The sequence below is a fragment of the Rhinopithecus roxellana genome, chromosome 12 (assembly GCF_007565055.1).
Source record: "Rhinopithecus roxellana isolate Shanxi Qingling chromosome 12, ASM756505v1, whole genome shotgun sequence".
NCBI classification, from domain to species: Eukaryota; Metazoa; Chordata; class Mammalia; order Primates; family Cercopithecidae; genus Rhinopithecus; species Rhinopithecus roxellana.
Window position 1 is genome coordinate 72,079,211 of NC_044560.1, and position 144,179 is coordinate 72,223,389.

The window sequence follows — 144,179 nt, forward strand, 5'->3', positions numbered from 1 at the left end:
ATGTTATACTATGAAATGATACATTATAATCAAGTAGGGTTTATCTATTGAATGCAAAGCTGGTTTAGTATCTGAAAATTTATCAGAGTAATTCACCACATTAACAGACTAAAGGAGAAAAATTACGCAATGATTTTAATCCATATGAAAAATTTTGATGTAGTTTAGCACACATATCTTGAAAAACAAAGCCAGAAAACTGGCAATAGAAAGGGTGTAATACAATATAGACCACATTCAATAATCTTCAAGAAACAGTACTTAACAATGACGAATTCCTTTTGAAATTCAGGAAAATTTGAGGATGTCCTTTATCTTTATTTTAATAATGACTCAACATTGTACTGGGGATTCTAGCCAGTGTAATAAGAAAAATAAATAAGATACAGAAATTGGAAGGAAGAGACATAACAGTCATAATTTACAGGTGATATAATTATCAACATGGAAAATCTAGCAGAGTTTAGCAGTTAATTAGAGCTTATATGAGAGTTCAACAGTGTTATTTGATACAAGATAAACTTACATACATCGATAGTGCACTTTCTATACCAACAATAACTCACTAGAGTATGATGAAAAAGAAGATATTATTTATAACATTAACAGTAACAAAAAACAATAAAGTATCCAGGAATTACCTAGTAAAGAACACATAGGACTTTTAAAGAGAAAAGTTTTAAACTTTTCAAGGGACATAAAAAGATCAGAATAAATAGAGTTCATGGATGGCATTACTTATAAAAATATCAACTTCTTTCTATATCTATACATTATATAGTATTAATAAAAATTCTAATAGGATTTTTTCAAGAACTCAAGGTTTAAAAAATTTACCTGGAATGAATATTCATGAAGAGTCATTTTTTTGAAAAGGGATAACAAGGAGAAGAAACATGTGCAAGGCTATTTTATAATAAACCATGTAGAACACACATATGAACAAATGGAAAAAATGAAACAAAATTAATAGTGCAGACAGAGCCATGGATACATGGTGGTATCATAAATTGGATGGAAAATGATAGATTGTTCACTACAGTGTGTTTGGAACATTATATAGCATTGGCTTACTCTTTCACCAACTGTATCTCCAATACTGTTGGATCTTTATTTTACATTATGTACATAGTTGAACCTAAGATGGATTAAAGACCTAAAGGTGAATGTGGAACAACATATCAAATAGAATTTATTATGAATATTGGTAACAAACCATAGTAGTATTTATAGTACTTGTGAATTTCATTAGTAGAAATTATAGATATTTTCATGCCACATTAAATTGTTGTAGAAATGTCATTAATACTTTGAGATTATGGTAATTTTTAGATCTACTGACTTGTCTTCTGATTGAATGCTTTAATAAAGTAGTACATGTATTGCTATGTCACAAATAAAAGTATTTTGATAACAGTCTTTCAATAAATTGGTTTTCTTCATAATTCCAAGTATTTTATTTTATTATTTAAGGGCAATGTTTTGAGTAGAACATAAGCTCTATCAGACTGTCAGAGGGGTCCTTGGCACTAAAACAAGGTTCAGAAATTCTGAGAAAGAGGAAGTGATCTGTAGGTCAGATGCTAACGAAAGATCAAGTGAGGTGAAGACTGCAAAGGAGACATCAGATTTGGCTGCCATTACAATAATTATGTTAGAGAGTCCCTATTCTAGGGTTGAAGGTGGAGGCAAAATCTAGATTAGAGTGAGCTGAGAAGTGAATCCAATAAAGGGCATGCAATTAAGGAAGTCAACTATTTCTTTGGTAGTAAAGGGAAAGAACTGTAACAGGATCAAGAAGAAAATGAAGAAAAAAAATGAATGTACTTATAAGAAGAAGACAAGAATCTGGTGGAAAGGGAAGGGCTGAGAGGAGAGGAGGAGGATGATGGAGGACATGAGGTCTTAGACAATACAGGATGGAAGGAAATGGAGAACTTGGAGGGATTCATCTCAGACCAGGGTTGATGGGCACAATGGGCTCAAATTTAGATAAATTAGGGGGAAAAGGAAAAGGACATGAAGGACTTTCAACTTTTGCTGGCTTCTCCTCTGCCCCAACCCCCATCTCCCAAAAATGTTGAGGGCAGGGATGATTTATAAGCTTTGCGCTTAGGAGTGTGAAGGTATGTAAAAGCTGGTGTGGAGTATGGTAAGGTTGCTGAGCAGAGATAAGGAAAGGACTGCAGAGCAGGTCTAGGGGATCTAGAGGTCAGAAACCACTCAGTTGTAATAAAGCCAACACATCCAAAGTGAGAAAAGAGGTAAACAGCTAAGAGCAACTGTGCGTTGAACTCAGGAGAGCAGTTAAAAGAGACTGACCTGGAAGTGTGTGTGTGTGTGTGTGTGTGTGTGTAAGCTATGCAATTCATTTCCTGTGAAGGTGAAAGTAAGCATATACACCATGGAATACTACGCAGCCATAAAAAAGGATGAGTTCATGTCCTTTGCAGGGACATGGATGAAGCTGGAAATGATCATTCTCAGCAAACTAACACAGGAACAGAAAACCAACAACACATTCTCTCGCTCGTAAGTGGGAGTTGAACAATGAGAACACATGGACACAGGGAGGGGAACATCACACACTGGGGCCTGTTGGTGGGTGGGGAGCTAGGGGAGGGATAGCATTAAGCATAAATATCTAATGTAGGTGACGGGTTGATGGGTGCAGCAAACCACCATGGCACGTGTATACCTATGTAACAAACCTGCACATTCTGAACATGTATCCCAGAATTTAAAGTAAAATAAAAAAAGAGAAAGGTGCTTAATCAATGGTAACATTCTTTTTCTATATCATATTTAAAAGCTTTCATTTAAAAAAATTCTTGAGAGGTTTTATGCCTTATATCCTCCTTGTTTCAGTTCCGTATTTGTTCTTTTAGTTCTCAGCTATGTAGAATGTTCAAGAGTGCCTAGAAAAGGTGACGAAAGCCTGGCGTATCTTATTTTTTCTACAAAGGAATAGCGTAATCACTTACACACAGCAACATCTCCTAATTTTGTGCTTTATTTAGCAGTTAAATAGAATATTTTCCTATTTGGAAGTGCTCTTATTTGTCTTTGGATTAAAAGTAATAAAACACAAAAATCTCAGGAATAACTAGTGTTTTGATTTTGGAAAATAAATTCACCATTTGACACCAATGAGTTAAAAACAACTTACTTGTTAATATACTAATGAAAAATCCTGTAAAAATTGTGATAAAATTTATGTTCCATTCTAATTTATTTGTTCATACAATAGAGAAAACAAAACAAGTTAAAATCTTTTGCTTAATGTATTGATTTTGTTGTTTGAGTTTTTGTATTTTAAATGCAAAATAGAAAATGTACAAATTAATTGAAATGGGAAAAAGAAGAATGCAGAAACTGGGGCCAACCATCTATTTCACATAAGCTTTGTGCAAAAGAAAGTGAAGACTAAGAATCCATCTGGAGATGCTAAAGAAAGGAGACCAATTTTTTAGCAGCTGCAAAAGAACCTTCGCTTCAAACGAGAAAGAATCCCTTCAAAATGGTCACCTTGGAAAGGAAAGCACTTGTAATGATGTTATCCTTACTCACATTATTTATAAAACACTTGTTTTAGAATTTCTCCTGGATCCTACTGACTTTTGTTTTTTGGTAATGTTTTCAGTAATGGAAAAAAATCTTTCTCTGTGGAGGAATGAGTTTGATTTTTAGAAATAGTAAAAGTCCTTCAGAAACAGGTCCATTGAAACAGCAAACAAACTATTCTTGGTCAAAGATAGGAAGCATGACCACAGTGCAATGAGATGAGTTTTCTTACATTGGAAAAAAACCAAAACTGCCTGTGACGGTTATGTTGGTTTTGTATGTGAGACAAATTAGAAAGGCAGGTAGAATTCAAATTATAGAGGTTTGCATTGCAAAGCATATGACTTTGAATGTAATTTTAAATGCAATGGGAGATTAATTAAAGGTTTTTGGGCAGTGGAATGACATATATAATAATAATGAAAGTAGGGGAAGCGAATGGGGTGTGAAAAACCAATTCAAATGTCTTTCTGAGATCTAGGATATTATGATTTTCTTATAATGTACTGACATAATAACTCTTGCCAGGAAAAGGAAATGGGTTGGTATGATGTGTTAGTAAACTGCTATTCTATCCTTTCAGGGTAGAAAAAATTTCCCTTGACGGAGAGGACAGAAGTGGGAGAGGGGAAAAGAAGGAGGATTAACTGTTGATAATCAGTGTGATTGTGGGCCATTAATTGATTAAATCACCAATTAAATTATTCAGTAATTAATACTTTAAAAATCCTTTTAAAATGGTGCACAACACCTTTTAAAGGGGGCTGCGTATTTTATCTTGTTTGTATCTTGGTGTATTTTCTATAATGCCTAAAATTTATAAATAATGTTTTATTAGTGACTAGTTGAGTTGCCTTTTGCCCTGAATTTTTTTTTTCTTTCTGAGGGCATCAACATTCACTTGGTCAAATTAGAAACTTCTGAGTTATTCTAAACACTTTACTTTTCTATGCTGTCCACATTAAACATATAATAAAGTCCTATTTTGCCACAATATCACTGCCTTATTTTAGGTAATCATAAATTGCGTATAAACTGTAACAGCTTTCTAATTGATCTTTTAAAATACCATCTCAATGCCCTTTGATATTTATTGGTTAATTCATTTAATCATGCACAAAATTAACAAATGCCTTCTATAACAGGTACTGTATTGGGTTCTGGGTATACCATAATAACAAAAGTAGACAGCATCCCTGCGTTCATAGATTTATAATTTAGTGGGAATATGGGTATAAACTTAAAAATGATTATGAAATGTAATCAGTGCTAGGAAAAGACAGGGATGAGGGGGAGCGCACTGTAGCCACATCAATCTTTCTAAAGATAAATCTGACTATGTTTGAAATCTTGCATTTATTTCCAATTGCCTGCAGGACTAAATCTAGACTATTTAAAATTGCTCAGAAGTAACCATATGTTTGAACCCTAATATCTAGCACAGTATCAAATTCATAGAGGGTCAATGAGCATTAGTGGAATGAATGAATGATAACACTTAAAAATGGTTTAAAGACAATTCTGCACTTACTTGCATTAATAAAATTTGTTAGTTTTGAAACAGATTGCCAAATACTTTATGAAAGGGAAAAGAATGTTTCCATCGCTGAGCCCAGATTGCTTTTAGAACTATGTTTTTTATTATTGAAAACACTGCTAGAATTTTAATGGAAATATCAGAATGTCCTATTACTATAAAGTGTAAAGCATTGCTTTTTTGTGTGTGGCAGGAGAAGTCTGTAGTAAGGGCAGTGAAAAACAGATTGACATTTGGTCATTATTTCTTATCAAGGGTGTTTTACTTGTAATGCTATTTGACAGCTATATTCTAGGTCTGACAGCATTGAACCAGCTTAATTCCCACTGAACTGCTCTAAATAGGCAGTATTGCAATCAGTTTAACAACCCCTGGAGGCAATAAAATCTCTCCTTTGAACGAATACTCAAGGGGAAGAAATCTAAGATTTATAAAGGGCAGCAAGTATTCAAGAAAGGGGCAAAGTTTATGTGTGAGCCTATAATTGATGTTTCCTTTGTTGGAAAAGGAAGCTTGAGGATGCTTTAAGAATTAATCTTTAACAAGTTCTAATCTGCACTAACAAGTGTGTTCAAGATGAGTGAAAGTAATATGTGATTCTGAGAGTTGAGATGCTTCCAGCCAACTAACAAAATTTGGGGGAGTCATAAAAGTATGAGAAAGAAACTTTAAAATTAAACTGGATGACTTTAGCTGCATCTCTTTGAGGTTTGTGCCAGAGGGCCGCCATTGCTACAGACTGTTGATGATGCTTTACGGTTGGCTCATGGTTTGTACTTGCCTAATATGTATGGACCTGGATGAAGAAATTTCCAGACAAACATAAAATCATCCTCATTCTAAATGAGCTTGGCTGTTTATCTTCTGTTGGTGGTAAGTTAGTGAAACGGTTTAAGCAGGGTTTACATTAAGATAGTCCTAGGTTTAAATTACATTACATTAAGATAGTCCTAGGTTTAAATCTCTGTTCCCACCATGACTAGCTGTGGTGGAACACCCCATCCTTGGGAATGTTATGCTATTATTCACAGCTATCTCATCTGTAAAATGAGGATGAAGTTCCTATGGACTGCGGAGGTTTGGAAGTATGTAGCTCAGGAGAAACGTTTAATTCAATGTGGGCCAAAGAGTAACAGCTGATTTAAATGAGGTCTTAGCTATGCTGAGGACTTTAAACTGCTGGATCCTCACAATAACCATATAATGTAGGTTCAACAGTATAGTACAGAGAATGCTCTGAGGTTGGGGAATATTAGGAGAAATAGGTCAAAATATATAAACTGTTATTTTTTAAACTCCTGGGCTCAAGCGATCCTCCTACCTTAGCCTCCCAAAGTGCTTAGATTATAGGCATGAAGCCACCATGCCAGGTACTTGTTACTTATGTCCCCGGGACTTAATTGCTAGGGAAGTAACTTTGTCCTTGTCAGTGGAACCCACAAAGCTTGCTGCTGAAACTTTGGAAATCCTCAGCACATCTGGGTGTTCACGTCCCCTAGGGTGGTAGTGGCGCAGGCACGACCATCAAATCTCCATTGAGAGCTGTTGTCATTTCTCCATTTTAATATTTATGTAGTATATATGTACATATGTAATACACATACATTCCTGTGTGTGTATGGGCATATTACTGATTCCTACAGCCCTGGTTCTTTACCTCACCACTTGCACTCATGTTGCTGGCTGCAACTTCCATAACACTAGCAGAGCCAGGCAAGAGGATAAACTTTCCATGCTTTCCGTATATATAGTACACCTTCTGACTAGGACTGTCATCCGTAACCATCTATTTAATTTATTAAATTCCATTCATCTTTTGGGTCTCAGGTTAAGTATTACATCCTCCAGCAATTTACAACGTCATTGTAATAGTCATTTTTACTGTTTACCAGTATCTCTCCCTTCCCTTCCCCTCCCTTCCCCTTCCCTTTCCTTCCTTTCTCTCTCTCTCTTTTTCTTTCTTTCCTTCCTTCCTTCTTTCTTTCTTTCTCCTTCTTTCTTTCTTTCTTTCTTTCTTTCTTTTCTTTTCTTTCTTTCTTTCTTTCTTTTTTTTCTTTCTTTCTTTCTTCTTCTTTCTTTTTTCTTTCTTTCTTTCTTTCTTTTTTCTTTCTTTCTTTCTTTCTTCTTTCTTTCTCTTTCTTTTCTCTCTCTTTCTCTCTTTTTCCCCTCCCTCCCTCTCTCTCTCTCTCTCTTTCTTTCTTCTTCTTTCTTTCTTTCTTTCTTTCTTTCTTTCTTTCTTTTCTTTCTTTCTCTTTCTTTCTTCTTTTTTTCTTTCTTCTTTCTTTCTTTCTTTCTTTTCTTTCTTTCTCTCTTTCTATCTCTCTTTTTCTTTCTTTCTCTCTTTCGCTCTCTCTTTTTTCCTTTCTTTCTCCTTTTTTTTTTGAGCCAGGCTCTAGCTCTGTCACCCAGGCTGGAGTGCAGTGGCATGATCTTGGCTCACTGCAACCTCAGCCTCCTATACTCAAGCCATCCTCCCACCTCAGCCTCCCAAGTGTCTGGGACTACAGGCATGTAAGATCATGCCCAGCTAGTTTTTGTATTTTTAGCAGAGACCAGGTTTTGCTGTGTTTGCCTAGGCTGGCCTTGAACTCCTGAGCTCAAGCAATCCACCCGCCTCGGCCTCCAAAAATGCTGAGATTACAGTCGTGAGCCACTGCGCCTGGCCCCGTATCTGTTTCTTTATTTCTGAGCATATGAGAGGATTGCACCTCCACATCTTCTTGAATTTAGGTGTGGCCATGGTTTGAAGTGGCTGATAATTTGTGAGCAGAATGGATGTATGTAATTTCTGTGTTCAAGTCCCTCTCTCTCTTCCTCCGCCTTGGCAATTCTGAAACTTTGTGTTGCTATGGAGGCGTAATGGTGAATCAATGTATGGAAGGCAGCTGCCATGGAGAGTTACTGAAACACACAACAGACTTCGCATGTGCGAGATACACGGCTTTGCTGCCTTTTAGCTAGCGAGATTTTTGGGGTTGCTGGGCTTGCTTCCTTATCTGTCTATAGGTGTGACTGAAGAAAGCAATTGTCTTGTTCATCATTCTATCCCCAGAGCCTTGTTATGGGACTGTCTGACATATGGAAGGCAACTGATAAATCATTCGTGCAATGAAATAATGATTCTATATCAAGGAAGGATCTATCTGAAGATTTAATTTCCACAGTAGTAGAACCCTTGATATGGCTCTGATGTGAGATAAAGTGATAAAGAAATATTATTTGAGGTGAAAAATAATGATAATGGTTCCATATCTAAACTTTAGAAAATGATTTCTTTAGAAAAAATAAAACGTACTTCTTCTCCGAGAAAACACCAAATGGCGGATGACGCTGGTGCAGCGGGGGGCCCCGGAGGCCCTGGTGGCCCTGGGATGGGGAACCGCTGTGGCTTCCGCGGAGGTTTCGGCAGTGGCATCCGGGGCCGGGGTCGCGGCCGTGGACGGGGTCGGGGCCGAGGCCACGGAGCTCGCGGAGGCAAGGCCCAGGATAAGGAGTGGATGCCCGTCACCCAGCTGGGCCGCTTGGTCAAGGACATGAAGATCAAGTCCCTGGAGGAGATCTACCTCTTTTCTCTGCCCATTAAGGAATCTGAGATCATTGACTTTTTCTTGGGGGCCACTCTCAAAGACGAGGTTTTGAAGATTATGCCGGTGCAGAAGCAGACCCGTGCTGGCCAGCGCACCAGGTTCAAGGCGTTTGTTGCTATCGGGGACTACAATGGCCACGTCGGCCTGGGTGTTAAGTGCTCCAAGGAGGTGGCCACCGCCATCCGTGGGGCCATCATCCTGGACAAACTCTCCATTGTCCCGGTGCGCAGAGGCTACTGGGGGAACAAGATCGGCAAGCCCCACACAGTCCCTTGCAAGGTGACAGGCCGCTGCGGCTCTGTGCTGGTGCGCCTCATCCCTGCACCCAGGGGCACTGGCATCGTCTCAGCGCCTGTGCCCAAGAAGCTGCTCATGATGGCTGGTATTGATGACTGCTACACCTCAGCCCGGGGCTGCACTGCCACCCTGGGCAACTTCGCCAAGGCCACCTTTGATGCCATCTCTAAGACCTACAGCTACCTGACCCCTGACCTCTGGAAGGAGACTGTGTTTACCAAGTCTCCCTATCAGGAATTCACTGACCACCTTGTCAAGACCCACACCAGAGACTCCGTGCAGCGGACCCAGGCTCCAGCTGTGGCTACAACATAGGCTTTTTATACAAGAAAAATGAAGTGAATTAAGCCTGTTAAAAAAAAAAAAAGTTCTATGATTGAAAGATAATTAGCTATGGACAAGAAATAAAATGCATACTTATCTTGTAATCGTGGATAAATAACAACAGTGAAATATTCCAGGAACTGGAGTAAAAGGCCTGTAATATGAAGTCACATGAAAACAACTATTGCTATTCATTCATTCATTCATCCATTCATTCATTCATTCAGCGTTGGATACTCACTGACCTTGTGTGTACTGTAGCAGGTGGGAAGAAGAGCTCACAGTTGAGTAGAAATAAACAGAGACCAGGCTAATTAGAATACAGTGGAATAAGGACAATAACAGAAATGCTCTTGGGAAAGAGCATAGAAAAAGGTTATATTACTTTTGAGTTCGGGGATGATGAATTCACAGAAGTGACTTTTTAATTGGTCCCCTCCAGTGTATAAACTCACCTTTTATTTCCAGTGACCATTAGCTATGTTTATCTTCAACGACTACCATGGCCATATTCTGGGCTTTCTCATCATCCAGACTATATAAACTCTCATACAACAAAATCCACGATCCCACGCTCTGACCAAACCAATTGGTCTTCCCAGTTTGCTTATTCAGTTTCAGAGACAGCCCTTCCTTGGAACTTATCAAGACTTTCACTCTCAGACCCCTCCTATTTACACTTTGCTCTCCTTGTAGCACAGACCTCCATAAACCAGGACTTTAGCCACTCTCTTGCTGTTGTTCTTAATTTCTTGACTCCTTTATTGTCCTGTATTGGTTTTATTGGGAAAATCCTACCTTAGGTCAAACTACCTGTGGCCTTCTCCATGCTCATGTTTAGACTACTAGGGAAAAATCACAGGCAGATTGGGGACATTTAAAAACCATCATTCCCAACTTCAACTAGGATCTTAACATCTCTCAGTAATCCTTTTATGTTTTCCTACTTAATGTTCTTGCCAGTCCTCCATGATGGCTATTTCAATATTCTTTTCTTTCCTAATATTCTTGGATATTCTACCACCTTCTACTCACGTGTTTAGCAGATAATCTTGCTTGCTACATTTTAGAGAAAATGGAAACCATCAGATGGGTAATTCTTTAACTTTCTGCAATCAAACCTAAAAAATTATTGGTGGCTATAGTATTTCTCCTTCTATCCTGTTAAAACCAGAGTTGGGCTTCTGTCTATCCTAGGCAAACAACTTGGGTAGGTATTAAAATATCAGGATAGGGGAAGGAGAGAAAATATGTTTATTCAGTAAGAAAAAGGCCTAAGAAAGAATCCTGAGGAATAGCAATATTAAAGAGGTAGATGCAGAAGGAAGAGAGCACCACGGGGACTCAGAAGGAGCATTCAGAGAGAGGGGATGTAACATCAGAAAGCATGAAATTAAGGGGGCAAAGGTAGAATATATTTCAAGCCAGAGGGAGAATTGACATTACCGATCTCTAAAACTTTAGACAAAAAAAAAAAAAATACAAAAACTTGACAATCAACACGTATCTTTTGGATTTGATAACAAATAGGCTACTGAGGAGTTTGATAAGAGTACTTCAGTGGAGAGACAGGGAAGGCAGACAGACTGGAGTGGTTTGAGAAGTGAATGTCAAGCGTGGACATGGAGATTCCAGTTGTAGATTTCTATTTTAAGAAGTTCAGCTCTGGCTGGGAGCGGTGGCTCACACCTGTAATCCCAGTACTTTGGGAGGCCGATGAGGGCAGATCACGCAGTCAGGAGATCGAGACCATCCTGGACAACACAGTAAAACACCGTCTCTACTAAAAATACAGAAAAAAAAAAAAAATTAGCTGGGTGTGGTGGCACGTGCCTGTAATCCCAGCTACTTGGGAGGTTGAGACACGAGACTTGCTTGAACCTGGGAGGCGGAGGTTGCAGTGAGCTGAGATCGCACCACTGCACTCCAGCATGGTGACAGCGAGAGACTCTGTCTCAAAAAAAAAAAAAAAAAAAAACAAAAGAAGTTCAGTTCTGATGGGGAGGATGCAGATAGACAAGGTTGTAACTGGACAGAGTTATGGGGTAGGCAAAAGCTATTTATTGTTTTGATGATAAAGACTTAGTATACTTAAATGCCCATGGAAAAGGATAAAATATTAAATGCCCATGGAAAAGGATAAATATTTGATGGAATAAGGTCTGCGTGAAAGCAGGAAAGAAGAAAATAAGAAACTTCTTGTAGGCTCCTCTTTTTCTACCTGTACTAGATTCTTCTTTTTACTCTGTATAACTCTTTCATGCTTCCAAATATTACCTACCTGACAATGAATTCCAAATCTAGACCATTATGTAAAAGCAATCTCTTGAGCTCCAGACCTTTTTATCCAGCTGCCTGTTGGACAGTACTCACTGGCTGTCTACAGGCACCTCAGGCACATCACATTCAAAACAGAGACAATTATTGTTTCTTCCAAATATGCTTCCCCCCCTATGTTTCATGTACCAGGAGGCAACTATTAGGCAACCGGAATGTTAGTAGAGATCTCTGACTCTCCTTCACCTTTCCTCATTTCCTCCTACTTTCTTTCCTTGGTTAATTCCAGGTCTTAACTTAGATTTCCCTCTTCTCTAGGAAGCCTCCTTATCCCCTCCTAGCCCACAAGTCAGGGCTAGGTGTTTTTCAGGCTAGGTGTTTTTCCTCTCTTTTAGCATTTATTACTTTATTTTATATTGCCTTTTTACTAGACTCTGAACTCTATGTTGATAGGCAGGGACTGTGTCTACTTCACAGTTTCATTCCAGTGCCTGGAACATAGCAAATGTTGAATAAATATTAGTGGAATGAATAATTATAATTTATAATATTTGTATACCACTTTAGGGCATTTCCACATTTATTATCTTATTTAATCTTCACATACAACTGTGAACATGTTGCTATTATGTTTTTATTTTACTGATGAAGAAAAATGGGGCTCAAAAAGTTTAAGTGACTTTATCCAAATTGCTTGGACAAACGGAGGCAAGATGGCGCAGTTCCGGGTTCTTCACCGTCAACTTTCCCGCGCCCGGGAAAGACACAGGTCGACTGCGCAGGCGCAACCCGACCTCCGACGGAGAGAAACCGGAACCCGCCTAGCCACGCCTATCGACCTGCCCCCGACCCGCCTATGTCCCACCCACTGCCCTCCCACTCCCGGGCCCAGGACATAAAAGCCCTCCCAGCTAGAGCGCCAGAGCGAACTTCCTCAGCCCCTCATCCTGCGCGGGACCCAGGACCCAGGAACCTCGCCCGAGAGCGCCGGAGCGACTTCGTCGGCCTCCATTGCCGGAGGCCGGTGAACCTCGCCCCTCCCTCACATTGGTTTGTAAATAAAGTTTTTTTTTTTGCCTTGCCTACTTGCCTTTTCTCTGGCATTTGCTCTGGGGGTCGCATTAAAGCAAATCACAAATCATGCACCCGTAAGTGGCAGAGTGGGAAATCTCACTTTTTTGGTATTTATCTCATAGCATGTTGTCTTTCCAAGGAAATTTGTCTTGGGCTTTCACTGACTTGAGGCTGCAAGGTCTCCATAAAGTGCTTTTGATTTTAATCATATTATTTCTTGATACTGTTTCATGCTTCCAAGTATTATCTATCTGACAATGAATCTTCTCTGGAAGATTCTTTCGTGTAATGGTAAAAAAAAGAAGAAAAGAAAAGTAAAGAAATGCTAGCACTAGAATCAGGCTGCATATATTAGAACTCTGTGTGTTACCTCTTGTGCGCTTGGGCAAGTTTTATAACTTCTCTAGGCCTTGGTTTTCTCAAAGGGAAAATGAGAACAGTAGTACCTATCGCAGGTGCCTTCAAAGAAAGCCCTTAATGTAGAGCTTGGCACAGATTTGGTGACTAATCAGCGGTAGATATTATTATGATCATCTTCATCCTTGTGCCATCAGTCAGTACACTAATATGAAGGACACATGACAGACTCAGGGGTTCTTGTTTCCTGGGGGCAAGTAACGAACGTCATCTTGGAAGTTGCTATTGTTGATTAACTTGTGCAGACAGGTCTAGAGTTCAGACCCCTCAGGCTCCCTCCTGCATGACTATATTTGAGGGAAGAATCCAGCCTTAGAGAGTGTTAGTGTGGTTCTAAAGAGGCCGGACTGGGTAGCATTGGAGCCTGTGGGCGAGTTCCTGATCAGAATCTGGAGATGCAGATTGGAGAGCGGAGTGGAGGAAGATATGTTGTGCTTAAACAGAAAAACAAAAGTAGGGTTCTCCAGTAAGGAAGGAGAAGTAAAACCTAAATGAAGCCAAAAAAACTTTTAGATAGGTTATAGTGATTGATTGGTTAGTATGTGTCAGGTGCTTATGTACATTAAATTATTTCTTTATAACAACCTAGTCAATTGTGATATTATTCCTGTTTCGTATTTGAAGAAACTGAGGCTTAGAAAGGGTAAGTAACTTGCCCAAAATCTCACAGATGGAATCAAAAGGAGAGCATATCAGGAGTGCATGGACAGAGTTGGAACTAGAGGTAATAAGCGTGCTTGAACATGATGCTCTGCTGAATACCCCTACAGAAGACACCATTGTTCCTGTGGGTTTTACTGATGGGTTTATGTGCCTGCTCCTGCTCAGGTGATCCCTTAAGGAAGCTGACAAACCTGGCTGCATATCACATTTCCCTGGGAGCTTGTCAATGTACAGATTCCCAAGCCACACTCGCGCATATGCTTATGCAGTAGGTCTCAGATAGGTGCACCAAATCCATGTTTTTAACAATCACCGCAGATAATTTTGAATCACCTGGTCTCCTGGCTGGTATTTAGAAAGTATTCCATTAAAGCCACCCACAGCTGGAGGCAATATGTGGTCTTTATGCAGCATTCCAACAAGTTAGCAATGGTTGCCCTAGCTAAAGAATCTGTTGATTACCCAGTTCTGGCAGGGGAAGGGTTGAAAGTATGCCAAGAAATTCCCTTGGCTTCCCAAATTCCAGGCTTCAGAATAAAACCTGGATTAATAGATGCACACATAGAATGCAACATGGCAGTAATTCAGGCTGTAAAATGTGTTCTTGTTAAATCGCCTGTATTCATAGAATGCTGCAGATCTGTTAGGTTAGCTTAAAATCCTGAATATTGGGTTTGAAATTCTCAGCAATCATTTGTGTTCTACATGAGTAAAGAAGCAATAAGCATTTTGTCTGCAGCAAGCTAAATCATCCTGAGGGAGCAGTTTACATCATTAGAATGTAATGAAATAAGTTGTCACCGGCAGCTGCCAACGGTATTTCTGGTGACAAAAGGTTATGTTTAGCAGACATTTTCAGAGTTATATTTCCTTTTGTGCATGGAGGGAGGCCAGGTATGCTGGCAGAGTGACTTTCTTTTTGATTTCATGTACTTTTTTTGGAATAAATTTTACTATGTATATTAGAGTTTTACAACATGATGTTTTGGGATATGTACACATAGTAAAATAGTTACTGTAGTGAAGCAGATTAACCTATCTATCATCTCACAGTTACTTCTTTTTGGTGACAAGAGCAGCTAAAATCTATTATACCTGTTTTAAAAAATCCCTAATACAATACAATTCTATTAACTTTAGTCCTCATGCTGTACATTGGATCTATAAACTTGTTAATCCTACAGATCTGCTCTTTTGTATGTTTTGCTCTACATTTTCCTATTTCCTCCCCACTCACCAGCCTGTGGAATATCCATATATATTATATATTATATATACATATTATATACATATATACACATTAGATATACATATTATATACATCTATACATATTATATATAACAATATATGCGTGTATATATACACATACATAAATATGTATACACACGTATATATACACATATATAAATATGTATACACACATATATATATTTAGATTGGTTTATTATTCACTTAGCAGCATAATGTCTTCAAGGTCCATCCATGTTGTGGCCAATGGCAGGATCTCCTTTTAAAAGTTTCTATAATATTCCATTCTGGGGAGAAAATTTTTGCAATCTACCCATCTGACAAAGGGCTAATATCCAGAATCTACAAAGAACTTAAACAAATTTACAAGAAAAAAGCAACCCCATCAAAAAATGGGCAAAGTATATGAACAGACACTTCTCTCTCTCTTTTTTTTTTTTTTTTTTTTGAACAGACACTTCTCAAAAGAAGACATGCAACCAACAGACATATGAAAAAATGCTCGTCATCACTGGTCATTAGAGAAATGAAAATCAAAACCACAACGAGATACCATCTCATGCCAGTTAGAATGGTGATCATTAAAGTCTGGAAACAACAGATGCTGGAGGGGTTGTGGAAAAATAGGAATGCTTTTACACTGTTGGTGGGAATGTAAATTCAACCATTGTGGAAGACAGTGTGGTAATTCCTCAAGAATCTAGAACTAGAAATACCATTTGACCCAGCAATCCCATTACTGGGCATATACCCACAAGATTATAAATCATTCTATGATAAAGACACATGCACATGTATGTTTATTGCGGCACTATTCACAATAGCAAAGACTTGGAACAAGCCCAAATGTCCATCAATGATAGACTGGATTAAGAAAATGTGACACATATACACCATGGAATACTATGCAGTCATAAAAAGGATGAGTTCATGTCCTTTGCAGGGACACGGATGAAGCTGGAAACCCATCATTCTCAGCAAACTATCACAAGATCAGAAAACCAAATACCACATGTTCTTGCTCATAGGTGGGAGTTGAACAATGAGAACACAAGGACAAAGGGTGGGAACATCACACACCAGGACCTGTCAGGGAGTGGGGGGCTAGGGGGGGATAACATTAGGAGAAATACCTATTGTAGGTGATGGGTTGATGGGTGCAGCAAACCACCACTGCACATGTATATCTATGTAAAAAAACTGCACGTTCTGCACATGTAACCCAGAACTTAAAGTATAATAATAATAATAATAATAATTAAAAAAAGAAAGTCCTGAATCCCGAGAACTCATCATTCCTGGATCAACTCAGGCAGCTGGTTTCCTAACATACTGAATTTGGATACCTAGGAAGAAACTCTGCGGTGACTTACGTACTTTTATTTCTGCCATTTGAGCTGAATGTTTACCAAGAGTTTGTTAGGAAATTTGTTTCCAAGCCTGTTTAAGTCAGTTACAAATAATTACAAATTTAATGAAATACAATATAAACTGACAAAATATCTGTGTCAAAATAGACAGTTGTGTCGCTGGAGAAGCTAATTAGAATGTTTTGGAAAGATCCAACAAAGAAAAGTTGCTTTTAAAAAAATATTCCATTCTGTATATCTACCACACTTAAAAAAATCCATTTGTCTGCTGATGGACATTACGTTGTTTTCGCATCATGGCTACTTTGAATGCCACAGTGAACATGGGAGTGCAGACATCTTTATGATGTGGTGATTTCATCACCTTTGGGTATATACTCAGAAGAGGGATCACTGGGTCATGTGGTAGTTCTATTTTTAATTTCTTTAGGACCCTGTTTTCCATAATGCTGTACCAATCTACATTCTCATAAACAGTATACTAGGGTTCCCTTTTCTTCACACCCTTGCCACCATCTGTTATTGCTTGTCTTTTTGATAATAGTCAACCTTATAGGTATGAGGTGATATCTTATAGTGGCTTTAATTTGCATTTTTTTTGATGATTAGTGATGTTGAGTACCTTTTCATACACCTGTTGGCTATTTTAATGTTTTCTTTGAAGAAATGTCTGTTCAGGTCCTCTGTTTATTTTTAAAATGTAATTGTTTTTCTTCTTTTGAGTTGTAAGAATTCTTTATAGATTTTGCAACTTTGTTTTTCTTTCTCACGATTTCTTTGGCTATTTGTGAGTTTTTATGGCTCCGTACGAACTTTAGCATTTTTTTTCTATTTCCATGAAAAAATGCCTTTGGAATTTTAGTAATGATTATGTTACATTTCTACATTGCTATGGGCAGTATGGACATTTCAACTGTATTAATTATTCCATCCATCAACATGGGATATATTTTTATTTACTTGTGGGATATATTTTTATTTACATGTGGCTTCTTCAATTTCTTTTATCAATGTTTTATAGTTTTCAGTGTACAAATCTTTCATCTCCTTGGTTAAAGTTGTTTTTAGGTATTTGATGCTATCATAAATGAGATTTTTTTTGACTACTTTTTCAGCTAGGCTGTTACTTATGTATAGAAATGCTACTTATATTTGCATGTTGATTTTGTATTTAGCAACTTTACTGCATTCATTTATTAGTTAAAACAGGTTTTAATTGAATTTTTGGGCTTTTCTATGTATGAGACATGTCATCTGCCAATAGAGATATTTTTACTTCTTTCTTTCTGATTTGGATGAATACTTTTTATTTCTTTTTCTTACCTGATTGCTTATGCTAGTACTTTCAGTACTACATTGAATAGAAGTGGTTAGAGTAGGCATCCTTGTTTTATGTTGGATCTTAGTGGAAAAGCTTTCAGTTTTTCTTTGTTGATTATAATGTTAGCTGTGAGTTTTTCATAAAAGGCCTTTATTATGGTTGAGGAGCTTTCCTACTGTACCTAAATTAATATAAGAGTTTTTATCAAGAAGAGATACTGAACTTTGTCGAATGTTTTTTCTGCATCAATTGAGATGATCATGTGGTTTTAATCTTTCATTCTGTTAATGTGATATGTCACACTGATTGATTTGTGTATGTTAAACCAGCTTTGCATGTCAGGAATAAATCCCACTTGGTCATGATGTATGATCTTTTTGACATGTTGTTGAATTGTTTACTAATATTTTATTGAGGATTTTTGCATCAGTGTTCATTAGGGGTACTGGCCTATAGTTTTCTTTTCCTGTGGTGTTTTGTCTGGCTTAGGTATCAAGGTGGTGCTGGCATTGTGAAATGTGAAATGTGAAATGTAGCTCTGTTTTTTGGAAGAGTTTGAGAACAGGCGGATCACGAGGTCAGGAGATCGAGACCATCCTGGCTAACACAGTGAAACCCCGTCTCTACTAAAAAAATACAAAAAACTAACCGGGCGAGGTGGCGGGTGCTTGTAGTCCCAGCTACTTGGGAGCTGAGGCAGGAGGATGGCGTAAACCCGGGAGGTGGAGCTTGCAGTGAGCTGAGATCCAGCCATTGCACTCCAGCCTGGGCAACAGAGCGAGACTCCTTCTCAAAAAAAATAAAATAAAATAAAATAAAAAATAATAATTCTTCTATGAATGTTTGGTAGACTTCAGCTGTGAAGGCATTTGGTCCTGGGCTTTTCTTTGTCGGAATGTTTTAAATTACTTCTTCAATTTCTTTATTTGTTATTGGTTTTTGTACTTTTTTTTTTCTTTTCGAGACAGGGTCTGGGTCTCTCACCCAGGCTGGAGTGCAGTGGCATGATCTTGGCTTAGTGCAAACTCTGCCTCCAGAGCTCAAGCGATCCTCCCACCTCAGCCTCCTGAGTAACTGGGACTACAGATGCACACCACCACACCTGGCAAATTTTTGCATGTTTTTTTGTAGAGACAGAGTCTCACTATGTTGCCCAGGCTGGTCTCAAATTCCTGCTCTCAAGCGATCTGCTTGCCTCGGCCGTTCAAAGTGTTGGGATTACAGGCGTAAGCCACTGTGGCTGGCCTGGTTTACGTACTTTTAATAATGGTTTGTCTAGGTAGGCATGGACAGATGTAATGAAGTACTTAATAAAATGCTTGATGTCAAAGCAATAATGTTTCAGTAGGTGGCTTCAGAAGCCTGCTCTTCTCAAAGATGAAGTATGTACTATGCTAAATGCTATTTATCACCAAACTTTCTTTTCCTATTATTGGACACAGCAATGAAACTCTTGGCTAGGGGAGCCAATGCCTCTCCAAGTCTCTTTTTCTGCCTATGTGGACACCACCCTGACCCAAGCAACAATTAATCCTCTCTTGGGTTACAGTAATAAACTCCTAACTGGTCTCCGTCTCACTCTTCTTGCCCTTCTATACATAGTTTTTTTTATTAAGTAGCTTGACTTTTTGTTCTTGTATAAATATCTGATCATGTCTAACTGCTATTTCCCTTGCACTTAGAAAAATCTTTGGCACATAGTATGTGCCCAGTAATTATTTGTTAACTGAGTTAATAACTGTTACTCTCTGCTAAAACTTTTCAAACCCTTCTCACTGCTTTCAGTATACAGACCAAACTTTTAAATAGGGGGTTATAATTGCCTTGCTAACTCACTCACCTCTTACATGTTCTGCTCCATACTAGACTACCTTCAGCTCATCCAGTTTACCATTTCTCATTGCTGAAACTTCATACCTGCTATTCTCCCTGTCCAAGCATCATCCCTTCCCCTACCTTGCTCACTTTTCTTTAACCGAGGAATTCATTTTATTTTTTAGATCTCAGCCTAGATGCCATCTTTTGCAACAGGTATTCTCTGATTCCCCACAATTGGGTAACTTGGATCTCATTTGTGATCCTTTAGCTTCTGACCTCTTCCATTCTAGCTATTCTTCCATTGCACTGTAATTGCTGATTTGCTTGTCTCTGCATTCAGCTAGGCTCTAAGGTCCTGGGTGCAGAGATGCTGTCTATCTTATTTACATTGCAAAGCACCTAGCATAGGTCTTTGCATCTAGTGTGTATTCATTAGAGAGTCAAAAGCATAGCCTTGATTTCTCCCTTCAGCTGTAGTTGGGAAGAAAGTCCTACAGGTAAGGTAAGTTTATAGGCTTTCAGTGAGAGTGAACTCTTTGGTTCACCTCCCTCACTTGACACCTACATGGTCACCACCCTGACCCAGGTTACTATTAGTCCTGGCCTGAGTTACAGCAATAGACTCCTAACTTGTCTCCCTTACTCTCTTCTTGTCCTTCTTTACATAGTTCTGCACTCAGTAGCCAGAGAAATTGAACTCGAGAGTGTTCATGTGGCTTGTTTAAAGCCTTACAATGGCTTAGTAGTGAAACAGAATGAGAAACCATGTTTTAGGAACTAGTTTCTTCTTTTATAGTAGTAGAATGCTCATTAGCCCCAAACCTATCCTGATTAAATCCCATTTGATTCTGATTCACTCTTAAGTCTCTTCACTTACAACAGTATTCTAATTTCAGCTGGGTTTTCCTTGAGGTCTTTGCACAGATCCTAGAGATAATACTATTACTCTCTCCTTATGGTTCTGAGAATATCTGCTTTTCTTAATAAGCAACATCCCACCTAGTAACCACTTTCAGTGAGAGAAAGAGATTTCATTGACAGAAAAATATATAATAAACCTTGAATATGGAGAGTGCATATCAAGTCTGAATATTTTATTCTCAATGAGTATTTTTTTTTATGAACTCAATCTCTGAAGACACAGTGGGAAGGTTTTTCAATTCCAGAAGTCTACGCTGTCTGTCATAATTTGTTCTTAGCAGATGTCTTTATCATTAATTACTGAATATTGTTGGCTTGTTTCACTGAACATTCAGATATCCCAACTGAAGAACTCTTCCATTTCTTTTTTTTTTCTTTTATTCTTGGTACCCATTTTTTAGCTGCTTCGTGCAGTTGCCATTTTGTTTTCCTTGTGGCAGTTCCTCCCCTCATGCACTACCACCCCCAACACAACTTGTTCCTTTCATAAACAATGGGTTTTTGAAAGACAGAGAGAGTAATTTTTGGTTTCAAAGACCAAAAGACTCAAAAACTTTCCTCCTTCTTTCCTCTAGCTGTGACTCTAAGACCTTTGCTCTATGCTTACCTGCAATTTTATACCATCTCCATTTCCCTTCTCCCAGAGGTAGCAACTGGGGGTTTGCCATGTGACCCTGGTATCACAATGGTGTACATAGCTATAAGTGAGTATTCTTTCAAGAAGGTATAGAATTATTTCTAGGCTTCCGGTCCTGTGGGCAGTTCCTCAAACCTGGGGTTTGGCAGGAGCATGAGTGAGAGGGCAGACAGGCAGACAGTGTTAGGGGACAAGCAGCTGGGACTATTTTCAAAGAAGTAGAAGGCAACACAACCCTGGAGAATCTAACTGAAAAACTTGTATATAACTAGCTAAGCATACATATCTCAGGGCTATTTCCCTAGCATGCTTCCTCTCCAAGATCATAGCTTTTTCTTTTCTGTTTCCTTTTATTTTTAATATTGAAAAAATTTCAAATTCACTTTTAAAATGGCAAAATATAGTACTTTTTCTTTTCTTTTCTTTTTTTTTTGAGACAGGATCTCACTTGCTCACCCAGGCTGGAGTGCAGTGGCATGATCTGGGCTCATTGCAGCCTCAACCTTCCAGGCTCAAACGATATTTCCACCTTAGCCCCTGCAAATAGCTGAAACTATAAGCACACGCTACCACACCTGGCTAATTTATTTTTTGGTAGAGATGGGGTTTTGCCCTGTTGTCCAGGCTGGTCTTAAACTCCCGGGCTCAAGCAATCTGCCCACCTCAGCCTGCCAAAGTGCTGGGATTTCAGGCATGAGCCACTGTGCCCAGCCCATAGTATATGCTTATATATCCCTCATCTAGAGTCCCCAAATGTTCATATTTTTTACCAAAATGTGTTCTTAGTGGGATGCTCTATAATTTTCTCTGTCTCTCTCTCTCTCTGTATATGCACATATATAAAATGTCCTTATATTTATGCATATATATATATCTCTGGACATATATATATATATATATATATGTATGTATATATATAAAATACCCTTTCTCTGAATCATTTGAGACTAAGTTGCAGACATACAACTTTACTGTCATGCATTTCAGTGTATATTTCCTAAAAACAATGACACTATCCTATATAACTATAGTATAACTATAGTATAATTGTCAAAATCAGGAAATTAACACGGTTATAGTGTTAATTAATATCTAATCTATGTTAAAAGTAAACCCTGAGTTGAATTAAATTTAATGGAGTTTTATTGAGCAAAGAGGCATTCATCAACTGGGCAGCCTCCTGCACCAGAATAGGCTCATAGAGACTCTAGCACAGCCATGTGGTGGAAGATTTTTGGACACAAAAAAGAAAGTGACAGAAAACTGAAGTGAGGTACAGAAACAGCTGGATTGGTTACAGCTAGTCGTTTCCCTTATTTGAACACGGTTTGAACAGTTGGCTGCCACTGATTAGCCAAAACTCGTTGATTGACACAAGAATACGTTACAGTTCACAGAGAAAGCTTTAGGCTGAACTTAAAATATGAAAGGAGGTGGTTTTAGGTTAGACTTAATTTAACATCTACAATTCTTACTTGAATTTTACCAGTTATCATATTAATGATTTTTATGACAAAAGAAAAAATAATTCTGGTTCAAGATCGAATGCAGCCTTATTTTTTTTACATTTAGTTGGTGTATCTTTTTAGTCTTCTTTAACCTGGGACAGTTCCTGTGTTTTTCTTTTTCCATGAACTTGATATTTTTGAACAGTACAGGCTAGTCATTTTAAAGACAGTCTTTCAGGTTAGTTTCTTTAATATTTCCTCATGGTTAGATTCAGACTGTACATTTTTGGCAGGGAAAATACAGAAGTGATGTTGCGTCCCTCTTGGTGCATCACATCAGGAGGGATGTGACGCCAGTAAGTCTCATTAGCCATCATGCTAACTTTTTTTTTTTTTTTTTTTTTTTTTTTGAGACAGAGTCTGGCTCTGTCGCCCAGGCTGGAGTGCAGTGGTGTGATCTCGGCTCACTGCAAGCTCTGCCTCCCGGGTTCACGCCATTCTCCTGTCTCAGCCTCCTGAGTAGCTGGGACTACAGGCGCCCGCCACCACGCCCGGCTAATTTTTTGTATTTTTAGTAGAGACGGGGTTTCACCGTGGTCTCGATCTCCTGACCTTGTGATCCGCCCGCCTCGGCCTCCCAAAGTGCTGAGATTAGAGGCGTGAGCCACCGCGCCCGGCCCATCATGCTAACTTTGATCACTTGGTCAATGTGGTGTCTGCCAGATTTTCCCATTAAAAAGTTACCTTTGGTAATTAAGTGTTTTGTGGAGAGATACTTTGAGACTATGCAAATATCTTATTTTTCATCCAGATATACCCACTAATTTTAATATCTACTAGTGATTCTTGACCGAAACAATTATTACTATGGTGGTTGTCAAATGTTGATTTTGAATTTCATAATTTCTTCTGTATTTATTATTTATTAGTTGCCATTTTACTTTCAGAAAATGTTTCCTTCCTTTCTTCTTTCCTTCCTTCCTTCCTTCCTCCCTCCCTCTTTTTTTCTTCCTCCTTTCCTTTCTTCCTTTTTACCTTCCTTCCTTCTGTATAGGCTCACAGGATTTTATTATATTCTATGGGTTGTAATTTGTTACTATAATGATTTATTTTGATGCTCAGATTGACCCAGATTTAGCTAGTGAAGAGTCCTCTGAATCTGGATTCTTTGTCCTTCTGACATGTCCCCATCAGTCTTTGAATACTTCCTTACTTTCTAGTATAGTAAGATGCTCCAGGCTTAGCTTGTACACATCCTATCACAGCGATGGAACCAATCATTTTGTCACAGAGCCCTAACTCCTTTTGGTGAGGAGTGGCATTTAGAAAGCAAGATCTGGATGCTAGGTGTGTTCATCAATACTGAGGTATCATTGCTTCTAGTTCTCACACAAATTCACACAAGTTCACACATCTATATGTAATTTCCATATCAATCTATTGGGACCCTAGCTTTTGCTTATTTATCTCACAGGCAATGAGAAAGGAATTGTCACTTTGTGTTTGGTTAGTTCTTTAAAACAATTTTTGTAGGACTTACATTTTCGTCAAGTTTAAAATGGCTCCACTTTTCCTAGCTAGTTTCAGGTCACAGTTTCCCCATCTCTTTTAAGGTTGCAAACTCTAGCACATGTGTTACACAGAGTATCAAGTGCTGATCAGTGCAAATGACTAGAAGCAATAGGAGTATGAAAGCCTCACTGCTCTCCTATGCTTGTTTGCAGAAGGCTATGAGGGCTAAACTACATCCATGCTGCGGCAGGTAAACTCGTTCCTTCGATGAAGCAGGTGAGATGGGAAGAGTTCATTGATTTGTACATATGAGATCAACATTACTCTGGGAAAAACAAGTGTCAGTATTTCATTTGAATTCATATGATGACACTATTGTGGTCTGAGAATGTTGACTAATATTAGTTGGTATATGATGAAAAAAATGTTCTGTGGTAAAATAACTAGAGCATTTACTATACTAATGGGTATTATGGCTTTTCAAGAGAGGGATATACTACAAAATTTCCCAAACTTACCTATCCATGGAATCCCCTTTTCATGGAAGACTGGATGAAATTTTGTCCCATGAGACCAACTCTGGGGAATACTGTTACACACATACTAGCTCATATGGTAAGTAACATAGAGTCATGATGTTATAAATGTTCCAGAAAACCTGATTTGCTCTGAGCCTCAGGACTCTCTTGAATGCAGTCCTAATGTTTTCTCTGTGATTCATTTTCTCTCTGTCTTCACTTGTTGTGTGTCCCTCATCAAATGAAAGGCTTTGAGTTTTTGTATTGCTGTATTAGTGAGGTCCTGGAAACATTTGTTTAACAAATTTGCTAATCACTGTATTTATTTCTGATAGATACATCTCTAATATCTTGTGATTCTCTAATGGTTCATGCCCATCTTCCACCAAAATCTGTCATGATTCCCTGAAGTGAATTTAGAACACTTTGGAAAATACATGTATGTGAGAGGGGGTGGATCTCATAGGATTAGAAGGAGTACACATAGTTAAATTACACTACAGATGACATTTTCATCCATATGCTTTTTTTTTTTTTTGAGACAGAGTCTTGCTCTGTCACCTAGACTGGAGTGCACTGGTGTGATCTTGGCTCACTGCAACCTCTGCCTCCCGGGTTCAAGTGATTCTCTTGCCTCAGCCTCCTGAGTAGCTGGGATTACAGGTGCACACCACCATGCCTGGCTAATTTTTGTTTAGTAGAGATGGGGTTTCACCGTGGTGGTCAGGCTGGTCTTGAACTCCTGACCTCGTGATCTGCCCGCCTCAGCCTCCCAAAGTTCTGGGATTATAGACATGAGCCACTGTGCTTGGCTGTATTCTTAAAAAGCTTATTTATTGAGTAATTAAGAGTTGATCACCTTAAGATATCTGCACTTTTAATTGATTTCATTCTTTCCAGAGAGCCACAGCAAACGCAAGTTAAACTTAAAAATTTTTGCAAGTTGATTACATTTCACAAATATTTTAAGTATTTTATGCATGTAGAGTAATGAAGTTAACTATCAAATCTTTTTGTACTGATATTTTTAACTGATAATTAGGTGTTTACTAATGCTACTAAATACAACCCTTCAGTGTTTGTAAAAATCATAGACAAAACATTTGGGTCCCTGAACAGGCTTTAGATCTGTAAATCAATCTCATGGATCATTTTAAATTACTAATCATAAGCAAACAGATAAGCAAGAATGACTATAAGTTGGGTTAATTACTGTAGCTCAAGTTTTAGCTCATAATTTTGACTTTCAAAGGCTACACAAACCAATTTTGTACTCTTAGATTATAATGAGCAGTCTTTATTCTTTAATCAGTTCACCCCGTATCTAGCTGTCTAATGTAACATTCCTTTGAAGTCTAGAAAGATCTAACATAATTGAAGAAATGTCGAACTACTTGACTCTTTTTTTTAATATAAAGGAATTAAACATTAATCAGGCTTATGCATCTCAATTAAGCCAATTAAAATTATCACAGAATGCAGTGCATACCTCAATAGGTAGCCTTAATGCTTGAATACATTATCAACTTTTACCTAATATTCCCATCTTCATTATGTCTATTATTACTATTAAAAAGTAAATACACATCTGAAGTCCATATTAGAAAGTCCACCGGTTAATATGGTCTTGCAAAGCCCTGGCAAAAGAAACACTTAAAGTGATGTTTATTCAACTACTGCTAATAGTGCTGGAACTCACCTTAAATCTTTCTGCCAAAGAAGAAATTCTGTAATTACACTGATGACTGATGCCTTCATCCAAATAGCCCATTAACTATTCAATTTGCTCCCTAACAACTGGGAAAGGCAGTTTTGGTCTTGCAAGCTATAGTATGTACACAAAGTCCATATAATTACTAATAATTTGTAACAAGTGTTAATTGATAAACAGCTCCCTCTGGTAGCTTAATTAAAGCTGTAGGATAGCGAGGCGATTTACAACTGGGATTGATCTCAATTAGTCAACAAAATCTGTGTAGTCTGTTCAAAGGAGAGTAAGGAAATTTAGCCTAGTGAGGCTTTGGGGATTTTGTCTCGTCTTCCTTGTTTCTTTTTCTTTCAAGAAGAGAAATGAAATCCGAAGAGCTGCCTTGCTTTGTCAGTAGCGATCTACCTAGCTTAGGCAGTGCATTACTTGTAGTCTCTTCAGCATTTGTTCTTCCATTTGTTTATTCTCTGGCAGGTTACTGAAAAATATTCAAGCATTTGCTTTTATTACACCCAGTGGTACACATTGCTGAATACCAACCCTGAGGGGCCCAAAAGTAGAAGGAAAAAACAATTTTTTAAAATGTCAGGTTTTCATCTTGCAGATCTGTTTACAAACTGGCATTCTGACGCCATAATTAAAAGGAAGCCCAGGAACAGTGGCACAGGGGAATCACCTGAGACTTGGCGGCCTGGGGATCTTGTAAAGCCATCATGGCTGCTTCAGGACTCAACTTATTTTATCATGTGGGCTGATACAGTAAAAACCTAATCTAAGCATTGCTGAAATTACCCCTATGGAATAGAAAAGGAAAAAAGTGTCATCTGTGCTCAGTGAGATCACAGACTGGCTGCAAACAGCTGCTGAAACATTAATTAATCTGTTTGCAAATAAATTGTGGATCTGTACTAGCTGAAATTGCTGTTATAAACAAGCTGGGATGCTGTACTTACCAGGTTTGCTTGTATTTTAATTTTTTTTTCCTATGCTGTAAAATCACCAGAGCCCAGATACAGCACTGTGTGTTTACTTGTGGAAGCTCTGAGAAAGTACACTGATGTTACCTTGTAGATACCCAGCTTGAAAGCAATTCATATCAGTTGTGGGACTTTAGTAGGCCTACAATACTGTGTTGAAGGGTCCACACTTCTTTTAAGTCAGATTTGTTAATCAAAGAGAATGAAATATTCTACAGAGCAAATTGATGTGGATTTAGCAATTCTGTAATTTTAAAACATTTCGTAAGTGTCACGGTTGCTTAATTTGTTCTAACTAGGCTGTGGCAAATTCTAGTTGCCTTGATCCTTAAAAGATTAATGTTGGTTCCCCATGTTTACTCATTTTTTAAAAAGTGGTAGGATATGTAGCTGGAACAGAGAATCTAAGAGAGTTTGTCCTGCCAAAATTGGAAATTCTGATACTCCCTGTTCTCTGTTTTTCTGTTCTTTTTTCTTGAAGATGATTTTAATTCAATAAACACTCACATCTCTTCATTTATTTAACAGATAGTTATTGAATGTCTAGTATGAGCCAATTACTCTGCCAGGTGCTGGGATACAGAAGGTACTGGGAATATAACTCTTGCCCTCAAGGGGTTTATGGTCTTAACGGGTTTAGGGTGAAGGTAGCCATAGCCAATATGGAAATGAATGACTATGACTGTGTTCCAATAAAACTTTATTTATAAAACCAACAGCAGGCTGGATTTAGTTCTTGGGTTACAGTTTACCAATTCCTGGCCTAATAATAAAGAGTCAAATAAACCAAACTACAAACCAGTGTGACTGTGATCTCGTATGGCTATAGGATACCATTTGGGTATATTGGAGGGACACTTTATCCAGCTTTGGTGGTAGTGGTGATTGCAGGTTAAGGTCAGCAAAACCTTTAAAGGAACTCTAAGTGAAAACATTTGGATGAGAAGGAACTATTCAGATGAATGGACAAGGTGGGCAGTGTGTCCCAGTCAGAAGAAACAAAATGGTTCGAAGTCCAGGGTGAGATACAGCATGGTGTTGTGATATCATGAATATGTTCATCAATACTTTGATTTTCCTCCTCCTTCCAGCCACACTGTTGTACCACACTTCTGTTTCCTGCTCTAAAAGTAAGCATGGCCGTACAACTTACTTTGGCCATGAAATGTGAGACGAAATGACGTCAGAGCCAGTGTTCGGTTCTCTATATTCACATCCCTTGCTGTAGGGAACACAGAAGTTCTTGTTGAGGTAGAACCTCCATCTTCCCTTGGTTTCTGAGAGATTATCATGACAAATTCCAGCTGCCACACCCTGCCCCCCTTAAAACTTGCACTGGAAATGTAGTATGAGATTCTGATAAACCTTAATAGAGTAAAACTACTGCAATATTGGGAATTGTGTTTTTATTCCAGCATAGCCGAATTTCTCCTGCCTTTTACAATGTGTCCCTGAGACTGAAAACGTAGATGACTTTGTCATGGGTAGTGAGGTAGAGACAAGGACTTCAAGATGTTAACGATATATTGACACTCAATTATGACACAAAGCAAAATATGGTAGGATGTCTGAGAAAAGTAAAAAAGTGCTTGAGGACTACAGAAAAGAGAAGGCCCATTCTAGGATCTATCAGGAAAGATTCCATTAAAAAGCTGCCATTTGAACAGCTATAAAGAGCTATAAAGAACAATGAGGGTTCTATGAAACCATCACATGCAATGGGGAGAAAAAGACATATAGGTGGTAAGAGGATGAGACAAAGTATGGAAGCCAAAAACTATGACTTAAAACGACGTAGTTTGGAAGCAAGACAAAAAAATCAAGGCCAATGAATGGGGACCCTTATATGCCATGCTGAAGGGCTAGAACTTCAAGGTGGAGTGGGCAGAGCAATTGATGCAGAGTTGGAAGATCTGATTTTGAGTGCTCTTTCTACCAATAATTAGCTGGTAAAAGAAAAGGGTGTCTCTCTGCATTGTCCCCTGCATTATAGCCCACAGGCTACTGATTAGGCTTGTACTGAAATGCTGTTCTCAGGCTGGCACAGTCCTAGTCAGATTCCAGTTTCTGTCCCTGAAAACAGCAGGTGAAGAACCTAAAGATATTGGGGGACAGAAGCAGTGACTGAATTTCAGTGTACCTTGAGATAAAGCTTAGTCTGGGATTACTAACTAAGTTTTAAAGATGATAAAACTGAGGTGCGGAGAGGTTGCATGAATCACTCAGCTAGTTCATGGAATTAGTTAAATGCACTAGAACTGAAATTTCCTGACTTCCAAGCCAGAGCCCTATAAAACCACACTGCCACTGGAAGCAGAGACTTCTAACCTAGGATCACATCCTACAAGTGTACCCTAAAGGATATAGGAAGTCAGAGAGCAAAAGCTGCACCTGCGGTGATTGGAGGAACAACTCCATGAGAGCAAAGGAGTGCCACAGTACATCTCCCCTTGGTTCACAGAGCTTGGAATCATGGTATAAATAAAAGCCTGAAATTCCTATATTAAGGTTGTCTTTGACCTCAGCCTAATGCTTCTATTAGTATCCACTTACAGGCTTATACTTCTTGATATTTTGCAAATTCCTTTTCAAAAGCCTATTTATCGCTGGGCATGGTGGCTCACGCCTGTAATCCCAGCTCTTTGGGAGGCTGCGGCGGGTGGATCACAAGGTCAGGAGATCGAGACCATCCTGGCTAACATGGTGAAACCCCATCTGTACCAAAAAAAAAAAAAACAAAAAACTAGCCGGGTGAGGTGGTGGGTGCCTGTAGTCCCAGCTACTCGGGAGGCTGAGGCAGGAGAATGGCGTGAACCTGGGAGGCAGAACTTGCAGTGAGCCGAGGTTGCGCCACTGCACTCCCGCCTGGGCGACAGAGCGAGACTCCATCTCAAAAGCTGATTTATCGTTATGTTAATACCTGCTTATAGTTAGTGTCAAGAAAATACTATTCTAGGAGTAATAAGTTTTAAAAGTTTGATTAATGGCTCTCTGTTTCAGAAGCACTGAGTGTAGAGCCCTGAATCGGGGGTTAGGTAACTTGGATCTAGTCTGAATTCCACAACTTGCCAACTTTAATACCTTTGTATAAGACACCATCTTTCGAAATTTTCTCACCCAATCCCCTGAAAGGGCTTAATAAACTACTTGTAAATATTTGTAAATAAAAGCTGTTATTTTTGTTGCTATAAATGTTAAGAAATTGTTTTCCAAGTTTAACCAAGAAGGACGAGAAGAGATGGCTACTCTAGGACATTGGTACTGCCTGTTTAGGATGATGGGCCTGGGACTGGCCATTTTACTTTTCTTGGGAAGTTTCCTCTGTCTTCTGCAGAGTGACGACCACTACATCCTTTGTACTTCCATGAGACTTGACTCTTACTTTTTGCTAGAGGACCTAGTACATATTTATTTACATCGTTTATTCTTCCGCTTACCTGGGGACTCAGTGAGAAGTGTGTCTTACTCTTCTTTGGGTCTTCACAGTGAGATAAAGTGGATGGCATGATATGTGAGTTGTACCTATACAAACGTATCTAACTACAGTTGACTCTTAAACAATATGTGTTTGAACTGCACAGGTTTACTTATAAACTTGTAGATTTTTTTCCACCTCTGTCACCCCTAAGACAGCAAGACCAGCTACCCCTCTTCCTCCTCCACCTCAGCCCACTCAGTGTGAAGATGACGAGGACGAAGACCTTTGTGATGATTCACTTCCACTTAATGAATAGTAGATTTATTTTTTATTCCTTGTGATTTTCTTCATAACGTTTTCTTTTCTCTAATTTACTTTATTATAAGAATATACTATGTAATACATACAACATACAAAATATGCATTAATTGACTGTTTACATTATTAGTAAGGCTTCTGGTCAACAGTAGGCTATCGGTAGTTAAGTTTTGGGGGAGTCAATAGTTATCCATGGATTTTGACTGCACAGAGGTCAGTCCCCCTAATCCCCATGTTGTTTAAAGGTCAACTGTATAGATGGTTGGATGGGGTTGGGGGAGGAAAGCCAGAGAAGGCAGGGAGAAAGATTTAACTAGGGCAAGTAAGTGATAACACTCGCCATTGCACTTAATGAGCCTATGGCCCTGAATAAGCAGTATTTTGGAGAGCATCATTCTCTATTTTCCATTCTCTCACACAGACTCCATTTCTCTATGCCTCTTACAGTGTGAGCATATTGCTGTGCTGGGTGTGATTCTCATGTTTAAAGGTACATATTTTTCCTACAACATGGCTGCTAAACTCAGCCAACTACTTCATCTGTCCTCAGCTGAAATAGTTGCAAGCTGTTCCAGTGTTGGCAGAAAAACTTGCTCCGTTGGAATTAATGAAAGATGGGGTGCTAGTCTCTGATGTAACCCTTTCCTGAAAGATTTTCAAGGGTAATTTTGACTATGCCATATATCTCACCTTTGCATTTAAATATGGACTGTTGGGTATCCCTCACAACTTGGCAATATCTTGGACATATTCCATAGCTTCTTCAGTCACATATGGGTTTAGAATTATCTAATTTTTTTAGGTATTAAGATGCCCAGTTCACTGAGGGGCTGCTGCTCTACGTTTTGAAGTCCAAAGTGCAGATAGCCTGAAGTTTTGATGTCCAAAGCAGGAGAAGAAAAGGGTATCCCAGTACTGGAGAGAGAGACCAAGTCACCTTTTTTCTGTTTTTGTTCTATTCAGGCCCCCTGCAGATTGAATGGTGCCCACTCACATTAAGGGAGAATCTCTTCCACTGATTCCACTTAGACTCACATATTAATCTCTTCTGGAAACACTTCATTCGAGGTACTTCTTCATCCAGTCAAGTCAACACCTGAAATTAACAATAATGCTACAATCCCAGATTCCTTTGCCAATTAGATTGTGGTAAGGTCTAAGTAATAAAGATGGTGGAATATTGGAGCCCAAAAGTTGGGGAGAATCTCCCATTGCTTTAGGCTATATCTACATCAGTGGCAATATCTCCTCTGTTGTTCCAGCTCCCACCATCTAGCCTATTCCCTCTAGGTTCCTCTGGGTGACCCTAACACCTGAACACAGGCAGCACCAACTCCCTTACTTGTTCTGCAGTTCTTGGGGTAGCACCTTCCTACCATTGCTAATGTTTAAGTTGTCTTACCATTCCTTGTTTGAACCTTTGCGAGTTAGTTCCCCATATTAAATTCTCTCTGTAGGATACAAATGAATAAATATATAAATAATGAATAGGATTCCCAGTTCATTTCAAATCACACCTTTATTCTCTCACCCAATTCCAAACTTTCCTTGCCACACTTCCTACCAAGATTAGACCCCATTCAAAAATCTGTAAGACAACAGAAGAAGATGTGTAGTATTTTGTTCCTTCCACTATTGTACTGTCTTGTTCTACTCTTTTCCCCCTTTCTTTATTTCTAGCTGCTCTTGTGCTAGGGTAAGAAGGATGAGATGAGAGGTGTAGGGGCAAAGTCATACTTGACAGGTGAGGATAAAATTTGGCTGCGGTGCCTACCATGTGTCAGATAGTTCTCATTCTGGGAACTTTTGTGGGTTCTTTGGCGACTCTTTTGAGGGCCTTTGGCACTGCACTGATTCTCAATATTGGAAACCCGTTCCCTAGATGAGCTCTTACAACTCTTTGCTTAGTTCCTGCATAGGATGGTAGACTGTCAGGTCTTTTTTTACTGGTATTGTCTTGCTCTGGCAGGCAGCCTTCTAGGATGGAGGGCTTTCAAGATAGTAGCTCATGAGAGAATCCCTTAGCTCAGAGGAAAACTCAACATCCTTGCCACACCAAACTCTGGAAGAATAAGCCATTTACACTGCTATCTTTTCTTCTCTTGTCACTTTGGTCCACACAAGGTTTGTTTTTACACATAACCTCAAAGCCCTGAGAACACTATATCATCATCCCTCAAGAATTGCCCCAGGCTCAGCTCTAATCCAAGGGCACTAGAAAGTCTCTGTGGCTCACATCTCAGTTGGAGGCTAACATGTCAATCCTCTCTTCTGGAAGACAGTCTCTGTGAGAGATTTTCCTGAGCTCCTTTCTCACTTGACTTTAGGAGGGGTCATCTATGAGGAGAAGTGGAGAAATCCTACAGTACTCCTGACTCGGTTTACAGTTTTTTACCTCAATGACTCTGAATTTTCATTTGAAATGTCTTGAGTTTTTTTTGTTTTTGTTTTTGTTTTTAAATAAGCCTGGAGTTGGCTCACAGCACTAATTTTTTCATCTTATAGTAAAACTTTCAAGGATGTAGGTTGCTTTTGTATCAGATGTATGGATATTTGTTACCAGTTATTTTTTTCTTTGGGCTTCAGTTTGAATTTCAGGACAATAGAAAGTTCCCTTCAACATTTTGATAAATAACATTTTAGATTTTTTGCCTCGTATGCTAATTTTAAGAGCCAAATTCCCTCTTATATAATTTCACCCAATGCTTACTTGCTCAGTACATATTTTTGAATTAAACTATGCCCATATCCATACTTGGGGTTATACCAAGAGAAATCATGTGGTCTCTAGAGAATTCTCCATCTCTGGTTGAGGTCAACTCTTAAAATGAGAAAATCTCTTCTGCCAGTTTTCAGAAAAGGCCTGCTGGCCTAACAGTGATCCTAATACAGTCGTGTGTCACTTAACAATGGTGATATGTTCTGAGAAATTCATTGTTAGGCAATTTCATTATTGTGTGAACATCATACAGTGTACTTACACAACTTCAGTGGTTTAGCCTACCACACACCTAGGGTATATGGTATAGCCTATTGCTCCTAGGCTACAAACTTGCACAACATGCTACTGTACTGAATACTATAGGCAATTGTAGCACAATGATATTTGTATATCTAAATATATCTAAATGTAGAAAAGCTACAAAAATATACTATATTTTAATTTTATGGGACTATGTTGCATATGTGGTCCGTCATTGACTGAAACATCATTATGTAACACATGACTGTATCTGTCAAAGACAGCATATAAAGGAAAAATATGCATCAACCTTACTAATGAATTTAAAAAAACACCCTACCAAGTAAAGCAGGGCAAATGGAATCCAATGCAACAGCAACAGAATATGATTAAATTGATTAATTTCAGGAATGCAAGAATACTTTCTTATTAGGAAATTTGTTAATATAATTTGCTATATAAATAGGTCAAAGGGGAAAAACTCAATAAATAGTAAAAAAAAAAACTTGAAAAATTAAACATCTATCCCTCAGTTAAACTTTTTTAAGGGTGAAAATAGATGGATTCTTCCTTAATATTACAAATAATGTATTTTAATTTAAACTCCAGTACCACTCTTAGTAATTCTAATTAAACTTAGGGAAAAGACATTCTAATTAAACTAAACATTCTAATCAAACTCAGGAACAAGACAACTTGCTAACAATTATTATTGCTTAACATTATTTAAAAAGTACTAGCCAATACAATTAGAAAAGAAAAATAATTAATATGTAAATATTATGACAGAAAAGATTTAAAAAATTATTTCTGCTTGATATAATTATATGTCTGAAAACTCCAAGGAAATCAACTGGGAGGAAAAAAACTTTAGAGACTATAAGAGAATTCAGTAGGTAACTGATATGTACTTTTTTTTTTTTGAGATAGAGTCTCACTCTGTTGCCCAGGCTGGAGTGCAGTGGTGTGAACATAGCTCACAGCAGCCTCAAACTCCTAGACTCAGATGAGCCGCCTGCCTCAACCCCATAAGTAGCTGAAACTACAAGTGTGTGCCACCATACCTGGCTAATTTTTGTAGACAGGATTTTGCCATGTTTCCCAGGCTAGTGTTGAACTTCTGAGCTCAGGCGGTCCTACTGCTTTGGCCTCCCAGAATGCTGAGATTACAGGCATGAGCCACTGTGCCTGGCCTGATATGTAATTAATAAATAAATGTTAATAACTAAAACAGAAGAAATATAAAGTTTAGAAAATATAATGAGATAAAATATCTCATTTACCAAAGACACAAATGCAATTACTTAGAAATAAATTCAACAAGGAAGGTGCAGGGCATATATGAAGAAAATTTTGTCTTCTTGAGGGAGAACATGATACTAATTCATATTATCACGTATCACAGGCTATCATAATAGCACAAGGAAGAAAATCACTGAAAACAAACATCTATACATCTGGTAACTGAGAAGAATTATTCTTCGTAACTCTGCCTCCATGGTGCAAAATGACAATGAAGCAAAACAAACTTTGCTGAGCGACAAAAGACAAGACTAATGAATGAAAAATATTGTTCTTGGATAGGGAGAATGAATGTTGTAAACATGCCAGTTCTCTGTACATTAATTTAGATAAGCAAGTAATTTCAATAAAAATACCAACTTTGTTTTGATTTTGATAAAGTGATGCTACAGTTTATTTGGAAAACTAAACATGGGAAAATTCTAGAGATTACAGAAGGAGAACAAGCTTTGCAAGTTAATAAACTGTATTATGAATCTATAATATTTAAAACAGAATAGATAATACAGAAATAGAATTAAAATCACATGGAAATTGATTATTGATAAAAAGATATTTTAAATTAATACTGATTATTAATTATTTGTTAAAATATTTGGTTGGAGAAAACTGACATAGCATTTGGAATAAAATGCTTTTTAACCAAATTTCTACTTGATACCTTTTGCCAAAATAAATACTAAAGGTTTAAAATAAAAATCACACAGTAAATGTTCTAGAAAAAAACATAATTGAACTTATTTTTAGTAATTTTAATAACGAGGAGGATTATTCTAAGATACAAAATCCAGAAATCACAGAAAAGGATAAATTTAACAATATAGATGTTTGACACTTGTACACAACAGAAAAAAGACATAAACAATAATAAAAGAGAAAACACAAACTAGCAAAGTATTTGCTTATAAAAAGTGCTTTTAAAATATCAAGAAGACTAACAGAACAGTAGAAAGATGGATGTGAAGGGATACAAAGAAATATAACTGAGTAGTCTCACTTATAACAAAAGAAATGCATTTTAACATATTCGTTTGTCAAATATTAAGAAGTGTGATCATTTCCAGTGTTGGCCTAGACATAGGAAAACAGGGCACTTATGCATTGTTGGCAGGAGTGTAAATTGGTGAAATATATTTTATAGATTACTTTGGCATGATTTGCCAAATTTTGAATTGTACATATTCTTTGAATAATTCCATTTGTAAGAATTTATCATATATAAGTGATAACTTTTATATATACCATATATGATGAATGTGTGATAAATTATATATAACATATATATGATGAATATATATCATACACATATATGGTGTTCAGCATTGTCTACACACTGTATATATATGTTGCTGACAATGCTGCAACATTGTCTGAGATAACAAAAAAGTTGGAAAAAATGCTTAAAGGTGTACTAAGTGGGAATAGGTTAAACAAATGATGATATGTTCATACTAGTATCCCTTAAAAAGTTTGAGACAAATATAGAGATATTGATATGCAAAGATATCCACAATATATTGTTATGTGAAAAAAGCAAACAGCAGGAAATTATGTCACATATTATCTTATTTGGGTGGTACGAAAAGAATGATCAATCAATGTGTGTTGTGTGTATTTTTGTATTTAGGTTTTACATGTAGAGTCACAACAAACTATAAAAGGTGGTTACTTCTGAGAATAAAACTGAGTGGCTGGGAGGAAAAGGGCCTTTAAAAAATCTGTGCTCCTCCACTTTGGAAGGCTGAGGCAGGTGGATTGTCTGACGTCAGGAGTTTGAGACCAGCCTGGCCAACATGGTGAAACCCCGTCTCTACTAAAAATACAAAAATTAGCCGAGCATGGTGGCAGGTACCTGTAATCCCAGCTACTTGGGAGGCTGAGACAGAAAAATTGCTTGAACCTGGGAGGCGGAGGTTGCAGTGAGCTGAGGAAGTGCCATTGCACTCCAGCATGGGCAACAAGAGTGAAACAGTCTCAACAAAAAAGGAAAAAGAAAAAGAAAAAAAGAAAAAAATATGTGTTTCTCTATACTGCTTAAATTTGTGGTTGTTTTACATGAGCCATATACTTTCATAACTTAAAAACTAGTTAGAAAAGTTTCAAAAATTAATAAAAGGCCAAGGCCTATAGCAGAGGCTGTGGACACTGTTCATATCACTTTCCTTTTTGACTTCGGTGCACAGTTCCTGACTTTCAACTTCCAGCACACACTTTTTTTGGAGGGGCGGTGGGCTTTCTCTGGCTCCTGAAGCCTTTTGCCTACCTGTATGTTAGGCTGGAAATGCCAAGGAATTAATGTCCCTCAGGAGCAGCCTCAACCAATGACTAAAAGGAGAGTTGTATAAATTCTTTGGCTGCCTTACTCCTTGAGTGGGGTTTGTGTCCTATATTGACTCAGAGTGTTCCCAGTGGGACTAAGTTCCAGGTTCCCAAGGCGGAAACTAGTTCCCAGCTAATTCCCACTGGAACTTGACTGGCTGCCTTCATTTCTCTGTCTTACTCCTTTACCAATGTTTTTTCATCTTCCAAATAAACTACTAGCACCTACATCCTTGTCTTATGATTAGCCTCTGGGGGAACTTCGATTAGGATAGGGTCTCTCTGTGGCTGCTGTGCAGAGAGAAATGTGCTCAATCACGGTACCGAGTGGTTGAGCAGATCTGTTCAGGACACATTTATGCAGATATTACCCAGATGTGAGCATCTATAAACCACTAAAAGGAGTTTTGGTATGTGGGAAATCAAGACACCCTTTGTGCATGAGACCAGGAGCTACTCAGTACCAAGTTGGTGGGCAAGAGTGGGCTTTTTTGGTTTCTCCTCCTAAATCTTCTGGAAAGTTGAGGGAAGCTGAGGAGCGGAAGAATAAGACCTGAAGTATTCAGAGAGCTCACCAGGATGGTTTTTTGGTATCTCCTGTTTCCCTAAGCAGTCTTATTTACTCCATACAGGATGATTGGAAGTGTATGTGTGTGTATGTGTGTGTGTGTGTGTGTGTGTGCAGGCATGTATGCATGTGTGTGTGGTGAGGGGGGTTAGTTGCAGAATCCGGGGACCTTTTCCACAGCCTGTGGTGGAGGTGTTTGTCCCAGGCCCTCAGTGTCCCAATCACAGTTCGGTTTTTCCCACACTTGTGTTCCACCAGGATTTATAGAGCTGTCAGCTTATAATTGGACTGAAGGGCTGAGTTCAGTTATGGAAACAGAATTTCTTTCAGTTCTTATGTTTTGAACAGTTGAGCATTTTACAGCTGGGTTGGTGAAACGTATTTAATGCTATTGGTGTCATGAAACATTTTATAGGAAGGGATAATTGAGTTTTTATTTTTAGTAGAAAATAATGCTACCAGCCTGGCTTTGGAGACCAAAACGGGGAAGAGCTCAATTAAGGACCAGAATTCGGGGAGACCCAGTAATTATGAAAACTGCATGGAGACAAATGCAGAAAAACAAGACCAGAGAAAGCACAAACTAACTTTGATTCTTCTGTAAAATTCTTATCAGAACAATGAAACAGTCAAGGACATTATAAATCCATTCATTTATTTCAAAATTTGCAAAACAAATCCCTTCTTACACATAGTATTTGTACAACATGAAATTATTATTCAATAAGTTGACATTTTAAACCTATTACTGCCTAAACCCATCTATTACTGAGCTATTCAGAGCACTAAGTTAACATTTACCAGAACATTCATCCTCACATCATGGGGAGATCAAGCTGAAATCCTTTATTTCATATTCAGATCTTGCCAGGTCAGGATTGAAATCGGCTACCTTTCTGATACTTTACTGAAAAGCCACTGTGAAATCCACAAAAGAATTATTATCAAGTTACTGCAGTTATTCAGCTGGATGTTGACTTTGATATGTCAAATCTCTGATCTTTAATAGAAAATTGATGGTCGTGCCCTGAGGGTCAGTCATATGCATGACCAGGATAGGCCAAGGTTTGCATTAAATTACATCCAGTCTTGTGGTCTCATTCCCTGGCAGCCAAAGTCAAACAAAGCAAATGGATCCCTTGCTAGTTGGGTCTCTTCATTGTTTTGTGTTGGCATATGGATTTAATTCTGTAATGGGGGACTGCTGGGCACAATCTGCCTTATTGATTTTCTGGAGAGAGTTTTTCTTAGAGCACCCGGAAGTACAATAAAAGAAAAGCAACTGGTGCAATTTTTCTTTTTCTCTGCCTTGCATGGTTGTGCTAGCAGCAGACTGATTCTGCCACTAGAAATCTTATGAAGATATTAAATTATGTCATCAATCAATTGGTTTTTAGAGGATTGGCTTTCTCTGTGTTAGCGGGCTAGAGAAAAGGAAATAGCAATTCCCTTATGTCTTAATCTTGGGGCAAGGTACTTGGCCATACTGTTCCGTAGATTTGAGCTGTGCTAAAATGGACTCTTTCCGTAATGGTAATGGCTGACATGCTCCAATTTCCGGTATTAGAGGCGGGAAGGCTAGGGGAAATTGGAGAGGAAGATCATTATATAAGATTAGTAGTTTTCACAGATTCCAGTGTCAGCAGAGTGGGGCAGCAGCTGGTGGTGGAGAGTTCAGCTCCCCTGGCAGAAATCATAGAGTATGGGCTAGAATGGCCCACCACATCCACTTCCTCCGCCCCTACTCCCACACTCAGTGACGCAGATGAGAACTTTGAGACCCGAAGTTGAGAGATTTCTACAGAGTCTCAGAGAGAGTGAGTGTCCTAGTCCAGTCTAGTAGGTTGCTAAGTAAAATGTTAAAAGAAAAAAAGAAATAAATAAAATGGCAATAAATCTCATTTTCTTAATACTTTTTTGTTTTTGTTTTTGACAAGAGTCTCTGTCTGTCGCCCAGGCTGGAGTGCAGTGGTGTGATCTCTGCTTATTGCAACCTCTGCTTCCCGGGTTCAAGTAATTCTCCTGTCTGAGCCTCCCAAGTAGCTGGGATTACAGGTGCATGCCACCATGCCTAGCTAATTTTTTTGTATTTTTAGTACAGACAGAGTTTCGCCATATTGGCCAGGCTGGTCTCGAATTCCTGACCTCAAGTGATCCACCGGCCTCGGCCTCCCAAAGTGCTGGGATTACAGGCCTGAGACACCATGCCTGGCCGATAGTATCATTGCTATACCTCAATTTTTTCATCTGTCAACTGTACCCTCCTTATAGGGTTGTTGTGAGGATTATACGAGAGGGCTTGGTTTATAATTGATGTGCATAAATATCAGCAGTTGGTATTTGGCAGCTTCTCCTAGGACACGGCTCACTGGAATGCACCCTTGAAATTCCATGTTGGGCCTCATCTCCTTTATGCCTGCTCAGAAGCAGTGGTTTTTATGCTTCATTGAACTTAAATCTGTGAGGAAATGGGCACAGCACTGTACATGTTGTTTGGATTAGTTTATTACTTTCCCAGTTAAAACAAGCAGGCCCCATTTTAGTTTCCTGGTGTTTGGTTGACCAAATCCACCTCGAGTTGCATTGCTGATATCTAAGTGAAGAAGGACTTACTTCTAAGGAGAGAACAATTACGTGAGGTGGGAACAAGAGCACATTGTCAGACCAGAGGAAGCCAGAAGGTTACAACACACGTTATTCCTGTCACTATAGAGACAGTTTTAAATTGCTTCGATGACTATATATTTCTAAAATCTCCACTGGAGGCCACCACATCTGAAAATGTTTTGGGTATCAATATGAATAATAGCAATAATATTAACAACAATAGTTATATTTTTAAAAGTTTTACTATATACTAAATAATTATGCTAAGCATGTTACATGAATTTTTTTCACCCCAAAGAGGAAGCTTCTTAAAATATTCTTATTCTTCAGATGGGGGAAATACAGCTTAGGAAAGTGAAATAAGTTGCCTAGAGTCCTGTGGTAAGTGGACCAATCAGCCTTCAATTCCAGGTGTGTTTGATTCCAAAGTAGCTGTTCTCATCGACTCTGCCTTGCAATACTGGTATAGGATGCAAGCAGGAAAAAGCACAACTTCTTGCTTTCTTTATGCAGCTTTTTTCTGAAACGTTGGATGGACGCACTGAAAATAAATGGATATCTATCCTGTCATTTTCTAGGGTCATTCGTTTGTTAACTCGACAAACATTTGTTAAGGCCTTGCTACCTGCAGCAAACCCTGTGCTAGGGACTGGGAAGACAAAAATGGAGAAGTCTTGGTTTCTGTCTCATTAATGCAATCAAAATGCAGGCCTAGTAACAGGGCATGGTAGGGCTGTGAACAAGGTGAAAACCTGATGTTTTGCCAAAGAAGAAGATAAGAAGAAATTGGGTTGGGTTCTGTAGGGGGGCAGTTTTTTCCCCTTTCATTGCTGATCATTGTGTTCTTCTAGACAAATATTCAGGATTTACCTTTGGGGGAAGAAAACACTGTGAGGATCTTAAAAATGTACTTTAAGGAAGGTCTTCTTCCAGGTTTGTGGGGGTGTGAGCTTTGGAAATGACATTCATCAGACTCAAAGTAAATACTCATTAAATAATTTCAAAACAAGCCATGGGAGGCTCTTCTAAATCCAGGATCAACCAAAGCCATCCAAATTTAGAGCTGGCCTTATCTGCTCCCCACCCCTACCCCCCCGCCCCCAAAGATGAGTGTGTTTTAATGAAAGAGGAACACTAAATGCTTTCCCTGCGTTTTAAGACATCGAACTCTCATAGAGCGAGTTCTGCCTCACAGCCAGAGCTGGCCCCTTCCTCACCCTGCCCCTTTCATCTCCCTTTGTTCCGTGTCTATGCTGAGGCTGAGATTTCCCCACCTCTGTCTGTCTTACTGTGGCTCTGAAAGATGATTGCCTTCTGGTGAAGCCCTTTCCCCTTCTTCTGTACCCAAGCTCCGTGTTCAATGAACATCAAAAAGCCTTATCATACCCTGATGGTTTAAATCTTTAAACAGAGCGTAACAGCCGGAGTACATCCAGACCGCTCACATCCTAGAGCCTTGTCACTATGTGTTCCTGCAACAATTACCAGGAGAGGGAGGCTGCGGAGTGAATCAAGTAGCGAGTGTTGTCTCCCAAGACTCCATGCTGATGCTCTGATCAGGACTTCAGCAAAATTCTGTTTGAAATGAGAATAGACTAATTTTCATCCGACTCTTCTCCGAGGAATCCCATGTGGCCCAACACGCCAAGGGTCATCATTAGAAAACTGCCTTCAAAAGAGCTGAGGCTTCTTGTGGCAAAGCTCTCTCCCTTTGTTAAATTTATAAACATTTATGTAAAAATGTATACATTAATTGTTCAGGCTCTTCTCAGCCTGGAAAGCTATGCCCAGGAATGTACTTGGGGGAAATAGACTCATAAAAATACCCCAAGTCAGGATGAAAATGGCCTCGTTTTGACTGAAAATTCAGAAGAATTCAGTGATCAAAGGCAATTCTTACTCCCAGCTGTTCAAAGGGACTTATATTAAAAAAAATCAGATGTGACCAAGAATAGAAAAGAACTCATTAAGAGCTTAATGAGACAGTGACAGGTGAAGTCATCAGTTGCTTAAACACTGCAATTTTTTTTTCCTTCCATAGGAGTTACTCATTTGTTTTCCTGGATTCAATTGAGATTTTCTCTAAATCATTATAAAATACAGAGTTCATCAAAGGAAGAACAGTTTTTAGTTGTGTGTCACTGGGCATCTATGCAATTAAGATATCATCTTCCCCTCTTGCTCCTCACCTCCATGGGAGATGTTTCCAAACACACCCAGGGAAACAAATAATTGAATTCCTTCTACTTTCCCCTCTTCATCGGTTTTCTTTGGAGGGAGAACCCATAAGAGTGAGCAAGTATTCCAGAAAAGGCCTAATTTGAGGAAGTTTAACGATGAGCCCCATAACTGAAAAGAGAAGGTAAGTTTTGCTGTCCTTAGAGACACAAAAATAAGGAACCCTAGTGAAGTATGACAGCAAACTTTTTTCATAGATTTTATTTTGCTACCCTAGTGTTTGTATAATACCAAACAAAGCAAAACAAAAAAAAAAAAAAAATTCTTCTAATTCTCCTAAGCAGCTTAAATCCCTTTTCACTTTCCCCAGGCAAGACCGGATTCTCTTGCATGTTTCCAGGCTCTGACCTTCCTGACGTTGGTCTCCCAACACGAGTAGCCAGTTTTTTTATTCTTTAAGTGCTAGAGGAGTCATGAAAAATTCAGACACTGGGTTTCCCTGAGACCAATCTGGTGGCTTTTTCTTTGTGCTAACTGCTGCTTTCTATGCATCATTCAAAAGGTACATACCAAGTCGTCAGCCCCTGAACTGCTACTTGGTGTTAAACATGAATATTTGTAGCTTAGCAAGGGACTAAATTTAAAAAAAATTAATATTTGACAAGCCCAAAGAAAGGCATAACAGGTCCAGAAGATCCATTTGAAGGGTTTTTATTTGTAAAAAGTCAAAACTTTTTGTACAACTGGGGTGATTCTGAACCACAAAAGGTTTGCTTTGAAAAAGCACTGATTACTAGACTTCTTCCAGGAACATCGATTATGATTTTACCACCCCAAATACAGCAGTGAAGTTGCTTTTTTATATGGATGGCAGGAAGAATATTCATTCCATGCATGTGCCACTAATCTTTATGACTAGGAAGCCAAGCGGGATGATATAAGACTTATTCCAGTTGCACATCAACTCTACCTACAATGGCAAAATTGCCTTTTCCCGCATTGCTTAATTAGAATTAGAATCAGCTTAGCACTAATAGAATCTCTTATTAGTAACAAAAAGAATGACTGGCTCTCCAGTTCAAGTGGCATATCTGCATAACTTATAGCCTTAAGAGCTTATAGTCCCTGTTACTCTTGTCTGACTGCCTTTAACTCTCCCATATTAATGAGTTGCTCTAAATTTAGTCTGCTGTGACAAACTAATATTAATACAGTATTTTATGGCCCAGAGCATTCTTAATACATAGGAATGAAACCCAGAGTCAAAGGAAAGTGGGAGAAGGAGGGAGATTACTTTGTGTGATTGTCAAGATATAAGATAATCCAAGTATGTAGATATTAAGACTTAAATATAATACACTGCTTATGGACTTATATTATGTGAAACATTTTCTATTATTTTAAATCCTCATGGCATTAGTTTCCTATTTTCAGGGGTTTATAACTTGGCCATACACATTCACTCTGGGCTGAAACCTGGAATGCAGGGTCTTAACCTGGGGACATTTTATTTATTTATTTATTTAGCCAAATTAAAAGTCAGTTTGGCCATTTTTAACCCAGGCAAGTGGCAAAGGAGGAGTACAGGTTTGGAATACAATTTTGTACACAGAGCTCCAGCTTGCTTCAAAAGGTCAGCACCCAGGAAAGCAAATGATAAATGACTGACTGGTGGGGGAAGTTTTATAAAAAGGAAAATAAAAGCTACAAATGCAATCAATAAACATGATGAAACGATTTCTTTCTTTAAGTGCAGATTGTTTCTTTTAAAGTATACACTTCGAGTAGCAGCTGATATATGGGCATTGGCTTGGGTTGCCACCCGTGGGTAGACAGCAAATTTGTAGAATTTGCAGAAGGTGTATATGTGTATGTGTGCGTATAAATGTAATTTATATTTGTCATTTGTATCTAAGTAATAGAAACATTCAATGTGGGATCAACCTTGTTCTCTAGCAAGATACAATGCTTTCTTTTTAATGAATCCACAACTTCAGAAGAAAAGCGAGTGTCACAGTTATTATCATAGGCAGCCCTGGGCTGCCAGCTGCATCAGTCAGGGAAATCGTGAGGTCCACGTAAGTGAGGAAGCAGTGGGGTAGGAGCTTGTGGCAGACTAGTTGTGAAACTTGTTTTAAAAGTCCGACAGGATGGGGGAGCCAGCCAAAAAAGAAGCAGCATTTTTAAGCACTAAAAGCTTAACGCAAAGCCAGCTCTGTGGGTAACTCTCAAGATGTGCAGGTGTCCATTTGGCAGTTGTTTTTAAAAAGCCTTTTTGTGTCTTTAAAAGGAAAGCCTGTGTGGGAAATTGTCATTGCATTTCCAGGATATTATACTTGGTTATCCGTAGAAAAATGTTCATTTACTAGAAATGGAAAAACGTTTTTTCTTTCCCTTATTTTTCTTTTATATATGTTTAATTCTATGACACTGAGTCAGTTGATGAAATTTTTCTCTTTTTCTCTAAATTGTTCATTCTTTCAAGTCAATGCTAATTAATTCATAGAACATTGTCTTTCTGTACCAAAGTTCCCTAAAGACATCCTGGGTATAGGTGTTTTTTTTTTTTTTTTAACCTGGAATTTCACAAAGGAAATTTTTCATAAGGAAAATGAGAACTGGCTGCTCTTCAGAGAAGAAGAAAAAACTCAACTGCCCTGATCCAGCAAGGTTGTCAAACATCTTCCCAGAGCACGGAAGTAGCTCAGTGGCCCCAGCACAGAGTGGCGAGGAGACCCTTTGCAGCAAGTAGAGACAGGAGGCTGTGCTCATAGTTTTTGGATCTCTGGTGCTGGATGATGATATATTGGATGGTGATGCATCTGAAGAAATTGTAAACAACAACAACAAAAGGCAGAATAATATAAAACTTTCAAAAGCAATTGATTCCTCTACATAAAAATGTAATCAAATATACAAAAAACCAGAAATATCTACTTCTAGTTAATGGGCTAAAATAAAGCATACACCAATAATCAGATGCAAATGAGTGATAACTATCTGTTAAAGTGAATATCTTCCCTCAGGGCTAGTTAGGATAAATTTCTATCCCTATTGCTACATGATGACTGGTTATATGACTGATGTTTTGTATATGCTGGATTTTATCTATTTGAAATGTGTGGCTCACATTAGTTTTAGCTGTTGGTTCTACATTATAGGCATTGTTATTTTTGAGCTAAGAAGATACATTTTTTGCTTTGCCAAAAGAGAGCAACTTCTGTATTTTATGTTACATCTGCTAATTTCACAATCACGTTGAAGATTAGGAAAGGAAAGATAACCGTTGGATTTCAAAGCTTTGTTACAAATTTGAATAGGGACTCATTTAGCAGAGGTTGGCTGAGCATCTTTAACTGGGCTTGTTTTTAAGAAAATCTGGGTTGATTTTTGTATGGTGGGTTCAGATGAGATAAATTGCCAGAAGTGACAAAATGATTCTATGCTCTTAGGAGATTTTCCTTCCTAGCTCTTTCTCGTGATATAATTCATTTTTTCAGGTTTTTTTTTTTTTTTTTTTTTTTTTTTTTTTTTTTTTTTTGTGAGTGGAGGGTCCTCCTTACATTTACTGGAGCCACCTGTAAAAACTTAGGACATCTTTCAAATGTCTCTCACCATTATAACTAAAATTATGCCACTTAAATTTTAACTTAATTTTTAAAACCAAGTAGCACATTCACAATGTTCAAAATAAAAATATAGTATACGGTAAGAAGTCTATCTTTGAGGGTTATCCTCCACTTGCCCTGTTCTGTTCTCCTTCCCCCAAATTGCTGGCATTCACATCTACTAGTCTGTTCTTTCAAAAGTATCCTGGGTCCATATCCTCTTTCCCCTTTCATACAAATGATAGTGTTCTCACACACTGTTCTGCACTTTGGTTCTTCTCTTAATAATTTGATCTTCTATATCAAATCATGAGGGCTTCCTCATCCTTTTTAAATGGCAGCATTATATTCCATTTTGTGATTGTGTTATGATTAACTAGTCTTCAACTGATAAAATTGAAAGCGTTTCCAGTATTTGGCCATTAAAAACACTGCAGCAAAGAATTACTTTATACGTATGACATATCACACATATGCAAAAATATCTATAGGATAAATTTCTAGAAATGTAATTGCTGGTCAAATGAAATGTGCATTTGTAATTTGAATGGATGTGGCCAAATTATCTTCCACAGACTTTTTACCGTTTACACTCCCTCCCGTATTGGATGAGTGTGCCTAATTTTCTACACCCTCATCCTGCAGTAAGTGGCCTTATCAAATTTGATATTTGTCAATTCAATAGGTATGAAAAAAGAAGATACTTTGGTATAATTTTAAATCACATTTCTCCTATTATAAATTGAGGCAAGCATTTGAACATACATTTAACAGTTACTTGTTTACCACTTTCTGTGAACAGTCTGTTTACATCTTAAATTACATCTATGGAGTAAGTCAAATCCCATATTTTCCACCTTGATTTTACAGAATCATGGATCTGGAAATTGATACTAGGGATTCTAGTCAATGTTTTGTCTCTTGGACAGGAGTACTGGGAAAAGCACCTTGGGCTGATATGAACATGAAGAACATGATGAGATTTGGTTGACCCCTTCTTTTTTAGAAAAAAGATTATGAAAGTCCTAATTTTATTTGAAGATTTGAAGGCAGAGACCAGGAAAAGCATTTTTGACTGGTATCAAGTGCCTGGAATTAAAATTGTGTAAATTTTCTTTTTGTAGAATGCATCTCTGCACTTACATTCCAGGATCCATTTATGTAGATATTTGCCTTCATTCTCTATTAAATATAGGTTGACCCTATAATCAGATGATTGCACATGTTGATCAGCAGATGAAGATCATGAAACAAAGATTGGAAGCATCTGAGGGTCATTGCACCAGCCCTATGTTAACCTTTTTAACAAGGTGTTTTACTGTTGCTATTTATTTTTGTCAGCTGAAAATAATTTTAATTTTAATCTAATTATATATATTTTTTTGAGACAAGGTCTCACTGTGTCACCCAGGCTGGAATGCAGTGGTGCAATCTCAGCCTGCTGCAGCCTTAAACTCCTGAGCTCAAGCAGTCCTCCTGCTTCAGCCTCCCAAGTAGCTGGGACTACAGGTGCAAGCCACCACTTGAGACTAATTTTTTTTTTTTCCTCATTCTTTGTGGAAACAATATCTAGCCATGTTGCCTCAGTTGGTCTAGAACTCCTAGGCTCAAGTGATTTCCTGCCTTGGCCTCCCAAAGTGTTGGGATTACCAGTATGAGTCACTGCACCCAGCCTGAAATAAAGTTTAAAAAGAAAACTAAAAGATATAGTTTTAAAAAATCCCTAAAGAATAAGTGGAACACAGCCTTATTCTTAGCACTCAGAACTAATGGTTAACTCTTTGTCATATTTCTTTGAGTTTTGTTTCTCTTCCTCCATATTGAGGGACAATCACTGTACATTTTTTAAAAAAAGTTATATATTTATATGCAAATTTTTAAACAACATAGTATTGTTTTGTGTGATTTAAAAAATATAGGTAATACAATTGTGTATCATTCTGTATCTTGCATTTGTTACTCAACAATATAGTTTTTATTGAGATTTAGCAATGTTCATGTATTCTATATAGATGTATAGAGAATATACATACAAATGTATATGATTAGGTTACTCTTTTTATTTGCCATGTGGTATTTCACTGTATGACTATACCAGATTTTGTTTATCCTTTCCCTATTGGTGGATGTTTAGGTTGTTGCCAGTTTGCTATAGTTTTTATGTATATTCACAAAGAGTAGCTCACCGGCTCCTTACTTAAACTCAGTGTCATATGTGAGACAGGACAAATGAGAAAATTCAAACACAGAGAGGTAGTTAATTAACTTGGTTAAGGTTTGTTACACTCTCAGATAGAACCCCGGTTTTCTAATTTTTCCTGTAAGGACCTTGCACCTACTTTGTACAGCTTTCTAGTTTTCAGAATTTGGAGTAATATTTAGAAGTTGTAACTGAACCTACTTACATGCAATTTGGGTTAAGAATACCCTATGCTTTTCTCCTTGATATATACATATATTTTAAGCTCTGTTTTAAAATTCTTATTCTGCACTAAAATTAATATTAAGAAATAAGTATCTATAAGACAGATATTTTAAAAGACAAATAAAAATCCCAGCAAACTTTTCCACATGCATGTTTTTGAGAAAAATGTTAAAGGGGACTAAAAGGTCTCTTAGGTAGCAAATTTCCTGAGCTTAATCCTTCTTATAGAGATGTGTTCTTGATATATCGCTGACATTTTAATCTAGAATCAGGACTTTAGTAAACACTCCCCCACAAACTTCAATTTCCATTTCCTTTTTGTTCTCACTCATAGGTGGGAATTGAACAATGAGAACACTTGGCCACAGGGCGGGGAACATCACATACCGGGACCTCTCATGGGGTGGGGGGAGGGGGGAGGGATAACATTAGGAGAAATAGCTAATATAAATGATGAGTTAATGGGTGCAGCACACCAACATGGCACATGTATACATATGTAACAAACCTGCATGTTGTGCACATGTACCCTAGAACTTAAAGTATAATAAAAAAGAAATTAAAAAAAAGAAAGGACAGGATTAAAATCCTTCTCAAGCAAGAGTTTGTCTTCTGTAAACCATATTGACCATGGTGATTGGAGGATGAAAAACTGAAAGTCAACAATAGTCAACAAGTACAACACTTTAAAATGAAGAGTCTTATTGATTGATTGATTGAGACAGGGTCTCACTCTGTTGCCCAAGCTAAAGTGCAGTGGTGTGATCTCAGCTTACTGCAACCTCTGTCTCCCAGGCTCAAGCCTCAGCCTCTCAAGTAGCTGGAATTACAGGCACATGCCACCATGCCTGGCTAATTTCTATTTTTATTTTTGTATTTTTGGTAGAGATGGGGTTTTGCCATGTTGCCCAGGCTGGTCTCGAACTCCTGAGATCAGGGCGATCCATTCCCCTCTGCCTCCCAAAGTGCTGAGATTACAGGCATGAGCCACTGTGCCAGGCCAAGAGTAATTTATATAGAGAGTCACTGATAGACTTACAGAATATGGGAGCTGAAAGGATCCAGACAGTAGATGTATGACTTGCCCAAGACCATATAGAGTACTAGCAGGTACACTAGATCACATGAGGATGATGTACTTACACAATAATTTAATTTTAGTTTTTTTTTTGAAAAAGAAAGGCATACTGTTCTGTAGATGTGTTTTAAATTAAGAAAGGACAATAAAATTTTCTATTAAGTAGATATACTAAAATAGAAATATTTTACATTTATGGGGAGAGTTAATTCAAACATAAGTGTCACCAGTGCTGAGTGTGGAAATACCATCACTGCATATCTAACTGGGAGTGATATACTGAAGAAAGCACAAGTCATCAGGGGAAATTGCTTCTGCAGAAAGAAATTGGTCTTTATGGCTCACACTACTTTCAGAGGACTTTAAATGGCTGTAGAACCTTGTTGAAACTAGTCTTACTTTCTTGGGGAGTGGAGCGTTGCTGTCTTCCCCATATGGATCAGGGACACCTTTTCCATGCTCCTGGAGAGTACTATGTCTATCTTCATCGGAAGGGCTTCATAATCACCTGATTGCATATCTGTTTCCCTCACTCAGCTATAGGATACATATGTTTTGGAACCAAGCCAGTCTTTTTCAGCATTATATCCAAAATGACTAGCAGAGTGGGGTTTTAGAGCAGGTAGTCATGAAGGTTCACTAAAAGACATAACAGAAGAATGAATAAATGCTCTGGTGAGATTGTGTCTTAGGAGGAAATCTGCACTGTCAGGGTTTACAAAGTCTAGAATACAATTTGAAAAATTCTAAGTGCCTGTTACTGATAAATGAGTAAAATGTACCAGAATTGTGTGAAGAAGCTTGAAAGTAGAGATTTTCCTTTGCTAAATGAGAAGTGCCTAGTTGAGTTTTCTATTAGAAGATGTAACAATATTCTTTTATTGTTAAAGAACATTAGAAATCTTGAGTTTTACAGCAAAATAAATATCTAGAAGTAAACTGTTGATTATTAATACACATATTCTGTGAAATATCCACCACTTGTTTTATGTTTTTTTAATTGACAGAGTGGGAGACCATATTATCACTCATTTTATTTTATACAAATTCTTTGGATACATCACTAGCTAAAAGAAATAAACATGTCATACTTTCATATCAATTACTATTATTAGATTATCAAATGTAAAAGCCTAAAAATATGTAAATATCACATGGGTTGAGCTATCCCTACCATGGGTAATTTAAATATGTTACCTGTTTACAAGATAATATTAGAAAGAAAATATAGGCATAATCGACAAAGGACAAATCAAATAGATATTTTAATCTAGAATAACTGTGGTTTCTAGTTGAAGATTTTACTTGGTTAATCTTATTTGGGTGTCTTTTCTTTGAAGTCATGAATGCTTTGTAATCTCAGAGCCTTTTGTAGCCTTTAAAAGAGTTTTCTCACTAGAGGGCAGCATTTGACTAAATGTCCATCCAAACAGAAGGTTTTCTGGTGAACTGGGAATATCCATGCAGATCACTTTAATAACTCAGTTAGCAGACTTACACGGATTTCTAATTCGATTTGTTGGGCTGGGACCCAATTTGGTTTGATAAGCCTTTAGAAAGGAATTTTAGGGATTTATTCCAGTAATAAATATGAATTGTTTTTAGGTAGGTATTATATCAGCTTTGTGAAAGTCATGCTTACCCTAGAGCTTCTATTGCCTAGCCTTTTAAATGCACATAAATTATTATATTAAATTATTTATTATTGAAACTGAATAAAAAAGAATCGGGTTACTGGTTTATAAGCCCCCCACCTTGTTTTTTTTTTTTTTTTTTTAACTCTTCAGTTGTATCTATATCTCAGTTTATCTTATCTATATTATTTCTCTTGGAATTTTGTTTTTTTAAGTGTGAGCCCTGCAGAAGTGTTATGGATGATTGCAAGAGCTGCTAGTGGAGGTCTCTCATATGGAAGATGCTCTTCCTTTGATCTGAGCCTTGAGGATAACTGATGTTCAGGGACAATGCTTTTACCTCCTGAAGAGCATCCTCAGAGGCTGGTCCACAGTCCACGGAGTGAGATTGAGGACCCAAAAAGGTAGCCTCATTCTTGATTTTGGCTGGCAGGAGGGTAAGCCATTGGTTGGTTCTCATTATTATTCTGTCAGTGTTGGGACAACATTTCTTTGATTTTCCAATATAGAGTTGAATGTGTAGTGGAGACATCTGGGATATGCAGTTTTTTGTGGAGATTGGATATGACAGCCAATTACCAAAATACATCCCATCATTAGTTAATAGTAGTATTGCTATGGAAGCCAATGTTGGAGAAAATGGCATTACCTTAAGTAGCCATTTAAATAGTCTTTTTTGTCCAATGACTTATTGCTCAAAGGAACCATTCAAATAGTTGCAACAGAAATTTATATTCACAAACATACAAGTATAGTACCACATAAGTATGTACAATTATATATCAATAAAAACCATACAAGTATAGGTGTATGTACACATGTATATATTGTGCCATTTAATTTGTATTTTCAAGTCTTTATATAAATTTATTTTGGTAATGACGTGTTTTCCAAATGAAAGTGATCATTACATTTGAATCCTTATAACATTGAAAGAAAAACTTCTCTTCCTGTTCCAATTCATATTTGGATGACATATCAAAAGTAACTTTTAAAAGGCTCTTTTGAGATGTTATACTGGGCTTCTAACAATGATGTAAGCAGAATTAAATTTCTTGAACATTGTGATGATTGCACTAGGTAATTTAGGAACAAATACTTTTCTCAAAAAGTCCAGAGAAAATCTATAAGCAGAAATGTTACTGCATAAGGCATGCAAGCAGAATTTTTTTCATTTTTGTGTTCTTTGGACCTTTGTGGTTATAGTCATGTAACGATGACCAGAGCCTGCCCAATTCTTCTTCACTATAGAAGATCAATTTGGGAGATTTTGACCACTTCCTTTCCATTTTTTGTGTTTTATGGGGCTTTAATAGCCAGCATAGTTTTGCAAAAAAATAAAAAATAAAAATAAAAATAAAAAAATGGCATAACTTAAACAGTGTACCCAGTTGTTCCAGGGCTAACCCTATTTTATTTTGTACTCAGAGCATATTTGGTATTAATATTTGCATATTTTTCAGAATTAGAATTAAAGGCTTTAACTAGTAGAGAGCATTGTTTCTCTTTTAAAAAATCAAAAGGAAATAATCTAACCAATTAGGTTTGATGAATAATAATGCTTAGATATAAGTAACTGATCAAATGCTAATTTTCTGTTCAGATTTATGTGTTTTTAATGAATGTTTTTGTCAGTCTCAGGGAACGCAAGAAACCAAAATGATCCATTTCCACACCATTTCCTCTTCAAGTGTTTGAAATCTATTTTTTACACTTCCAACCACTTTCTCTGCCTCTCTGGATAATATATGTCTGTGGACAAAGTGAGAGATACAGAAGTTGGAGGGCAGAAGGAGAATTTCCAAGTCGCCAAAACCTTTGTTCATTCATGGAGCAAACATATATCGAATGCCTGCTTAATGACATGGACAGTGCTAGGTACCGAAAACACACATAAATAAGATGCAGTCTTTGCCTTCAAAAAGCTCATAGTCAAGTACAGGCAACAAAGGAGTCAATTATTGTGGTCCAGTGTGACAGGTGCTTTGATAGAAGATATTGCCTGGATATTATGGAATCATATGGTGAATGGCTATCTAAACTCTAAAAATCACGGAAGACTCACCTGGTATTAGGTTGGTACAAAAATAATTGCGGTTTTTGCCATTTAAAAGTAATGGCAAGGCCGGGCGCGGTGGCTCAAGCCTGTAATCCCAGCACTTTGGGAGGCCGAGACGGGCGGATCACGAGGTCAGGAGATCGAGACCATCCTGGCTAACACGGTGAAACCCCGTCTCTACTAAAAATACAAAAAACTAGCCGGGCGAGGTGGCGGGCGCCTGTAGTCCCAGCTACTCGGGAGGCTGAGGCAGGAGAATGGCGTAAACCCGGGAGGCGGAGCTTGCAGTGAGCTGAGATCCGGCCACTGCACTCCAGCCCGGGCGACAGAGCGAGACTCCGTCTCAACAACAACAAAAAAAAGTAATGGCAAAATTCCTTTTTCACCAGTCTAATAAAATGATTCAGGAAGGAACTGGTAGGAGTTAGTTAGAAGAAAGAGGGAGAGAATGAAGGTGGAGGAGAAAGGAATTTCAGACGGAGGAAACGGCGTGCGTGATGTAATGGAAGCAGGAGACAGGACTGCAGGTTGAGAATCACAAGCAGTCGCATTTGCTTGGAATAAAGGCATCTTGTGGAATTATGGAGGCAGGAACTCCATCACGAAGGGCTTTGTTAAAGATGTTAACACCATTTATTTCCCCTTTACGATTGCCGTGTTATCACCATGTGGTGTAGTGATTTGGGCTCCCAACATATGATTTGTGGGAAAGACTGTTGGGACAACATATTCAGGCTAAGGGATTAAGGGGAAAAATCAGCAGAGGGGAAGAAAGAAGAACTAATACTTAGGGACTTGGCTAAAAGTATGAAATCTGCCGGGGCTTTAATCTCAGCTCTGTGACTTTCTAGCTGTGTCAACTTGGGAAAGTTATTTAGCCTCTCCATACCCCAGTTACCTTTTCTGTAAAATGGCAGTAAGAATAATCCTTACCTCAATCGGGTTATTATGAGGATCAAATGAGTTTTTGTTTTGTGAAACTATTAAAACTGTGGCTTAGTTAACATATTAATAAACATGTCTATAAGTAAAATATTGAATGCCTACTGTGAACTTGGCATTTTCATAATGTCACTTCATTTTGACCTTTAGTCTACCTCTCTGAGTAGGTGTTATTCACCCATGTTCACAGATTTTAAAAACTGAGGTTGAAAAGGAGTTGGTAATTGGCTCAGGAGTTCATGGACGCAAACCCTTTGCTGGAGCCCCTGATGTCACCTGGAAAAGAGACAAGTAAGTGTGACTCTGGCTTATGCTGGAAGCATGTTGTGCCACAGAGAACAGCGCAGGATTTGGCAAGACCTGTTGGACAGCTGGACCCCACACCTGTGGCGAAGGAGACATGAGTATTGTGAATTTGATTCTTGCTCCTTCTGGTCTTGAGTAGAGTCCTCACCTCAGGAGAGTCGGGTTCTCATCTTAGAGAAAATACCCTTCTTGGGCGGACGCATACAGACTTCCTAGAGAGAAATATACTATGGATGCTGTAGCTCAAGGATAAAGACTTTAAGAAACATCAGGGAAAACCTAAAAAATTACGTATTGAATCAATCCTGGAGTTAGAGGCTTAGGTTTTTTAAATGTATTTTTCAGGTCTCTGTTCAATTGACATTATAGGTCAGGAGTTAGGAGTATGAACTTTGGAGTCAGACTAACTGAAGTTTAATTCCCAGCTGTGATATTCAATACAATTATTAATTCCAAATACTTGCTGGGCATGTGGTAGATATATACCAGGTACTGAGTTAGGCACTTCATGTGAATCACCCCATTTCATCCTCTCTGCAGTTCTGAGGATTGTCATCCCTGGTTCACAGCTAAGGAGACCAAAGCTCAGTTAATTTAAGTAACTTTTCTACAGCAAAACAGCATGAAAACCTAGAGCACTGGCTGTAGCATAGGTCCCTGAGGATGAATCTTGAAATACCTTCTAGACTGTACAAACTCAGGTGAGTAACTGAACCTCTCTAAGCTGAGTTTCCTCACCTGTAAAAATGGAAAATGATGACCTAATTCATAGGATTGATATGATACTAAATGTATGGGAATATATATGGCACCTAACACAGTGCCTGGCACACAGTAAGCACAGTAAATAGAGGTAGTTTGCTGGCTGGCTGTCCATACATGCTCATAGTCAGGAGCACCCATTTTGGTACTTGCTTAGCTCAGTGTCTCATGTGCTTGCTTCATCTTCTTTATTTTCATCATCAAACACTCAGGGAGCCCATATTGGGTGCTGAGCACAGTTGAAGACCAGAACCCCTCCTAAGAACCAAATGCTCATGGAGCTGGTAATGTGCTAAAGCAATTAAGAGGTGAATTGCACCATCCTGGTTGGGGTGGGCTGGGAACATGTCATAGAAGACAATAATGGCCAGTGTTTACATGACACTTTTTTTTTCTTGAGGTTTTAATATTTTTTAATTTTAAAAACAATTTTATGGGTACATAATAGGTATATATATTTACAGGGTACATGAAATGTTTTAATACAGGCCTACAATGCAAAATAAACACATCATGGTGAATGGGGTATTCATCCCCTCAAGCATTTATCCTTTGAGTTACACATAATTCAATTACATGCTTTAAGTTATTTTAAAATATATGATTTATTATTGACTATAGTCACCCTATGTGCTATCAAATAGTAGGTGTTATTCATTCTTTTCAGTTTTTTGTCCCCATTAACTATCCCTACCTTCCTCTCAACACCCACTACCCTTCCCAGCCTCTGATAACCATCATTCTTCTCTCCATGACCACGAGTTCAATTGATTTGATTTTTAGATCCACAAATAAGTGAGAACATGTGATGTTTGTCTCTCTGTGCCTGGCTTATTTCATTCAACATAAATTATCTCCATTTCTATCCATGTTGTTGCAAATGACTGGATCTCATTCTTTTTTGTGACTGTATAGTACTCCATTGTGTATGAGTACCGAATTTTCTTTATCCATTCTTCTGTTGATGGACACTTTGGTTGATTCCAAATCTTAGCTTTTGTAAACGGTGCTGCAACAAACATAGGAGTGCAGATACCTCTTCAATGTACTGATTTCCTCTCTTTTGGGTATTTACCTAGCAGTGGGATTGCTGGATCATATGGTGGCTCATTTTTAGTTTTTTGAGGAACCTCCAAACTGTTTTCCATAGTGCGTGTACTAATTTACATTTCCACCAAAAGTGTACGTGGGTTCCCTTTCTCCACATCCTTGCCAGCATTTGTTATTGCTTGTCATTGGATAAAAACCATTTTAACTGGGGTGAGATAATATTTCATTATAGTTCTGATTTGCATTCCTGTGATGATCAGTGATGCTGATCACCTTTTTGTATGCCTGTTTGCCCTTTGTGTGTCTGTTTTTGAGAAAAGTCTATTCAAATTTTTGTCCATTTTTCAATCAGATTATTAGATTTTTTCCTATAGAGTTGTTTGAGCTCCTTATATATTCTGGTTATTAATACCTCAGATGGATAGTTTGCAAAATTTTCTCCCATTATGTGGATTGTCTCTTCACTTTGTTGATTGTGTTTTTTGCTGTGCAGAAGCTTTTTAGCTTGATGTGATCTCATTTCTCCATGTTCGCTTTGCTTGCCTGTGCTTGTGGAGTATTGCTCAAGAAATCTTTGCCCAGACCAATTGTCGTGGAGAGTGTTTCCAAAGGTCTTCGTGTAGTAGTTTTATAGTTTGAGGTCTTAGGTTTAAATCTTTAATCTGTTTTGATTTGATTTTTGTATATAATGAGAGTTAGGAATCTAGTTTCATTCTTTTACATATGAATATCTAGTTTTCCCAGCACAATTTATTAAAGAGATTCTGTTTTCCCCAGTGTATCTTCTTGGCAGCTTTGTAAAAAATGAATTTCCTGTAGGCGTGTGGATTTGTTTTTGGGTTCTCTATTCTGTTCCATTGGCCTATGTGTCTATTTTTATGTCAGTACCATGCTGTTTTGTTTACTATAGCTTTGTAGTATAATTTGAAGTCAGGAAATGTGATTCCTCCAGTTTTGTTCTTTTTGCTCAGGATAGCTTTGGCTATTCTGGGACTATTGTGATTCTATATACATTTTAGGATTCCTTTTCTATTTCTGTGAAGAATGTCATCAGTATTTTGATAGGGATTGCATTGAATCTATAGATTGCTTTAGGTGGTATGGACATTTTAACAATATTGATTCTTCCAATCCATGAATGTAAAATATTTTCCCAATTTTTGGTGTTCTCTTCAACTTTTTTCATCTATGTTTCATAGTTTTCATTACAGAGATATTTCACTGCTTTGGTTAAGTTAATTCCCAGGTATTTAATTTTATGTGTGGCTGCTGTAGATGGGATTACTTTTTAAATTCCATTTTCACATTGTTCACTGTTGTCAAATAGAAATGCTACTGATTTTTATATGTTGATTTTGTATCTTGCACCTTACTGAATTTGTTTACCAGTTCTAATAGTTTTCTTGTGGAATCTTTAGGTTTTTCCAACTATAAGATCATGTCATCAGCAAACAAGGATAATAATTTGACTTCTTCCTTTCCAATTTGGATGCCCTTTATATCTTTCTTTTGTCTGATTACTGTAGCTAGGACTTCCACTACTATGTTGAATAACAGTTGTGACAGTAGGCATCCTTTTCGTTTTCCAGATCTTAGAGGAAGTCATTTTCTGTTTGCCAGGTATAGTATGCCTGCACATTTTACATATGAGTAAACTGAGGCACAGATATGCAGAATCACTTACCTAATGTCCCTTAAACTTACAAGAGAGAGCCAGGATATAAAAATAGGCAGACAATTTCTGGGTCTCTGTGCTTATAAGCTGACTTTGAATGATGTAATGAGAACAACAACAGTAGTAGCAATAACTGTTGTTTTTAAGTAATTACTATGTGGCAGGTAATACACTTTAGTACATTATTGTATTTATTCCTCACAGTAACCTTAGGGAGCAGGGTTATGGTGCTTGCTTTGAAGGCGAGGAAACAAAAACTTAGAGTTATCATTTAAGAAATGATGATGAATCTTGTCCAAGAACTTGCAATTAGTAAGTAGCAATTCCAGGATTCACACTTAGGTTGAACTGACTCCAAAGTGAAGTAAGCATTCTTTCCACTGCTAACTTTGTCTCACATAAACAAGTGAAATGAGGATGGGGACCACTCCAAGCAGTTGTGATCACTGAGCTGTGCGTGGCATTTGAGGGATCACTAAGGACCATAGTTTGGCTGGAGGGGTATGTGTGTACATGTGTATGTGTATATGTGTGTCTGTGTATAGTGGGATGATGGAACATAAAGCTTGAGAGATGCCACTGACAGCTAAAACAAGACTCAATTATTGAAATCCTCTAACAATCAAAGGCCCTTCCCACATAGGAAAGTGAGTGCTTTCAGATAAAAGATGATTTATCAGTGCTACCCTGATTCTAAGATGTTAATTCTGACAGCTGTCCTAGGGTTGCCCCACATGTCCTTAAATTTTCTCTTTTTTTTTTGAGATTTAAAAAAAAATTTTTTTTATTATACTTCAAGTTCTAGGGTACATGTGCACAACGTGCAGGTTTGTTACTTATGTATACATGTGCCATGTTGGTGTGCTGCACCCATTAACTCGTCATTTACATTAGGTATATCTCCTAATGCTATCCCACCCCCCTCCTCCCTCCCCACAATAGGACCTGGTGTGTGATGCTCCCCTTCCTGTGTCCAAGTGATCTCATTGTTCAGTTCCCACCTATGAGTGAGAACATGCGGTATTTGTTCTGGAAACATGATGGTTTCCAGCTGCATCCATGTCCCTTAAATTTTCTTTCTTGTCCCTTTTCTTCAGCTTGATATAAGAGTAGGGTTACCAGACCTCACAAATAAAAACACAGCACCAACTAAATTTGAATTTCAGACAAACAAAAACTAAATTTTTAGCATAAGTGTGTTCCACGTAATTCGATAGATGCAACCATATCTGAGAGGCCTGTAGACAGGCATGTTTCCCAGCCATGGAGCCTCATCAGAGGCTAGCACCCAGCCCTAGTGACAGCTTAATAAGCTGCATCTACATATTTTAGGGAAGGTTCTCCCATAAATGGTGCTATATCTCCTGTCCTATGCTTGGCCTCCCAGAAAAAGTCTTGCCAACCACGCTTTACCTGCCCTAAATTTAGAATTCCATATCTGGCAACCACTTAGGAAAAGGGATACAAAACTGGCTTTGGTGATTTTATGCCAACAATTGTCAGTAGATCAGCTGCCTTGTAATGCAGCATGTGTTCCTCATTTGGCTTTGTTAGCTACCAGGAGGTCTTCTTGCAAATAAGGCATCATTACATTCACTGCTACCACTTTAGAAACCTCTCTTTGGTTGCTCTCCATTCCCCACCCCCGTCTGAGCATGGCCCACCACCTTTGATGTGGGCATATTGCCAGCAGAGCAGATGGCTGTGAACCTTGGCATGCCAGGAAGCCATTAGGTTCATCAGTGTGAGCAACAGGGGGTTTCTATCTGCAAATGTAAAACTAACAGCCCTTGCAGGGCAAAGGGCAGAAGCCCTCTTGATCCAAGGAGGCTGACTTTTCCGTATCGTATATGGTCTCTGCAGAGCTGCAAGTTTAGAGCACGGCATGAAGGAGTGGCCTCAGGAGAGACCTAGCCCAAGAGGAAGGGGCTGCTGAAATTGACAAAAGGCTTAATTTCTACTTGGCTAGAGGACTGTGAAGGCCAGGGCTGCTTGTGGGTGACAGCAAGTGAATTCACCAGAAGCCAGCTTTCCATTTCTGTTGAGTAATCTCCTGTAGAGAAGCAGCAAGCCTGCCAAGGACAGACTGTATTCTAGTTTACACTAGAGACCATAGTGTTTCCCTAAACCTGAGTTATTTGGCATTTACAAGTCCAACAGACACAGGTAAAATGAAAGCAAGTTTCCTTAAATTGGGGATGACAATTGAAGAAGGCATTAGAGAAAGGATAAAAATTTGTTGGTAAAATATATACGTGTCCACTTTGTTAACTTTTAATTTTTATTTTTATTTTCGGCTTAAAATGCTTGATCATTAGAAAAACTTCAAATATGGCTGGGCACGGTGGCTCAAGCTTGTAATCCCAGCACTTTTTCAGGCTGAAGGGGGCGGATCACTAGGTCAGGAGATTGAGACCATCCTGGCCAAGATGGTGAAACCCCGTTTCTACTAAAAATACAAAAATTGTCTGAGTGTGGTGGCACGTGCCTGCAATCCCGGTTTCTCAGGAGGCTGAGGCAGGAGAATAGCTTGAACCAGACAGTCAGAGGTTGCAGTGAGCCGAGATCATGCCACTGCACTCCAGCCTGGTGACAGAGAGAGACTTCACAAACAAACAAACAAACTTCAAATACTACAGAAATACACAAGAAAAATGGATGTCTCTTCTAACCCATGTACCTAAAAGATACTTACTGTTAATGATTTATTATATATTTGTGCAGATATTTTTCCTTGAATATCAGGTGTCCACTTTGAAATTGTAGTTTTCTTTAGATCAAGCAATGTATTTTTTCCTCTTTATTAAAATATTCTCATCAAGATAGAAGTCAATAAAAATATCTTTATCTGGTGAGAACCAACCTGCCGGACATGAATCTTTTGTTTACTCCTAAATTCAGTGAAATTGCTGGACTTTCTTATTTTCAGTTTTAATGGTCAGATTATCAATTTCATGCCAGTCAGTGTAAAATGATTTCCTATTTAGAAATGTTGTGGTTGATGTTTCATTATATTTTCTTTTTTAAAATGGTTCCTCAAATCCTCTTCCTATGCTGGTCTCTTAAGCCATTGATGTTGCTCAGATTCTCTCTTGTTGGCCCATTGCTCTGGTACTGACCTCTTTTCCGACTTCTGACCTATTTATTCAAATGTATGCTAGATATAAGTACTTGGATGTTTTGGATATATCCCAAACTCTGTTTATTCCCTTCTCTGAGTCTCAATCAATTAATATTAAATATACTACCACACATCAGATCATCCATGTCAGAAATACGCTCTTCCTCACTCTCTCTTTTCATAGCTCTTCATAGCACATTCAATCCATCATCGAGACCAAGAGGTTTTATTACCCAAATATTTCTCAAACCTTTACTTTCAAAGGCATCCTACTTTTCAAAGACTATCTAAATTCATTCCCTGGAAATAGACCAGTTACATTCTGCCAAAATGCAATTTCAGCAGAAACACTTTGCCACAGCCAACTGAAGTAATGCCGTTCAAGTACCAAGCTCTCTGTGACCCGGCTTAACCCAGTAGTAGAACTCAGAGATCTAAGAGGAATGTATTGACTCTCTCTCTGAGGAAATTCTTCCGAAAGCTCTTCCTTTAAGCCGAAAATTTGATAAGATGTACTCCCTAAAATGTATTCGCAGCACAGCTGGTATATAGTGCCAAATAAAGAGTTATGTCTATCTTTTTGTTTGTTTGTTTTTGAGACGGAGTCTCACTCTGTTGCCAGGCTAGAGTGCCGTGGCATGATCTAGGCTCACTGCAACCTCCACCTCCCAGGTTCAAGTGATTCTCCTGCCTCAGCCTCCCGAGTAGCTGGGACTACAGGTGCCCGCCACCATGCCCAGCTAATTTTTGTATTTTTAGTGGAGATGGGGTTTCACCATGTTGGGCAGGATAGTCTCGATCTCCTGACCTCGTGATCTGACCGCCTCAGTCTCCCAAAGTGCTGGGATTACAGGCGTGAGCCACTGCGCCTGGCATGTCTATCTTAACAGACAATTAAGTGAAGATAAGGTTGATGTTCCCTTGTGGAAGTTGAGCAAGGAAGGCTGCCTGGAGAGAAGGGCTTATCTCTGCTTTAAAATGAGCCAAGTGAGTATCTATAGATAGGTCCAGAGTTCAACTCAGAGAAGAGTTATGAATCTGTCCTAATGTTAACAGAAATGTGTGACTGAGGGCCCAAAGTGTTATTCCATAGAATAAGGCTAGCCTGGGGAAATGTTAAAATAGATCTAACTTAATATCTGACTTTACCTTTAGAAAAAAACCCCAAACGTCAAACACTGTAAGCATGCTCACCTTTAGCAATCCTGTGTCCCAGTCTGTCATAACCTCCAAGACAAACAATGGTGAAATGTGTACCAAGGTCAGTGATCAAGGCTGCTTGTTGCTTGAGATCTTTATTTATAAACCAGTTAAGATCTAGGCCAGTGATACTAAATATAATAGATCTAGATTTAGAATAGACATTTTGTAGCCATACTTTCTGGCAAAACTAACAACCAGTACCAGTTTCTCTAAGGCATCAGATAAATATTAAAAATTTGCTTGTTTTTCTTTTCTCTAAAAAACAGCAAGCAGTGATGATAGTGGGAGTCTTCATTTATTCTAAGTATACTATATTTCATTTTTACCATCTAAAAAACAAGTATTAGAAAAGAACACTGATTTTTCAGTGGTTGTCAAAGTACTGGGGAATGTACTGATGATATGCTATCATGAAAACAGGTTTTTGAAAAAAGCCAACGATGAACGCCATCTAGTCCTAATTATCCTCCAGAGCGTTCTATATTTGGTTTGGAGGGGTGTTTGGTCTTAAAATTACATGAGCTGGAATGATAATCCTGGAATGGGATGGTGGGAGGGGTGGGGTGGGAAGGGATGGTGGTGAACAGTCATGCTTGAAGAAAATAAACTTGCTGACGGTGTGTTGGTCATCATCAGCTGAAAATCCTGCAGTCAGCTGAGAACTGTCCAGTCTTCTTTCTGCATCTTTTTATACTCTTTGAATTTCTAAAATTTAACAATAGCTTTAAAGGTGAGTGACAGGCCCAGGTCTGGTAACCTTCATTGTCTAAGTAATCTGAAATATGGGATCAGGAAGATTGAGAGTGATGGTTCCTTTTGAGAAAACTGAGTCAGTGTTCAGCATCCAAGTTATTCCTGGACAGTTCCAACCTAGGAAGCCACCCAGTCTCTTTGGCATTTGGTATTAGATAGTGGCTGGCCTAAGGAGAGATACTTAATGTATCTATCTTTGTACTCTTCACAATTATTAGACACAGAACTGATGTTCTATAAACTTTTGGACAATGGACAGTGGAAATCAGGGCATGCTCTTGGAAGGTGAAACAGTGACACAGCTTTGCAATCAGCACCAGTGAGGAAGTCATTTATGAACAGATGGGCTCTGTTGCCTCTATGACAAGAAACATGCAAGTTAGTCTAAAAATCAACGACTTATTTAAAATTAGAAAGCTAACCAAGATATACTCAATTTGCTTTAGATTGGCAATGTAGTCAAATTTTACCAAGGTCTGTCTGTGGGATCAAACAGGACACAGTATCTTGGGTTAGCCAGAAGTCCTTAAATAGTGAGGCTGGCCTGTTATTCCCTTGTTCATGGCTCCAAAGACAGTAGGGAAAACACTGAACTGTCCAAAAATCAAAGTAAAATTTTGCAATATTAAATCTTATCACATCAGCTTCTTTAATGTGTGATATGGTTTGGGTTTGTGTCCCCGCCCAAATCTCATGTCAAATTGTAATCCCTAATGTTGGAGGAGGGGCCTGGTGAGAGGTGATTAGATCATGTGGGTGGACTCCCCCCTTGCTGTTCTCATGATAGTGAGTGAGTTATCGCGAGATATGGTTGTTTAAAAGCGTGTAGCACCTTGCCCTTCACTGTCTCTTCCTTGCTTTCCCTTTGCCTTCTGCCATGATTATAAGTTTCCTGAGGCTTTCCCAGCCATGCTCCCTGCAGAGCCTGCAGAACTGTGAGCCAATTAAACCTCTCTTCTTTATAAATTACCCAGTTTCAGGTATTTTTTATAGTAGTGCTAGAACAGGCTAAGACAATGTGGAAATATAATTTTCACTAATTTTTCAACTGGACAACTTTCCTTATTTATTAAACCTGTAAGTAAACTTAATGTTGACACATTGAGTTTTTTCATGCATTTGACAAAAGAGATCTAACTAGACCTAACTTTATAAGTGAAATTGGAAGAAACCTGAAACTCTGACACAGAACAGGAAATAGGGGGGATTCTAGAACATTTCAGAGTCATAAAGAGAGACATGAGGTATTGCTTTCATAATGCAGTGAAGCAATAAAGTGATGCTGCAGTGGAACGGCGTGTTTTGCCAGTCTCACCATAGTTAAGTGGACTCAATCCGTCTCATACATCCCAGTATAACTTTCCTTTTGTTCTTTCAGATCAAAACTGCCTTGGTATTTCAGGTGGTAAAATGTGAAATCGATTTTTGAAGGCAAAATGTTTATTTGGTTTATCACTTGTTTATGCCCTTGAATTTTCTTGTAAGAGCAGAGTCTGAATACATATAAACCGCCAGGTGGTTTTCTGGCTTGGAAGAATGCAGAAAATGAATCTTTTATTTCATTACATCATAAAACTTCTCTGTATTTGGTATGAGTGATCATTGCAGCCAGTGCCCACCAGCCTTTTATTAAAAGCATAACTGTAAGAGTTTTCTTTTTTATTTCTTCTTTAATATTTGCTTTAGTTTTTGGACTAAAGAATCCTTGCCAATGGTCATTGACCCATTAATAGTAAGACTTAACAGAGTTTAAAGCCTTATCAAAAGCCTAGCCATCAAACATGCAATAATAAAATGCCATGTCCAGCACTCTTTTGGTGCAGAGTCATTGCTCAGCAAATGTTTGTAGGATAAAAAATGCACCTTGATTCTATGAGGCTCAATCTAAAAGGTGATTATAATGATGTTTTTTGGGGTTGCTTTTGAGTTTAATGCTTTAAAACTGTATGCATATTTTATATAAAGAAAATAGTGTGTGCAAAATTCTTTCCTAGGGAATGTCCCTGTTTGCTTCTACAATGAAAGGAGAGCAAAACTGGAGTGGGTTTTAGCTTTAGCCAGAAAAAAATTGGTTAGAGGCAATAAAGAAGCTCCCAGTGAAGTTTATTAAGTCCTGGACTAAGCAACTGGTGATGGTGGTGTTGCTGGTGAATCTCCTGTAAAGAAAAGATCCTTCCTGTCTAACACGGTGAAGCCCCGTCTCTACTAAAAATACAAAAAATTATCCAGGTGTGGTGGCACATGCCTATAATCCCAGCTACCTGGGAGGCTGAGGAAGGAGGATTGCTTGAATCTGGGAGTGAAGGTTCCAGTGAGCTGAGATCACATCACTGGACTCCAGCCTGGACAGGACAACAGAGTGAGACTCAGTCTCAAAAAAAAAAAAAAAAAAAAAAAAAAAAAAAAAAAGAAAAGATCTTATAAAATCACCAAAATTTCCTTCTTTGTGATGGCATAAATCAGATTTTGATCTTGATTGCAGGCAGGGATGACAATAGATGGCTGTGAAGACCACCTGTCTCTTCCTAAAATGACGTTTGTTCACTTCGTTCTGGAAACCCCAGGCCTTTGGAGAAGTGTCAGTGCCGGGTCCCTCTGTTGGATGTGGAGGCAGAGCTTGCAGGTCATCTTCACTCCACTCTGTGATAGCTCTCATCCCTGGATGTCCACCCTTTCTCAGGCAGCCCACCATTCTCACTCTTCTCCTGTCCCGAGTTCTCAGGGGAAGGCATGTTTCCTGTTGCCAGTATGTCGCCGCTTAAAGATTTTCCAGGATTTAAGTGTAATCCCCAAGGTGTTGTTAAACACACAGCATTAAGTGCAGCACTGGAGGGAGGCAGTGGAATTTAAGTTTCCTCTGAGACGATCACTTTTATTAAAGGAGCTCTCTCACCCAAGGAAAGAAAAAGAGCGACGGTAAAGCACCAACTGTGGTTAAATAAGAGGTACTTGTATGGGCTGCTTGCCAAGAATAGCTATAGAAATATCAGGAAATAATTTTGGGCACAAGAGGAACAGGCCAAATAATTAAAAGCTCAGATTTGTGATGCCACATTTATTAGGATTCTTTGGGACCCTAATTCCCTAGAACTCTTGGTTTGAAATCTGTACATGTTACATCATTTCAGGAACATGGAGGAGCTAACATGTAGATTAAAATCCCTGATACATTGTTAGGCAATATAACAAGGAATAATATGTAGGGACTGGGGTGAAATGGCAGAGTTATGGGAGCAATGTATGGAGAAGAGTTCATATTTCATTAAAATAAGTTTCTAGATGTTTGGGGTGGATGGAGTGAGCCTCCAAATGATCCTGTAGCTGGGATGAGAACTCAAATATAAAGATAGACAAAAATCTTAAGATTTTTTGACATTGAAGGATGAGGAGTTCCAATAGAAGTGACATGAACTCATCAACAAATCCTGGAAAAGCAGGACTAGTAGACACTCTCCTTGAAATGGGGATGAAGCAAGTTTCAGTGGCATCAAAAGTTAATGTTAAGCATCGAGTTTCTAATTCTAGGGAGTGAAAATAGAGATAACTTCTTAAACTCTTTAAGAGTTTATAAACTTTAAGAGTTTAAGAGGTATAGTAAATTCATGAATGTTAGGTTCATGAAAACTATTTAAAGGAAATATTGATGTCTGTGATTAGTCATAAACATTTTGATTGATATCAGGGAGGACAGTCTTTGTCTCTCTGAACCATACACTTATTGCCATAGTTGTAGGCTTAAAAAAAAAATTCAGAATAGTTTTCTTCTCACTTTGGCTGATGAACTCTTAAATTAGGCTTTACAACCCATCTCAGATTGTCTTTGCAAAACTACCTGGTTGTCCTTATTTCCTGAATAGTTGTCCCCTCTTCCTTTTCTCTGCTACCTTGTCACGTACAGCTCTCTATGAAGGTATGCATACTGCAGTCTGATTGTTTGTTTATTTCTTGCCTCACTCTCTTGCTTGACTGGGTGGCCCCATCTGCCACGGGTGTTGAGCATGTTCTAAAATGGAAGTCCAGTTTTTAAGCTAAAGGGCTAAAATTCTCTCTCTCTTTCTTTTTTATTTTTTTTTATTTTTTATTTTGTTTTTTTAGACAGAATCTTGCCTATTGCCCAGCCTGGAGTGCAATGGCACGATCTCAGCTCACTGCAACCTCTGCCTCCCGGATTCAGGTGATTCTCCTTCCTTAGCCTCCCAAATAGCTGGGATTACAGGCGTGTACCACCATGCCTGGCTAATTTTTTTGTGTCTTTAGTAGAGACGAGCTTTCACCACATTGGCCAGGCTGGTCTTAAACTGACCTCGAGATCTACCTGCCTTGGCCTCCCAAAGTGCTGGGATTTCAGGGGTGAACCACGGTGCCCAGCCAAAGTTCTCTTTTAAAATTCAATTTTCCAGCTATTTTTGATCCAATGTAGTGCTTATATTTTCTGTTGAGTGAAATAATTATCTAGGCAATCAGTTTGTTTTTACTGTTTTTTAGAGAAAAAAAAACCTTAATGATTTATTTAGGGTTTCTGCAAAATATTCCAAATGATTGTTCAAATTGTCCCCTTCTCCCTATATCCTTTAAAAATATTCCTTCAGAATCCAGAAATTTTGAATTATGTCACCCTCTTTTCCCAAACTCTAGGTGCTTCCCATTATCAGTAAAGTCAAACTCTTCAGCAAGACACTCACAACTCCCCTGACGTGGCACCCACTAACTTCATGCCTTCTCTGCCACCACATCCCCTGGTGTCACTGTTCCGGGTATGTCGAATCACTGAGTCCCTTTTTGTTCCTTTGCCTTTCTTATTTCATTATCATCTGCCTGGTCTTTCTTCCTCCACCTTCCCTTATAGCTAAGTGCAAGTGTTATCTCATCTGTGCCCCATATCCATCCACTCTTACGGTGATTGTATCTCTAGTTAGCATTTATTTTAAAAATGCTTATGTCTTCTTCTCCACCAGACTAAGTTCGTTGCGTCTTTGAAATCCCTAGCACAGTGCTGGCACCAAGTTGATGTCCAATACATTGATGGTCTTTGACTGATTGACTCTAGGGCAGTCTTCAAAGATGTATGACTGAGTTCCAAATACTGAGAAGAAGAGGTTAACAATATTAGGTTGTAAACTGAATATCTTCTTATTTCATTTCCCCACAAGAGTGAAGGTGAAACAGATGGAAATGTCTGTATTTAAAGGATGTTTCCATAAATTATTCTTGTAAAAGACACCTAGGAGCCCACTCGGTCATGAAAACTCAGGTCATTCAGCCTTTGTTTTTATTGATTTTTCAGTTATCCTGTCACAGCCAGGCACAAAATAATGCTAACTAGATGAGGCTTATCTAAGGACACCTTGTTAAGCAACTAAAAAAGGATCTTAGAATGTGTAAAGGCAGTGCAGAAGCCTTAGGAAGGGGAGAAAAAACGTATTATGTGTTTTTCAGAAGAGATAGTTGAACCAGTCCTGAAGCACCTGAGAAAAAGTTACAGGGCATTATTTATCTTCCAAGATGGCACAGCATCTTGAAGCCGCCTTCCACTATCAATATTAAAGTTACTCTTTCAGTAAGGAGGTACTTAGTACCTCTTGTGTGTCAGTACCCTGGCGGGGGCTGGGGAAATCAACACCATCTCTGTCTCCAGGGCACTTGCAGTCTAATTGAGGAGGCAGGTGTGTGGTTATCACACAGTAGGTTGAGTTCAGTGATAAGAGAGAGGCAAAGAGCAAAAGGGGCCATGCTCACTTCTGATTGGGTGGGTCTGAGAAGGATTCCTACAGACACTTGATTTAATCTTGGTAGATGAGTAGGTGTTCACTGAGTTCACCTGTGGAAGACATTCCCAATGAAGGAAACAACCCATACAAAGGCATGGTAGAATGAAACCTCAAGGTGATGTAGAGAGAAGGCTTCAGGTTACCTCATTTTCCAGAGCATAAACTTTGTGATGTAAGCCCTTTCACTGGGGGTTGCTGCAATTGGGGTACGACTATGGATCTAAATGTGGCTTACTCTTACATCTTTGGAAGCACTGAACTGCTTTGCTTCCTTTTTTTTTTCTTTTTCTTTCTTTTTTTTTTTTTTTTTGGAGGAGTCACCTACTCCTAATCAAGATTAGAACTTTCTGGCCGGGCGCGGTGGCTCAAGCCTGTAATCCCAGCACTTCGGGAGGCCGAGACGGGCGGATCACGAGGTCAGGAAATCGAGACCATCCTGGCGAACACGGAGAAACCCCGTTTCTACTAAAAAAAATACAAAAAACTAGCCGGGCGAGGTGGTGGGCGCCTGTAGTCCCAGCTACTCGGGAGGCTGGGGCAGGAGAACGGCGTAAACCCGGGGGGCGGAGCTTGCAGTGAGCTGAGATCCGGCCACTGCACTCCAGCCTGGGCAACAGAGCGAGACTCCGTCTCAAAAGAACTTTCTTAGATGTTCCCATTCTTACTAACTAGCATTCTTAATTAGTAGAGGTGAACAGATAGGGCTTGGGCTGCCAAATGGAGGGGCTGACTTGCTTTGCTTGTTGAGAATCTTCTCTAATGTTTCCTGAGCAAACCCAGCCAGCGGGCAGGGCCACAGGGGTAGTGAGGTAGGGGATGCTGCAGCTGTGTGTGGTTTGTCCACTTGAGACCCATTCTGGCCCTTTTTAAGGAAGTTCTGTTAATTGCTTCAGTTCCCCAGGTGCTCTATCCACTTCACTAGATCTGCAGCCTTGGGGGATATCCTGGAGAGTTTTGATCAGTGGCAGTGGCTGGGATCTTTGAACCTGCTGTTCAGCTCTAACTTTGGCAAAATATAGACCCTTTGAGCAGAGAGAGTTGGCATGTAGAATTAGAATTTTCCTCTGGAGTAGTCCAAACAGAAGTAGGCGATAGAAGAGATAGAAGAGAGAAAAAGTGCTGGACTCTTAAAAATTAGTGCACTGCCTCATTGCTGTGTCTCATTTTCTCTTTTCTCCCAAATATCCCTTCCCTAGGTGCAGCAAATCAGTGGCACATTCAGTCAATTATGAAAAGCCAAAAGAGTTTGTCTTTTTCTCTGCACATTTGGATAAAACATCTTTATGACTGTGTAACATCATTTCACATAAATCTAACAACAGTAATCTGTCATATCTGGAATTAATTTTGATTCATGGTCAAGTGCCCTTATAAATCTGCTGATGAATTTTCCTGATGTTTTGAGTGAGTAAGTGCCTTGTTGGGCTGGGCACATGCTCATTGGCTGCGGCTATGAATTCCATACCCAGTACATCCTGTAAATCTGGTGTAATCTGTAAAGTAAATGGGGAACCAGATTCTCAGACTAGCAGAGCTAGAAGTGACAGGGCCACTGCACACGATCTTGCAATCTGGGCACCAGAAAACTCTAGGGGGAGCCATTCACACATATTATGATGTAAATGGTGCCCACTAGGGTTAATTAAACCACAGTCTTCTCTTTCTCAGAGTCTAAGAGTTCTCGGGCCAACTTTTGAGTCACATATTTCCTCACTTTTATTTTTTCTGTTCTTCTTCATCCATTCCTGAGGCCAACTGGGTTTTTAGATGTTTGTACTTGGTTGCTGGCATGGCATAGTATTGTGTTTGTTAGGATGGACTAGGTCGCACTGCACTAACCAACTGCCTCAGCATCTCAGAGGCTTATGTAACAGAGGTTTATTTCTTGCTTAGTCTTCATGCCCATTATTAGGGCTGTGAGTTGCTCCAAGTCATCCTCAGATCCAGGCAGATTTTTTTCCTCATAGGGGACAGGGTGAACTACATACATTCTTTTAAGGCTTCTGTTTGCATTTCATTGGTTAAAGTAGTTTACATGGCTATGTTAGCTTGAAAGAAGGGCAAGGAAACATAACCTTATACGACCCAAAGGATGGGCCCCCAATCGCCTGTGAACAGCTCTAATGACTGCCACAGGTATAGAGGACAGGAAAAGTGATATCATGGATTTTGAGCTTAGTCAGAGGTTCAAATCCTGGTTCTGCTTCTCATTGGATGTTTAATAACTTGCAAGCAAGTTGTGTATCTCTCTGTGCCCCAGTTTCCTTATCTGTGTAAGAGAAGTTACTAGTATTTTCTCATGGGTGATGGTGATATCATGCCAGTTTTGCAGTAGGAGACCCTCAAAATTTCTTTTGTGTTTCTCTGCCCGGCTCTCCACCTAGGGTCCCCCATAGTGCCTATACTTTGTATCAGTCTGCTTAATAAGAGGAGAAACTGTCCCTGTCTCCCAGCCAACAAATAAGAAAGCCCTGGTGACATTTGCTAAAGCTCATGAAAATAACTATTAGGAAGGCAAACTGTGCTTAGAATAATATTAATTGGACTTTAAGCTCATTAGGATTTAAAAACAGCAACAAAATTTTCACCTCTAGCGTAAGGGGTAAAAAATCCTTGAGAGCCACATAGCTCCCCACTAAAATGCATAGCTGCTGACCCTCCGTAAATGCCCAGAGGATTCACTTTGCCTGGCTACAGAGGTTCAGGATAACATAGCAGATGCGAGTGACTTCAGGATACCTTTCATGCTTGGCAGGCGTCCCCATTTTATTTATGATATCAAAGCTGCAATGCTGTGTTCTCTTCTGCTGAAGACATAAAAGAGATTCAGAAGTCATCCAAATCATCTTGTAATTAATGTTACCACGCACGCCCAGGACATTAAAATGTTAACAGTGTTAGAATCGTGTGCTTTGGAATACCGAGTGAGGGCTTTATTAGAGAGAAATGCTCAGCAGATGTCACCCACCCTAATTGAGGACATCAGGGTGCCTGCTGCTTGTTCTTATCAGTGGTGCAGAGTTTTTCTTTTTTTTTTTTAATTTATTCATTTTCTTTACTGCTAGAATCTGCTCTCATTATTAGACTATCTTGTCACTCATTTGCATTTCAAGTGCTGGGACTGGGGGGGGTAGCAGCTATCTGCCTTAGAAGAACACTTCAAGGGTTACTCTATCAAATAGCAGCACAGTAGCACAGTGAATCTGACATCTGGGTTATCTTATTCCCAGATGCTCTGTGGTGTCATTAGCAGGATTAATCTTAGCTTTAATTTCATAATGATTCTTATTCTAATATATGTGAGTGAACACAAAGTCTCTTGACTCATTATCACCAATTTACCCAAGATATGTAATCAGGCTCTTACATTCACCAACATTTATTTTTGCTAATACATCTAAAATTGTAGATTAAGCAAATATAGTTAGTTCCAGCTGAGTGAATGCCTACCGAGGTAGCACTGTAGTATTTATGTTTTAATTAAAGTACATTAATGGCGTTGTTTTTAAATATGTACTGACCAAAAATGTGTTCACGGGGAATAATAAAGTCGTTGTTCAAGCAGCGTCCAGCTGTAAACTTAGTCACAGCAGCATTACATTAGAAGCCATTACCCACTTCTTTTTCAAATTATTGAAATTCCCTTTGCTAATTAGGTTTTTAACCTTTATAAACAAGATGGAGATACATAGCCTTAATTCCAAACAACTCTGCTCCCCTAAGGAAACAGAACGGCAAGTCCTTAATGGTGAGTATAATTGTGATAAGCCTTGTTGTTTTCATTTCCATTCAAGGTTAACTTGTCACATCAAATATTGTCACTTTTACTTTATGATCCAGAGCTGGCAACAAACCATTTCCCCTATCATTTGACACTGAGTGTGGTAATGTACTAGTGAGAGTGAGGGGGTGGGAGAAGAGATGGTGATGCAATAGCAAATTCCAAATTCTTCCTCACTTACTTCAACACTGGACTAACTTTTTTCATTTACCAGATGTTGTCGCCCAGCAGCATGTAGTGCTTTATTATTGATGGATAAAATGTTCAAACATTTAAAGAAATGAAAGTCAGCTTTGCATTTTTAATTAATTAATTAAAAGTACTGTAAATGCCAGCTTGTTAATTGCTTTGCACCTGCAAGCCAACACAGGTTGTGTGCACTCTTTCTTTGAATATTAAATTTTTTCTCACATGTCTTTATAATGCTGGGGAAGTCTCTCCAGCAAACATATTAGTAAAGAGTAAATATTGAATCTTAGACAAAACTCATGGCTTCATCTTTCACTGTACCCAGAATAGGATTTAAAGGAGGATTTAGATTTCCAAGGCTTCTAATTAAGTAGTGATAATCAGGCTTTCTGCTGAGGGTCACTTCCTGGGAGTAATTTGAGTTATTAAAATGCATGTTTTTGTTTGTTCTGCTTTGCGAGCTAAAACTGATCCCTTTTAATATAGCAGCAAATATGCAAATTGGTGTTTCATTATATTGTGCAATTTATGGCAATCTTCTCTAATTTATTGAAAGGTCAGGAGCCTGACCTTGTCATTCAAATTTTTTTTCTGGTAAAGCTAAACTAATTATGTGGATTTAGAAAAAATTTATGAAACTCTGAAAGTGTGCAGCATGGTAAAGAATGTGACAAATTTAACTCTCATTTAGCTCTCATATTCTTCAAGACGGCCTTCGGTTTTGTTTGGATCCTAGCAGTGAAGAGTAGGTGATTTAGGAATCAGTTGGTTTTAAGTACTGCACAGAAAAAAGAAGGTAAAAAAGTTCTTCTACCTCAGAAAAACATGGCAGCCAGAATAGCCTAGCTTCACTGAAATAATTAACGTGTACATGCTTTAAACTGACATTGGCCAGAAAATGTTAAAAAGAATGATCACAGGCTCAACAGCAAGTCTTCTGCTCAAAAGACTCATTTTCTTTATCTTTGTTCTTTGTTGATGCTAAATAGGCCTTTTACATTTCCACATGGCTTTATAGGGTTTTTGACTTGACCAGAATTTCCATCTCAAATAGTTTAAAGTCATTGGTCGCACAAGTGTTTACCAGTGAAATGTTTACTTCTAAATTTTAGGTAGTGGTTCTCACGCTTCAGCCTACTAAGAATCACCTGATTTCTTGCTGAAAATTGGATTCTAGGGTTCCTACCCCTCAAAATTCTGATTCAGTTTCTAATAATCTGCATTTTTATTTCTGAAGTCTATTTTCTACAGTTTGAAAATAATCCATAGCCATTTGAGCCTCTTTCATCCAATACACTCATTTGACTAGTTACTTATCAAAATCATGGTTGGCAATAGTTTTGAATGAATAAAAGAATAAATAAACACTTACTTTATGCCATGAAGGAGTTAGCTAAAAATACATGTGTGTAAATGGTTATAGGACAGCATTAAAGTACTCGAAGCAAAGTTATAAAGAAAATGCTCTGGGAACATCAAAGACCTAGAAATTAATTCTAATTGGGAAACATTTAGTAAAGATACTTAAACTAAATTGGGAAGAATGAGAAGCTGGTTTTTCCCGGCAGAGAAAGTGGGAGAAAGACATTAAAGGCCAGAAAGGAGACTGAACCAGGTTTGGAGATGAGAACATGCATGATGAGATTAGGGCAGAATGAGCAACCTAATGTGGCCATAGCATATGTTACATCATGGATTGGTACTGGGAGCAAAACTAGAAATATTTGCTGAGGTCAGATTTTTCAGGACCTGCAATGTCTCAATGCTGTGCAATAAGAATTTTATCTGGTGAGCAGTGGTACATCAATGTAAATTTTAACATGAAGTATTGACCTGATTAAGTCTTTGGCAACTTTTTGGAGGGACAAAGTTTAAAGCCAAAAAGATGCGCTGGGAGGCTACTGATAGTCCACGCACAGATACTGACATCCTGAACTAAGACAATGAGGATGGAGATGGTCGATTGGATTTAGGAGAGGAATACAAGTTGGCACTAAGTTGAATTGGAGGTAGGGTGAGGAGGGGAGCAGTAAAGGAAAGGAAAGTTGATACCAGAGTTTCCCATTGAGTGACTGGGTGGATACTAATGCCATTGACCAAGATACAAAATACAGGAAGGGAAACATCATTAATGGAAATAAAGATTTTGTTTTAGAAGCTTGTTATTCAAAGTATGTTTGGTGACTTGCAGCATCAGCAGCTCCAGGAAGCTTTTAAGAAATACAGAATCTCATACCTCCATCCCAGACCTACTGAATCAGAATCTGCATTTTTACACCATCCCCAGGTGATTCATATGCATATGAAAACCTAAGAAGCACTGGTGCTGAACATTGTAAAGTCTCTTGTTGGAACACTAGTCTTTTGAAGGGCTCTATGCCAAAGAGTGTTTTGCAGTCATTATAGTTTGGGAAAGCTACATATGATAACATCTGTTGGAGATTCAGAGTACAATTCATATTATCTTGTTAAAGGTCTGAGAAGTTCTGTAGTAAGGAAACCTATCTGGTTTTTCTTTAGGCAACATTTCCAAAGTGTACAAAGTGTATTTTGTTATACTATAGTGGGCTAATTGTGTCTCCCCAAAAGGTATCTTCAGGTTCAAATCCCTAGAACATGGGAATGTGACCTTATTTGAAAATAGGGTGTTTGTAGATGTAATTACGTTAAGTGACATCTTGTTAAATTAGGGTGGACACTAACTCCAATGAGTGGTATATTCATAAGAGAAAGAAGAGGAAGATATAGAAACAGACAGACAGACACAGACACACAGAAGGCCATGTTATGACAAAGGCAGAGATTGGAGTGATGTACCTATAAGCTCAGGGAACACCAAGGATTACTGGCAACCACTAGAAGCTAGGAAGAGTCAAGGAAGAATTCTTCCCTAGAGCCTTCAGAGGGAACATTATCTTACTGACACCTTGATTTTGGACTTCTACCCTCCAGGACTGTGGAAGAATATATTTCCGTTGTTTTTATCACCCAGTTTATTATGGCAGCCCTTGGAAGCGAATACACATAGGAACCTTTAAAACAAACAACAAATGAAACAAAACTAAACAATGCCAATTACCATTCTGAGTCTCACTAGCTTAGAAAATAGTTATTAGAATATATATGGCGTGAGATGCCAGTGGTATATGTCTGCAAGTGGAGGTGTCAAACAGACTTTGAAAATTTGGTATGAGTTTCCAAAAGAGAGGATCAAGGTAGAGGAGAAACATTTGAGAGTAATATATACAGTGGGCAATTTAAGCCTTGAGAATGAATGGAGTTGACCAGGGAGATAATTTAAAGAAAGCAGACGAATAACCCTGGGGGAATATCTGTATTTGAGGAAAGACTGAAAGAGAGCAAGAGAATGAGAATTTAGGAGATATAAGAGGAAGGACAGAAAAAAATTTAAGCTTTTGATGAACAATTAGGAAGTTAAGAGTAATCTTTGAGAGAACAGTTTAGGAGACTTCATGATGGAGTAGAAGCAAATTTGCAATAGGTCAAGGAGTGAATGAGGAAGCTTTCAGTTTACTAAAATCATTTTTAGCCACAAATCTTACTTGAAACCTACTTGAAACAATGGAAGTAATAAAATAAAGTCAAGAAGAAAACACATCTTTGATGCAATACAAAAACTTCACGGTGAATAATATCTAGCCAGTCCTGAGAACTTGAGACTCAAACTGAGGGTGGATAATGAGAACCTAGAAATTTCCTCACATTTCAGTAGACAGAGTTTTTTAAAGAACATGTTACAGTTATTCAAGTGCAAATGATCCTTTTTATTCCGGTTCATGGGATCTAGAGGGATATGGGCCAGAGAAGTGGGTGTGTTGCTATGCAGACCTAGTTGTGGACAAAGAACAGCAGGGAGGTGGAGCTGAGGGGAAGCTGGTAGGGGCTCCATCTTTGTAGTCTGCAGTGCACCCTGGCCTCCTAGCTCCGGTGGAGAAGCTGAAGGAGCGACCAAGTTGTGCTCATCAGATGAGAGCACGTACTGAACACAACACAAACACACATCTTAACTGGCCAGGAAGGAGGGAAAATATAAACTCAGGATGGAAGGTAAATTTGGTGAGGTTTTTGAGATAACACACTCAATTTGAAGCTCTAGGCTGCCCCTTCTCAAAGTGGCCTTCAAGTAAATATTGGTCTCAGTCTGAATTGCCTTGAGAGATATCAATAACCATCAGAAAGGGACAAACAAGAGACATGTATGTAAGAATAAACGAGGAAAGTATAAACAAAAGACAGATGACACATATAACTCAGAAGAGGAATTTTCTCATGAATTTGAGGAAAACTTAAAAGAATCCTAAAGAGATTATAGGCAGTATCATCCCTCTGTGAAAAAAAAAAAAAACAAAAAAAAAACCTAAAAAAGAGATTAAAAAAATTGAAGAGAAGATGATAGGAACAAAATTAAAAAAACAAAACAAAACAAAACAAATTGGTAGTGCTCTGTAAAGAAATGACAGAAATGGGGAAACGTAAAATCAGTGCAAAGATAAAAGTCTCATCCAGCAACAAAAAAGGAATAAACACAATTGAAAACAAGATCAGGGATACAATGGTTAGAAAATCACCCAAAATAAAATAAAAAAGAAACAATAAAAATTAATAAGGAGTTTTATTGTTTATGGTCTTTGATCCATTCTGAAGTAATGTTTGTATATGGTGTTAGGTAAAGATACAACTTCATTCTTTTGCATGTGATATCCAATTTTTCCAGCACCATTTGTTGAAAAAGCTGTCCTTTCCCTATTGAATGGTTCCTGGCACCATGTCAAAAATCATTTGACCATATATTTGAGGGTTTATTTCTGGGCTCTCTATTCTATCTCATTGGTCTGTATGTCAGTCTTCATGCAATCACCATACTATTTTCATTACTACAGCTTTGTAGTAAGTTTTGAAGTCAAGAAGTGTGAGTCCTCTCACTTTGTTCTCCTTTTTCAAGATTGCTTTAAATGTTTAGAGTCCCTTGAGATTCCGTATGAAATTTAGGATGAGTTTTGCTATTTCTGCAAAGAAGGTCATTGCTATTTTGATAGAGATTGCATTAAATATATAGATTGCTTTAGGTAGTATGATTTCTTAATAATTTTAAGACTACTGATCCATGAACATGGGATGTGTTTCCATTTATTTATGTCTTTTAAAATTTTTTTCAGCTTTGTTTTGTAGTTGTCATTCTACAAATCTTTTACCTCCTTGGTTAAGTCAATTCTTAAGTATTTTATTCTTTTAGATGTTATTGTAAATTGGATTGTTTTTGTAATTTCCTTTCCAGATTATTCATTGTTAGTGTATATAAATGCAAATGATTGTTGTGCATTAACTTTGTATCCTGCTACTTTGCTGAATTCACTTATTAGGTTGGTATTTTTTTGTGTGGAATCTTTAGGGTTTATCTAGATATAAGATCATATCATCTACAAACAAAGATAATGTTAACTCTTCCTTTCCAATTTTGATACCTTTTATTTCTTTTTCTTGTCTAACTCCCCTGGCTAGGATTTCTAGTACTGTGTTGAATAGTACTGGAGTTGTAAAAGTGGGTGTCCTTGGTAAAACTCTTAGAAGAAAACATAGGGCAAAACCTTCACAACACTGCATTTGGCAATGATTTCTTGAATGTAACACCAAAGGGCACAGATAACAAAAGAAAAAATAAACAAATTAGAATTCATGAAAATTTAAAAAATTTTGTGCATCAAAAGATGCTGTTGATGAGGTAAAAAAGGCAACCCACAGGCTGGGTGCAGTGGCTCACTCCTGTAATCCCAGCACTTTGGGAGGCTGAGGTGGGTGGATCACCTGAGGCCAGGAGTTCAAGACCAGTCTGACCAATATGGTGAAACCCTGTCTCTACTAAAAATATAAAATATTAGCTGGGTGTGGGGGCATGCGCCTGTAGTCCCAGCTACTCAGGAGGCTGAGACAGGAGAATCACTTGAACCTGGGAGGCAGAGGTTGCAGTGAGCCAAGGTCATGCCACTGCACTTCAGCCTGGGAGACAGAGCGAGAATCCATGTCAAAAAAAAGGAACCCACAGAACAGGAGAAAATATTTGCAAATCATATATCTGATAAGGCATTAACATCTGGAATCTGGAATATATAGGGAACTCCTAAACTCAAAAACAATAACAACAAAAAAACAAAACAAGCAAATTCAAATACAGGCAAAGGACTTGAATAGACATTTCTTCAAAGAATATATAAAAATGACCAATTAGCACATAAAAATAAGCCAAACATCACTAATCATTAGGGAAATGCAAATAAAAACCACAATGAGTTGCTAACTCACATCCATTATGATGGTGCTATGTGCTAAAAGCAGAAAATGAACTTGGTGAGATTGTGGAAAAAGTATAACTCTTCTGCTCCATTGATGGAAATGTAAAATAGTACAGCTACTATGGAAAACAGCATGACAGCTCCTAAAAAAATTAAAAATAAAATCACCATATGATACCCAAAATAATGGAAAGTAGGGTCTTGAAGAGATATTTGTACATCCATATTTATAGCAGGATGGTTCACAGTAGCTAAAACATGGAAGCAACCTGTGTCTATTTATGGATGAATAGAGAAGAAAAATATGATATATCATGGAATATTATTATTCAGCAATAAAATGGAAGGAAATTCTGACACATGCTGTATTAGTCCATTCTCACACTGCTAATGAAGACATACCCAAGACTGGGTAATTTATAAACGAAAGAGGTTTAATTGACTTAGAGTTCCACATGGCTGAGGAGGTCTCACAATCATGGTGGAAGGTGAATGAGGAGCAAAGTCACGTCTTACATGGCAGCTGACAAAATAGCTTGCATCAGGGAACTCTGCTTTATAAAACTGTCAGATCTAATGAGACTTATTCACTACCACAAGAACAGCATGGGATAGACCCACCCCCATGATTCAATTGCCTCCCACCAGATCCCTCTCACAACACATGGGAATTATGGGAGCTGCAATTCAAGATGAGATTTGGGTGGGGACACAGACATATGATATCATTCTGCCCCAGCCCCTCCCAAATTTCATGTCCTTGAATTTTGAAACCAATTATGCCTTTCCAACATTCCCCCAAAGTCTTAACTCATTTCAGCATTAACTCAAAAGTCCACAGCCCAAAGTCTGATCTGAGACAAGGCAAGTTCCTTCCACCTATGAGCCTGTAAAATCAAAAGCAAATTACTTCCTAAATACAATGGGGGTACAGGCATTGTGTAAATACAGCCATACCAAATGGGAGAGAATGCCCAAAACGAAGGGGGTACTGGCCCCATGCATGTCCAAAATTCAGTGGGGCAGTCAAATCTTAAAGCTTCAAAATGATCTTCTTTGACTCCAGGTCTCAGATTCAGGTCACACTGATTCAAGAGGTGGGGTCCCACCGTCTTGGGCAGCATCTCCCCTGTAGCTTTGCAAGGTATAGCTCCTTTCCTGGCTACTTTCATGGGCCAGTGTTGGGTGCCTGAGGCTTTTCCAGATGCGTGGTGCAAACTGTCAATGGATCTACCATTCTGGGGTCTGTAGGACGGTGGCCCTCTTCTCACAGCTCCACTAGGCTGTGCTCCAGTGGAGACTCCGTATGGGGGATCCAACCCCACATTTCCCTTCCACACTTCCCTAGCAGAAGTTCTTTATGAAGGCCTCGTCCCTGTAGCAAACTTCTGCCTGGACATCCAGGCATTTCCATACATCCTCTGAAATCTAGGTGGAGGTTCCCAAACCTTCATTCTTGACTTCTGTGCACCCACAGGCCCAACACCATGTATAAGCCACCAAGACTTGGGGCTTGAAACTTCTGAAGCAATGGCCTGAGCTGTATGTTGGTCCCTTTTAGCCATGGCTGGAGATGAAACAGCTGGGATGCAGGGCACTATGTTTGGAGGCTGCATAGAGCAGGGGGGCCTGGGCTCAGCCCACAAAACTATTTTTTCCTCCTAAGCCTCTGGGCCTGTGATGGGAGGGGCTGCAGCAAAGGTTTCTGACACGCCCTGGAGACATTTTCCCCATTGTCTTGGTGATGATTAGCATTTGGCTTTTTGATTACTTATGCAAATTTCTGCAGCTGGCTTGATTTTCTCCCCAGAAACTGAGGTTTTCTTTTCAACTGCATTACCAGGCTGCAAATTTTCCAAACTTTTATCGTCTTTCACCTCTTGAATGCTTTGCCACTTAGAAATTTTTTCTACCAGATAACCCATATCATCTCCCTCTAAGTTCCACAGATCTCTAGGGCAGGGGCAAAATGCTACCAATCTCTTTGTATAGCAAGGGTGACCTTTACTCCAGTTCCCAACAAGTTCCTCATCTCCATCTGAGACCACCTCAGCCTGGACCTTGTTTTCCATATCACTATTAGCATTTTGGTCAAACTCATTCAACAAGTCTTTAGGAAGTTTCAAACTTTCCCACATCTTCCTGTCTTCTGAGACCTCTAAGTTTCTAGGAATTCCGAATGTTCCTACATTTTCCTCTCTTCTTCTGAGCCCTCCAAACTGTTCCAACCTCAGCCTGTTACCCAGTTCCAAAGTTGCTTCCCAATTTTGGGGTGTCTTTACAGCAGTGCCCCACTACCTGGTACCAATTTACTATATTAGTCCATTCTCATGCTGCTAATAAAGACATAGGTAATTTACGAAGGAAAGAGGTTTAATTGATTCACAGTTTCACATGGCTGGGGAGGCCTCATAATCATGGTGGAAGGTGAACGAGGAGCAAAGTCACATCTTACATGGAAGCAGACAGGAGAGCTTGTGTAGGGAAATGCCCTTTTATAAACCATCAGATCTCATGAGACTCATTCACTATAATGAGAACAACATGAGGAAGATCCACCCCCCATGATTCAATTACCTCCCACCACAGTCCCTCCAACAACACATGGAAATTGTGGGAGTTACAATTATTCAAGATGAGATTTGGGTGGGGTCAGAGACAAACCATATCACATGCAGTAATATGGATGAATCTTGAGGATACTGTGCTAGGTGGAGCCAGATATGAAAGAACATATATTGCATAATTCAATTTATATGAGGTACTTAGAGTAGTCAAAATCATAGAGACAGAAAGGAGAATGGTGGTTGAAGTGACTGGCATCAGGGAGCATGAAGAGTTATTGTTTAATGGGTATAGAATTTTAGTTTTATAAGATGAAAAGAGTTATGGAAATGGATTGTGGTGATGGTTGCACATTATTAATGCATGTATTTAATACTACTGAATCATATACTTAAAATGGTTAAGAGAGTCAATTTTATATTTTGTATATATTGCCACAATAAAAAATTGAAAAAAATAAAAGAAAAAGAAACCATGACAGATAAAAATGACAGATAGGAATATTTAACATGTATGCAATTGATGTTTATAACGAATAAAATAGCACTAATGAAAACATAAGATACTTACAGATAATATTGGAAACAGGCCAGACACAGTGGCTCATGCCTATAATCCCAGCACTTTGGGAGGCCTGGGGGGCAGATTACTTGAGGTCAGGAGTTCAAGCATAGCCTGGTTAACACGGTGAAATCCCATCTCTACCAAAAAAATCCAAAAAAAAAAAAAAAAAAAAAAAAGAGTTGGCTCTGGTGGTGCATGCCCATAGTCCCAGCTACTCAGGAGGCTGAGGCAGAATTGCTTGAACCTGGGAGAATATATATATATATATATTCATATGTATATATGAAACTTTCCTGAGAAAAAGACTTGACTCTTTGACTTGGCTCTTGAAGATGGCAAGAGCACACTGTGACCCAGAAAAAGTCTATGATGATGAAGCCACATTATGACATAGTTTGGTGGCTTATTTAGTATCATTGAAAAAGATAGAATCCCTTGGTCTCCAGGTAGAAAAAGCATGGCAGAAAGGGAAAGTTCCTACCTGCAAGAAAAAAGTAAGGAGTGAAGACAAGATCACCTGGCCTCATCTGTGTGTTTCTGTAATTTGGAGTTGTCTTATTGGTAGAGTCTGGATTTTCACAGCTCCTTCATGGCCAGTAGAGCATGAGAGGAAGCGAGGGCAGAGCAAAGAGCAGGAGCTGGGACAATCACCAGCCCAAGGGAAAAACAGAATTAAGAAATCTGCCATTTTTTTTTAACAAAGACATTTATTTTGGAGAAAGCATTGATTGTAGATTTTGAAACTATTTTTATGATGTTTTCCCCTCTTGGGTGCCAGCAAAAAACACAAATTTTCTAAGACTTTGAAAAGTTATTAGTGAACTGCTTGACATTCTTTCCTGATATCTTTATAGGTATAAATATTACAGAACTGGGAATGATCCTAATCCAAATCCATAAAATTGAATAACTTTTCTTCCATTTTCTAATCAACATTAAATACATTAAGTGTACTCAGAATCAATATTTGACTGTGATTAATGTTGATTTTATTAATCTTTAGGAAATAGATGATTTGTTTACAGATCACTGGTTTTAATAAGAAAATAAATTCATCCTTTTAAGTCTTTGCATTCTAGTTTTTAACTTTGAGTTCTGCTTCTTTACTCTGGTTGTTTTGAATGCTTTGTAGCATTATCTTACAGTTATTACCTTAAAATACGTTTGTTCCATCAAGAGATGCAAAACCTCATTTCTCTTTTATTTATTTTTAAAAATTATTTATTTATTTATTATTTTTTTGAGTCAGAATCTTGCTCTGTCTCCCAGGTTGGAGAGCAGTGGTGTGATCTTGGCTTGCTGCAAAATCGACTTCCTGGATTCAAGTGATTCTCCTGCCTCAGCTTCTTGAGTAGCTGGGATTACAGGTGCCCACCACCACACCCAGCTAATTTGTGTAGTTTTTTTTTTTTTTTTTCGAGATGGAGTCTTACTCTGTCACCCAGGCTGGAGTGCAGTGGCGTGATCTCAGCTCACTGCAAACTCTGCCTCCCAGGTTCAAGAGATTCTCCTGACTCAGCCTCCCAAGTAGCTGGGATTACAGGTGCCTGCCACCGCGCCCAGCTAATTTTTGTTTTTTAGTAGAGGTGGGGCTGATCTTGAACTCCTGACTCCAAGTGAACCACCTGCCTCGGCCTCCCAAATTGTTGGGATTACAGGTGTGAGCCACTGTGCCCGGCATCGTCTCTCTTTTAGATGTCTCTTATTGAAGTGTTTCCCATTTCTCCTAGAATTCTTGCCTTGATGTCATATTCTATTAATTAGTAAGAGGAGGGCTGACATTTGGATGAATGCCAGCAATGTAATGAATTCTTTCATCCCTTTTCAGTCCTCCTTTAGATACTAAGTTATTCTTTTGCAATGTCTTTATCCTTTTAGGGTTTCCTTTAATGTTCTTACAACCAGAATTTTCATGGCATGAAAATACTGATGGTATAAATTGGTGAAGGAAGAACATATGGCCAATGGCCATGCTGGCTGAGTTCCCATTAAGACCTACATAGATAATAAGAGAGATGTCTGAAATCCTGTGAAATATGACTTAAGCGTTATCTGCCCCCAAAGGTGTTTTAATCTCTTAGAACTCAGACTCACAATGCCTCTTAAGATGATGACCTTTGAGTGGTACTCCTGCTCTGCAGAGGTGAGGATGTTTCTGAACCGTTGTCATTAAGCTAATGACTTTGAGCTTAACTAACTGGAAGAGTCTTTGATAACTAATTTTAATGGAGAAGCCCATCTGCCAAGGGGTGGACCTTAAGTTAATCTCTTAGTGTCCTTTCCCAAGGGAGTCAATTTCTGTTGCCTAATGGGCAACTGTTTATCCTTGATTTAGGCTTTTTTGAAGAACTTAATGCCATAGGACAGTGTATGTGTGTGCTTATATTCTGCTCAGTCTATCAAAAAATTCAACTCATGCTCAATGCTTGGCACCCAAGGCCTAATCCCCTGGAAAAATGTGATTTAATGTTATTATTATTATTATTTTTAATGCTCTTGAGCATAACTAAGCTACCATTTGCTTGTTTTCTAGCACTCCACATACTAGCTAGGGCTGGAGAACCTAGTGTTAGGAATTCAGGCAGCTCTGAGGCTTCCTTTGGACCATGTTGGCTCACTCCTGTGTTTCCTTGCCTAACAGTGCGAAAGGATCAAGAAAGCTCTCTCCACAGGAAGTTTACTAGCAAGAACAGGAAATAACCTCTTAGGGCCTCAGCTGTGCCAAGACCTCACTATATCACAGAACTTGTACTAGAAAAGAAAAAAACTGGGGGCCCTTTCCATCAAATAGTGCCACCATCCACCAAGCCAGAATTATCCTTGATTCCTCTCTTGCCCTCATCACTCATATCTAAGTTACCACCAAGTCCTTTTGATTTTACCTCAAAAATGTTTTCTCACCATCTCACTTTTGCACTCCAGTACCCGGCTCTCATTAGCTCTCATTTGGATTATTGTAATAGTTTCCTGTTTTCCCACATCCACTAATTTCCTCCTCCAGTCAATTCTCTTCATAGTAGCCAGTGCAATATGAAACATAAATTAGATGATTTCACTCTGCTGTTCAAATCTCTAGCAGTTTCCAATTCCCATCAGAATAAAATAGAAGTTCTTTACCATGACCTTCAATGTCTTGAATAATCTAGACCCTGCCTATCTCTCTCTCAGCACACTCCAGTCACACTGAATTCCTTTTGATGACATGAACACATCAAGCCCTGTCAATTCTCAAGGACATTGTATGTGCTGTTTCTCTCTCCTGAAAATGTTCTTTCCCAAATTCTGCATGGATGATATCATCTCATTTTTCAGGGCTTAACTTAATTTGCACATGTTTTGTTAAGCATTCCCTTCATATCCTTTCTAAAATAATTGTATCCCACCCCTTTTATTCTCCACTTAGCCTCCTGTTACTTTCTTTCTTACATCTTTAATCATTTATAATAATTTGTTTGTTTATTTACTTTTTTCCTCTCTAGAGAAACCTCAAGAGCACCTCAAGAGCAAGTACCCAGTCTGTCCTATTTTGTTCACTGATATACACCCAGGACTTTACACACTGCCCAACAAATAATGCATTCATGCAACAAATACTTGTTTGAATGAATGAACAAATGAATCCATTCGTGCAGACCATGTATGAATGTAGAACCCTTGCCTGTTGCACATGTACATATTGTGCTCCTTTTTCACTTCAGATTTTTAAAGAAATACCTCATATTTGGAAATATTTTATATTCTGAATCCCTTGAACTATAATTTGTAAAATAAATGTCAGTGGCCGGGCGCGGTGGCTCAAGCCTGTAATCCCAGCACTTTGGGAGGCCGAGACGGGTGGATCACGAGGTCAGGAGATCGAGACCATCCTGGCTAACACGGTGAAACCCCGTCTCTACTAAAAATACAAAAACTAGCCGGGCGAGGTGGCGGGCGCCTGTAGTCCCAGCTACTCGGGAGGCTGAGGCAGGAGAATGGCGTCAACCCGGGAGGCGGAGCTTGCAGTGAGCTGAGATCCGGCCACTGCACTCCAGCCCGGGCGACAGAGCGAGACTCCGTCTCAAAAAAAAAAAAAAAAAAAAAAAAAAAAAAAAAAAATAATAATAATAATAATAAATGTCAGTAGGTTTCAAAAAGTTGAAGTCTGTTATGTACCACTTAGTTCCACAAAGGCATGGTCTGGAAGGATGACCTTTCCCCTATAAGTTTTCATTGCTAATAGAAGTCCAGAATAATCTAACCACAAACCAATTCAACCACAGACTTTAGCAAGGTTCTGGTCACTTTTGGCAACACAAAGTGGTTTATACCACCTATCAGAATTTAGTTAGCCAACATAAAATGAATATTGATGAGAACTTCATAAGAAACATCTGTCAATTGAAAAAATGACCTACCTGTGATTTATGACTAAGAAAACAATAAGTTATACCTATTTCAAACATTTCTTCCACTGGGAGAGATTACTGTGGGAGAAACGTGGGAGTGGGAAGTTTGAATCAGATTATGCAAAAAGATATATTTTAAAGTGACATTGGAAGGGTACACTATTTACTTTTGGGTATATTTGGGAGAATGGGTTTTTCCTGTTCTCTACATGTCTTTTTTTTTTTTTTTTGAGACAGAGTCTCACTCTGTAGCCCAGGCTGGAGTGTAGCAGTGCAATCTCGGCTCACAGCGAACTCCCAGATTTAAGTGATTCTTTTGCCTCAGCCTTCCTGGTAGCTGGGATTACAGGCCCATGCCACCACGCCTGGCTAATTTTTGTATGTTTTTTAGTAGAGACAGCATTTCTCCATGTTGGCCAGGCTGGTCTCGAACTCCTGACCTCAGGTGATCTGCCGGCCTAGGTCTCCCAAAGTGCTGGGATTACAGGCATGAGCCACCGCACCCGGCCCATCTAGAATTCTATTAGTCTTTGTTATTTCTGGCAGAAAAGGTCAAGACTAAGGAGTGCACTGAGACATTGGAAGACGATAGAAGATTAGAAAAGGAAAAAGAAGGAAGACGGTATTTTTGGGCATCCACCTAAGATTTCTGGGAATTCATCCAAGGCTGATTGTATGAACTGAAAGGTGGCCCCATTCAATCAACAAGCAAATGTTCTGGCCGTCTTTCAGATTCCAGGGAAGCTGGGGTCAGCCCATAGTAGGATATGCCTGCACTGCATGCCTTCCTAGATATTTTTTCATTGTGGGGGGTGTTGGGTAAGAGGTTGAATTTACATAGTTTTATCTAGAATCTCATTAGCAGGAAGTCTACCTCTGCTTAAAATATTCTCCAAACCGAGGATTGTAAACTGCAAGCCTTGGATATTTTCTCCAAGGTTATTGAGGACCTCATCCCACACCAGGTATGTGGGTGACACCATTTTATTTTTCTATTTTCTGTCCTCCTAAACTTGATTTAAGATCTTTTTTATGTTTAGTGGAAAAATACAAAGATTCTGGCAGGATGCACTTAAACATAATGTAGCTAATAAGTCTACTACTTAATTGTAGCTGTTAATACAAAATTTGACGATGATATCTCAGCTGGTATGATTAGCATTTAATCATTTTTTATCATGTCGATAATGCATTGGCTGCCTTCCTGCTTTGCAGATGTCAGCAGTTTCCTTTATTCCTTTAGAATTTTATGTGTCAAAAATTTTGGCTTTAGAATTTCAAGATTTTGAGGCCATGAGTGCTTAGAGAAAACTATTTACATTTCTACAGACCACAGATGACTCTAGGTTTTCCTTTTTGGTCCTTGAGCTGTTCTGTGCAGGTCAAGGGTAAGAGCTTTGGGACTGTTTGAACCTTCAGGACAAGTCCATTAGCTGCATAACCTTGGACAAATCATTAACCTCCCTATGCCTCAGCCTCTTCATCTGTCAACTGGGGATATTAATACCTGACCATTATCTCCTGGGGGTGGTTATGAGCATCACATGAGAGGTGTGTGAAAGTGTCTAGAAAACCCATAAGCTCTTAAATGAGTTACACTTGCATCATGATGATTTTCATCATCTTCATCGTCACCATCTAAGATAACCCAATGTGGAACCTCAGATGAATCAATGATGATTATTTGTTAGTGTTACCCTTGTTTAACAAAATTCCACTCCATGAGCTTTCTTTGAGTGGTGGACATCCTCAGGACTTTTATTTTATTTTATTTTATTTTATTTTATTTTATTTTATTTTATTTTATTTTGAGACAGAGTCTTACTCTGTCACCTAGGCTGGAGTGCAGCAGCCTGGTCTCGGCTCACTGCAAGCTCTGCCTCCCGGGTTCAGGCCATTCTCCTGCCTCAGCCTCCTGAGTAGCTGGGACTACAGGCACCTGCCACCACACTCGGCTAATTTTTTTGTATTTTTAATACAGACGTGGTTTTACCATGTTAGCCAAGATGGTCTCAATCGCCTGACCTCGTGATCTGCCCGTCTTGGTCTCCCAAAGTGCTGGGATTACAGGCTTGACCCACTGCGCCCAGCCTATCCTCAGAACTTTTAAATCTGGACTTCATTCACAGAAAATTTTGAGGAATACAGTTGTTACATAAAGGATGGTACTCCTATAAAGGAAACAAAATGATTCTTCTTTTTTATCTGTGGGTGACAAGCCTCTGTCATATGAATGACTTAATGTCATCATTTTGGGAAAGATTTGAAGGGGGATATTAAGCCACTTTAATGGAAGAGAAAATTTAGGCACAATGAAGCTAAATAGAAGATTTGAAATATCCTAATGAGTTTGAGGTGGAGCACAATGCTTTGTACCATGGATACCCCCAAAAATGCAATGATCTTTGAACAGGAAGGAAGGGGCCGAGTTTAAAAATCCCTATTGAAGAGAAATCAGGCTGGCAGGAGAAGGACATGAACTTAAAGCCCCTTTAAAGAGGTAATGAGAGGGAGCAGTGATGATGGGGTACTTAAAGGAAGCCTTTGTTGAGATCTGGACTCCCCACAAAAATCCTGCTTTGTTATGACATTTTCTTTTTTCTGGTAACCAGATTATCTCTAAATTAATTGAAACATACAGACCTTAATATAGTGCTAGCTGAAGCAAATAAATTATTTTGTTTGAATTCTAAGCATTATTTTAAAAGGATGGTGGATCACTTATGGGTGGGCAGCTTAGCTCCTGAATTTGTAGACATCTCTAAATGGCAAGATCAAACTCAATTCATGCAATAAATAGAGAGGGTCAGTTGTTTCTTTGGGCAGCCTGAGGCACAGGTCATACAGTGATGCTGTCCATATGTCTACTGTTACACTTCCTGAAGCCACTGATGTAGACCCGTTTTCTCCCTTCTCAACTTTGGATCAACTCTGTTTTCTTGGGGCCACTTAACCTATTGAAACCAGGGTCACTGCTGGGCTTGCCATGACTTTTTGCAAATTAAAAAAAAGCAGACCATTTGGGGTCTACCCAGCTCAAGGTACATGAAGTGGTAAGCATAAGGTACCTGTGAGTAATGAAAGAGATACTTCTTCAACTCAATAGTTGCAGACCTGCCAAGGCTAGTAGATTTCATCTCTCACTCACCCCTTCAGCCAGAGCCTGCTGTGTTTTTTACAAACTACAATTTGCATCTGTCAGTCCTAGATGGAATAACTTCACTTACCTCTCCTAACCTCCTCTACTTGGAATAAGTGGAACCCTTGTACTTCCCTCTTTGGATTAAGCGTGCTCCACTTTGTTCCCTTTATTTATTTATTTATTTATTTATTTATTTATTATTATTATACTTTAATTTCTAGGGTACCTGTGCACAATGTGCAGGTTTGTTATCTATGTATACATATGCCATGTTGGTGTGCTGCACCCCTTAACTCGTCATTTACATTAGGTATATCTCCTAATGCTATCCCTCTCCCCTACCACTTTGTTCCCTTTCTAAGGAGAATGGGAGGCGCTGTTTACATTTTCTTTGATTTTACTCATACCTTGAGTGTGTATATCCTCTGTGTAAAGGCCCTACTTTTAGATAAATAAAGAGATATTGCTTCAAGTTCTTTTTCTTATCAGACTAACTCAGAGGAGGACGTGGCACCTACCGTGTTTTGGGAAACCAAACTCATGGATATGCAGAATACATTCCCTGGTTTATGTGGAGCCTGGGACTGGTAGGATGTATCCCAGTGCAGAGGTGAAAAATGATTCCCCCATTGGTGGGGAAAGGTGTGAGGATGCATTCTTTGTCAAGACTCAGATTTCTAGTGCTTATGGACAAACACTTATCATAAACTTAGCATTTATGATACCATACCGGGGCATGATAATAGCTACTAGACATAGCTAATGCACCTATATACATTATGACAACCGATGAAGAAACATTGCCCAAGATCATGTAGCCAGTATTTGGCAAAACCAATAGACTGTAAACATCAAAAATTAAAATTTTTGTTTTTATCAAAACCTAGAATTAATTGTGCATGGTTATATTGTAGATGCTTAATAGATATTCACTGAGTGAAGGAAGCTGGGCTTATAATGCAGGTCTGTCTGACAGATTGACAGCTAACACATTATTATATAACCTTTACATTGTGCCCGGCTGAGGGCTTTACATATATTAACTAATTTGCACTACAAGCCTATGAGCTAGATACTTTTATCACCAATGTGCAGATGAAAAACCTGAAGCGTAGAGAGGCACCTTTCCCAGGGTCAGGACGTGGTGGAACTGGAATTTGAACCAAGGTAGTCTGTCTTTAAAGACTGTTTTTAACTAATAGCTCAATCATCTGCATATAAATTTCCTTTATATTCTCAAACTTTGGTGTATATAAGAACTGTTGTACCAAGATGTATATATAAAAAATGTATACTGTATTTTATGGGAGAGTTAATGAATTTTCAATGGTAAATTTAGCCTTAGGAGTTAATATTAGAATTTAACTTCCTCGTAACATGAAACTACATTGTGTCATTTAATTCTCACAACATTGTAAGTTGGATATTTTTATCACTTAGGACTCTTTTTTAAAATTTTGTTATTTATTTCAATAGGTTTTTGGGGAACTGGTGGTGTTTGATTACATGAATAAGTTCTTTGGTGGTGATTTCTGAGGTTTCGGTGCGCCCACCATCACCCAAGCAGTGTACACTGTACCCAATGTGCAGTTTTTTTTTTTTTTTTTTTTTTTTTTTTTTTTGAGACGGAGTCTCGCTCTGTCGCCCGGGCTGGAGTGCAGTGGTGGGATCTCAGCTCACTGCAAGCTCTGCCTCCCGGGTTTACGCCATTCTCCTGCCTCAGCCTCCCGAGTAGCTGGGACTACAGGCGCCTGCCACCTCGCCCGGTTTGTTTTTTGTATTTTTTAGTAGAGACGGGGTTTCACTGTGTCAGCCAGGATGGTCTCGATCTCCTGACCTCGTGATCCACCCTTCTCGGCCTCCCAAAGTGCTGGGATTACAGGCTTGAGCCACCGCGCCCGGCCCAATGTGTAGTTTTTTAAATCCCTCACCCACCTCCTACCCTTTTCCCTGAGTCCCCAAAGTCTGTTGTATCATTCTTATGCATTTGCATCCTCATAGCCTAGCTCCCAGTTATGAGTGAGAATATATGATGCTTGGTTTTCCATTCCTGAGTTACTTCACTTATAATAATAGTCTCGAATTCCATCCAGGTTGCTGTGAATGCCATTATTTCGTTCTTTTTATGGCTAAGTAGTATTCCAATGTGTACATATACCACATTTTCTTTTTCCACTCATTGATTGATGGACATTCGAGCTGGTTCCATATTTTTGCAATTGCAAATTGCGGTGCTATAAACATGCATGTGGAAGTCTCTTTTTTGTATAATGACTATTTTTCTTCTGGGTAGATACCTAGTAGTGGGATTGCTGGATCTACTTTTAATTATTTATGGAATCTCCACATTGTTTTCCATAGTGGTTGTACTAGTTAACGTTCCCACCAACACTGTAAAAGTGTTCCCTTTTCACCACATCCATGCCAATATCTATTATTTTTTGATTTTTTGATTATGGCCATCCTTCCAGGAGTAAGGTGGTATCACATTGTGGCTTTGAATTGCATTTCCCTGATAATTAATGATGTTGAGCATTTTTCCAAATTGCTTATTGGCTATTTGTATATCTTCTTTTGAGAATTGTCTATTGATGTCCTTAGCCCACTTTTTGATGAGATTGTTTGTTCTTTTCATTCTGATTTATTTGAGTTCTTTGTAGATTCTGGATATTAGTCCTTTGTCGGATGTATAGATTGTGATGATTTTCTCCCACTCTGTGGGTTGTCTGTTTATTTTGCTGATTCCTTCTTTTGCTGTGAATAAATGCTTTAGTTTAACTAAGTCCCATCTATTTATCTTTGTTTTTGTTGAATTTGCTTTTGGGTTTCTGGTCATGAAGTCTTTGCCTAAGCCAATGTCTAGAAGGATTTTTCTGATGTTATCTTCTACAATTTTTATGGCTTCATTTCTTGGATTTAAGCTTTTTATCCATGTTGAATTGATTTTTGTATAAAGTATTTGATAAGGTATATGAGATATGAGGATCCAGTTTCACTCTTCTACATGTGGCTCACCAATTATCCGAGCACCATTTGTTGAATAGGGTGTCCTTTCCCCCACTTTATGTTTTTGCTTGCTTTCTTAAAGATCAGTTGGTTGTAAGTATTTGGATTTGTTTCTGGGTTCTCTATTCTGTTCCATTGGTCTATGTGCCAATTTTTTTTTTTTTTTTTTTTTTTTTTTTTTTTTTTTTGAGATGAAGTCTCACTCTGTTGCCAGGCTGGAGTGCAGTGGCATGGTCTCGGCTCATTGGAACCTCTGCCTCCCGAGTTCAAGCGATTCTCCCTGCCTCAGCTTCCCAAGTAGCTGAGATTACAGGTATCTGCCACCATGCCCAGCTAAATTTCTGTAGTTTTAGTAGAGACGGGGTTTTGCCATGTTGGCCAGGCTGAGACGAACTCCTGACTTCAGGCGATCCCTCCACCTCAGCCTCCCAAAGTGCTGGGATTACAGGTGTGAGCCACTGTACCCAGTCTGTGTGCCAATTTTTATACTAGTACCATGCTGTTTTGGTGACTATGACCTTATAGTATAGTTTGAAGTCAGGTAATGTGATATTTCCTGAATTGTTCTTTTCATTTAGTCTTGCTTTGGCTATGAGGCTCTGTTTTGGTTCTGTATGAACTTTAGATTGCTTTTTCTAGTTCTGTGAAGAATGATGATGGTATTTTGATGGAAATTGCATTAAATTTGTAAACTGATTTTGGCAGTATGGTCATTTTCACAATATTGATTCTACCCACCCATGAGCATGGGATGTGTTTCCATTTGTTTGTGTCATCTATGATTTCTTTCAGCAGTATTTTGTAGTTTTTCTTGTAAAGGTCTTTCACCTCCTTGGTGAGGTGTATTCCTAATTACTTCATTTTTTTTTGAAGCTATTATAAAAGGGGTTACGTTCTTGATTTGGTTCTCAGCTTGGTTGTTTTTGGTGTATAGCAGAGCTACTGATTGTGTACATTAATTTTGTATCCTGAAACTTTGCTGAATTCATTTACCAGTTCTAGGAGCTTTTTGGATGAGTCTTTAGGGTTTCCTAGGTATATGATCATATCATCAGCAAACAGTGACAGTTTGACTTCCTCTGTACCAGTTTGGATGCCCTTCATTTCTTTCACTTGTCTGATTGCTCTGGCTAGGACTTTCAGTATGTAGTAGCCCATTCTTATGCTGCTAATACATACCCGAGACTGGGTAGTTTATAATGGAAAGAAGTTTAATTGACTCACAGCTCAGCATCGCTGGGGAGGACTCAGGAAATTTACAATCATGGCAATTGGGGAAGCAAACATGTCCTTCTTCACATGGCAGCAGCAAGGATAAGTGCTGAGCAAAAGCGGGAGAAGTCCCTTATAAAACCATCAGATCTTGTGAGAACTCACTCACTATCACAAGAACAGCAGCATGGGGTTGACAGCCCCCATGATTCAATTACCTCCCACTGGGTTCCTCCTATGACACATAGGGATTATGGGAACTACAATTCAAGATCAGATTTAGATGGGGACACAGCCAACACATATCATTTTGCCCCGGCCCCTCTCAAATCTCATGTCCTCACCTTTCAAAACATAATCATGCATTTCCAACAGTCCTACAAATTCTTCACATTCTAGCATTAACTCAAAAGTCCAAGTCCAAAGTTTCATCTGAGACAAGGCAAGTCCCTTCCACCTATGAGCATGTAAAATAAAAAACAAGTTGGTCACTTCCTAGATACAATGGGGTGTACAGGCATTGGGTAAATACAGCTGTTCCAAATGGGAGAAATTGGCCAGAACAAAGGGGCTGCAGGCCCCATGCAAGTCTGAAGTCCAGTAGGGCAGTCATTAAACCTTAAAGTTCCAAAATGATCTCCTTTGACTCCATGTCTTATATTCAAGTTACGCTGATGCAAGAGGTTAGCTCCCACAGCCTTGGGCAGCTTTGCCCCTGTGGCTTTGCAGGATATAGCCCCCTTCCTGGCTGCTTTTTTGGGCTGGCATTGAATGTCTGCAGCTTGTAGGTTTTCTGCTGAGAAATCTGCTGTTAATCTGATAGGTTTTCCTTTATAAGTTATCTGTTGCTTTTGCCTCACAACTCTTAAGATTCTTTCCTTCATCTTGACTTTAGATAACCTGATAACTATGTGCCTAGGCAATGATCTTTTTGCAATGAATTTACCTGGTGTTCTTTGAGCTTCTTGTATTTAGATGTCTAGATCTCTAGCAAGGCGAGGGAAGCTTTCCTTGATTATTCCCCCAAATATATTTTCCAGACTTTTAGATTTCTCTTCTTCCCCAGCAACACGAATTATTCTTAGGTTTGGATGCTTAACATAGTCCCAAACTTCTTGGAGGGTTTGCTCATTTTTAAAAATTCTTTTTTCTTTGTCTTTGACAGATTGGGCTAATTTGAAAGCTTTGTCTTTGAGATCTGAAGTTCTTTCTCCTGCTTATTTGTTTTTGTTTTTTGTTTTTTTTTTTGAGACGGAGTCTCGCTGTGTCGCCCAGGCTGGAGTGCAGTGGCTGGATCTCAGCTCACTGCAAGCTCCGCCTCCCGGGTTTATGCCATTCTCCTGCCTCAGCCTCCCGAGTAGCTGGGACTACAGGCGCCCGCCACCACGCCCGGCTAGTTTTTTTTTTTTTTTTTTGTATTTTTTAGTAGAGACGGGGTTTCACTGTGTTAGCCAGGATGGTCTCGATCTCCTGACCTCGTGATCCGCCCGTCTCGGCCTCCCAAAGTGCTGGGATTACAGGCTTGAGCCACCGCGCCTGGCCTTCCTGCTTATTTGTTTATATTGCTGAGACTTTCCAGTGCATTTTGTATCTCTCTAAGTGCATCCTTGATTTCTGGAAGTTGTGATTAGTTTTATTTATGCTGTCTATTTCACTGAAGATTTTTCCTTTCATATCCTCTATCATGTTTTCAATTTCTTTAATTTGGAGTTCACCTTTCTCTGGTACCTCCTTCATTAGCTTAGTAACTAACTTTCTGAATTCTTTTTCGGGCAATTCAGAGATTTCCTCTTGGTTTGGATCCATTGTTGGTGAGCTGGCATGATCTTTTGGGGGTGTTAAAGAACCTTGTTTTGTCCTATTACCAGAATTGTTTTTCTGGTTCCTTCTCATTTGGGTAGACTATGTCAGCGGGAAGATCTGGGACTCAGGGTTGCTGTTCAGAATATTTTGTCCCATGAGGTGCTCCCTTGATGTGGTGTTCTCCCCCTTCCCCTCGGGATGGGGCTTCTGTATAGCCAAACTGCAGTGATTGCTTTTGCTTTTCCGGGTCTGGCCACCCAGCGGTGCTACCAGGCTCCAGGCTGGTACTGGGGAGTGTCTACAAAGAGTCCTGTGATGTGATCCATCTTTAGGTCTTTCAGCCATGGATACCAGCACCTGTTCTGGTGGAGGTAGCAGGGGAGTGAAGTGGACTCTGTGAGGGTCCTTGTTTGTGTTTTTGTTTAGTGCACCAGTTTTATGTTGATTGGCCTCCAGCCAGTAGGTGGCACTTTCAAGAGCACATCAGCTTTGGTTTTATGGGAGGATCAGGTGGTAGGTTGGGCTATAGAGCTCCCAAGAGATTATGTCCTTTGTCTTTCACAACCAGGAAGAGTAGAGAAAGATCATCAGGTAGGGGCAGGGTCAGCCGTGTCTGAACTCAGACTCCTCTTGGGTGGAGCTTGCTGTTGCTGCTGTGGGAGATGGGGGTGTAGTTCCCAGACCAGTGGAGTTATGTTCCCGGGTGATTATGGCTGACTATGCTGCATCACGCAGGTCACCAGGGAAGGAGGGGAAAGCTGGCAGTCACAGGCCTCACCCTGCTTCCATGCAGCCTGCAGTCCTCAAGGCTGGTCTCACTCCCACTGTGCCCTGCAACAGGGCTGAGTCTATTTCCAGGCATCTGGTGAGGAGGGCTGAAAACTTGCTCCAGAGCACCAGCCTTCCCATTGAGAAAGCAAGCAGACGCATAGTTTTTCAGAGTCTCAGGGAGACTGCAGTGATTATTCAGTTCCTTCAAAGGGTCTGTGGATTCTTTCAACTTTCCTGGTATGTTGCTGTGGTGGTTCTTGGAGCAAAAGTTCGCTATGTGAGTCTCCACATGCTGCTCTGTCTGTCCAAGTGGGAGCTGCAAGTTACTCTTGCCTCCTATTTGCCATCTTCATCCAGGGAGTCTCAATTAGAACTCTTGATTGAAAGTTATAGAAACACATTGGTACTAGTTTAAGCAAACGAAGTTACTTTTTTTCTCCATGAAATGAAGAATTCCCAGAAGAAATATCATTTACTTACAGTAACATTCATCATTTGTAGTGTATAGGTCTGTGTTTTGATAAACCCATACAATTTTGTAGTCTCCACCACAATCAAGATATAGAACATTTCTGACACCTCAAAAGTTCCCTTATGGGCTGGGCTCAGTGGCTCACATCTGTAATCCCAGCACTTCGGGAGGCCAAGGCAAGTGGATCACTTGAGCCCAGGAGTTTAAGGCCAGCCCAGGCAACATGGTGAAACCCTGTCTCTACAAAAAATACAAAAATTAACCAGGTGCAGTGGCTCACGCTGGTAGTCCACCCACTTGGCAGGCTGAGGTGGGAGGATCACTTGAGCCCGGGAGATGGAGGTTGCAGTGAGCCAAGATCACACCACTGCACTCCAGCCTGGGCAGCAGAGTGAGAGCATGTTTCAAAAAAAAAAAAAAAAAAAAAAAAAAAAAAAAAAAAAATTCTCTTATGCTCTGTGATGGTTAATACTGAGTGTCAACTTGATTGGATTGAAGGATACAAAGTATTGATGCTGGGTGTGTCTGTGAGGCGTTGCCTAAGGGGATTAACATTTGAGTCAGTGCGATGGGAAAGGCAGACCCACCCTTAATCTAGGTGGGCACAATCTAATCCACTGCCAGCACAGCTAGAATATAAGCAGGCGGAAAAATGTGAAAAGACATACTGGCTTAGCCTCCCAGCCTACATCTTTCTCCCATGCTGGATGCTTCCTGCCCTAGAACATCAGACTCCAAGTTCTCCAGTTTCAGAAATTGGACTGGCTCTCCTTGCTCCTTAACCTGCAGTTGGCCTATTGTGGGACCTTGTGATCATGTGAGTTAATGAGTTAATACTTAATAAAGTCCTCTCTCTCTCTCTCTCTCTCTCACTCTCTCTCTCTCTATATATTCTATTAGTTCTCTCCCTTTAGAGAACCCTGACTAATACATGCCCCTTTGTAGCCAACCATTCTCTCCACCCCCAGCCATTGGCAACTACTGATCTCTTTTCTGTCCTATAATTTTGTCTTTTCCAAAAAGTCATAATAATTGTTCATATGGTATGTAGCCTTTTGAATTGGACTTTTCCCCCACTCAGATTCATTTATCCTTTTTACTGCTAAGTAACATTCCATTGTATGAGTGTACCACAATTTGTTCATTCATTTACCAGCTGGAGGACACCTGGGTTTCCAGTTTTTGATAATTATGAATAAAACTACTATAAACCTGTTTACAAGTTTTCAGTGTACACATTTTTTTAATGTTTCTTTAATAAAAGTATCTAGAAGCGGGATTGCTGAGTCGTATGTTAGGTGTATGTTTAATTTTATAACAAATTGCCAAGCTGTTTTCTGTAAGGGTTGCTGCATTATTTGTATTCCTATTAGCCTATGAGAGCTCCAATAGTTCTTTCTTCTCACCAGTCAATGGTATCCTCAGTCTTTTTTATTTTGCCCATTCTAATAGTGTGTAGTAGTACCTCACTGTGGCTTAAATTTACATTTCCCTAATGAGTAATGATGTTGAGTTTCTCCATGGGCTTATTTGCCATTCATATATCTCTTTGGTGATGTTCTTGTTCAAATATTTGCTCACTCGTTTTGGGTTTCTTGCCTTTTTATTGAGTTTTGAGAGTTCTTTATATATTCTAAGTCTTCTATCAGATATGTGTTTTTCAAATATTTTATATGCGTCTGTGACTTATATTTTTTTTTTGGCAGTGTCTTTCAAAAAGCAGAAGTTTTGAATTTTGATAAAGTTCAATTTATCATTTTTTTTTCTTTTATGGCTTGTGCTTTTCATGTTGCATCTAAGAAATCTTTGTGTAACCCAAATTCATAGAGATTTTTTTTTTTTTCTAGAAGTTTTATAGTTTTTGGCTTTTACATTTAGGTCTATGATCTATTTTGAGTTAATCTTTGTATATGTTGCAAAGTATGGATTGAAGGTCAATTTTTAAAAATATTGATTTCCAATTGTTCCAGCACCATTTGTCAAAAAGACCACCTTTTATCCATTGAATTGCCTTTGTCCCACTGTTAAAAATAAATTGAACACACACACACACACATATATATACACACACATATATATATACACACACACACACACATATATAGGTCTGTTTCAGGATATTTTATTCTATTTTACATTCTATGCCCTTTTAATAGATCACTTTATTCTCCCAACACCGCCCTTTTATGATAGAGGAAGTTAAGTTACAGAGAAGTTAAAATTTGCTTAACTTGGTCACAGAGCTAGTGTATTAGTCTGTTTTCATGCTGCTGATGAAGACATACCCAAGACTGGGAAGAAAAAGAAGTTTAATTCGACTTACAGTCCCACATAGCTGGGGAGGGTTCAGAATCATGGCAGGAGGCAAAAGGCACTTCTTACATGGTGGCAGCAAGATAAAAATGAGGAAGAAGCAAAAACAGAAACCTCTGATAAACCCATCAGATCAAGATAGTGAGACGTATTCACTGTCATGAGAATAGCATGGTAAAGACCTGCCTCCATGATTCAATTACCTCTCCCTGGGTCCCTCCCACAACAAGTGGGAATTCTGGGAGATACAATCCAAGTTGAGATTTGGGTGGGGACACAGCCAAACCATATCATTCTGCCCCTGGCCCTTCCAAATCTCATGTCCTCACATTGAAAAACCAATCATGCCTTCCCAACAGTCCCCCAAAATCTTAACTCATTTCAGCATTAACTCAAAAGTCCACAGTCCAAAGTTTCATCTGAACAAGGCAAGTTCCGTCTGCCTATGAGCCTGTAAAATCAAAAACAAGCTAGTTATTTCCTAGATACAATGGGGGTACAGGTATTGGGTAAATATAGCCATTCCAAATGGGAGAAATTGACCAAAACAAAGGGATTAGAGGGCCCATGCCAGTCCAAAATCCAGAGGGACAGTCAAATTTTAAAGCTCTAAAATGATCTCCTTTGACCCCAGGTCTCACATCCAGGTCACTGATACAAGAGGTGGGTTTCCAAGGTCTTGGACAGCTTTGCTCCTGTGACTTTGCAGGGTACGGCCTCCTTCCCAGCTGCTTTTATGAACTGGTGTTGAGTGTCTGCAGCTTTTCCAGGCACATGGTGCAAGCTGTTGGTGGAGCTACCATTCTGGGGTCTGGAAGACAGTGGCCGTCTTCTCACAACTCCACTTGATGGTGCCCCGGTGGGGACTCTGTGTGGGTGCTCTGACCCCAGATTTCCCTTCTGCACTGCCTTAGCAGAGGTTCTCCATGAGGGCCCTGCCCCTGCAGCAAACTCTTGCCTGGGCATCCAGGAGTTTCCATACATCTTCTTAAATCTAGGTGAAGGTTTCCAAACCTCAATTCTTGACTCCTGTGCACTTGCAGGCTCAACACCACATGGAAGCTGCCAAGGCTTGGGGCTTCCACCCTCTGAAGCCACTGCCTAAGCTCTATGTTGGCCCTTTTCAGCCATGGCTTGAGTGGCTGGAACACAGGCACCAAGTCCCCAGGCTGCACACAGCCAGGCCCACAAAACCACTTTTTCCTCCTGGGCCTCCAGGCTTGTGATGGGAAGGCTGTCACGAAATGCCCTGGAGACATTTTCCCATGGTCTTGGGGATTAACATTAGGCTCCTTGCTACTTATGCAAATTTCTGTAGGCAGCTTCAATTTCTCCCCAGAAAATGGGTTTTTCTTTCCTATCACATAGTCAGGCTGCGGATTTTCCAAACTCTTATGCTCTGCTTCCGTTCTAAAATTGAATGTCTTAAACACTACCCAAGTCACCTCTTGAATGCTTTGCTGCTTAGAAATTTCTTCTGCCAGATACCCTAAATCATCTTTCTCAAGTTCAAAGTTCCACAAATCTCCAGGGCAGACAAAATGCTGGCAGTTTCTTTGCTAAAACATAACAAGAGTCACCTTTGCTCCAGTTCCCAACAAGTTCTTAATCTCCATCTGAGACCACCTCAGCCTTGATTTTATTGTCCATTTCGCTGTCAGCATTTTGGGCAAAGCCATTCAACAAGTCTGTAGGGAATGGGAGAAAATTTTTGCAATCTACCCATCTGACAAAGGGCTAATATCCAGAATCTACAAAGAACTTAAACAAGTTTACAAGAAAAAAATCAAACAACCCCATCAAAAAGTGGACAAAGGATATGAACAGACACTTTCCAAAAGAAGACATTTATGCAGCCAACAGACACATGAAAAAATGCTCATCATCACTGGCCATCAGAGAAATGCAAATGAAAACCACAGTGAGATACCATCTCACACCAGTTAGAATGACGATCATTAAGAAGTCAGGAAACAACAGGTGCTGGAGAGGATGTGGAGAAATAGGAATGCTTTTACATTGTTGGTGGGAGTGTAAACTAGTTCAACCATTGTGGAAGACAGTGTGGCAATTCCTCAAGGATCTAGAACTAGAAATACCATTTGGCCCAACAATCCCATTACTGGGTATGTACCCAAAGGATTATAAATCATGCTACTATAAAGACACATGCACACTTATGTTTATTGCGGCACTATTCACAATAGCAAAGACTTGGAACAAACCCAGATGTCCATCAATGATAGACTGGATTAAGAAAATGTGGCACATACCATGGAATACTATGCAGCCATGAAAAAGGATGAGTGCATGTCCTTTGTAGCTACACGGATGAAGCTGGAAACCATCATTCTGAGCAAACTATCGCAAGGACAGAAAACCAAACACTGCATGTTCTCACTCATAGGTGGGAATTGAACAATGAGAGCACTTGGACACAGGGCAGGGAACATCACACACCGGAGCCTGTGGTGGGGGGCTGGAGGAGGGATAGCATTAGGAAAAATACCTGATGTAAATGATGAGTTAATGGGTGCAACAAACCAACACAGCACATGTATACATATGTAACAAACCTGCATGTTGTGCACATGTACCCTAGAATTTAACGTAATAATAATAATAAAACAAAAACAAGTTTGTAGGAAGTTAAAACTTTCCCACATTTTCCTGTTATCTTCTGAGTCCTTCAAAGTGTTCCATTCTCTGCCTGTTTCCCAGTTCCAAAGTCACTTCCACATTTTTGGGTATCTTTTCAGCAATGCCCCACTCTACTGGTACCAATTTTACTGTATTCATCTGTTTTCATGTTGCTGATAAAGACATACCTGAGACTGGGAAGAAAAAGAGATTTAATTGGACTTACAGCTCCACATGGCTGGGGAGGCCTCAGAATCATGGCGGGAGGTGAAAGGCACTTTTTACATGGTGGCAGCAAGAGAAAAATGAGGAAGAGGCAAAAGCAGAAACTCCTGATAAACCCATCAGATCTCGTGAGACTTATTCACTATCATGAGAATAGCATGGGAAAGACTGGTCCCCATGATTCAATTACCTCCCCTTGGGTCTCCCTGACAACACATGGGAATTCTGGGAGACAAAATTCAAGTTGAGATTTGGGTGGGGACACAGCCAAACCATATCAGCTAGTAAGTATTAGAGTTCTATAAATGATATGGCTCCTGGTCCACACACTATTCAGCCCTGTTGATGTCTCAGAGAATCCCAGGAACGGGACACCTGCAGCCACAGAAACAGCCTGGCGCCTGAGACTGGAATGCCTCTGGCACTCCCTGTCTTAGTCCTCTGCTCTTTTTGTGCATATTCTCTCTCAGATTGGCTGTCTCTTTGAGTGTACATGCTGAGAAATAGCATTCTCATATTCCAAGTTTTCTTTTATCGAAGGACTAGTCAGATGATGGCTGGATCTCAGAATTAAGCCCAAATTCATAAGGAAGAAATTGATTGGCCCAAGTTGAGTCAGGTGACCCATCCCCAAATACTACTCACCTGCCATACCTCAAACAAGTCAACAATGTTCAGAATAATGAGGGTTGAGTGAAATGGACTCTAACTGTCCCAGCTTGAGTCAAATATAGGTCTTGGTACGATCAAACCAAAACTGCAGAGTCATGCGTACAAAAATAGTTGCTGATGACTCACTACTATCACCAAGTGGATAAGCTATGATGGAGAAAAAGGTCTTTAAAAAGGAGGGTGGAGACAGGGCCACATTATGACTTTTGTGGACCCTTGTCACTTAAGCCCTTGAGACCTTGAAGGAAGCTTCATAAAAATATTAAAAATTATATTTTATGATTGCTTTGATAAAGTGATGAGTATAATCCAGGCTAGATTAAATTACTCTTTTCTTCTGACTTTAAAGGAATTTTAATTTTTTTTGGCCCCTATAGGTATTGTGGGCTGTAGGCACTCTGCCTTCTGTGCGTAATAGATGAGTCAGTGCTAGGCAGAGAAGAAATAGGATAAGTATTTACTAAACACTATCATTCCAGTTTTTATAAACACAGAAACTGAGGCTCAATGAGGTGATCACGGAATACCTAGTAGGTCTTTTGATTCCAAGACCTGTGTTCCTTCAGTGTGGCACACGAAAGGGATTTCAAGTTACGTTCTATACAGCACAACCCCTTCAGGGTAATTGGCTGTGCTCTTCAGTGGCATCAGGTGGAGTAGACTTTCTTGATCTCAGCTCTCTTCATCCTGTCAGTTATTTTCTATCCTTTATTTCTGAATTCTAACTCCTTTCTTGACCCCCTCCTTTGGCCACACCTCCCGCTCACCACTGGAATAACTGTGTCTTCTCTCCATGCTTGCCTGAAGTGCAGAGGCTGGAGAGCTAGTGTTCTGGATGAGATTGAGACTGCACGATCAGACATTCCTGATTGAGGCTGGGAAGGCAGGAGTGGAGCCCTGTGAGCCAGAGTCAAGCCTCTGCTGGCCCACGGCATGGGGAGAATTTAGCTTTCCTGCTGAAGCAGAGGTCCCAGTGCCCTGGCCCTGGCTCTTTGGGCTTTGACAGGCAGAGAGTAGGGTATCCACCTTGCTGGGTCAATTGTGGTAGAGGCAACATGGCTTCGGAGTCAGCTACTTAGCAGCCACTTCCTTATTCTCCAGGTTTCTAGTTCCCCAGCTTCCCGAGGGTGGGCAGCAGAAGCTCCCTTGGAGCCCCTGGCCTGAGATAGGACTGACTTTGGGATTATTTTTTGAAGGTTAGAATGGAGTTTCTCAGTCCTCCCAGTGAGTTTGTAAATCATTTCTGTCAGAAAACCAATTATAATGAATTATGTTATCTCCAATAGTCTGTGCTTGAAGTGTGATGGCCACACAGAGGTGGTGAATTAGATCAGTGACATAGGAAGAGCTTTCCAGGCAGGGTCGTGGCATGTTCAGTGGCACTGATCAGTGTTGACACTAAGTCAAGGACTGTGTTGGGTGAGGATCTAAGGCTGTGAGGAGCCCTCACAGTGCAGCCCATGGCGAGCAGTTCTTGTAATATTCTCACCAAACAAGTCAACTAACTGAGAACTTACCAGCTGAGCTTAGGTGCAGTCATACCTGTGCAGAGCCCATTCATATCTTCCCTCCCTCCCCACTTCTTTTTTTTTTTTTTTTTTTTTGAGGTGGAGTCTTGCTCTGTCACCCAGGCTGGAGTGCAGTGGCCGGATCTCAGCTCACTGCAAGTTCCCCCTCCCGGGGTTCCCGCCATTCTCCTGCCTCAGCCTCCCAAGTAGCTGGGACTACAGGCGCCCGCCACCTCGCCCGGCTAGTTTTTTGTATTTTTAGTAGAGACAGGGTTTCACTGTGTTCGCCAGGATGGTCTCGATCTCCTGACCTTGTGATCCGCCCGTCTCGGCCTTCCCCTCCCTACTTCTTTCCTTTCTTCCTTCCTTCCTTCTTTCCTTCCTTCTCCTTCCTTCCTTCCTTCCTTCCTTCCTTCCTTCCTTCCTTCCTTCCTTCCTTCCTTCCTTCCTTCCTTCCTTCCTTCCTTCTTCTTCCCTTCCTCCATCCCTCCTCCTTTTCTTCCTTCCTTCCTTCATGCCACACCTATTATGTGTCAAATACTAAAGTTAAGTGCTGGGGATACAGAATGAAGAAATCAAATGAGGTCCCTGAAGTTTTGGAGCTTACAGGGTAGTCTAGGACTATTAAACTACAGTTGAAGTAATATTCATGGAGACAAAACAGCTTGTGACAGATTAGATAACCAGGGAACATGATGGGGTGGGGGTCAGGTCTGAGGTCAGGAAAGACCTACCTGTGAAAGCAAACTTTTGGGTGAGACCTGAGGGATGAGCCCAAGTGATTCAGGTAAAGCCTTGGGCATAAGGGTGTGAGGATGTAGGGGAAAGAGGGAAGAGACTATGGGAAGCCTAAGGTCCTAAGCCCTAAGGACCTAAAAATGCCAAAGTGGCTGAAATACAGCAAACAGAAGGTAGGGTGGTGGCATGAAGCTGGAAGGAGCTAGAATTTCAGGGCTCCTTAGGCAATGTGAAGGACTTTGGACCTCATCCTAAGCACCACAGGAACTGCTGGAAGGTTTCAAGCAGAGGAGTGACATGATCATGATTCCTTTCTCCTTCCTTCCCTCCTTCCTTCCTTCCTTCCTTCCTTCCTTCCTTCCTTCCTTCCTTCCTTCCTTCCTTCCTTCCTTCCTTCCTTCCTTCCTTCCTTCCTTCCTTCCTTTTTTCTTCAAAATCACTCTGAGTTTCTGTTCCATTTACAGATATATGCCATTCTGGAAAACTTTCAAATAAATAGATATTCTCAAAATGTTCACATAACATGGTCCCATCTTACCAGGAGGGGACCTGCATTTCTTTAAAGGTTAAATATTGAAGCAGGTCAGTCCTTAGTTAGATAAAACAAACTGGGAATGACAAATGCTGAATTCACAGTACACCAACTTAACATTCAGTGGCCATCAACCTGATCTTGAGCAAGAACTCACATGCATAGAAGCCAAATTTTTCTGCTGGGTAGGAAGGGACAGTGTGTTCAGACCAGGCTTTAGCCAGGGATCTGTATGTAGAGACCATCCCCTACTGTTGTAATGGCCTGGTCAGGTAGAAGTATCATGAATTATTCATGCAAAGAAGACAAATTAGAGTTAGAACCAGGTGCTCTGCCTTCCCTAGTGAGGACTCCGCCAATTATGATAAAGATGGAACTCTCACTCAATCAAGCCACAGCCCACTGTTGTATGTGCTTAACCCAGTTTCCCTAACTGGGCTTGGAAATGGATTAGTGGATGATGAGCTTGTTTTAAAGGTGATGTAGTCTTCAAAAGAGAGGGAGAGTTACTTCTACTAGTGGTTTTAAAAGTGAAATGCAAAGTTCAAAATGAATTGCTTTAATAGCATTTGCCATGAAATGCCTGTTAAATAATATTAAGTTCATTTTGGAGAAGTTGCTGTTGCTTTCAAGGTATAAAAACTACTAATTCAGACATATTTTCAGACCAGAGCATAGCTTTCTGGGGACCCATCCTCTTAGGTCTCTAAAATGGCAGAACGGCAAAGGACTTAGTAATTTGGTTGGTCGGATTTGTCAAAGTTACTCCTAGGCCACTGTGCCTTGGGAATGTGAACAAACTGGTTATTATTAGAGACTTAAGACTAGGTGTGACAAAAGGAAACGATCTCATCATGTCTGCTTTTCAGCAACCCCAGGGCTTCCATCTCCAGGATGAATGGTCCCCACTGAAAATTGTGAGGGGATATGGTGAAGGTTTAGAAGTCACATCCATGCCACTAAACAGGTCTATGTGATGATCTTCCTGCTCTGCATTCTTATCTGTTCTTCACGTTTTCCCTAAGCATAGGAAAAAAATGAAACTAAGTAGCTTTCTTCTGATTATTAAGATCTTTTAAAAAATTTCCACATCATGGATAAGTAATAAGTCCATCAATAAACATTTATTAAACACTTGATATGTACAAGGCACTGCTAGGAGCTTGGGTGAGTTCCCAAAATCATAAGATTTTGGCTGTGGGAAAGATAATAATAAAGAAAAGTGATAATCCACCACCAAATAGACCATATCACTAAGAAATGGGTTCCTTCAGGAAGGATATAGCTTCATTGATCTTGAGAGCCTTCCCAGAGGAGGTGAAATTGGAGCTGGGCCTTGAAGAGGAAATAATATGCAGCAAAAAAATGATGTGAGAGGCCCATACAAGTGGGTAGAGTGACGTGTAATGTCTTAGTGCATTTTCTGGTCAAGAAAATGTGATTCCTCTTTTATATTAGAAAACTTAGATCGTCTAATAATATTTTCAGAACTAGAATGGCCTCAAGTGTGTGTGTGTGTGTGTGTGTGTGTGTATTCTTGTTTTCTGAAGATTCGTTTCATATATAGGCAAATTCAAGGAAGATTATAAATCAGCTTTAGAGACTTGAGAAACCAATAGAAAATAAAGTTTTTCTGAATCTCACACTGCACATGGAAAGCACAACTATTAGGTCAAAGACAGCCATTTTAATGACCCATTCACTAGCATCCTCGATTTCTCTTCCTTTTCTTTTGCCGTATGTATTCTTTTGTCAGCAAGCTTCAGTGAATCCCACCATCCTCTTCATCTGCTTCTGCTCATGGGCAACAAGATTAACAAGAGAAAATAAGCATGACAGATTCGTAGTTCTGAACCTCACCTGTGCCTAAGACAATTCTTTTACTTGATCCCCAGCAGCTTCCTCTTGCATTCTGCATCAGTTAGGATCTCAGGTAGGAAATGAGTGGCACCCTTCAGTGTGAAGAGTGGAGACTTTAATGAAAGGACTGTTTGCCCAGGTGTGGGCAGGATTATGGGAAACCAACAAAGGCTGTTGAAGTGCCCCAGGGCTAGCAACAGAGGGAAAGCCATTACTCCCTGAAGCATGCAGGGGATGAGGAATCCATTAAGACCTGTAGCTGTAAGGGAAGGCCTCTAATGAGAGCTGAGGCCCTCTGAAGAGGAAGTCTGCCACTGGCTGCTCACAACCAGGTAGAAAGGGACCTAGGGGAATCAATATCCCACATTCTTGTCTCCCACTGATTGAAACCACCCAAAAACCAGAGAGTTAGGAAACTGGTGGGTGCAATCCACAGCTGACAGTCACTCGGGGCATAGAACGGGGGAACAGGGTGGAAATTATGAAGAATGGATCTAGCGGGCAAAAGCAGAACCCACTGTAAACATTCCTGCTAGAAGCTGTGCTGAGAATTTACCATTCTTCTCAAACTTCTACCTCTTCTTTATCTTTCTTTCTCTTTGAAAATAATTCTGGTCCATTCTATTGTCAATAAAAATAAGAGGCATTTCTCCTATTCTTCCTTCCCCACTCTCCACTTCTAGATTTTAATTGTTCTCGTATTTCTTCCTTCCCTTACATGCAAGGCATAGAGGTGTTCCTCCTTCCCAGATAGAATCTTCTAGCTATGCCCACAGCTTACCACACATCACTCTGGAGGCTCCCTACGTAAATTATCTTTATTCTTTCCTGTATCCTTAGTGTCTTCCAACTACTTGGATCCCTGCTTTGAAGTTTATAAACATATTTAAATTTATCTTAAAACAAAAACAACCTTTCTGTTTGCTATCTCTACCTTTCCAGTTGCCGCTATATCTGATTTCTCCTTTTTGTTACTTATCTTCTGAAATAAAGTGTCTGTGCTTGTTGGCTGTGCTTTCTCGCTTGCTTCACCTATAGTCTGGATTCTGATCTTCCCCCAATTCAACTAAAAATGTTCTTGTTGAAGTCACCAGTGACCTCCCTGAGGCCACATCCAATTTTCTGTTTCTAATCATCAACCTACTCTGCCTCTGTAGCATTTAACTTGAAGAATTAGCCAGGTAAAGGAGTGGTGGAAGGAAGGAGGCTGATGAACAAGAGGCTAAGTGCTGCAGGTGTCTTATTTAGGGTTTGCATTTTCAGAACCTATTGCACAGTGAATATGAAACAAATGTTTGTTGAGGGATAAAATGAACAAATAGAAAATTGCTGGTGTTTCAATGTTGGATAAGCATATCTTACATGTCAACACTGAAAGAAGCAATGACAATACTCTCTAACAAAACAACAACCAAAAAAATATCAATGAACAGGAAGTTCTGGTACAATGTTATTGAATATCATTAGTGGAGAAGAAAGTAAGATAGCACACAATAAAGAAGACTGCAGATAATTCAGGTTGAGAAAAATGACCAATCATCAGAAAATGATTTATTTTGTAGAAAATGTGGCAAAAATTAACAGAGATTAACACCTATTGCCCATCTTAGAGTATTAACGGTAACATTATAATGTAACCTATTTTACGACATACAATATGCTACATGTCAATGTGATCTGAAACATGGGCAAAAATTGAAATCAATACAGCTAACGTCACCTACAACATAAATTTGAGTACAAAAGGATAATTAAGTTGACCCTGAAGCAAGAGGGTGACTTTATTTGCAAAAAAGTGACTTCATTCTGCAAAAGAAGTCCCCTTGCCCAAAATTATTTATATCACATTTCCTTTAAATCTCAAATTCTAAATAAACATGCTGATAAATTTTAGATATGATTCTCCTTGCCCTTTTTGGATCCTCAACAGAGAAAGCTGTTACCATTCTTTGGCATCATTTGAGCTGGGAACACTGCTGAAGGATAGTACAAAATGATTTAATATCAGGATTAGGAGTGAGAGTCTGACTGATAATTGAAAGGACCCTTCTCCAAATTCATAATGCCTTTATCTAAGAGAGTTTCCAGGCCTTAGAATGACCTCAGCTGAATCAGAGATAGTATGTAGGCCATTATGCTATAATTTATCAGTGAAGATGTTTTTATGCTGAGCATGTTTCATTCTCTTTCCTTATCATCTGACTGTAATTAAATTGGTCTTTCTAACATTACTCACTGCAATTAAACTTTACTTTTGTTAACTTTCTGGTATATTTCTTGGGATATAGTTTTTTTTCCCCCCACCCTGAGTAAATGCAACAATTGGAAACTTGGGTTGTGACCTTTCCAGATCCTTCTACTAGCCTCTTAGAACAGTAGGCAGCAGAGTTTTCACTGAGATGGTGCTGCTCCTATTGTACCATCTGCTGAAATTACTCAGCCTAAGCACACTGTTTCTAAGCCCTTGTCTTTTGACTCTGATCTTCTATAGAGCATTACATAGGTTAATCCTTCCTCAGGATGGCTTCTCTGTAGGTCAAGAAATTTAAACACGAATGCACATATTGGGAAAGAATAAGGATGACCTGTTTCTAAAGATAATTCCCCATAGAGGTAGGACTAATATCTAAAGAATGTCGGGGCCCTCACAAAGGTTTTTAAGGTAGGGCTTGCACACATTTCTGTTGGAGAATTCAAGTAGTGACATGTTCAAATGGTTACTGATTCAGAAACTGTCTGGGAGAGAACAACCATTCTTCTTTCTGAAAGGGTGTCTGTGGGAGAAAGTTGCCTGCACTGCACACTGACAACATTACTGAGAGGTTGGTCTGATGTGTTGGAAATATCCCCTAAGAAATAGCAACTTGAATGAAAAAGAAAAAATAAGTAATTAGATATTATGGATTCTGAGATGATTGAATAGATTTAGAATCACAGAATATGAAATTTTGAATCAAAAATATAATACAGACCTACTTGATAGCTGGCCCCATGTAGTTCCCATACCTCATTTTTAATATGAAATATTTGAACAGTACAGAAAAGTATAAGGGTAATATAGCATCCACCTTAACATCTGTATTTAAGTTTACTTTGGGTCTTCTTAATAAGGTTCATCCTCTTTTTCCATGCTATGAAAGAGTTGTACAAAATACGGATAATGGTTTCTTAAAAGTTTAGCGAATGTTAAGTAGTGGGCCTGGTGCTTTTAGGGAGAGGAGTAGTAGAATTTGACTATAGAGTCAGTCTCTTTAATTGCTACTGGTAGATTTATTTTTTAGCTTTTTAAGTCAGTTTTAGGATTTAAATCTTTTCAGAAAATTGCACATTTCATCCATGTTTTAAACAATCACTATAAAGTTGATGATAGTATTATCTTATGTATTTTAGAATTTCTACCGCATCTGTAGTTATATTTCTATCACGATTATATATGTTCTTTTTATTTGTTAAATTTTTGATTGGTCTCACAGTTTGTAATTTTTTCTTCTCAGAAAATCAACTTTTGATTTGTTAAACACCTCTACTGTTTCTCAGTTTTCTATTTTATTCAATCTTTGCCCTTGCTTCTATTACTCAAAATTGGACCCTAGAACCAGAGTGTCTGGATTTACATTCCAGCCCTGCTCCTATCTGATTTGTGTGACTATGGACAAGTTACTTAACTTTTGTGCCTCAGGTTTCCCAGAAGTAAACTGAGCATATAATAGTACCTCCTTCATAGGTTGTTTGTGAAGATTAGTTTCAGCTGTTGTAACTGCTCTACGTGTGCTTGAAAAAAATCATGTAGTCTCTACCTGTTGATTATGAAATTCTCTGTGTGTCTGATTGGAACAAGCTTATTCACTGTATAATCAGCCCTGACTGATGGGCCCTGGCCATCACCACTTGGCCCTGTCCTTACACCTACCCCTTTCCCTCACAGCTAAGGCCTGCCCACCCTGCCCCTGAAAGACAGCTCACTCTGCCCCTCCAGTGGCCTCTCTAGGGTTTTTCTAGTGCTGCATTTTGCCTTGAATTCTATTTTGTGTCTTATTAATATTGCCACCACAGGTTTGTTTTAGCTAATATTTGCTCAGTATATTTTTATCATTCCTTTAACTTTCAACTTTTTGCTGTCATTATGTTTTTCACGTATCTCTTATAAGCACCCTATGAGAGCTGGAATTTGTTTTGTTTTGTTTTCAGTATTCCTTCTGAGAATTGCCAACTTTGTGTAGGTAAATATAATCCATTTGCTTTTTTAGTGATTACTAACAGACTCATTTCTACCATCTTATTTCATTAAAAAAAATTGTTATGTTTCTTCTCGCCCCTTTTGTACCTCCTATTTCACTAGTTATTCTGTTGGAATACTTTTTAGGAAGGTTTCCTGTAATTCTTCCTAAATGGAAAGGATATTTGTGAAGCCATATGGAGGCTGTGGCGTACCCTCCTGGCCTGTCTGAGCTGGAGTTCCTTGACACTGATTTCTTGTGATGAGCCCTGCCTTTTCTCTTCCTTTGCCTCCCTGAATACATTCTCATTTTCTTCTGTCTTCTTTTTCTCCCTCTCTCCTTCTTTCCATGAGGTTTGTGCAGTGAGGGCAATTTCCTGCATTGCACTGGAAGCCTTTGATGACTTAATTCACAAGAAACATACCACATTATTGGTGCTGCTTATAAGCCTGCATATGAAATGTACATCACCAACTGATGGTCACAGTGCAGGCTGCTGAAGCCTAATTCAGTGGAAACTCTCCTGAATGAATTACTCAATTAAGCTACATACAGAAACATGTATTGTTTAGACTGTGCTTCAGAATACTTATTATAGTCCTGCTTAATCTGAGACAGATATTCTTTTTGCTTTTCAGAAGGTGTAATGTAGCAGGATAAATTCATTCTAAATACAACAACATGTGAATCAACAAGCTTTATTGGGCACCACTTCTGGTCAATGTGCAATACAAGGTGAAGTCCTGTCTTCATGAAGCTTACTATCTAATTATAGTTCCCAGGATGGCAGCCATGAATGGCCAGAGAACAGGATAGCAATTAATTGTGATAAGTAGTGTGAAGTAGACTCCGAGAGCTACAGAGGTGTGCATATGAATTAGTCTAATTGTCTAAGCAACCATTGATCCCTATTGGGCAGTTTCTTTCTTTCTTTTTTTTTTTTTTGAAATGGAGTCTCACTCTGACACCAGGCTGGAGTGCAGTGGCACAATCTCTGCTCACTGCAACTTCCACCTCCCAGGTTCAAGTGATTCTCCTGCCTCAGCCTCCCAAGTAGCTGGGACCACAGGTGCGCACCACCATGCCCAGCTAATTTTTGTATTTTTAGTAGAGACAGGGTTTCACCATGTTGGCCAGGATGGTTCCAATCTCTTGACCTCGTGATCTGCCTGCCTTGGCCTCCCAAAGTGCTGGGATTACAGGTGTGTGCCACCATGCCGGGCTGTTATTGGGCAGTTTTTACATGGAGGACACTCTGCTAGTTGCCGTGGTGGACCTATATACACATGCAATCTGACTCCTTGCTTTCAGGGAGCTTACAATTGTTGCAGGGTGACAGGGCAGGCACACTAAAGTGAAGAATCCTCACAGCACTTCTTCAAGACTTCGAGCACTTTCAGATCCAGGGAACATTCCTTTTCTTTCTTTTGTTCTGGTTTAAGATTTCTTTTATTTTGAAATTGAAACAGCAGAATACAGTGGTTTGGCTGAAACAACATTTAGGGAAAAGAAAAGCAGAGTCTTTATTAGTTAAAAGAAAAAACTCCTAAATGTTAAGCCAGCTGCCCCACCTCCCTCAAAGTAGAGAATAGGGCACAATCAAATCAGGGTTGACGATGGTTAGCAGATTTACAGCAAAGGTCAGCTTTCCAAGTTTCTGCAATTACAGAAAATTTAGAAACAATCACCCATTTATAAACTTCTGACCCATAAAGATTCCTAAAAGTCTTTTTTTTTTTTTTTTTTTTTTCTATTGGGGAAGTGGTGACTTGGGACAAGTGGATGGTCCCAGTTTTCTCCATCTTGGGGCAGAGAACTTTTTAGTTTCTTCAGCTTTTCAGAAGCAGGGTGGGGATAGGGTGGTGGTGCCTTCCTTAATTCCCCCTCACTTGCGATCCCTGCGAGATCTCATCAGTTTCCACTATTTGTATTCCCCATCTGTGTTCATGACTCCAAAAGTCATATCTCCATCCTAGTTCTCAGTCCCGAGTTTTGACTTGTATATCCAACTGCCTTCTACTTGACTATCTCACAGACATCTCAAACTCATTAGCTGTAAAATAAAATTCACCGTTTTCCTTACCAATCTGCTCCTGCCCCTGTATTACTATCTCAGTAAATGTCATTCCTGGCCACTCAGCTGTTCTAGTCAGAATTCTGGAAATGATCCTTGACTCCCTACTCACTCTGACTTCAAGTCTAACTTTACCCAATCCTCTAAATCCAACCTCCTGTAAATCCAACCTTTCTTCCCCACAGAGATGGCTTTAATTCATTTCATACATAGTTTACTAAAATAGTTTCCTAACAAGCCTCTCTGCCTAGGGCCTGTCCTCCCTTTCAGTTCACTTTTGCCTTAATTAACATTATAAAACACAAATCTGATCAGGTTATTTCCCTGTTTACAATCCTTCAAATATCCCCCATTAGTGTAAGGATAAAATACGAGCTTTTGGTCATAGCTCACTCTTCCTTATTCAGCTCACACTACTTCTTCATGTCCTTCTCTTAGCTCTTCTGTGCATGCTAGCCATACTCAATTCATTGTGCTTTCCTTTCCTGCAGCCTCTGTGGATGCTACTTTGCCTGAAAGGAGCTTTCCTCTTTTTACCTGGCTCACTTCATCATTTCTTCAAGACTGTGCTCTGGCTATACCTCCTCTAGAAACTTTCCCTGTGGGACCGTCTTCATGAGCACCCACCATCACCTATAGGCTGCCAGGTTTCCTCTGTGACATTCAGCATTAAGAGTGTTCATTTTAGGCTAGGCACATGTAATCCCAGCACTTTGGGAGGCCGAGGCTGGAGGATCACTTGAACCTAGGAATTTGAGACCAGCCTGGGGCACAAAGTGAGACCCTGTTTCTACAAATAAATTTTTTAAAATGTTCATTTTAGTGGGCAATGCTTGGTTTCCAGTGAACTTTAGAGGGCAGGAAATATGTCTCTTCCATCTGCACTCCCAAAGATTAGCTCAACTCACACTATTGAGCAGTCAATGACTGCTCATGAATGTTGGCAATTAGACATACTATTAGATGGTAAGTGAGGGATACAGATTTCTGGGGAGGGAAGGATCTTGGTTCTCTAGAGAAGAGTTGGGGGAAGGGTGACCCAGGTGATAGAAAAATTTTGAGCGAATATGCAAGAGTGAGAAGGCAAGTGAGTCTGGGAGACCTGGAGGAGTTACGTGGTGTTTATAAACTTGTTCCCCAAACATTTATCAAGTCCCCAACTATGTGCAAAATACCATATGTATTATATGGAATTTATTTTAGCTATGTTGATTTTGACTCCAGTTGGATTACAAGTCTCTTTGAGGGCAAAAACAGTCTTTTTGAACTTATAATCATCAATTTTCTTTTTAAAAATCATTCATCCAATGTTTACTGAAAATCTGCTATATGCTTGGAGCTATGATAGAGATATACCAAAGGTAAAGAGACACTTGGTTTTGTAAGGGCAACACCGATAGAAACATATAACACCAAATATAACCGATCTACTTGAGTTATATGATGAATGGTGTTTGGGGATTATTGATGGAGGTTATTAACCATACAGAAGAGTCACAAAAGACTCTCAGAGGCAGTATGAGCTCAGTATACAACCCCTACATATGTTCCCAACTGAGGAATTTCCTCTAAGCATCTTTGCTAGGAAGTTTTCTCATTTTAATAATGCTCATATAAAATGCTTGTTTCCATTTTGAACCATCATCTTGGATGGAAGTTTTTTCTTATAAAGTTATCCCATATCTCTCTCCCTGTAATGTTAATCTATTGATTCTATTTGTGAAGCTACACATAATAAGTCTAATTAAAAGAGATAACTTTGCTATTTCCCAAAAATACATTCAGTTCTTTTAACTATTTCTCATTTGAGGCTAGTCTGTAGACATTGCTTAGACCTGTTATTTTGGGTTTCTTTCTTTTATGGCAGGAACTGGCACACTTACAGCATTGCTGGATGTCTTGATCTTTGCATGGGTAAAACAGTTTTTGAAGCTGAATAAACAAGTGTACTTCATATATTCAAATACGAGATTAGTAAAGTGGTATAGCCATTATGTCATCCTCTGTGCACCACATAGAGTTGTAAAAAATCTACTGGAAGAGGCCTTGGAGACTGACCTTGTCCCAGCTCCTCATTGTGCAGATGGTGAAGCCAAGATCCTTAGAAAGATAAAGTGGCTTTAAACGTGTACACAGTTAGTTTATTCCCCTGATTTTAGAGTATTTCTAGTTGATATTTGAAGATGAGGCATAGGAGAGGTTGGGAGCTCATTGAAAGATGAAAGTGAAGTAATTATTTATCCTAATTAAAGGAGAATCTAAAACACATGCTTAAAGCATTTTCCAAGTAACTGTTTATGTAATTAATGTTGTTGCTTTTTCTCTCTTTCCTCAAAGCCTCAGGGATTGGCTCTTCTGACCCACAGGTTTATCTGCTGTGGACAGTCTTCTATGTCTGTGGTTTATTGGGTTTAATGATTTATATTTGCAAGGGAATGCTTGACTGGCATGGGCTGGGTTAGTTCAGCTAGAGAAACTTACTAATAAAGCCAAGGTTGAGGAGTTTGGTCCCTGTGAGCTCCTCAGCTTTGCTGTGATCCTTAGTTGCAGCAACGCTCCTAATCCCCATTAGTCATTGCGTATGTGTGGGCTTTTGAACGCTGTGGCTGCAGGGCCTGAAGAGAGTGAAGAAGGATCATTACTTCCAAATACTCACCTACAATGAAAAACCACACATGCATTAAACACTGATGATGATGATGATGTTAATTAGTGTAGCTAATGTTTACGAAGCACTAAATATGTTTCTGGAACTATGCAAGTATGCTTATACAGGCATTATCTTATTAAATTCTCACAACTCTGTGAGGTAAGTATTATTATTATCTCCATTTTAAACATGGGGGAAGTGAGACTTGAGATAGTCAATTAACTTGTTAAAGTTTAACTGTCTTGGTCTGTTTGGGTTTCTGTAACAAAAATAACCACAAATTGGGTGGCTTATAAACAACAGAAACTTATATTTCAGAATTCTGGAGGCCGGGAAGTTCAAGAGCAAGGTGATGGTAGATTCAGTGTCTGGTGTGGGTCCACCTTCTGGTTCAAAAAGGACACTTTCTTGCTGTATCCTTACATGGTAGAAGAGGCAAGGCAGCTCTATAGGGCCTCTATTAAAAGTATACTAATTTATTTATGAGGACTGAGCCCTCATAACCTAATCAACTCCCAAAGGCCCCACCTCCTAATAATGTCAACTTGGGGTTTAGGATTTCCACATATGACTTTTGCGGGGGACATAAACATTCAGCTTATTGCACTGACTAATGTGTAGTAGAGTCTGCCCAAGATTTGAATCTGGGTTTGACTACAATGTTCATGATCTGATTGAAGCATTCAGCTTTACCAGTCTGAATGCTTGATTATGCATTGGTTACCTCATATATATCTCAATTCATATATTAATTTACCTGTTTTTATTTTATTAGTAGTAGGATTGACAGGCATCAGAGTATGCTACTTAAGAGCATGGACTCCAATGCTAGAAGTGCTAGGTTCAAATCCTAGCTCTACCATATATATTTTAACTCTGTGACACAGAGAAAGTTGTTAGACCTCTTTGTGCTTCCTCTTTCACATCTGTAAAAATGGGAAAAATAACAGCAAATACTCAGATTCTTTGGAAGGATTAAATTAGTTAATACCAATAGAGAGTTTAGAGCAACACCTTGTGTTTATTGCAGGATGATCTAATAAGGAACTAACAGCAGCATCATAGTCTTTGAAAAATGTGCTCATTTACATTGTCTTATTATTCCAGGATGCATCACTCTCATACTGCAAGTCTGCATGCTCCTAAAGAGAGGATGAGAAAGCTGGGCAGCTCCCCAAGAGCCACTGGGGAAGGTGTATTGAAAACAAGCATAGATTCCTTAAAAACATTATGGAAGGTGGCCCTGTGAAAGTTTAAGCTTTTGTCATCTCAGCCCCCTCCATTCTTTTTTGAGTGTGCCAGGAACTCTTTAGTCATAGAAGGCCTTTGTGCAATATCCTTTGCTGGGAATACAGAGCATGTATACTGCATTCCCTCCCGTGGCCAACCTGTTCCCATGCTTGTTATCTGGCTTCAGCCTCCCATTAACAGAATCCCTGGGGGAAGAGCAGTTCCCTTACATTAGGTAGTAATGCTCTTGTTAATGATAAATTGATGAAGAGTGACTTTTTTACATTAGGTGAGTGGTCCTTTGATAATGGGATTGGAATCAGACGAGGAGTTTTATTCTATTTAGCCGAGAGAGTGAGAACTACCTAAAATATCATTTTTTTCTTGTCTGTTACTAGAAAGCAATACAATCAAAGCATTTTTGCTTTCCATTTAAATAGAACAACTCAAACTGTATGTATGTGACACATAGCTTTATTCCTTTTTTCTTTTATACTGTCTTTTGGTGGGTGATGAGCTTCAAAATGGATCTTAAGGCTTCAATATAAGCCATGGTTCATTGATGGTCCCACCAACATTCACCTCACGCCCCCACCTTTCCTTCAGTTGGGTTGAGTGGTGAGAGTATGCTTTTACCTGGATTCTAGGTCTTTTCTTCTATATTGAGGAGTAAAGTTATGCTCTGTAGGAAGGTCTTGTGATTTGGTTCATTTTCAGATGTCTGTGGTCACTGTGGCCTGACCTTGGAAAAAATACTGAGTTCTGGATGGCCAGTAGAACTATAACTGGTTAGTGAAGCTCTTTGGTGTCTAACTAACACCCTGAACAATTTGGCCTTCCCTTCACCTTTTAGGTTGGGAAAGAATGAGATCAGCTTGTGTGACTGAGAGAGGAAGCTCTATTTTTTAAGAAATTGACCCCATGGTGTGATGAGTAGTTTGTTTGTTATGGTTACCTAAATAAAGGCAGTTTGGGGGCCAGCAGGTCTTAGTTACATAGTCTCTTTTGCTTTGGTTCATATGACATATGAGAAAGAGTCCCCTGTTCTAGATTAAAAGTCCCCTGTAATTTCTCCCAAGGATTTTTCAGAAAGAAGAGCTTTTGAGAAATTCTTTACATTCCTTCCTAAACTACACACATTGGAAACTAAGCAAAGTCATGTTGACTTGTTATTTAGACCCAGGACCTGTATCAACAGGCATAATCCCCCTTTGGGACAAATACTGAAAGCAAGTACTTTGGACGTAATTAGTATAGCATACACTTTTGAAAAAAATAGTGTTTGCATTCTGTTTTGGTTGAGTGGTTATAGGTTCATAATAAGTTGCTTATTTGCATGATTGATTCTTACTGAGTTTTTTTTTTTCCCCCCAAAAATGTTTAGAGGAGAGTAAGTTCTGGGTAGGGATATGTTTTTGAAAAAAGGAAAACAATAATTTTTGAGCATCTACTGTATGTCGGACGTTGTGCTAGATGCTTTATATAAATTATTTTCTTAGGACAACCCTGTGAGGTAAATGTTTAAATCAGTTTTTTACTCATCTAACCAATTAAAAAAAAAAAAAACCCAAGACTTATGATCCCATGGCTAATACATTTGTTGATCTGGGATTCTAACCAGTCTGACTTTCAAGTTTACTATGAAGTGTGGTAATGATGAATTGGACACAGGGGCTCAGGAAGCTGTGGGCCACTGGACAGGGTACCATTCTACCAAGGAACAGCAGCAGAACTTACTTAATCAAGTTTCCAAATTGCACCCTTTGTATGAGATGCCTCCAGCACAAGGCAGCTAGGGATCTTATTTTAGCAGAATTAAACTCTTTAATGGATTTTTCCCCCAATGCCCTGAGAATATTTCTGGTCTAAGAGATATCATTTTTTTTTCTTCGGAAAGATCTGTTTACTACAACAAAAGACCCCAAGCAAAATGCATTTCTAGTCTTGTGAATAAAAAGAAAGAAAAGCAATTAATTAGACTTTATTTTTTCTGCACATGAAGCACACTTTAAAAAATGTTTCCTTAAGTCTATCTTTACATGATTTTAGAATTTTGCACAAAGTGACTGTACTAAAAACAAGCCAATAAAAGCAACACTGGTAAGGGTTGACGCATTGATAAGTGGACATGCAATTCTGCTTGTCAAAATTCTCGTACTAGAGAGTTGACTGTAGGTTTGAAAGTGGAGCCTTTCCCATTCTTCTTTTTAATACATGGAGCTTGAATATTAACACTTCAGGTGAAATATAAGTTTCAGACTTGCAAATTTTTATCATGAAATCAAAAGGAATAGAAAATGATAAGAGCAGAGGGGGAAGTGGGTGGAAAATAAGAGGACCTCTTAATGTCAGTAGGATGGAAATCAACAGGATAATGAGGATTGCTAGAGTAAATAATTTCCATTTTATCCCCAATAAGAATATACCCTCCATCACCTTTCAAATTCCCTGCTCGCCTCCTGTGCATCCAAAACAAATGATTATCTACTCTTCATTCCTGAAATGAGCCCTGAAGTAGGTGTAGTTGTGGAATGCTGAAGTGCTTCTCTCTGGGGCCCTCCATTTTAAGCTGGTAGACCATGGGCATTAACATGTATGTCGGTTTTATACGTGTTTTGCAAAGCCCTATTTGTTTTTATCATTAGAATTTGTGAGCGTAGTAACACCTTCCAAAGTACATTAGATATTCTCATCTTGGGAATTCATAGACAACTCTGGAACTTCTGTAGAAAAACAAGAGATTCTGCATAATGTGTCCAGTTAAAGCTAGCGGAAACACAAAATGAAATGGATAGGCTGTATATACGCCTCCATCTTAAAATGACATTTTTTTTTTTTTTTCTGTCTCACGTCACTAGAACAGATTGTGACACTTTCTCTGGCCCACATGGTAGGAATGATCTTGTAGAATACCTTAAAACTACACAGTAAGTTTCTGGCATGGGTTTACCCTTCTTTATGTGAAAGACTCTAAACAGCTGTACCAAATTAGCCAAACCATGAATAGACACAAAGAAAAACACCCTTTATTGCTATTGGTTTTCAGTGGCTGGAGCAGAGCATTTGGATGGCTATGTGGATCCATCTGGGATGGTGCTCATCACTTAATCTGCTTTGGTGTGAAAACCAAGCCACCTAAGCATGTAATAGGCAATTTTTTTTTTTTTTTTTTTTTTTTTTTTTTTTGGTCTGTCCTCTTAGGTTTTTTTTCTTTTTTTCTTCTTTTTCAACTTTTGTTTTAGGTTCAGGGAGTACATGTGGAGGTTTGTCACATGGGCAAATTGCATGTTGCTAGGATTTGATATACAAATGATACAAGTAGTGAACGTTGTATCAAGTAGGTAGTTTTTCAACCCTCATTCCTCTCCCACTCTCCACCCTCAAGTAAGCCTAGTGTCTATTGTTCCCCTCTTTGTGTCTACGCGTACTCACTGTTTAGCTCCCACTTTTACAAAGGAGAACATGCGGTATTTGGTTTTCTGTTCCTGTATTAATTAGTTTGCTTAGGATAATTGCCTCCTACTGCAACCATTTTGCTGTAAAGGACATGATTTTGTTCTTTTTTATGGCTGCATAATATTTCCTGGTGTATATGTACCACATCTCCTTTATCCAGTCCACTGTGGATGGACATCTAGGTTGATTCCACGTGTTTGCTCTTGTGAATAGTACTGTGATGAACATATGGGTCCATGTGTTTTTTTTGTAGAATGATTTATATTTCTCTAGGAATCTCCCAGTAATGGGATTGCCGAGTCAAATGGTAGTTCTGTTTTAAGTTCTTTGAGAATTCTCCAAACTGCTTTCCACAGTGGCAGAACTAATTTACATTCCCACCAGCAGTGTGTAAGTGTTCCTGTCTCTCTGCAACCTCACCAACATCTATTATTTTCCGACGTTTTAATAAGAGAATTGGCGTATCTTTTCTCTTTCTCTTTTAGGTGTGTATAAAGCACCTCGGATTAAGGTAAAATCAGCACATGGAACCAGTCATTTCTGGGATGGGTTTCTTTTTTTTTTTTTTTTTTTTTTTTGGTGACGGAGTCTCGCTCTGTCGCCCAGGCTGGAGTGCAGTGGCCGGATCTCAGCTCACTGCAAGCTCCGCTTCCCGGGCTCACGCCATTCTCCTGCCTCAGCCTCCCGAGTAGCTGGGACTACAGGCGCCTGCCACCTCGCCCGGCTAGTTTTTTTTTGTAGTTTTTAGTAGAGACAGGGTTTCACCGTGTTAGCCAGGATGGTCTTGATCTCCTGACCTTGTGATCCGCCCGTCTCGGCCTCCCAAAGTGCTGGGATTACAGGCTTGAGCCACCGCGCCCGGCCTGGGATGGGTTTCAAAGCAAGGCTCTGGCACTCAGACCTCAGTAAAGTGTAAAATGTCTCTGTGAGCCTTCCTTCTTCTCTGCCTCCCCGCCCCTTTCTGTGTTGGATTTAGAAACTTACATTGACATATATTACCATCATTGATTAGCACTTGAAAACAGGAAAAAGAAAGGTTTATCAACCCTCAGTGATTTTTTTTTTTGAGACGGAGTCTCGCTCTGTTGCCCAGGCTGGAGTGCAGTGGCCGGATCTCAGCTCACTGCAAGCTCTGCCTCCCGGGTTTACGCCATTCTCCTGCCTCAGCTTCCCGAGTAGCTGGGACTACAGACACCCGCCACCTCGCCCGGCTAGTTTTTTGTATTTTTTAGTAGAGACGGGGTTTCACCTCGTTAGCCAGGATGGTCTCGATCTCCTGACCTCGTGATCCACCCGTCTTGGCCTCCCAAAGTGCTGGGATTACAGGAACCCTCAGTGATTTTAATGGGAAAACATCTTGCATTTATATATTTTAGTGGCAGAATCAGATGGTATGTGAACTTGCTGTTCTTGATAGAAAAATATGTTGAAAAGGGAACATAGTTATGTCAATGTTGCCCTGGAAAATAATGATGAATTATACATGAAAACATTATTGTCTAAAATGCTTCTTAAGAGAAAACGACATACACTCTCAAGCTTGATTTAACTATCTGTTTATTTACCTCATCTATCCTGCAAAGCATTTTAAATGACTAATTATTATTTACATGTTGGGACCTTTCAGTTCTTTTATTATTTTTGACCTTGTTGAGAACACACCTGATTCTTTTTATGCCTTCACTGGACTCTAACTCCTTGAGTCCAAGGACTGTGTTACTTGCATTTATATCTTCAGCATCTAGAACTGTGGCTAGTAAGTGATCAGTGAATATTTTCTAATAAAATGATGGAGGCAAAGGCATTCCTTTATAATATACTTTTATATTAATAACTAGGGAGAAGGTCAGTTTGAATTAGTTAACGGTGAATTGAGGAATGGATGTTAAAAAACTGCATAAGGTTCTGTTTGTGTGTTTCAGCTAAGAAAGTATTTTCAGGTAGGCAAGCTGTGGGGCCTGCTTTAATCAATAGATTCAATCACTTAATAAATCTAATTTCATCTTTTAGGCTGATATGACCCTCCACTCAAAATTTATATGGCCCTTTGCAAACTCTTCTTACAGCAAGTTAGTGTAAGCCTAACTCTTGTGGGGTCTAGATAACTAACTGGTGGCCAAGGTGACATCCCTTTTTGTAATATGCTAAGTGTTATTTCACAAGAGTAGCAATTTATAATAGAGTTTTATTTTGAAATATGTTATATTTTGGTAAGGTCTTGGGTAGAATGTACTCCAACTTTAAATACATCTGGTAATAACAATGAATATTTGCCGAACTGAATACTGAAACTTTTTGATGAGTAAAACCCTACACATTTATAAGCTCCTATTGATAGATTGCAATCTTAATTTGTGGGTTTACAGAGACAAACTTTCCTTCAGTAGCTGTGTTTTCCTCACACTGTGGCCCCCATTTCTCCTACTTTCAAAAGGAAAGCATGCAGGAGACAAACTCTTATGATTAAAACCTCCTAAGTCTTTCCAAATGAAACCTGAAATCCCATATCTGAGGGCCAGAACTCCTAAGGAGAGGTTGGTTTCAGCCTGGGGGAGGCGTGTGACTGTGCTTGTAGCCTGCCTCCTTTCTTTTAAGTCATAAGGCAGGAGGATGTCAATTCTTTACCACAAATGTATTTCTACATTTGAATACATAAATGATAGAGTTCTTACCTTTTATAAGTTTCTCTCTGACAGGTAGGCTGAGAAAACATCTCTCCCTAAAACGAAAATGTTGATATAAATATCTGAAGAAAAATTCTAATCACAGTATACATTGAACAGGCTTGCTGATCTTGTATACCTGGAAAAAGATTTTCAAACAGATTTTGTCAGCTCAGCCTTGGCATTCCTTGTCAAACAAAAGCATGCCTAAAGACACATTTCAAAAGCAGACAATGCAGCACTTGCTAACCTGCAGAAAATCGAAAAGGAACACAGAGGCCAAGAACAAACAGAATAGGGAACCAATGAGAAAATGGAGCACAGTTCTGAGAAACCATTTCAGAGAACCAAAAATGTTTTTAAAAGACCACATCAATAATTAAGCCTCAGCAAGTCAAATTCCATTTTTTTATTTGCTGCAATTGTCTTAAGATTTGTAATGAAGAAATGAAATTATTGATTCAGCCTCAGTAAAAAGAAAGCTAATTCTTATAATCCAGAGGGTAGGATGGAAAAAAGAAGTTGGCAGAGGGAAAGAAATCTTATTTGCAGGAAAGGCTTGCACAAGTTGAGCTATCTTTGGTTATGTCAGAATGTAAACATTTCAGTCAACTGTAGATTTGGGTCAGGTGGCCCTTAGCAGAATTAAAAGTTTCTCTCTCTTTTTTTCTTCTTTCAGAAGTGAGACTATTTTCCTACTCGTATTTATGTCGCTCATGTGACTTAACTTGGGTTGACTATTTGGTAATTTGATAATTACAAAATAGCATGACACAAGCCTATTTACAGCTATCCCAATAAAATCACACGGTTTTCTATGGCTTTTATATTTAATTTCTTTGCAGAGTGTAACTTGTAGTGCAATTGAGCCTAGACATATCCAACAGAGATTCTTTTTTTTTTTTTACCTAAATAAAATTTTTATTTTTCATAAGGAGCATAAATGTGCTGTCACACACACAGCGCATGTTAAGGCAGGGACAAGTAGCAGGTTTGAACATGAGAGGACAATGCTGAGGATTCTGTGGAGAGATGGCTGCAGATGTGGGCACAGGCATGTGAGGCTGGTTTTCATGGAAGGGAAGTGGGAGCTTCACTTTGGCAGACTTTGAGCATTGGCACCTTTTATTCCAGGTCAAAAGGACCTGGATCCACAAACTGGAGTAGAATGAAGATTAGCAGGGCCTGGTCTTGATAGCAAATTGTGATGCTGATGTGAATATCCTGCCTTTCCATAGTAGTGTTTTAACAGAAATGCTAGTTTTCCACTGTGTGGTAAGAAGAATTGGATGATACTTATGAGACTTTTACATAATTTCAGACTAAATTTTTAAATTCTTAATTTGTTACTAAAGGGGAAAAAATAAGTAATGCGAACATTATATATTTCCCATGATTATTTGAGTAAAATGAGACATCTATTTGATACAGCAATTGCAGTGATTTGATCATTTCATTCCCTCCCAATATTTGCAGAGCAGCCTCTTGTTAGGTGTGTGACATAACAAGTTATTTAACCTCTTTGTGCCTCAGTTTTATGTGCAAAATAGGATGATAATGGCACCCACCTATTTTCTTTTTTGTGAGGATTCCATGTGTACATAGTTAACAGGTATAAAATGCTGGGATTGCTGCCTGCGCATGGTAGGTACATAAATGCATGTTGTCATTATAGTGGTACTTGTGATATCTATACAGATATAAAGCTATCATTTATTTTTTTAAAGCTTTATTCAGGTATAATTTACATATCATTAAGTGTATCTATTTTAAGTATCCAATTCAGTGATGTTTTGTAAATTTACAGAGTTGTGCAATGATCACCACAATCCACTTTTGTTTCTCCATTCACCAGTTGATGGACAATTGGACTATGTCCTCTCTTCAGCTATTAAGAATAATGCTGCTAGCCGGGTGTGGTGGTTCACGCCTGTAATCCCAGCACTTTGGGAGGCCGAGGCGGGCGGATCACGAGGTCAGGAGATCGAGACCATCCTGGCTAACACAGTGAAACCCCATGTCTACTAAAAAAATACAAAAAAAATTAGCCGGGCATGGTGGTGGCGCCTGTATTCCCAGCTACTGAGACAGAAGAATGGTGTGAACCTGGGAGGTGGAGCTTGCAGTGAGCGGAGATCGCACCATTGCACTCCAGCTTGGGCAACAGAGCGAGACTCCGTCTCAAAAAAAAAAAAAAAAAAAAAAAAAAAGAATAATGCTGCTATGAATATTCACATACAGGTCTTTGTGTAGATACCCATGTTCTATTTTTTCTCATAGATTACATTTTAATTTCTTTTAGGGAGACGCTTAAGGGTTGAATGACTGAGTCGTATCATAAATTTATGTTAAACTTTTAGAAAATGACCAAACTCTTCCAAAGTAGTTGCATCATTTGACATTCCCAGTAGCAGACTTTTGAGAATTCTGGTTTCTCTATATCCATGCCAATACTTTATGTTGTCTTTTTCTATTGTAATTTTTCTAGTGAGAGTGCAGTGATATTTCACTGAACTTCTACTTTTCATTTCCCTAATGATAAATGATGTTGAACATTTTTTCATGTGCTTATTGGCCATTCATATATCTTCTTTGGTGAAATGTCTATTCAAATCCTTTGCCCATTCTAAAATTCAGTCTTTTTTTTTATTATTATACTTTAAGTTCTAGGGTACATGTGCATAACGTGCAGGTTTGTTACATATGTATACTTGTGCCATGTTGGTGTGCTGCATCCATCAACTCATCAGCACCCATCAACTCGGCATTTACATCAGGTATAATTCCCAATGCAATCCCTCCCCCCTCCCCCCCCATGATAGGCCCCGGTGTGTGATGTTCCCCTTCCTGAGTCCAAGTGATCTCATTGTTCAGTTCCCACCTATGAGTGAGAACATGTGGTGGGAATTATATGATGGTTTTCAGCTTCATCCATGTCCCTACAAAGGACACAAATTCATCCTTTTTTATGGCTGCATAGCATTCCATGGTGTATATATGCCACATTTTCTTAATCCAGTCTGTCACTGATGGACATTTGGGTTGATTCCAAGTCTTTGCTATTGTGAATAGTGCTGCAATAAACATACGTGTGCATGTGTCTTTATAGCAGCATGATTTATAATCCTTTGGGTATATACCCAGTAATGGGATGGCTGGGTCATATGGTACTTCTAGTTCTAGATCCTTGAGGAATCGCCATACTGTTTTCCATAATGGTTGAACTAGTTTACAATCCCACCAACAGTGTAGAAGTGTTCCTATTTCTCCATATCCTCTCCAGCACCTGTTGTTTCCTGACTTTTTAATGATTGACATTCTAACTGGTGTGAGATGGTATCTCATTGTAGTTTTGATTTGCATTTCTCTGATGGCCAGTGATGATGAGCATTTTTTCATGTGTCTGTTGGCTGTATGAATGTCTTCTTTTGAGAAATGTCTGTTCATATCCTTTGCCCACTTTTTGATGGGGTTGTTTGTTTTTTTCTTGTAAATTTGTTTGAGATCTTTGTAGGTTCTGGATATTAGCCCTTTGTCAGATGAGTAGATTGCAAAAATTTTCTCCCATTCTGTAGGTTGCCTGTTCACTCTGATGGTAGTTTCTTTTGCTGTGCAGAAGCTCTTCAGTTTAATTAGATCCCATTTGTCAATTTTGGCTTTTGCTGCCGTTGCTTTTGGTGTTTTAGACATGAAGTCCTTGCCCATGCCTATGTCCTGAATGGTACTACCTAGGTTTTCTTCTAGGGTTTTTATGGTATTAGGTCTAACATTTAAGTCTCTAATCCATCTTGAATTAATTTTCGTATAAGGAGTAAGGAAAGGATCCAGTTTCAGCTTTCTACTTATGGCTAGCCAATTTTCCCAGCACCATTTATTAAATAGGGAATCCTTTCCCCATTTCTTGTTTTTCTCAGATTTGTCAAAGATCAGATGGCTGTAGATGTGTGGTATTATTTCTGAGGACTCTGTTCTGTTCCATTGGTCTATAGCTCTGTTTTGGTACCAGTACCATGCTGTTTTGGTTACTGTAGCCTTGTAGTATAGTTTGAAGTCAGGTAGCGTGATGCTTCCAGCTTTGTTCTTTTGACTTAGGATTGTCTTGGCAATGCGGACTCTTTTTTGGTTCCATATGAACTTTTAAGCAGTTTTTTCCAATTCTGTGAAGAAACTCATTGGTAGCTTGATGGGGATGGCATTGAATCTATAAATGACCTTGGGCAGTATGGCCATTTTCACGATATTGATTCTTTCTGTCCATGAGCATGGTATGTTCTTCCATTTGTTTGTGTCCTCTTTTATTTCACTGAGCAGTGGTTTGTAGTTCTCCTTGAAGAGGTCCTTTACATCCCTTGTAAGTTGGATTCCTAGATATTTTATTCTCTTTGAAACAATTGTGAATGGAAGTTCATTCCTGATTTGACTCTCTGTTTGTCTGTTACTGGTGTATAAGAATACTTGTGATTTTTGCACATTAATTTTGTATTCTGAGACTTTGCTGAAGTTGCTTATCAGCTTAAGGAGATTTTGGGCTGAGACGGTGGGGTTTTCTCAATATACAATTTTATTATCGAGTTATAAGAGCTTTTTACACATTCTAGATTTGTGCTCTATAAGAAATATAATTTGCAAATCTTTTCTTTCAATCTGTGGCTTGTCTTTTCATTTTCTTAATGGTGTCTTTTGAAACCCCAAAGCATTCAATTTTTATGAAGTTCAATTCATCAATTTATTTTATGGATCATACTTTTGATATCATATTTAGAAACTCTTTGACCAACCTGCTTGGTCATGAAGATTTTCTCCTATGTGTTCTTCAAAAAGTTTTGCAGTGTAGTTTAAGCCTGTGATCACTTATTCTTTTATTGAGCAAGTATTTGAGTGCTGTGATGACACAGGTAAAAATATTTGGTCCCCGTCTGAAGAAGTTTATATTCTAGTGGTAAGATAGATGCATTCACAAGTGATCACAGCATGCTGTTGCTATGCCAGAGGCAGGTAAACTATGTAGAGGAGCACAGGAACAGAGAGATCCAAGTTCGTTTGGGGAAGTCAAGGCCCATTTTCAGACAGTTGTTAGTACCACTTAGGAAATTCAGGAGGAGGAATAATATGGTTGGGGTGAATGGGAGAGGGAGAGGATATCAGTATTAGGGATCCCAAGATCGAGGGGCCTGTGGAAGAGCCAGTTGGAGATGTCTAGCAGCAATTATTTGCATAGCTCTCTAGTTCAGGAAAGTAGCTTGGGCTGGAGAGAGGAGATTAAGGCATCTTCATATAATCCTTGTAACTATGGGCTTGGGTATGTGAGAACATACAATAAAATCATTTCGTTAGGGTTGGTGGAACATGCCTGAATTCCTCATTAAATGTACAGAGGCACACTCTGCAAGCCAATTAGCCTTTAGCTGGATAACTCATCATGTATTAATGCATGAGAGTTTAATTGCTTCTCATTTTGAACTGCTCTTCTCCTCAGTGGCAATTTTACTCTTTCGGAGGTAGGTAAGTGATTGTTTAGCTGTAACAAACCACAGATTTCCATAGCTACATGTGATAAAAGCATTTCTCATATACGTGACAGTCCAATGCACATGATAGTGATTGGCAGGAGGTTCTTCCATGTGGTGATTCAGGGATCCAGTTCCTTTGAACTTTTGACTCCACCATTCTCTAAAGCTTCAAGAGACGTGCATCCAGGTGGCATCTTTCCAGCTGGGAAAAGAGAAGGTGGAGAAGGCATACCCACATTTTAGCCATGTTGGCTCAGAAATGACTGTGGCTACATTCCACTGGTGGTTTCTTCACTTAGGTGCAAGATTACTGCTTCTCAGAGACAACTCGATCTAAAGGAAGAGGGGGCACAAAGTTTGGAAGGATAGTTAACCTTCTGTAGCACAGAATCCATACTGATTGATAAGAGAATATTTCAACCTATATGTAGTGGATTAGAAAATGCTTCACAAAGTGTCTATTGATTAAATTTTTGAGTCTCTCCTATATGTGAAGCACTATTTTAAGTACTATAATGATAGAATTGAAGCATGAATTGATTGACCAATTGACTCATTTGACACCTATATGATGATAGCACTACGTGGAAACATACGTACATTTATGTTATGACCTTTCTCCTTGCAGGAGCAAAAATGACTCCTATGAAGTACTTAGCAATCAGTAACAGAGAGAACATTTGCCTTTAATAGTAAGTGATAATGTAATACTGTTCAAGAATAAAATCTTGGAGGGTGGGGTATCTAGGGCAAGCACACCTAAGGGGATGAAGCTCGAATCAAGTCTTACAGAATGGGATTTGGATAGAGGGAGTAGTGGGGAAGGAGCATGCCAAGAGGAGCCATGCAGATGTGTGGGCACAGAGTAAGTGTGGCTGCAGGTTTTTGTGGAACATGAGACCAGCCTGACGAGAGCAAAGGACAGATGTAGGGCAATCAGCTATCTCAATAAAATTGCTTTTATTTGTTACTGCAACATAAAAAATAGTTTGATAGATTTGTACTAACTTTGGATTCATGGGAAAGGGAACATTTTTGTGTAGGTGGGGGTGGGTGGGCCATAGACCAAGAAAATCAATAGTGTTTTTTAACCTGAGCTCTAAGTTGTAATTCGCAAGGGCAGGTACTTTAAATTGCAGACTTTACTTCTGGATTTTATTGTTTCTCACATTGGCAGCTCTGTGTAACTTGTTCACTCTTTGTAGAGGGCTCCAGGGTAAGCAGTAGCAGGGATTTATTTATTCAACGATGGCTAATGATTCTCGTGAGCCAAGCAGGGTAAGACAACTCATGGAAAGTAAGGCTATCTCAGTTGAATGGTGTCATCTTATAAAGGGCTTTGACAATAAAATGGCTGAGTTCAGACTTGATGTGGCAGGTACTGGGGAGCCATTGGAAGTTTCCAAATTGGTGAACAAGTTTTTGAGAGTGTTAGTTAATGAAGATTTATCTTTCATTAACATACAGGATGGTTGGAGGTGAGGGAGGCTGGTAGGATGGAGTTCCAGCAGACAGTTTTTTAAATTCTGGGGTGTAGGGCTAAGGGCTGGAATAGAGGGAATAGAGGAGAAGTATACAGGAAAATGGTAAATGTGAGAGGGGAGTCAATGTCCTGTTTATGGGATTGGGAGATTGGCAGTGCAGAGAGAGGGAATTAGTGGCTGGCAAAATATGGGGGTGGGGAGTGAGACGATGAAGCCAGTGATTACAGCGGAGGCGCAGGTTGACAGCCTTGGCTGAGAGAGAATGCTCACTGGCTCTTCAGTCTCTCATCAGGCCGGGGAGCACATTTGTGACTCAGTCCGACCACTTGCTTCCTGCAGCAGCAGGCTTTCCTCAGTCTCCTCAGGTGCTCAACAGCCGTCTAATCTGAGGATAAGGGATTGCAAGCCAAGACTGAAGGCTTCTGAGTAGTCTCTAATTTTTTTATCGACATTTCCCAAAAGTTCTAGATCCACTTAGCACCTCCATAGAAGTGCTAAGTGATTTAACATTTTGGGGACAAATTGGTTCTATTAGTCTCTAGTGCCAAATTCACCAAAACAGATCATTAGCTGTGCATTGTGATTTCACTGGGGTGCTCTGCTCTTGGCTGGATTCCAAAGAACACATTTGTATAAAAATGTTCCCATTATGGAGTGTGATACCTATTAATGGAACACCATATGCAGCAGAGCATCTCCCCTTGCCTCCTCCTTGTCTTTCAACCTGAAGTTTGTATTCTTCATTCATTTTTGACAAGTGACCTGCTTTGCAGGGGTTAAACTTTACCTAATGGGCTAAGGCCAGAGATGCTGCAGCAATCAATCTTTCCTCTGGATTTAAGCATCTTGGTTTTCTCTTTCTCTGTGCCTACTGCCAATCCTGACCCTTTCATTCCATCCTAGCCTGAGGGAAGAAAGGGAGGGGCAAGGTTGAGAGTGGGCTCCAAGCCCAGACCTACAGCTGTGCCTGATTGACCAACATTTCTGTTGTTAGCCACAAAAAAGGCCACTTTTAATGGCTAAAGCAGGATGACCAGCTGGTGTGGCAGGCATTGGGTTTTTGCCTAGTTATATTAAAATTCATCAGCTCCGGTCCTTTTTCATCACGTGCATGATTTCAGGGATAGTACTTCCAACATATATCTTTTACTGAAGCTTTTGGCTATCAAATAATATTTGCAGTTCTTTTTTTTTTAAAACCAGTATCCTGCATCTTATAGGTGGCTTTAAAATTTCATTAAAATGATGTAGAGCAAAAATAAATGGAAGATGCTTGTTATTCATCAGGAGAGACCTGCAGAGAGGTTCAATAATAATAGAAAATCAAGAGATTATACAAAATTCAAGAAAGTCCACCAAATAGATATAAACATTTGTCTGCAAAAGTTTCCTGAAATTCTGAACCTGAAACCCATGGTGACTTCAGTATTTAAATTGAGCATGGAATCTTTGGACCTGGGATCTGGAATCTGGATTTTCCTTTTTGTCTGGACCTAGAGTGGAATAACTGAGAATGGCACCATGGGTTGGTATGATGGAGAAAGCTGTAGGTCAATGCAAAACATAATTAGGGCTGTGTGCATTTTTTTTTTCACTCAGACATTTGAAAGAAATACATTGGTTTTTAAAGTAATGTATTAATTCAACAAACAGAGTGAACACCTACAGTGGACTAACACTGTAGGTAATGATGCAGAAATGAGCAACATACAGTCTCTGATCTCAAAGTGTTCACGTCCACGTGCAACGTGTACACAAATGAGTGCTTTAAAAACTCAGAAAGTGAAAGGTGGTAAAATTAACAAGCAAACAAATAAGCAAACAAGTACAAAATAGGAAGTAGTGTGGAATAGTTTGCTAATTCAGTTGATGGCAGGATTTGCTTTCTGTTGGAGATATCGAAGAATAAAGGCTTTGTGCTTTTTTTTTTGAGATGGAGTCTCATTCTGCCTCACAGGCCATGCAGTGGTGCAATCTCGGCTCACTGCAAGCTCCGCCTCCTGGGTTCATGCCATTCTCCTGCCTCAGCCTCCTAAGTAGCTGGGACTACATGTGCCTGCCACCACGCCCAGCTAATTTTTTGTATTTTTAGTAGAAACGGGGTTTCACCGTGTTAGCCAGGATGGTCTTGATCTCCTGACCTCATGATCCTCCCAAAAAGTGTTGGGATTACAGGCGTGAGCCACTGTGCCCGGCCTGGCTTTGTGCCTTTTAATATACATTGTGTTGTTTATTCTCTGGAGGGATTTGAGCTGGGTTTGGAAGGCCATAGAGGTAAGTTTTAGTTTGCTCTTTTAAAAAAAATTATTTGTTTATTTTTGAGACAGGGTCTCATTCTATGGTCCAGGCTGGAGTGTGGTGGTGCGATCTCAGCTCATTGCAACCTCTGTGTCCCAGGCTCAGGTGATCTCCCACCGCAGCCTCCCAAGTAGCTGGGACTACAGGCATGCACCATCACGCTCGGCTAGTTTTTCTATTTTTAGTAGAGATGGGATTTCTCCATGTTGCACAGGCTGGTCTCAAACTCTTGGGTCCAAGCGATCTGCCCATCTCGGCCTCCCAAAGTGCTGGGATTATAGGCGTGAGCCACTGCACCCGGCCTTAGTTTGTTCATTTTACTTTTTAAAAATGCCACAGTCCTAGTCTTTGACACAAAGTAGTTTTAATTCTGTCTATGAAAAGCCTCAATTTGAATTAAATCCATTTTTTTAAAAGCATGAAATTATGTGAAAGTTAAATTCTATTTCCCTTGGGTATATACCTTCAACTAATCAATTATCTTGTGACTAACATGGGAGATCTTTACAAAACATAACATAGAATGATGTTAAACTTTATTGACAGATCAAAGAGACCTGGATGCAAATTTCTATGAAGAGCTACCCAATCATATGTCCATAATTTTAAATGAATGATTCTCCATTGAGGCTCTGTGGGACAGATCGCAGAATTCTGTACTAGATACAACGTCTGAAGTTGATGTTGGCAAACAGCCAGGATGAAGACCATTGCTTTATATCTATAGTTGGAACACATAAAATTATCCACTTAAAAAAAAGCACAATCCATAGAAACTACATTAATTGCTGTTTTTATTCCAGACATTATTAATTAGAAAAGAGAAAATTTTCCTCCTTAATATGTTTCTGCAACCAAAAGAGTGATGTAGCACAAATCTTAGGGGCATCGGAGAGAATCACAATAACAAGTAAGGTTATAGTACATTCTGTCTTTAGAAATTAAAATGACCTCTCTTTTCCAGTAACACTAACAAAGATGTGTTAGAGTCAAACAAGTAGGAAGGTCTTTAGGCTCCCTTGGAAGGCTGTGTAGATGAAGTTTTGCTATGGTGCGCAGGATGACAGGGTGCAGTTTCATTTACAGGTTTAGAGACATGCACTTTCATGTATATGGTGCTAGTTATTCTCTGCTCGCCCTTCCCCACCTTCCCTGTGAGATTCATTCCCTGCTCTTTGCTTCTCTGCAGTGGGATCCAGGGGGCTGACCCCTTGGCTGTAACATCTGCCCGTCCCTGCCTGGGAGAGTCTGCATCCTCCCAGACTATAACTTCTGCTGGCTGGCCCCATATCTGTGGCTGCAGCTCTCACCAAGCTCCAGCATGAAACACTATTTCCTTCCCTGGCTCCTTCAGGCCCATGGTGGCAACAGCTTCCTACTGTTGCTAGTCCTGGATGCCTCTGTATTCCTATTCCTTGTTGGATCTCCTGACCCTGCTTTATAAATAGACCATCCTTGTATCCTTTTCCATCCCATTCCCTCAGAGTCCCATCTGAGTGGCCCTTCTGCTTCCCACTAGGGGGAACAGGTACATCTGCTTCCCAACAGGTGTACCTGTTGATACATCAATCACATTCCAAATTGCTCTCTGGATGTTTCTATAGAGGAGCCCAGAAGATTTCATCTCTTTAGAGATCAATCAGAGAAGCTTCCAATGACCAAGTACCAGGATGGAAGCATCAGAAAGAAGAGACTGACAAAAGGAGTTCTTGGGGACAGAATCCTGAAAGATTAAAGCAAAAAGAAATGTAGGAAAGGTTTGTGTTGACATTGAGAATGTCTAAGAACATTAAAAACAAAACAAACAAAACAACTATTAGATTTACCTTGCATTCACAAAGGAACCTTTTGAAAATAGATATTACAAGCCAAATGATAAAGACTTGCAATCATATCTCACAATATAGCCATGGATCTGAAGGGAATGAAGCTGACAACAGATCAGAGTGAAAATAAATATAGTAACTACTAACTACGGGCAGGGCACCATCCTTGCTCTGGTCGCCAATGTTTCTGGCAGCCACTGTAGCATTTGTGTGTCACTGGGAAGGTGGGGAAATGCTGATGACAGCTCTGTATGTCAGGAAAAGTTTCTGTGTGCTGTCAGACTTTTTCAGTCTTGGCAGATTACCAGAAGGCAAAATTTGACTTTGTATTATGTCTTGTTTCTCAGTTGTATGTGGATACTTTCAAAGATATATACTTCATGTACATAAAGACATATCAGATATAGGCACAAATTTGATATAGACATTTGGATTCTTCTTCTTGGTATACGATTATGACAACAAAAAACCAACAAGTATATTATAAGAGCTTAGCTTATGTTAGGCACTGTGTAAACCTCATGTGTTTAATTTCAATATTTGTCATACATATATATGAACCAGCTACAAAGATATGATGCTGTCCCTACTCCCAAGCACCTTACTTTAAGATGGAGAACTTCAATTTATTCTGAACTCACCTAAAACCCCTCCCGGCTAAGGGAGATGAGAGATCTCTCTAAGTATGTAAGAAAAGTGGAGAGAGGTAGAGGGGCAAGATGCTATACAGATAAAGAAGTAAGGCAAAAACTTTTCAAGAAATACAAGTTCTATTGGAGTTCACAGCTAATAGCCAATAATAGCACTTAGCTTCACTTGATCTTAACCAAAAGGCCGAGAAGCAATAGCACTTCAGTAAGTGTTACATAGGCCAGATAGCATTCTAAGCACTATTCATGGGTTCAATTTTTGACTCTCATGGCCCTTTAATTTAGGTTGTATTATTCTCTCAATTTTACAGATGAGTAAATTGGGGCACATGGTGTTTAAATAACTTTGCAAGTTATCTGAAACTAGAATGCATAGGGCTAGAATTGGATACTAGGCAGTCTGACACCAGAGTTGGGGAAATAAGTCACATCTAGTAGAATCTAGAAAGACTCTTTGGAGGCTGCATTTGAGAGGGGTCTTGGAAGACAGTAAGGATGTTATAATTTGAGATGGTGTCTATGGAAGATGGACAAGAGGGGATTTTCTCTCTGCAAATGAAAACATAAGCATCTAAAAGTTTTAACTGTAACCATATCTTGTTAATAGTTACTTCTTTTCCATTTTTCCCACTGCCGCCGTATAATAAAGACACATAACTCAATTCCAAAGTGACCACAGGAGTCTCTGGAAAACAGAAGGGTGAACTGATAGCATCACTGGACACAACCCTAAGTAGTGGCAATGTAGAGCTGGTAATGCAGGTTGGAAACCATAGAACGTAGAACCCAAAATTCCATATGTTTAGGGAGATCCCTGAAGTTCCCCTGGCCAAGAGCATTTTTGGTGAGTTTGGGGTAAGTTGAAGTTCTCTTTCCACACCAATGATTCACACAAAAAATGTGAAGTTACTGAATATAAGTAAAATTGGGCTTTCAAGTGCCTCTGGCCATTTTTGAGTCATGCCTTCTGTTGGCTCCTTGCTGTGTAGGTGTTTTTTCTTCTCGGCGTGATTCCACCTTAAAGCAGAGGTTTCTAAAGCAGGATGTTCTTGGGCAGCAAAGCCTTTAAGGAGAACCATGGGAAGCATTTCTGAGCATGGGCTGGGAGAGGAGACTTGATCAATTAATCAACCAAAAATGAGCACTTACTTTGCTGAGCACTTACTTTATAGGTCTAGACTTGTGCTAAGTATGTTTACAAGCAACTCGATTTTAAAGAAGCATTAAGGATATTGTTTTATGGTTAGAATTTGTCTTCCCCCTAAACGGAGATATCCCTGAGACAAAGGTAGTTCCATTTTTCAATTCCAGCCAGGGGTCAATGTTTTTGAGTGTCACAGACCGTGAAGAGCTCCGCCTTGTCTCTTTGCAAGCATGGAGGCTGGCATCTTCACTGGGCTGCTGAGAAAGGCTGGCTTGAGGAGTGACAGGTTTATTCACAGAGCTCCACTGGGAAGAGATAATGAATGGAAATGAGGGAGGGGTCATGATATAGAAGCAGAATGTGACTGTCTCCAGTTCAGACACTCAGGATAGTGCTGCACAAACTGTTTTGAAAGCCATTATTGATTCTAGGCACAGTTAGAAGGAGGGTGAATTTTTGTTTTAACTTTTCTGTCTGTACTCAGTTTCCTCTACCTGAGTTACTCTGTCTTAGCAAAAACATTTTTTCTGTTCTCTAAACACATGAATTCATAAACAGATGCAAAATATTTCCATCTGGACATGAGCCAAGTGTAGGACATCCTGCCTTGCATTGCAAACTGTTTCAGTACGCCTGGGAATCCAGAAACCCCTGCCCACACATTTAGGAGCCTGACTTCTCTCATCTTTGTGTACCTTCCTGGCTCTTTAAAGACTGAGCACTCCTTAATAACCTTTGGATTGTGAACAGGTGACTCTCTTAGACCCTCTCTTGGAGAAACAGCTGACTTCTCTCCAGTCTTAGAGAGAGCTGAAGGGTGGCAGTTCCTGATATCTCAGCGCCTCCTCCACCTCCACTGTGACTGGCAAGAGCTGAGTGTGCGGCACTGGTATAGTATGAAGGGAGGAAAAAGTCTTTGTGACAGAGAAGGAAAAAGGGACAGGTGGTCAGATGGAATGAGAAGGCCCCCAGCCAGCTCTTTGAGAGAAGGTAATGCATTTGATGTACTCTAATGGTACCCCTGACCGAGGGGCCATATGGAGCCCTGGATCCTGCATAATTCCATCTCACTCCCCAGTTGAGACCACCTTTTCCTGCTGAAATCATAGCGTCAATTGGGTCAAGCAGTTGCTGCTGGTAGTTCCTAGTGCTCTTATTCAGAAGGGAAAAGATTAAAAGTATAAAGGGTACCCTGGTGTCCAATCCTAGTATAACTTCTATAAGTAGTTTGGTAAACTTGAGCGTTGTAGAGCCTTCTGGGAATGTGTTGTTTCAAATACCTGCATTTTAAAGATAGTCAAAGTTAACCCTTTAAGCCACAAGGCACAAATGGGGGGTAGGACAAAGGGCCAAATCTGGCTGCAGATGCATCTGGAGAATTTTCACCAGCTCATACATCTCCCTATGACTCTGCCCCACCCTAATTTACACATCTAGGTGACCTGGGCCCCTAAGACATTTGGGTTGTAACCCCTGCTTAGTCACCAGCACTTGTAGGTAGCTTTTTGATGGGAATATTTCTAAATCTCTGCTTACTGAAGCAATATGCAATGAAAATAATTTTCTCTCCTCATAATTTGCTCAAACCATAGCTATAAACTCAGAGTTGGAGACTGCGGACACAAAAGGGACTGGGGACTGACCCAAGCAGATTTTGGAAGTTGCTCTGAAAAGGTCCCTGAAGCCAGGCTGCCCTTTAGTTGATTGCCTGATGCTCTCCAAGGCCAGGTGAAGCTAGGGCAACCACCTGACCTGTATAGCATCTGTGTCACTTGCATGACCCTGGCCTTGGCTGCCTAATCCAAGAATGTTGGGGGAACTTTTTCCTGGTGGACACAGGACCAATGCTGTGCAGAGCCCCATCAAACAGAGCATCTCTTCCTCCAGTCTGTGGTTTTCGGGGCCTTTGGGGTTCCAGTGACTTGTAGCCTCTGACCCCTATAATGGAATTTTCCAGTGGTTCAAGTTAATTTGGCACATTCCCACAGTGTGAGCGCTCAGGTTCAATGCTGTCTTCTTAATGAATCCTTTCCCAGTTCCTTCTGGCAGAAGCTCTTAACTCTCTGTAAACACCCCTGGAAACGGTTTGCCCCTTTCTTATGACATCTTCCCCATGATGCAATATAGATTTGTATCTTGTGCATGTCATCTTCTTGGCTAGATTGTGAGCACCTTGAACAGTAGAATCTCTTCTTCATTTTGCAGCTCCAGCACACTGCTGGGTACACGGAAGACTGGGTGAATTTTTCTTTTTTTGAGTGAGATATAGATTTCCTGATAATGGAAATGCAGGTGCTATTTATTTGTGGACCTCACATAATGTAGCACAAGACCTTGTATATGACAGCATATAAGTCAGAGGGTTCTCCAGAGAAACAGAACCAATATGATATATGTTAGTTATATATAGATATGTGTGTATGTATGTGCACACACACACATATATATGTGTACACACACACACATGATTGTGGGGGTACAAAGTCTGAAATTTGTAGATCAGGGTAATAGCTGGAAATTCAGATAAAAGCGATGTTGCAGTCTTCAGTCTGAATTCCACAGCACGCTGGAAACCCAAGCGGTCTTGAGACAGAATTCCCTCTTCTTTGGGAAATCTGTTTTTGCTCTCAAGGCCTTCAACTGATTAGATGAGGCCTATCCACATTATGGAAGATAATCTGCTTTACTCTGATTTAAATATTAGTCACACCTAACACCTCCACAGCAATATCTGGACTGGTATCAGACCAAACAACTGGGTACCAAAACTTAGTCAAGTTGTCACATAAAACTGACCATCACAGGCAGATATTCAATAAGTGTTTGATGAAGTCATTTATGGCCCACATTAATATGTATACAATTACTTTTATACTTTACAGTTTTATAAGTTGTCCTACTTAGTTAGCTCTTTTAAAAGCCATGGTATGATTAGGAACTATTAGGAAATAGGGAAAGCAGGAAACTTTAGAAAACAGTGGAAGTGAATAACTTTGGCAACAAAAGTCTCTAGTAATATTATAATGGGAGTTGTGGCCACTATATGTCCTCTCCCCCTCTTTTCATCTACATACTTATTCTTAAAATTTTAAAGAAATTTAAATAAATTTAGAGAAAGTTTAAGCCGATGGTTAAGCTTAACCATAGCTTAACCAAGATGGTTCATATCTCTTGTATTTGCGATCTTTTTTTTTTTTTTTTTGAGACAGAGTTTCAATCTTGCTGCCCAAGCTGGAGTGCAATGGCGTGGTCTCAGCTCACTGCAACCTCCGTCTCCCAGGTTCAAGTGATTCTCCTGCCTCAGCCTCCCAAGTAGCTGGGATTACAGGCTCCCGCCACCATGCTCGTTGAATTTTTTGTATTTTTAGTAGAGATGGGGTTTCACCATGTTGGCCAGGCTGGTCATGAACTCCCGACCTCAGGTGATCTGCCCACCTCGGCCTCCCAAAGTGCTGGGATTACAGGTGTGAGCCACTGCGCCCAGACTTGTCTTTCAATTTTTTATTTTCTATCTCTATAGAAAACAAACAGTAATTTGGAAAAGATAGTTGAGAAAGTTTCCAAGAACATAGATGAAAAGGATAGTGATAATTTTCCTTATTCTTGCCTCTAATGCAGATTTTCTATTGGAAGATTCCATTTTAGATGCCCTGAACTCTTTCCCTAGTTTCCTTTTCAGCTCTGCCTTTGCTTCATAGTATTCTACCCCATGTATCCCTGCCTTGGTTTCGTGAAGGACTAGCAAGTATTTTCTAATATTTTAAAAATTTTCCTGTAGAAACATTTTTGAGATGTGATTGGAATATTCTGGGATATACCTTTTTTTGGTATAGAGTTTGTTTTCTCACAGTCCCCAGTACCTTCCTCTTTGTCATTTTCTAAGCATTGGGGGTCGTCCATCCAAATGAGGCATTTGCCACTAGATTGGGAGGTTCGCGAGCAGGCCTAATGCCCCTCGTTGTTCACTTGGGTGAAAACACTTTGGACCGTTAGAGCCACATGGCTGGGGGTGAAGGGCTGTCTACTGGGCTCAGCCTGTGGCCTCGTGGAGGACAGGGGTCCCTGCCTGTGTTGGAGAATGAGGAGGAGGCTGCAGTGGTTCCTGTGACATGGTAGATCCTAAAAGGCAATGTACTTCAGTGTGTCTTCTCCCACAACTTTTCCTGACTCCTCCCTTGCTTTTCTGCAAGGGAGAAAAGTCTCCCTTCTTTTCTGCAGGAGACTCTATATCCCAAGATGTGAAATTCTGCCATTTAATCCTTCAGACTCCTGTGCTGTTGCCATAGGAATGATGTCAAGCAGGCACTGCTGGGCAGCAGTTATTTCTGGAAGCTCAGGAGGCAATCCAATGCCACTGAAGGGCGGCCAGTGACTTTCTTGGACAATGCACCTTTATCGATTAGTGCACACTTAGGTTGGGAGTGGACGCTGGGATCAAAGTCCTTCTCTATCATTTTTCAAGTTCCTCCATATTGTTTGGATTCAAAAGATACTATGTATACATCCTAAGAGTGCACTTTTAAACCTATCCTCACTTATTTTAGCAATTAGTGGAACCTCCTCCTTGAACATCGCTGATGATTACCTGTCATGATCAGCTTTCAGGGCAGTTGCCAATTTTTGTCCTTTTGTGAATCTTTTTGATTATTTGGATCAGAAGTTGAAGAGTGAATGGGCATTGCAGGCATTGCTCTATGCCTCCATCTTGTTCCTGGAGTCCTGTCTCCTGATTTGAAAAGAGTCGGTGAGAGGAGAGCAAAACTCTGATCTTGTTTCTCTTATTTTCTTATCTAAAAGTTTTTGTTAAAATTGTGTCATTTACTAGAAAAACTTTGTCTTTTCTCTCTAATCTCCTCTCATTTGCTGTTTTGATTTTGAATTTTTGCCCTCATTTTCAGTTGTGAGCAGTAATCTCTTCCTAGTAACTCTGAATTGGTGTTAACAGAGTGGCTAATGCACTGATAAGCAGCTGATTTAGAATCAGAAGGTTAAGGGTGGAATCATCTCACAATTGCCATGATTTCTCTTTTCCTCAGTGTATTGGAGCAGGGACCATTTCGCGTTTTTCTTCATATCCTGCTTACCTAACACAGTACCTGGCACAAAGTAATAGGTCAAGACATGCAGAATAACTGCTCCTTCTAGGCCCTCTCTTTACAGGTGGCCTTTTAAAAAAAATTTCTGTCCTGGAGATTTATCCCATACTATTCCCATCCTGGAGTCTCTGTGGCCCTAATTATTCTTCTCATTCAAAGCTCTTCTGGAAGCTGACTTCTATAAAATCTGCCCCTTCCATGGGGAAGGGGGATGGAGAGAAAGAAGATAAAGGAGAAGCGACGAAAGGAAAAATACAGGAAGAAGATAGGAAGCTGTGCATTCCTTTATACAAACGCCTCTCCTCAGTGACAGTTTAAGCTGTTGTTACCTTTGAAAAAAATCATCCCTGTTTATAACCATTAATAAGTGATGGCCACAAACTACAGAGCAGCGAGAGCACCAGTAAGGTTTGAGGAGCAAGATTGAAAGCCATTTCGACAGAAAGTCAACTGCATCATTTTTAAGTGAGCACAGCTCCAAGCAACAGCAGATATTTAACAATTAATAGTGGGTAGATAAAATGCCCCACTGCTCTGCCCGAATATGACCTGGACACTTATAAGCAGAGATGGAAACCATTCGGGGGACTTAGAAATTCTGGTCTTTGACCTATAGGTCTGTAATGTATCAGCCAAACTTTTATATGATGATGCATTTGTTTGTATAATACAGAGTGAGGTCAGGTGGGACCATCCCTTCCAGCTACTTAAAATGTCAAAGGCCGAATTCTGCACTGTGATGAGCAGTTATCAGAACTTCTAGCCCAGCCTGTCAATAGATTCTTGCCTCCCTCTGCTTTTTTTTTTTTTTTTTAAAGCAACGTATAGTTGTTTACCAGCTGCATACTATTACCAGATTCCAGCCTCTTTGCTTTTACATCTATAGGTTTGGTCAATTATTGCAGTAGCTTTTTGGTCTTGCTAAGAAAAGCCATTTAAATTTTTTCCAGATTTCCACAGACAGGTAGTGATTAGAATATATTGTCAAATCCTTTCTTGTTTTTTTTTTTTTTTTTTGTCACATAGCTCACCTGCCAACTTGTTCTTGTTAATTCAGCTCTTCCAGCTCTTGCTTGTTTCTACACTTAGTTGTGGGAAGATGAGGTGACTGAGCCTGAATGGGAGATAGCAGCGGTAGCTGAAGCAAGATGAAAATGAACGATATTTTCAAATCCTAAGCAGGGCGGCAGAGGCTAATAATTACATTAAAAAGGCCCTCTGTAGGTAGGTGCAAATAGGCTAGTCTAAACAAGTGCCGCTGTTTTAATATGGGCTGTTGGAGAGATGTCATTACCTGACGAGACTGCCACCTTTCACCTCTAGCCATTGTGATCCGTTAGGTCTCACTAACGGGGAGCGTGAGGAACTTGTTTGCAGGGGATTTGTTGTCTCACGCTCAGAGGCAGCTGAGAGACTTGCCAAATGACAGAAAGACGCTTACATTCACAAGGTGTGATTGCCTAAGTGTTTGTCTGTGTCTAATTAGTTTGCTTTTGCTGGTTGGTAGCTCCACAGCCAGGAGGCAGATTGACTCTGCAGGCTGTAAGCAAAGAGGGTTGATTGGTGTTATCATTTGTTTATTTAACCCTCCCTCAAACCAGGAAATCTTTTCTAAAGAAGAGCCTTTTCTGCTGCCTCTTAAAAAGGCATTAAAAAAAAAAAAGAAAGAAAGAAAAAAGAAAAAGAAAGAAAGCAGCTCCCACCGAGGCTGAGGCTGTTCCGCTGTCCCCTTTATCACATACTGGTAACAGGCAAGTCCACTGGTCACAGATGCTCTTTGTTCAAGAGAACACGCAGAACATTTTGCTCGGAGACGATGGACCTGATGCTCACATCCTTTAGACTGAGGAGGAGAAGATTAATTTGAGACCGATGCTGCTTTTTCTCTCTTCAATTTTATAAACAACAGTGGAGAGAAAA

The 144,179-nt window shown here is 39.3% G+C and overlaps 1 pseudogene across 1 annotated transcript; it reads left to right on the forward strand.

The window, feature by feature from the left end:
* Positions 1-8,400: 8,400 nt before the first annotated feature.
* LOC104662650 lies at positions 8,401-9,337 on the forward strand (annotated as a pseudogene). The gene has a single exon (XR_748022.2). The product of XR_748022.2 is annotated as a 40S ribosomal protein S2 pseudogene (transcript).
* Positions 9,338-144,179: the final 134,842 nt, after the last annotated feature.